The sequence below is a fragment of the Tasmannia lanceolata genome, unplaced genomic scaffold, assembly GCF_043159265.1.
Source record: "Tasmannia lanceolata isolate RefF3 unplaced genomic scaffold, GAP_Taslan_0.1 ptg000013l, whole genome shotgun sequence".
NCBI lineage: Eukaryota > Viridiplantae > Streptophyta > Magnoliopsida > Canellales > Winteraceae > Tasmannia > Tasmannia lanceolata.
The window spans coordinates 1,073,161-1,208,119 of NW_027518690.1; the positions used below are offsets into that span (position 1 = coordinate 1,073,161).

Below are 134,959 nucleotides of genomic sequence, written 5' to 3' on the forward strand. Positions count from 1 at the left end.
TGGAGCTGGCTGTCCCTAGTAAAAAAAAGGGGTGGACATGTCACTTCCCAAAATACAATTATAGTTTTTGTTCCTGTTGGTAAAATTCTTAGGCCCTGTTTGTTTTAGATTATGACAACTGATTGCGGAGTCCCCAACTGATTATTGGACTCAAATTTAGTGCAATTTTCAGTCCAATAATAGGTTGGGGACTCCACAATCAGCAGTCGTAATCTAGAACAAACAGGGCCTTAATTTAACTTCAGCAGATTCCGTAGAAACCAGCGAGAATTGATGAAGTCCATGTAAGATCTTATGTGGACAATCATTGATCCAAGATTTACGGTTTAGAATGAAGAATGAGATTAAGAGTCAGATTACTGGAGTTAAGAGATTATCAGCATAAGTATAATCGTTTTATAAGATCTAAGGTATAAGAAGTGCGTCCACAGTCAATCGTACCCCAATTTCACAACAAGGGATTTGAAGAAAAACAAATTTAGCAGGAACAGAGAAGCAAAAGACCGATTTTTAAACTGTAAACGGGAAAAAAAAAAAAGATTGTATAGAATAGAAAACGTACCCGGCCTCCAATAAGAGTGGAGTACCAGACCATTTGGCACGGAGCGAGACTTGTACGTTCTTAGGGCGACGATTTTCGGCCGAAACAGAGTTCCCAGCAGAGATCAGAAATACGAGAAGGATGAGAAGAAATCCAAAAGAAACCCTAGATCTGATAGGGAACTCCATTTCCAAAACCTTTGGGAATTGAACTTAGGTTGATCGTATCATCGATTCAAGAGAAAGCGAGAGTCATGAAGGGCCAGAAGAAGTTGAGATCGAGAGCTAGAGTTAGGGTTAGGGTTTTTCCTGCGCTTTACGTATTTATTAATCGGATCGTGCCAAAGAGAAGAGCGTGGTGACTGTGAGAGTGAGCGTGGGAGACTTTGCTGCAAGTCGTTCTTTCTACGTGTTCTCTCCAATCCAGAGCGAGGGTTTTTGTTGGAAAATTGGAACGGAGACTTTACATAATTCTTTAGGGGTATTTCAGACCACAAAAAAACATTCTGAGAGGTATGACTATAACGCGCCATGGTGCGTATTGTGCGCGTTATTTTTTCTTTGGGAGAAGATAAATTCGCATCGCCTATAGGATTATTCGCTCTACTGTAAAGTGAATTGACGTCAAAAAAAAAAGCGGGGTATGTGGCAGACTTCGACGCCAATTCACTTAACCGGGGCGAGAATAATCCTACAGGGGTGCGAATTTATCATCTCCCTTCTTTTATTGAGTCGGACTATGCGGAGACAACCAGTTTTTGGGTCCCACAGGGAAATATCCATGTCTGATAAAAGTTACCCAGTCTGGTTGGCAAGTAGGGGTGGCCAGAACCGAACCGGAACCGAAGAACCGAACCGGAACCGAACTGTAAAAAAATATTTTTGGTCCAGTTCGGTTCCACTGATGAAGAACCGAAATTATTCGGTTCGGTTCCGGGTCTAATGTTCTCGGTTCGGTTCCGGAACCGAAGAACCGAACTTTGAATATATATATATAATATTTTTATATTTCTATTATACATATACTTAATAATATAAATTACTTATAACATTAATAAGTAATAGTTAATACTATTCTTATAATAAGAAAGTAACTTATATTATAACTTTAATTAAAAGTTTTTATAAATTATAATTAATAATTAATAATTAGCCATTAGAACCGAAGAACCGGACCGGACCGAACCGATTATGTTCGGTCCGGTTCGGTTCGGTTCTTACGGCTCATGGAACCGAGAACCGAAAAAAAAGGAACCGAGAACCGAGAACCGAACCGGTTGGCCACCCCTATTGGCAAGTAGGATCCGTTTGGTTGCACCAAAAAACAAGGAAAATCAAAGTAAAAGGATGTCTTTTCCTTTTCCTAGCATTGTTTAGTTGTCATTTACTATTCATATGAAAGTCCTCGCACTCACTATAAAATATTCAAATGCAGGTCTATTGTATTGTTCGACTTTCCTTTAAAATAACGAGGAAGGGCTTGTTTGGGTGCCTGGGAAAAAAAAAACAAAGGAAAGGAACGTAAGGGAAATTTGTTAACGTTCCCAGACGGGAAAAAGTGAATCGAACTAATCTGGAAAATCTTCCAATTCCCACCTCTGTTTGGTGGATACAAGTGATGCACAAGGAGGGGGAAAACAAGAAAGAAGCGGCGGCTCATTGCAGCGAAATAGGGTTACAACAAAATAGGATTTTAGAGATGTGGACTGAATGTTGCAATCTACTTCCTTGGCTTCTATCTAGCTGCTGCTGTTGACTTTTTATGTGAAAAATGTATTTTTGTAATTCAAACTTACAATGGGGTGTTTTTAGTCATTATATGTATACTTTTGGGCTTCCCTCCAAAAAGACTAAAGTCGTGAGAAAACTTTAGTCCTAGATGGGAAGTGTGAGAGGATGAGAATGGCCATATATATACTTTCACTCTCTTAGCCTTGTGAATGAGCAAAAGGTCATGGGGATCCTACGTGCACAGATCGCCCACTTGGGTCCGGTGGGCTTTTGATCTTACCACACACGCGCGCCGCCTGGCCCGGCGTGGCTCGGCCGGCCGCGCGCATGGACCTACGTCTTTTCTTTTTCTATTATTTATTTTTCCTTTTAACGGTCAAGAATTTATTTATTTTGTTTTAACTCTTTTTTACCGTTTGAGATTCCTTAATCGTGGTGTAGTGACCGTTTGGAAAACGTCTCTCACGCACTAAAAGAGTGCGACGTTTCATCTTAACGTATCGATTACCTTTCTATAAAATCGGTTTTTAGATAAAACAGAAAGATATCATTGACGGATTCTTCTTATGCTCTTTCTCTTCTCTGGTTTTCTGCTCAAGGCTTTTGGCAAATATAAGCGAGTTCTTAGGCATCCGGGCTGCGTGAGTGCACACCCCTGGAACGAGAGTTGTTGTGTCCTGGAAGCATACGCCGAGACGCCCATCTGCACCGTTGATTCGTCATAGTGGGGGTGAGATTTGCCTTAAGGACAGCGAAGATTCTTCGTGCCTCAACTCGATAAGTGATCTAACGATTTCTTTTTTCCTTTACAGATTATTATTGCAGAAAATAGTATTATTGATCTCTGTCTTCAAGTTGTGAGATTAATTTATCATAAGGTATTATTGAATCTTAAATTACAGATTTGCACATCAATTTTCTAACAGCTGCTACTTCGTGTTTTTCCTTTTTGCTTTTTCATTGTTGCCAGACATGTAAGATTTCCCTTTTCGGATAAAAGCAGACATTACCCACATAACCTGCACACTAGACATGGTATTTGCAAAAGTAACAGTCGTTTCCCTTTCGATGTTAGTCCTCCATGATTTCCCTTACCATGTAAAATCAGACACCAACCAGGGGCAACAGTCCTCTATGATTCCCTTTCCATGTAAAAGCATACACCACGCAGGAGGTAGTTCGCTCAAGATCTACTGGGTTTCCTTGATAATCCTCCGTGGCATATTTTGTTGTTGTTTGGGTAACAATTTGGAGGGAAATGAGATATGTACAACTGGGCTGGTTGGCGTTACTAGCAAGTGCAAGATGGATTTCAGAGATGGAGGGATGCTTGGGGATTGGGTGGAGAGAGAGGAGGGGATGGGACAGAGGATTTGGCCTTTTTCCTCTCGTATTAAGAGGAAATAAAGAGGTTAGAATGGGTAATAGGTCAACCGACTGGGCACAGATGGTGAATTTCACAAATATTGAGAAATCGTTTTCCTAGTGAACCGAACACGTAGAACCCATTGTTTGACCACTTTTGATGGCGGAATCATTGAAGCACTCTACTTTCCTAGTGTTTTTTTACCTCTCTATGACATCCAAAATGAAAAGTTACCACGAGGATAAGAAAGTAAAGAAATGGGAATATGTATCATTTCCTTCTACTTCTATATTACATACATCCAAGTTTGACCAGTAAAGTTAATGGGAAGATCCATTATTTCCCTACGACCACCATTGTTAAGCGCATCAAGTCAATCTCACGCCAGGATTTCCATGAAAGCCTACATGGACAAAAAAATTGAGTGTCATACGTATAGTATCAAAAGAGCGAAAAATGCAAGAATTCCTCGGATTCTCGTCATCCGTCATCTTCTCCCTCTCGAGTCGTCCCCAGCTTGGCCATAAATTTTCCAGGGGTGAATTTTGACGAGCTACAACTTGTGAAAACTTGGAGTTTGATCCTTCTAAGGTGCTCGCTTCGTCATATCCGGACCGGCTTGGATGATGTCTGAAGCTAATATGACGAGATGCCCCACAGCCGTTGGGGAGGTTTTCATTTTGTGCATTGGGTCGTATCCAGCTCGGGGCATGAATTTTTATGAGGTGGATTTTGATGAGCTATAACCTATGAAAATTTGGAGTTAGATATTTCTAAGGTGCTCACTCCCTTCGTATCCAAATTGGCTTATCAAAATCAACTATGGAGAAAATTACGGCTGAGCTGGATATGATGCAATACGGAAAACAACAAAACTTCAGCTCGTCAGAATTCACCTTGGAAAATTTTGAGGCCGAGCTAGATACGGCGCAGTGCAATAGAACTTCAACTTGTCATATCCACTTCAGATTTTTTTCTTAGCCGATCTTGGTATGGCGAAGTGATTCAAAAAAGATTCCAGCTCGGGAGGCCCATTCTGAACGATGCAAACGTGAACAATGAACAATCAGCCCGTCAAGACTCCCCTATTCTTCTTCTCCCTTAGCTTAAACCAACATAAGGAAGCCGCCAGGGGGGGCGCATTTGATGGGGGCAAAATGACTGCCTAATCACATGCTACCAAGTGTCCAGGGACAATCAAGTGATTTTATCTCATTTGGAAAGTTCCAGAGTAAATCATTGCCTAATCATAGAGTAACACACGTACCAAGGGTATTAGGGCAACCTCGCTTCCAATGCTCTCTGATAGGGCTGGCAATTTCACCCGTAAAAATGGGGATTTGTCACGCCCTGCCCCGTGGGGATTCCCCTATTTGTGTGGGAATGGGGACATGGATGACGATTTGAAAAGTTCCTCGGAGCGGGGATGGCGTGGGGACGGGAATGGCTCTGCGTCCGCCACGATTCAATACCTTACATTGTGCCATTGTAAGCACTTAATCTGCATTATAAAAAAATTTATATTTTTAAAATTCCAAATCTGCCCTTTTGGACTCTGCCTTTTAGTGTGCGGGAGAGGGATGGGGATTAGGGAATGCAACGTCCAGCCCGGTTGCCAGCCCTACTCTCTCAGCTCCTAACCATAAATAGCCTCTTAAGGCTCAAAGGTAAGGGGTCAATTCCTAAGATTTACTATTATAGTATAAACACTTTATTATATGTTGCTGTCACTAACTTAAGCATTGGAGGGCCTTCTTGGAGAACAAACTCCGGATAGGTCGTCCAACCGTTTGTTCGTGTGCGCAAGTGGCTCATCATTTATTTTGACGCCACCTCAGCAGATCACCAATTTTGGCAACACACGTGTTTGTCAACTTTTGTCAATGTGCTCCCTTAACTGCATGACAATCCAAAGCAACTGGGTTGAATGGTCATAGCTAAGGTGATTCATATCATCAGGATGCAACATAATGTTGAGCCCGTGAAATCGACGGCTGAGATCGCCTAGTTTATTTGCAGGCAGGGACAACCCTGACTCTATGAGGGAGTAGTGAAGCCCCTCAAGAGAAAGAAGCAGGCTGGGTTCTTTCTTCTTCTTCTTGTTCTTTTTATTCATTTATTTTTATTTTTTGTGACTTGGGGGTTGAGTTCAGGTTGAGAAAAAATTATGCTGGCTGGGCTGGGTTGACTCTCTTTGGGTTGAAACATGGGTCGGGCTAAGGTCAGACAAATGGTCCCTCCGCTTGGGTTTGGGTGGACCCGACCCGACCCGACCCAACCCCTGGTACTGCATACGTTGGCAAATAAAAGATGTAACGACTAAATGGGGCCATGTGCGTAAGGTTACTAATTAGAAACCGATCTTCATATCATTGGAGATTTGGAACTTGGAAGCCAACCCCAAGATTAAGGGAACCAACTTCCATTAAACCTTAATACAGTAAACCCCATTTTCTCTCTTTAACCCCCCTTTCTCCTTTTTTTTTCCCCATCTCTCTCTTCTTCCCTTCTTATTTCTTTATTTTATTTACTTCTCATCCCGGCTCTCATCTCTCTCTCCTCAAAACTTCTCTGAGAAGCTTCCCCAAAATACCAACAATCGATCGCCATAAATCATATCACAAAAACCCATAATTTCATCTCGAAATACATATTTTTTAGGTCAGCCGATCTTTTTTTTTCTCTCTGAATCTTTTTTGTAATTTTTAGGGTTTTTCGTATCATTTGATCGAAATTCATCTGCATTGGAGTTATATTGAGATCAGACTGACGATTCGTTAAGTTTTCAAAGATTGTTGCTTTAGGGTTAGGGTTTCTATCGGTTGGGTTCGATTAGATTGTCTAATTCAATTGCGAATTCGGTTCACTTAGGGTTTTTGTCTCGTTTTCTGTTGGTTTCCTTTCTGCGTGGAATGTAAGTTGTTTTGGCAGGATTGTTGCAATAGGGTTAGGGTTAGGGTTAGGAGATTTTTATTCCGAAGATATTTCTGTCATCTATTGTTTGAGTGAAGATAAAATGTCAAACATATCTTCTTATACCTTCTGATATTCCGTAAGTTTTTTGGTAGTAAAAGAACTGTGTTCTGTTTTGGTACTAAATTTTGAGATTGTTGGAAGAATTGGGTTTCATACATAAGTGCTTGTTTATCTGATGAATGGAGGACTTGGATTTTTTTTTTTTGACAGATCCTTAACAATTTCGTTCGAAACACATTGCACGTAAGGGACGTTTTATGTTGTCATTTGATACACATTGCTATAGATTTTGTAAAGAGATTGCTAGAGGGTGATCTCTCAGAAGTGGAATAGGAGTTTGAGACGGCACAGGTTAGCTAGGAGTGAGTCTTTTATGGGCGATCATGAAGGCTGGGCACAGCCAAGCGGCATCTTGCCCAATGGCCTCTTGCCCAATGAAGCGATTGGTGTGACTAGAGTTCTCGATGCGGAGAGATGGTCTAGAGCGGAAGAGAGAACCACAGAGCTGATTGCTTGCATCCAGCCTAACAAACCCTCCGAAGAGCGTAGGAATGCTGTTGCCGATTACGTGCAGCGGCTTATCATGAAATGCTTCTCATGTCAGGTGATCCCACGGTTCAACTTTCTGATCGTTTTATTCATTTAATTGTTATATGATTATTTGCATACTTCATAAAAATAGCTATCTAGTTCCCTTCCTAAAAAAAGTGCCAATATTAAGAATTTCATTTTTACATAGACTGCAAACTATGATGAGCTTTAAATGTTTTTTACTTTGTGATTGCATACGGAATTGTACTATTTCTTTTTCTTACTGTAAACAGCAAGAGTGCTAACTAATTTCCCGTTCATCAGTTTGAACTTACGAGGACTATTTGTTATGTGTTTCCGACTTTCCGTTTGGTCATTGTCACTTCTTGCTTACTGCATTCAATTTCTACACCTAGGAAGTAGTGCAGCTCACCATGCTCTTTCATATCAAAGTTTGATGTCAATCTTTTTTTTACTCCTTTAATTTTTTAATTAACATTTCTAGTAACTATAATGTCCTCAACTTATGCTCGGATTAGTTCCATATCTGATGAAGTGCGTCTAATAAACAAGGATTTATTAGGCTTACTCCTTTAATATTAACATCTTTGAGCTTGATGTACTATGCCCAACTCGGCATGTGGTGTCTACTTGAGGCCATATACAACACCCTTCAATTTGCACGCATAACTTTCTCTACTAGCTGTTTCATACCCCCTATGTTGGTTGTTCTACAAACTTCTTCTGTTCCCACGAATGAAGAAATGCATTCTTAAAATTTAGCCAAGGTAAGGGCGACTCAGATGAGTTGGCCAATATTACAACAATTGAACTACGGTACTCTTGACTGCTTGACTGAATGCCTTGTCATAGTCGAACACCACCAAAGTAAAAAAAAGAAGAAAGTATGGTCCAGTACACGAGGCTCCCGCCATTGCGAGGTCTTGGGAGGGCTAGATGTACGCAGCCTTACCACTACTTTGCAGAGAGGCTGTTTCCGTGACTCGAACCCCTGACCACTAGGTCACAATGGAGCAACCTTTCCGTGACTCAAACACAACCAAAAGTATTGACCACTAAAATACGTGTAGTGATTCGAACTTTTGATCACCCATTTTTTGGAAAACCTTTCTTTTGGGGATTCTAAGTTACACACGGAAGATTGGATTCCCACCATTTGAGTGTAACGAAGTAAAGAACTAAAGAAATAAAAATATGGGACTTGGATAAATAGATCCATTTATCCACGATTGAATTTGTCTCCTTGTAGTTGGAACTCCAAGCTTTTGGAATGCTCCACGTTCCACTTGAGCATCTAAATCAGGTTCGCGATTATGGAGCAGCAAGCAAACTTCATTCAATCCATGTGGCTTCAAAAAAATGGGCAAAAACTCATTCTCCCCTGCCAATTTGCAGGGATTTGGAGATATTGGTGAAAACGGATCTAGTTTACCATCGGGATCTTCCTGATTGTTTAGCCTTTCTCATTCTATGGTAGTAAAAAGTGAGGAAAGCCCAGCAAAGAATGGTTGCTGAACATGCTCTTGGTTTTGTGGTATTAGATTGTTTAAGAAATCCTGCAAGGGAAAGCGTCTTGTCCTTCTCCATTTTGGTTGTTGATATTGCAACCTCCCTGACATGATATACACCCCACCCCCCCCCCCCCCCCCCCCCCCCCGGCCCGCCTCTCCTCTCTTTCGAAGCTGTGGACCCTAAATCCTTGGTAGCAATGCTTTAAAAATCTAAGAATACTAGAATAGTGTACTTAACAGTGGTCCTTGAAAAACAGTTTATGAGCCTATGGTGGGTTTCAACCAGAGGAAAAAAAAAATCAACGAAACATGATGTCAGAATTTTAACTGTTTCCAATTTGTCTTGGTTCATTCAGGCCACAGTATTATTTTTGTACTTGGACAAATGAGATTCCTAATTATTTCAATCCACTGTATTTGTTGAATTCAAGTTATTTTCTTTCTATTTGTAACCATCTTGATATTTTACAGGTTTTCACCTTTGGATCGGTACCTCTCAAGACCTATTTGCCCGATGGGGACATTGACTTGACAGCTTTCAGTAAGAATCAAAATTTGAAGGATACTTGGGCACAAGAGGTTCGGGATGCACTGGAAAATGAAGAGAAATGTGAGAATGCTGAGTTCCGTGTCAAAGAAGTTCAGTACATTCAGGCGGAAGTATGTCCCGTTTAATACTCAGAATGTCTCTGTTGCTTCTAACATTATTTCTCAGCCTCATGTATTTCTTGTTCATGTGTCCAATTCTTGCTGATTTGCCAAAGCTTTGCATATGCTATAAACATGCTTTTTTTTAAGGGTAGATATAAACACGCCCTTACATTTTTGTTATCTGTCATTTATATCATAGCTTAAAAACTCTCCCGCTTCATTGTGGACTCCTTCGAGTTAACTCCCTTTTACCTTGGCCACGTTATTGTCCGAACTCGTGTTTTGCCCTACAAAGTCAATAAAAACTCCTTTGACTCTCCCAAGTTCTGACCACATCAGTGTTTCAAAATGCGGTTGCGGGTCAAAACATGATCAAAGAAAATCCTAGTCGACTCGGCACGACGGGATCTAGTAATTGGTTGATGGGGTCATAAATCGGGAGAGCCAAGGGAGTTTTGATTGACTTTATAGGGCAAATCGCGGACTCGGACAAGAACGTGGCCGAGATAAAAGGGAGTCGACTGACTCAACTCGTGGGTGCCCACGATGATGTTAGAGGGTTTGAAACCATGACCGCATCAATCAAGTACTCAGCCGCGTCAACTGAGTATTCGACCATATTTTGAAGCACCGATTTTTACTGTTCTCCTTTTATTGGATGGAGTAAGTTTAGCATTAAATAAAAGGTTCAGTGTTCATAACAGTGGACTCCAGGGTTATATTTCCATTTATAAAGCCCTTGATCCTAATTTTGCTCTCGATGCTTGTATTTTGTGTGCCCGTTGTTTATTTTTTAATTCTCTGTGATCTTTCTTTGTTACTATTTTTTTACGTTTATTTGCAGGTGAAGATAATAAAGTGTCTTGTAGAAAACATTGTAGTAGATATATCCTTCAACCAGCTTGGTGGTCTGTGTACCCTTTGTTTCCTTGAGGAGGTGAGTTGTGGGTTATATGATCTACTCGAAAACCGTTGATCTGAAGCAATGTGATCTTATTTTGTTTATAAGTTGTGACTGTGAAACTTCTATTTACTACTAATCCTATTGTCCGTAGGTTGACCATTTGATAAATCAAAATCATTTATTCAAGCGCAGCATTATATTGATCAAAGCCTGGTGTTACTATGAGAGCCGTATATTGGGTGCTCATCATGGACTTATTTCTACTTATGCTCTGGAAACGTTGGTTCTATATATATTTCATGTATTTAACAACTCTTTCACTGGACCACTGGAGGTAACTATACATACTTATGACAGAGTAAGTATTATTTATTGAGCTCTGGGTCTGAAAGTCTTTTGTGTGCATGACCAGGTTCTATATCGTTTTCTGGAATTCTTTAGTAATTTTGATTGGGACAACTTTTGTGTTAGTCTCTGGGGCCCAGTTCCTATTAGTTCTCTTCCGGATATGACAGGTACTTGTTAACTCATATGAGTATTTTTTTACTTGCGTCGCATGGGGAAAATATCAGCCTATTCATGTTGTCTAATTTTATTTTAAATATAATGCAGCTGAACCTCCTCGAAGGGATAGGGGAGAGTTATTGCTCAACAAACTCTTTCTTGATGCTTGTAGCTCAGTATATGCTGTTTTCCCAGGAGGCCATGAAAACCAGGGCCAACCCTTTCTTTCTAAGCATTTCAATGTTATTGATCCTTTACGTACAAACAATAACCTTGGACGCAGTGTCAGTAAAGGTATTCTGATTCTACAATGCTATTTAATTACCCTGAAATAACTTGCGTTAGGTATGAACTATGTTTCCTATTTTCACTCTTCAGAGATCTGATTGCATTCTGAGTTTCTGACTGTGCCATCATGGACGAGGGCATTGCAATGATATCTTATTGCTTGAGGTTTTCTGCAAATAATTGGGCCTTCTTAATTATGATCATGGATTTAAATTTCGGAAATTTTGGCTGAAATCTGGTAAAAAAGAATTAAATAATCATGTCGGTCAGTAATTTTGTAAAAATAATAATTTAAAAAAAAAATGAATTTCTTGAAATTTCGGCCGAAATTTAAAACTATGATTATGATAACCCTCTCACGTGTGGGATTGGTATGCAATAGTATCAGACTTCTTTCTTTCATGAAGTCTACACTTACGCCAAATGTGCATATTGGAGTTGCAGTTGCAAAACCTAGGGTTTTTCAGAAGCTTTTAATTAAGTTGCTCGATGAGAATTTGCCCCTTGGTGGATATTAGAAATTCATCCCACAAAGAGAGAGAGAGAGGGGGTGGGGGTTGCTCCATTCCGTGAAATAACTTTATTTGAGTGTGCACTTCTCGTTTTGCCTGTGTTTTCATCATCTAAATTTACATATATATATTCTTTACAGGCAATTTCTTTAGGATACGCAGTGCCTTTGCATTTGGGGCTGAAAAGTTGGCAAGGTTACTCGAGTGCCCGGATGATGACCTAATTGCTGAAGTCAATCAGTTCTTCATGAACACATGGGACCGACATGGCAGTGGGCATCGCCCTGATGCTCCTAGTCGTGATCTGTGGCCCCCACGAACTCTGAACCCAGATCCCATTGATGGGTCCGAGAATTTCAGGAACCACCCAAGCACTAAGAAAAAGAGCGAAAATATTGGATTACCTGCTCTGATTTTTCACGGTGTCTCTTCCCAACCTCTTAACACTATAAACCAGCCCCATGAAAACATGTCTAGGACCAACAATGTTTCAACATTTTCTCGCACTCAGAGCCATAAAAACTATGCTAACCAGCTAAACTCAAGGATCTATGAACAGGTTGCAAGAAATATTATTTCTAATGAAAATACACATGCTGAAAAGGGTCAGAAAAGTTCTCGGCTAGATTACTTGGTCAATGAACACGAAGGACAGGGCAGGTATCACTTTGCGAGGACACGGTCTAGTCCTGAGCTTACTGACACATCCAGTGAAATATTATCTCAAGGAAGGCGTAACCGGGTTTCGGAAACAGGAAAAACCCAGTTTGCTTCTCAAAGAACGGATCACATTAGCAGAAAAAAGAATTTGAGTTCCGAAGTTTCGAGCAGTCACAGTGCACGATCATCAGCTGGTGACCCTTCATCCTCAAAGCACAGTCCATCCCATCAAAGCCTCGAAATTGGCACTGAGTTAAACAGTGTTTCAAATAGTTATCACGGCGATGTCGGCTTGGGTCCCATGGTGGAAGAGCATGATTCTGTCACTGAGATGATGGAGATGCAAAGAGAACAGGAGAGGCAAGATTTGGTCAATATGATGGCATCATCTAGGGTTCATAATTTCAATGGACAGGTTGATGTGCCATTGAATTTGGGTTCTGCTCATCTTCCTATTCCAATGTCACCTTTTTTAGCTTCAATGGGTTATGCTCAGAGGAATGTGGCTGGAATGGTTCCTCCAAATATTCCCTTGATTGAGCCTCATTGGGGATCGAATGCACCGTTTTCTCAAGGCCTGGTTTCCTCTCAATTATCTCATTATTTCCCTGGTGTTGGATTGGCCTCAAATGAAGAAATGTTTGACTCTAGTAACGAGAATTCAGGATTGACTGAATTGAACCAAGATGAAAGTGATGGTTTTTGGCAGGAACAGGATGCTGACTCAAACAGAGGTTTTGATTCTGATAATGGAAATTTTCAGAATTCTGGTGGATCTTTTATGAGAGATCAACATAAGGTTGTCAAAGAAAATAGAGGGCTACTAAGGGAAGATCCTAGTGATACTTTCCAACATCAAAACAAAGGAAATGCTGTTTACTCTGCTGACGGGAATACACATTTGAGTTTCTTACCTGTGCAACAGGCGAGTTCTTCGAGAAGCAAACCGGGTTCCGAAAGTTCTTGGGAGGGGTCGTCTACTAAATCCTCAAAGTCAACGAGGGATAAGCGAGGACGAAAAATAGCTAACTCTGCATTTCCACCTACTGGTTATGGAAAAGCTAAGAGTGGATGGGAATATGAGGGTGCGTCATCTGATCTTGTTTCTTCTCTGGGAGATGATGACAACAAGGAATGGATAACACTTTCAAACACGGGTAATGATATGGCAGAGAGAAGCGTGGGACCCATCACTCCAATGCTCATGGGTTCTGGTTCACGACAGAGGGCAATGGATAATAATGGGGTGGTACCCTTTGCATTTTATCCAACGGGCCCGCCAGTTCCATTTCTAACTATGCTTCCTGTCTATAATTTCCCACCCGAGACCGGAAATTCTGATGGATCGACAACTCATTTTGATAGGGACGATGGACCAGGCAACAGTCGTGTAAACCAGTGTGATCAGAACTTTGATTTGGCTGAGAGTATTGATCAATCCGAGATTTTCACACATTCTAATTCTATAAATTGTGCTCTCCCAGAGCCTTCTGATGAGCACAAGTTGGATATTCTTAACAGTGACTTTGCAAGCCATTGGCAAAATCTTCAATATGGGCGGGTCTGCCTAAACCCACGGTATCATGGGCCGGTGGTATACCCTTCACCTGTTGTGGTGCCACCAGTGTATTTACAGGGTCATTTCCCATGGGATGGTCCTGGAAGACCTTTTTCAGCCAACATGAACCCCTTCACTCAGCTGATGGGCTATGGTCCTCGTCTTGTTCCGATGACGCCTCTCCAGCATGGTACTAATCGTCCCACCGGTGTTTATCACCGTTACGGAGATGAAGTCCCTAGATATCGTGGTGGTACTGGAACCTATTTGCCAAATCCTGTAAGTTGATCTATCACGAGATCTTGTTACTGTGGCCCATTTTTCCACCGTAACAGCTATGAGGGTCTAATGGTTTATATATATATATATATAGAGGAAAGTGTTGGTGAGCTTAAGCTCACCAAACTTATGGTGAGCTAGCTTGCCCAATCACATGGGGGCCCACTTTGTTAGGATGACTCCCCAAAATGTGGGACCCATGTGATTGGGCAAGCTAGCTCACCATAAGTTTGGTGAGCTTAAGCTCACCAACACTTTCCTCATATATATATATATATATATATATATATATATATATATATATAATGAATGAAATATGCTAGTTATTCAGTGCTCTGGTTTTTTGAAGTTGAGGAAACATGGTATGATGTGTGCTTTTTTGTGCCACAAGGCCCACAGTAGTTGGCTCTTTGCAACTGGGAGTCAAATGTTCTCTGCTCTTGATCCATTTCAATGAAATTTTGCACTCATGTTTCTGGGTGGGGTTGGTGGACCCCATCTCGGGGAGCGATGGCACTTGCCTTTCATCTTTGAGGACAAAGCCATGGTTACCGTTGTGAAAGTCATAATGTCTGATATAAAGATTTAAGGGTTGTCTCCATTTCAGAAAAAAAAAAGGATTTAAGGTTTGTCTTTTTCTTAGTGGGGATTTAACGCCTCACCCCAAGTTTCTGAAAAGATGGGTTTGTTCTTTTCTTTTGCTGCCTTTCTCTCAAGCTGCTGTCCTACTTAGATATGACATTCAGGGCACGTCTGGCGGCTAGGATTTTTTTTTTCATGATAAATCGGCGTCTCCAAGTGGAGAGAGAGGGGTGGGGCGGGTGAAGTGGCTAAAAATCAGGAAACTAGTGTCTCCAAGTGATGAGGGTAGCTAAAAATCAGGAAACAAAAAACTCTAATCAAAATAGGATCGGCTGTTTCCTGATTTTTAGCCACTTCTCAGGCTGATCTCAATCATGCCGTCTCAAATCTCTCTCCTTCTCCACCCCTCTCTCCCCACCCCTCTCTCCCCACTTGGAGATGTCGATTTATCATGGAAAAAAAAATTCCCGGTTGCCAGACGTGCCCTAAATGTCATCTCTAAGTAGGACACCAACTTGAGAGGAAGGAAGCAAAAGAAAAGACCAAACCCATCTTTTCAGAAACTTGGGTTGAGGCGTTAAATCTCACTAAGAAAAAGACAACCATTAAATCTTTATATTAGACATTATGACTTTCACAACTATGATAACCATGGCTTTTTCCATGGTTAGCAGGTCCCAACAAATGGATTTTTCACATAAAAAAAATAGGACATGGGTGGCGATCAGAAAATCCAGTCTATCATCTCGTCTTCTCATTTTTTGGATACTGATGTCAAATGACATTGTTGGTAGCTGATTTTTGTTTGAATTTTCAGAAGGCTTCTTTTAGAGACCGGCAATATTCAGGTACCAGAAACCACAGGGGGAATTACAATTACAACCGAAATGACCATAATGACAGAGAAGGGAACTGGAATAACGGCTCAAAATCACGAGTGGCCGGACGCAACCACGGGCGTAACCAAGCCGAGAAGCCTAGCTTTAGGCCCGACGGACATGCTGGCAGGCAGTGGGATCCACACAGGCACGAAATATTTGCTTCCTACCAGAACGGCCCACTCGGCCCCACCAACTCCTTACAAAGCTCATCCAACTCCGTTCACAATTCGACCCCCATGGCCTATGGCATGTATCCATTGCCGGGTGTGAACTCAAATGGTGTCACTCCAAATGGACCTGGGGTACCCTCCGTTGTCATGCTATATTCGTATGATCACAATGGTGGCTATGGTTCTCCATCCGAGCAACTTGAGTTTGGCTCTCTGGGACCCGTTCAATTTTCAGGTATCAATGAGGTGTCACAGATTGGTGATGGAGGCCTAGGGAGGAATGTGTTTGAGCAGAGAAATACAACATACCGAGTAGGCTCTCCCACATGCTCTTCACCCGATCAGCCATCGTCGCCCCAACTCCAAAGGTAATAATTGCACCAGTTTTCATGATCTCCATCTAACTGTTTACTGGTAATTCTTGTTATTGTTATTTAGGATATACGAATCTATGTCACAAATATCTCCGATATTTTCAAAATATAGCGATTTTATCGTGATATTTTGATAAAACAACGGAATCCTAAATAACCCAAGAATTTAAAAAAAATACTGATATTTTCATTTACCGTGATAGTATCACGACAATGTCATGATATTTTTACGAATATTTTCACAATTTTTTTTTATTTTTATTTTTTTCTTAATTTACATATTTTTAAATTATTTTATTTTATCATTATTCCCTATATAAACCTGGAAAAAAAAAAAAGATTAATATATCCCGAGATTTTCCCTTGCCGAGAAATTCCTGACAGCAATATCTGTGACATAGATCAGAATTGATGTCAAATTTAGATGATGATGACCTTATATTTTTTCTCTCACTGGTTATTTGTTTATTTATTGTTCATTTATTTCTTCATATTCTTCATTGGGATGGCTTTTGATGCTGTTAATGTATGATCTTAACAGGGGGATTTGATTATTTTGCCTGATCGACAGTCACAAGGAATTATCAGTTGAAAGATGAGGATTTCCCGCCTCTGTTGTTTCCAAACCAGGGTAGTAATGGTGGTGGGAACAACTATTACAGCAACCCTACCCATTACCAGACCTTCTTGTTCACCCCTCCTCACTCTTAAGGGATACAGTCCTTTCTGTATTTTACTCATGTAACTGAACAGTCTTCCAGGCTAGCGTAGTGTTTGTATGTAAACTAAGTCATTTGTAACCTGCCCATTTTACAAGGGTATACCAAGAGGGATGGTTTGAGATGAAAGGGGGGGGATGGTGGGGTTGAGTTGGGGTGTCTGGTAGAGTGGGGATGGGGGAGTTCTCACTCTTCAGGTTTAGGGCTTAGTCCTTAACTCTGTTGTTTCAGATAGGATTGTCTCATATTCAGCTCTTAGGCTTTTACATGACCACAATTGTTCGTGTCTAGGTTTTTGTTCATCAGTTCTTTACTCCTTAGCCTCCTTGCTTCTTCTCTCTTTGAACAGTATAATGTAGAATATTATTGCCAAGATAAATTAGATAGAAAAAAAAATATCAAAAGTTTTCTTGTGCCTTATTGATGATGTCTTATGCTTGGTTCTTAACTTCTTGTATGACATAGCGATGCAAATTTTAACTATAGGGTGGTCAGCAGGCCTAGACTTGTGCTTGAGCCAGGTGGGTCTGGGCTCTGGATCAGTCTGGATGAAGATATTACTCAGATTGCTTCTCTTAATTGGACTTAAAAACTGGCCTATATGTTTGGAGTGCCTTCTCTATTTTGGTCCTAATTTTGGGATCATCCAGGAACGGGGAAGGAAATATGGACAGAAAAGTCAAGGATCATGATACAGAGTGCTATTCTAGCAAAAAAGTTCGTCTTCTGGTCCACAGAACATTCAGACTTTATGGGCTGGAGTGATTTTGTTATGCACTGCTAACCTGAAGAGATGAGAGATTGGTTCAATGATCATTTCAATTTTAGGCACTCATTTGTTTTGTATCAGGTAATGTTATAAGAGTAACACCATTTAAAAAAAAAAAAAAAATGCTACAAGCGAGCTTTGAAGGCCTTGCTCTTCTTCAGTTCCAGTTCTTTGGCGTAGTGGGTGGTCTTGAAATAGTAAAGAAGTGAGTGAATCTTCCATTCCATGGGGTTTTATCAAAGGGCATGTGCAGAATGAGCAGGCATAACTCAATGATCCTAAAGCCAATTTTATCACCTGGGCCTTGCAATGGACTAAAATCCACCCCCATCACTAGTGATTTTGTTACATGGGCCTCCCCATTCTCTGTTAATAATTTCATCAACCATCTATTATCCTAAAACCAAACACTGACTATCTCCTCCCAGAGGGGAGGGAGAAAGAACCCACCCAATCCATGCTTATTTTGATTGAAAAATATGAATCAATTTTATTGTTTTCTTATTGCCTACTGATAATTTTGAGGGAACTTTAATAGCTAATTACAAAACCTAATTCATTCAAACTATAAAGATGTAAGCTCTTGAAAAGATTGTTTTGCACAGAGCCTTGCAAACATAAAACTTATTTTAACACTTAAACATCATATAAATGTAAAGTTTCTTTATAATAAAATGGCGCGTGCTATGCATGAACATTATTTTTCCAAAAAAAAAAAAGAAAAAGAAATGTCATCAGCGCAATGCCGCAATCCTATTTTGTTATATATTTATAAAGTATTTACTACATAAAGATATATTTAAGTTTATATGGCTCCAAATAACTACATGGGTTATTTAAAAGTTAAATCAAACTTTATAAGGCTCTAAATAACCTCAGGAGACACCCAAGTTTTCTAGATGTAAATTTCTTTAAGCTTTGGGTCTAATTTAGTCATTAAATCATTTATTTTCGCACGAATAAATAATGTTCACGAACAGCACATGGCGTTTTCTTGTATTCACAGTACCATAATATAATAGTTGATATAATCCTCATTTTATGACTTAATTCTAGTCTTTGACAGCTTAATTAGTGGCTAATAACTCCCCAGCCTAAACCAATATAATTTAATGTATACTTCTGTGAACTTGGAAGTAATTGTGATGGGATTATTAACATTGAAAGTGAAAATTGATATCTCCCAGATAAAAATTAAATGTCTTGATCTTCACTAAAATTTTAATTATGTAGTTAATAAAATTCTATATTATTAGATTCTTCAACGTATAGTCGATATGTCCGAGTGGTTAAGGAGACAGACTTGAAATCTGTTGGGCTTCGCCCGCGCAGGTTCGAACCCTGCTGTCGACGAAACGTATTTTTTTGTAAATTTAGGGAAATGATTTACTCCCCCCTCCCCACCCCCCCTTTTATTCCTTGGGCCACAAGATTGTAGTGTAAAAAAGTAGTCTAGATGCACTGGAGGAGGCTGGCCAAGATGAAAAAGGGGGGCGAATATGGAAGCTTTATATTCCCCTTAGTTTTACCTGGGACAGCCTCCTCCAGTTTATTTATGACTTCTCTTTTACAATAAAGATGGCTGTCCCAAGTAAGAAAAAAATGATCCAATAATTCATAAAAGGATATCCTCTCTCTCTCTCTCTCTCTCTCTCCAATAATTCAAAAAATGATACAATAATTTATATAATACATTTCCTGCTCGCATCGTATTAAACTCGTCATTTCCTAAAAAGGGTGGTAATATCATTCACTACAACTATTAAAGACATTATAAATATAAATTTATTGGTAACTGTCACCAGTTAGCAAAACCCAAACCCTAAAATTATTTCTTAAGAAAAAAACGATTGACGGAAAGAAATGCTTAGTATTTATATCTTCGCTAATTATATTAGCACCATCATATTTTAATAATTGCACAAACTCGGTTTGTCTTTTCCTTTTTAATTGTCCTCTGAGAGCTTTTGGGAACTGTAATAACAGTTGAAAGCTGTTTCAATTATAAAAGACAAGCTGAGTTAGTACAAATAAGAGTACAAATTATAAAAGACAAGCTGAGTTGTGCAACTATTAAAACATGGTTCTGCAAGTATCACTACGCTGTATTATAGACAGATAAATGGATCAATCAAAGGTGGGCCTTCCTATAGTTAGGCCACGAAACCAGTAATGAACCCAATTATAATTGCTTCCAAACAAAGGGGTCTTCACCCTGGGGAAAAAAGCTAAAGATTTTCCATAAAATGGAAGAGGGATGGTAGAGAAATAATTATGATTTGGGGTGGAGAAAATAAAATCACAGCTTCGGATTCCTTGTTTTGGCCCCCATGTGACTTCTTTTCTCTTTTGTTATATCTTTCAAACTAACAATTACTCTAAAAGCCTAAGCTGAAAAAAGCTTAAGCTGTTAGAGTTGGTGTTATTTGATCATATATATTCTCGAAAAGTATTAACTTCTCTAGTGGTGAGAGAAGGGTAGGGCGGTACTGAGAAGGAGAGAGATTTGAGAGGGCATGATCAAGATGAGGGTGAGAAGTAGTTAAAAATCAGGTAAAAGTAGATCTTATTTTGATTAGAGTGTTTTGTTTCCTAATTTTTAGCCATTTCTCACCACTTGAAAACACTAGCTTCCTGACTTTTAGCCACTTCACCCTCTCTTACCATTTTGAGACAAAAGTTTATCATGGAAAAAAAAAATCATGGTAGCCATTGGTGGGATTTCCTAAAATGTAGAAATTTGTAGAGTTGCTTCAAGTCGCGTAATCGATTTCCTTAAGACAAATTTCGCCCCTACCAGTTGTGTGCAAAAGGGACTCACGAATTGCCTCCAAGATACAACGAAGCCTTGTAGGAATGTCCTACAAATGTTTGATGACACTTTACACAAGTGGAATCAAACCCAAAATGCCTTCCAAGAACTTCAAGCCTTAGAGAAAATCACTAAAACTGTTTCTGCAGAAAACAGTCTTTAGTGCACTGTTTTATGAACAAAATATCTAGAAAACAAGAGGGTAGGAGATTGATGAGAGAGAGAGAGAGAGAGAGAGAGAGAAGTACAACAATAACTGATTTTCTATGTTTTAGAAAAGACAGATTTCTGCTCTTTTATAGAGCATTAGATGTCTATTCATTAAGGTCAACATCCCTTCAAAACATCCCTTGGATTGATTTGAATAATGACCATTCGATCACAACCTTTTGTGATTTAAGTGTTTTGGATCATACACAAGGTGCTCCTTATGTTTGAAAAACATCAATGGCTGTTGAGAAGCAAAAGACATTAAGAAATGATGACAAACGGAAGTGAAAAGACATGTCCATTTCTTCCCAACGGATAGTTTTTCGAATAGTTGCGGTCGACCGGGCTACCACGGTCGTCCGCCGACTTACTTTTGTCCATTTTATTTTCTACGATCCAAAGAACCGCGGTCGCTCGCCCACACCTTTCTGGAAATTGCTCACAATTCCAGATACCAATCCCCGGTCGCCCGGGATACCCCGGTCGACCGGCCCTGTCTAAAATTGTTTTTATAATTTAAATAAAACTTAAGAAAATTATTTTAATTTTCTCAATATCATTTTGCAAAATCTCTAACAAAACCTGCCCTTAAAAACCCCAACCCTAAGATGGGCCACATGTGCCATCTGTACAGCCAACCCAAAAAAAAACGAGGGGCACGTGTTAAAACTTAGAAGTATAAATGATTAAATAACACCAACTCTCAGCTTAAGCTTTTGGAGTAATTGATTGTTTTATATGAATTATATGAAGCATAAACATACTAAATGATATGCTTCAGGGAGATAATCCTAATCTATCCTGATTATCACATTCAACTAACTACCTAATCTACTTACTCTAAAAATGTAGATCCAATGTTCAGACTTGATCTACTCTTAACAATAATAATGGCTTCCTCTTTGTGGAGATTTGAAAAAGGCAAAGAATCCCTCGTTCGGCATTCCCAGCTTGGAAAGATTTTTATTAATCTGTTTCCTCATCTGAGCAACCTTTCAAAATAAAAATAAAAAATGGCACTCTACTGAGCAACTCGAAATCAGTTCTGCAGATTCTCATTAATCCTTTTCTGCGGGCAAGAATGAGAAACCTTGCGGAGCTCGCTAGACCTTGGCTTGTGTCTTCATTAACTGTCCGCTTCGAAGGATACCACCTTGTCACTCTCACACCATTGGATAAACTAGTATTCCATTGAAAAAATTTCAAACATGGCCTTAGTGGTATGCTATAATGAGAATTTTAAACCAATCAATTATGGTCAAAGTAACCACTTTTCCTCATTAGTCATTAATTACAACACCCTTGAATCTTATTTAAAACAAGAAGGATGAAGAGAATGAATTGAAAGCATCAGAGATAGTGGGTGTGGGGAGTGAGTCATCCAGTTTTGTAGTAAGAGCGAACTGTGTAAACGGTTTGTATGATTGTAAGGGCCAAAAGAAGAGCTGCTGCCAGAAGGGCGATGATGCTCCAAGGGGTATCAAAGTGCTTTTCTCTAAAGTTGGAACTCCACTTGCGAAGTCGCATCTTCCACTTGCTTGTTTTCTTGTAGGGGTTAATCACATGATGCAATGTAAACTTGGGGTGGAACCCCATGTCATGGTGGACCTTTCGCATGAGCTTAACGATCTCAATTCTTATCTTTATCGGTATTGATGAAATCTTTGTGCCTTATCATGTTCAAGTCTTGGACTGTCTGGATGAGACCTCCCATGTGGATAACATATGAACTAACATGGTGACGTTCGCCAACGTGAAGATGTTCAAAGGCCATGAGATTGAGGAGTAAGGATTCTGTACAATTATAGATGTAAATAGATGGGAGGTATAGGATGCCTTTCTCTTTGTCAAATGCAAATCCAGTGAGGTTGTTTTTTCTGCTTACGTTGAACTTTACTTTCGCATCTCTCTTTAGCAGCATCGCAGGAATCACATTCACATCTAGCACCATAGCGGGAATCACATTCACATCTAGCACTCCATAAGTACCCAACTCTCCAACCAAGTACTTCCTGGCAAGGTCCAACAGATGCATGCATGTGTTGGAGCCCAAGTCCGTGTCTTCTACTTTGAAGATAAAAGTAGATCTAGACCGAATGAACCTTACCATGAGATCATTTACCCATTTGGTACTCTGCATGTTCAAGTTAGAAATAGAGTGAAACACAGTAAATGAAATAAAAGCGAGAAATTACATAAATCTCCAAGTTTCAAAATTTATCCATGAAAATCCATTCAATTTTTTTTTTTATTACTAAAATTACAAGTTGTTTGCCTCAAACAACTTATCAAGGTTTAATATGTTTAAAGAGATAGAGATATTACATGGTTTCAGCAAGTATTTGTTAAAAAGTGCAGTTAGGCCTACATGATTGGATCATCCAAATCATTTATTTTTTGTCTGTAGTTAAATAGGCTGTACTTCATAAATCATCTCCAGACGGTGATCTTGACCCTCGATCTAAAGTGGTTTCTGAACTGTGACATCCCTCAATGGATCGGATGATTAGAATTATTTTATAGGGATGATTTTCTAGGAATTATTTTTGGGGCTTTTGGTTCGATAGCAAGGGTTGGAGGTAATGTTCGTTTATTTCAGGGTTACCTCTTGATTTGGTCCGCGGTATGGGGTTCTACTCTTGCTTTTATTTTCTTGGGTTTCCTCTTGAGGTCAGTTCCGACAAGAGGCAGGGGTTTTAGTATACTTAGAAGATCGGGATGTGGATCTTGTCAATAGGGATGATTTTAGTAGATTATTTCTCTGATTACTTCTTTACTTGTTGGTTATGGCCTATCCCCGTTCCAGTTTCTGATATTTGTATTGAGGGACTTCTGACCCCCATTGCTTTTATATCAATGAAACATGTCGCCATTCAAAAAATAAAAAATAAAAAATTCTAGGAATGACATATTTATGCTGGGGCAGAATAAATGAAGGGTTTGGATGATCAGGCGATCCTAATTATACAATCAGGATACATAAAAGAGCAGTACAAAGCATAAACATGCAGTGACTTAAATTATGGCCCCAAAAATATCTAAATATATGGGAAAATCATGTTGACATAATTATCTTGACAATGACTAAATACCCAAACAACAACAACAAAAAATGGAGAGGGAGAGATAGAAGAGACGAAGTAGTTCATGTCCCTTGGTGTGGTATATTTGCTGCATAATCACTAAAAGACCCTCCTTTTCAGGGCTAATTTTCATATAAGCACCCTCCTAACTAAGGCTAATACCAACCGTGCCTGCAATAAACGCCGACCAAAGTCTCTCCGCCTGGCCGTTTCGGCCTTAATATGGTTAAGATCGGCTGGCATAAGTTGATCCAACGGTTGTCGGAAAACCTATCTGTAACATAAATTAGACTTTTAGATCGGTTTTATTGAGGCTGGCAGACCCATTTTTTTCCCTTTGAACACTCCTCATACTAGGGCTGGCTAGGTGTGTAAACGGATCGAATTCGAAGCGGATGACTATATCCGAATTCGATTACAGTATACACTATCTAAATTCGGATTCGAATTCAAATTCGACGGATATTTAATATCTATTACCGAATTCGATTCCGGCGGATATTGTTCGAATTCGGATATTATCTGTATCAGTTTATCTGGTAAATTTGAACATTTTATTGCAGCACTTTATCTTTCTTCTCCTTCTTACTACTCGAATGAATTTTCTATACCATAAAACCGGACCTCTATCTTCTCTTCTCAAAATTAACAAACCCTAAAATATATGAGATCCTCTTCTTCCTTTTAAAACAGAGAGAGAGAGAGAGAGAGAGAGAGAGAGAGAGGAGAGAGATGGATGGTGTTGGTAATGGTCTTTGGGGTTTTTTTTGTGTATATGATGGAATAGGTTTGGGCTATTTTGGACAGGGGAAGTGAGAGTGATGATGGTGGAAGATGAAGGGAAATGGGGATGGAGGTGGGGATTGGGTTAGAGATGAAGGTGACTGACGGTGATGAAGGTGGCCGTGAGAAGGTGGAGAGGGGCGGCGGTGGATTTTGGTAGGGGTTGGGGGCACCAAGAATGCCGGAGTTGGTGTCTCGGCCTCCTCCTTTCTCTTCTCTCTTGCTTCTCCTAGCAAACCTTATAAGCCCCCTCTTTTAATTGCATTTTGGGTTTTTATATAACCCTAAGTTAGAAAATTGACCCGAGCGTCTAAAAAGAAAATTCACTTTTCTTTTAGAAACAAAATATAGTGCGTCATTACTAAAAATAAATATTAATGATAATATTAATAATAAATAAAAAGGATGTACTTCTCGCATTCGGATGTTAAACGGATCGGATATACCATTTACCAGATTCGCATCCGCTAAGAGCCCGATATCTCATAAACGGATACGGATAATATCCGCTTGAAACGGATTCGGATAATACTCGTTTTAAACGGATTCGGATGTGTACAGTAATCGAATTTTTGAAAATCCATTTACACCCCTAGGGCTGGCAATTAAACCCGCGAAGATGTATGTGTACATAACTACATATACATATGTAGAGGGATAGATATAACGTTAAAAAATGAGATAAATTTTGTAGTAGTTTAGAGTAAGTCTCACCTCATCCAGTGTCATTCCTGTTTGAACAGCTACCAATTTGTAGAGAACAAGTAGAGGTATTTGGTTTTCGATCTTCAACATGTTCTCAAAAACAACTTCGCTCATATTATATTTTCCATGTTTGCTGAAAATAGGGTCATTTCTAGCATAGTGGCCATATCCAGTGTTGGTGAATTTGCGCAAGATTTCAAGTATGAAACATCCATCGTGAAACATCAGCTCTAAGAATTTGTCTTTGTCTACCCTTCCGCTGTCAATCAAGACTCCATCAAGTCTTCCACGACATCCTCTAATGCCTGCATGTAACTAGTCTTGTGTTTTTGTGATATCTTGAGTAAGTGAAGAACAGCTCTTACCTTATGTTCCTCCACGGGCATAAGCTCTGGTTCCTCATGATGATAAGGACCCAATGAGACGAAATGAGGGTCGTATGCTTTACTATTGAGATTTTTCAGAAACGACGGGACTCTATAAATGCACCATTTGTTCCAGAAATCCTGATTCCAAATATCGATAGACTGATGTGCCATCCCTTCAAACTCCTAGTGATCTCTGGCTTGGAGTTGGTCACATGAAACTAAATCAGTGCCCCCCCTCTCTCTCTCTCTAGTCATCTAAGATGTTTTTATTCTTTATTAGTGGGAAACTGAAGAACAATGGCAAATGAAAGATTCATTCCCCTTTAACAAAAGTATGAAACAGAATAATTAAAACACATTCTAGTCACACGGAAAGCACAAAAAACATTTCTTCGTTGCTTTAACTGAAAATGGCTGAAGGGAAATACAAGAGGGCTGTAAAGCAAAGAAACTATAGTTCATGGTGGAGGAAAACACAAAAATCTCTCCTTTGTTGCCTGTTTGTTTTAGATTATGACAACCGATTGTGTAATTTTCGGTCTAATAATAGGTTGGGGACTCCACAATCGGTTGTCATAATCTAAAACAAACAGAGGCTTGATGGTGAATGATGTGAAAGGAAATGTTGCTAGGCTGTAAAGCAAGGCAAACAAACATAGCCTTAATGGTGAATGTTGTGAAAGGAAATGTTGCTAGGCTGTAAAGCAAGGCAAAGGTGGCCCCCTAAGAATGAAAATGCTGCTTTGGTTTTTTGACCAGTCATTTTCCTCTCATTTGGGCATTATTGCTCTTTTCCAAAGCAATAAGGTCCCATAGTTTTGGATGTACATAAGATGGAAGTAGAAGGAAAATGTAGGGAGGTGATAAATTTGCAACCCCTGTAGGATAATTTGCACCCCTTTCAACTTGAATTGTGGCAAACTTAGCTTTATTACTTCAAATCAAGTTATAAGGGGTGCGAATAATCCTACAGGGGGTGCGAAATTATCATCACTCAAAGATGTATTCTTACTTCTTTACTTTCCAATTTGAGAGAAAAGTGAAGGGTAAAAAAAAAAAAAAAGGGAACTTACTAGGCAATTTCGCATAAAGACATTTCACGGCTTCCTTTTTTAAGGAGAGAATAGCCCACCTTGTATTTGATTTTGTCCTTTTCAATTAATTTATCTGAGGTTGCTCTTCTCTCCTGAAAAGTGAGCCGCAAAAAGGCTTTTTGCAAAATTGCCTAGCAAGTCCCATAAAAAGGCTTGCATTTGGAAAACTCAAATGCCGTTGGGTGATCTAAACAATTGATTCCTCCAGTTTTAACTTAAAGGTGAATATCATGTGGCTGTCGGGTACTGTCAGATAATGACCTCGGTCATACTCTCAGTCCCCAATGTTTAAATGGAATGAAAAACATTTTTTGATGGAAAATATTTTCTCGGAATTTTTTTCTTTTCACAATTTAGAGAGAAAGGTTAATTTAGAAGGATATTATCATAAACCGAAGGTTCCTCTAGGTAAAAATTGCATAGGGTTGGTTAAAGTTATATTTTCTATATGTAAAAAAGTAGGAAATATCAGTCGTAAAAAAATGAGTACCCTAAGAAAGTTTCGCATAGTTGCAAAAAAGAGAGAAGAAAATTGTGTTGAAATTATCATTGTTTTGACTAATTAAAATGAGAGCTCTCTTAGTTGTGGAGTTGGTTAATATAACAGTGACATGCCATGAAACGCACCAACATAGGACGACTCTATCATCGTTCTGATAAAGTCATAAGGGTATTGGGGTCACTTTCCCTCCTGTTTTTGAAGAATCACCCGTGTTTAATATTTACTTTAATGGGTACCCGTGATCTGTAATTTTTGGTAATTAATGCCCTCATTTCGTAATTTTTTAGGATTTTCTCCAGAAAAAATACTAAAATAATGAAAAGGAGAATCATGTAAGCACCAACGTTGGAGGACACTATCTTCGATCTGATAATGTCGTAAGGGTATTGGGGACTCATTCCCACCCGTCTTTTATGAATCGCCCATGTTTAATAATTACTTTCGCGGGCACCGGTGATCCGTAATCTCCCATAATTAATGCCGTCATTTCGTACTTTTCTCCACAAAGAAAATACTAAAATAATGAAAAAGGAGAATCATGTAATCACCAACGTTGAAGGACTACTGATAATGTCGTAAGGTTATTAGGGTCCTTTTCCTACCCGTTTTTAAAGAATCACCCGTGTTTAATAATAACTTTTACGGGTACCTGTGATCCGTAATTTCTCGTAATTAATGCCCTAATTCAGTTTTTTTTTCCAGGATTTTCACTACGAAGAAAGTACTAAAATAATGAAAAGGTGAATCATATAAGCACCAACATAGGAGGACTCCATCTTCGTTATGATAATGTCGTAAGGTTGTAGGGGTCTCTTTCCCACCATTTTTTAAGAATCACCCGTGTTTAATAATTACTTTTATGGGTACCCGTGTTCCCTAATTTTTCGTAATTATGCCGTAATTCAGTACTTTTTTCAGGATTTTCCCTACAAAGAAAATTCTAAAATATTGAAAAGGAGAATCATATGAGCAGCAACATAGAAAGACACTATCATCATTCTTGTAATGTCACAAGGGTATTAGGGTCTCTTTTTTGCCCGTTTTTGAAGAATCACACATGTTTAATAATTACTTTACCTGTGATTCGTAAATTTTCGTAATTAATGCCCTCATTCTATAATTTTTCACGATTGTCTCCAGAAATAAAATACCAAAATAATAAAAAGGAGAATAATGTAAGCACCAACATAAGAAGACTCTTTCTTCGTTCTGATATTGTCGTAAGGTTATTGGGGTCTCTTTTCCACCCGTTTTTAAAGAATCACCCGTGTTTAATAATAACTTTTATGGGTACTTGTGATCTGTAATTTTTCGTAATTAATGCCCTAATTCCGTACTTTTTTCAGGATTTTTCCTACAAAGAAAATACTAAAATAATGAAAAGGAGAATCATATAAGCCCCCACATAAGAGGACTTTATCTTCGTTCTGATAATGTCGTAAGGTTATTGGGGTCTCTTTCCCACCCGTTTTTAAAGAATCACCCGTGTTTAATAATAACTTTTATGGGTACTTGTGATCCGTAATTTTTCGTAATTAATGCCCTAATTCCGTACTTTTTTCAGGATTTTTCCTACAAAGAAAATACTAAAATAATGAAAAGGAGAATCATATAAGCCCCCACATAAGAGGACTTTATCTTCGTTCTGATAATGTCGTAAGGTTATTGGGGTCTCTTTCCCACCCGTTTTTAAAGAATCACCCGTGTTTAATAATAACTTTCATGGGAACCTGTGATCCGTAATTTTCTGTAATTAATGCCCTAATTCTGAATTTTTTTCAGGATTTTCCCAACAAAGAAAATACTAAAATAATGAAAAGGAGAATCATATAAGCACCAACGCAGGAGGACTCTATCTTCGTTCTGATAATGTCGTAAGGTTATTGGGGTCTCTTTGCCACCCATTTTTAAAGAATCACCCGTGTTTAATAATTACTTTTTTGGGACCTGTGATCCGTAATTTTCTGTAATTAATGCCTTAATTCCGTACTTTTTCAGGATTTTCCTTTTAAAGAAAATACTAAAATTGTGAAAAGCAGAATCATATAAGCACCAACCTAGGAGGACGCTATCTTCGTTCTAATAATGTCGTAAGGTTGTAGGGGTCTCTTTCCCACCAATTTTTAAGAATCACCCGTAATTAATAATTACTTTTAGGGGCACCTGTGATCCGTAATTTCTGATATTTAATGCCCTCATTCTGTACTTTTTCTGGATTTTCTTTACAAAGAAAATACTAAAATAATGACAAGGAGAATAATGTAAGCACCAACATAGGAGGAGTCTTTCTTTGTTCTAATAATGTTGAAAGGTTATTGGGGTCGCTTTCCCACCCTTTTATGAATTACCCGTGTTTAGTAATTACTTTTATGGGCACCTGTGATCCGTAATTTTCTATAATTATTGCCCTCGTTCCTTACTTCTTTGGAAATTTTCTCTATAAAGAAAATACTCAAATAATGAAAATAAGAATCGTGTAAGCACCACCCTTTTGTATCATGCCCATTCGTTTTCTTTCCCTGAATATATGGTTGGTGATGTATGTGTATTTATTATTGCAATAAATTTAAATCACCATCATATTTTAATAATTGCACAAACTAAGTTTGTCTTTTCCTTTTTGATTGGCCTTTGAGAGCTTTTGAGTACTGTAATAACATTTGACAGCTGTTTCAATTATCAAAGACAAGCTGAGTTAGTGCAATTAATTAAGGGCGACGATATTTTCAGCCCCCTTCAGTACGCATTCGCCCTCCTTATAACGTGACTTTAACGCTTTTTTGACGTCAAATCACGTTAAAAGTGGGGGCGAATGTGTACTGCCGGGAGGGGAGGAATATCATCGCCCTTAATTAAACATGGTAGTGCAAATATCCGTATAAATTATAAAAGACAAGCTGAGTTGGTGCAATTACTAAAACATTGTGCTGCAAATATCACTAACCTATATAATAGATAAATAAATGGGATTTGCTAGGGAATTTTGCGGCTGCATTTTGCATGAGAGAGCAGCCACGCATGCTCACTTTTCAACAGATTTTCTCTTATCTATTTAATTCATCTAAGGTGGCTGTTCTTTCATTTAATAGTCAGCCACCAATTGCCTTTATGTGAAATTCCCTAGCAAATCCCTAGATAAATAGATTGTAGATAGATGTCTCTTATGTCGTTGAATGTTATGTTGCCTGACCGAATGTGATCTTTGGACAAATGAAGATCCACCGTAGACACTATTAAATGGATGATCCGTTCAATCGAAGGTGATCATGAGTTAGGCCATGAAACCAGTAATCTGTCTCTGTTTTTTTGTTTTTTTTTTTTTTTTTTTTTGGGGGGGGGGGGGGGGGGGGGGGATTTGCATAATTTGTTGCCGATGACCCAAACAATTGCTTAACTAAATCAAGTATGGTAGGCAAGCCCGTATTTGATGTGCCATTGCATAAATAGGGTTTGCCCCAAAAATCATTTCCATAAGATGATCCCAACCCTCCCATCTATGGAGGTTTCCATAATATATATGCAGTTCCTTTATCGATTGGATGTTTAGGATCATCTTATGAAAATGATTTTTCAGGCATGACCTATTTTGTGGCCCATCAAATTGATGGTTTGGATCATCTAGTGTGGTCCGGACAATACTTTTTGAAAAGGAAAATGATATGGAGACCTAGAGTACGACCTAAAAAGGGACCTGCAATGAGAATATGCCATGTGTCAAAGAAAGAAAAAAACTTTTGTGGGGCCCACTTCATAGCGTCAAACAATTATCAGAAGAGACTTTATCTTCGTTCTGATAATGTGGGGCCCACTCCGTTCTGACCAAAATTGTCATAAAAATTACTTTTGTGGGTCCCACTCCGTTCTGATAATGTCGTAAGGTTACATAGGAGGACTTTATCTTCATTCTGATAATAGCGTCAAACAATTTGTTGGGTCCTCTTTTGGGTCCTACTCTCGGTTTCCCTAGCAATACTCTTTTGAAAAATATTGGACCATATGGGCTTACACCATATAAAATCTCTTCAAAACGTTTGTGGGGCCCACTTCATAGGATGATCCAAACCCTCGGATTTGTATACGTCTCCATAATTAGGATCAGATTTTTGGGGTACATAGAGAAATCATATAAGTGAGATTTTATACAGTGGAAGCATATAAATCATTTTCACAAGATGATCCTAGCCCTCTGATCTATAGAGAAACTGTTTATTATGGAAGCATCTATAGGCTGGAAGGTTAGGAACTTAGGATCATCCTTTGGAAATGGTTTTGGGGGTAAAACCTACCTACATTGTGTCAAATCATATTGACGGTTTGGATCATCCTACAGTGTCAGCCGTACAGCACTGTTAAACAATACTGGACTATACGGGCTTACATAGTAGGCCCCACCGTACTTTTTAAAATAATACTGGACATCACGCGCACCCAACCTAATAAAACAGGAGAAGGGCGGGAGGGTTGTTTTTTTCATCTTCCATGGCGAGCGAGATGGAGAGAGAACAAGAGCTCTCCACAGTAGCAAACCCTACTTCCATGGCGGAATTCCGTCCATTAAAGGAGCCTCCGAAGATCCATAGACTGGATGAATCAGTGGTGAATAGAATCGCTGCTGGAGAAGTGATTCAGCGTCCGGTCTCGGCCGTGAAAGAGCTCGTCGAGAACAGCCTCGATGCGAGTTCTACCTCCATCAATGTCGTTGTGAAAGATGGAGGACTTAAGCTTATCCAGGTTTCAGACAATGGCCACGGAATCAGAGTAAGAACACTCTGAGAAAAACAGAACAGAAAATGATTCATAGGTTTTGTATGATTCTTTGTTTGGATTGCAAGAAAAGCATCTTTTTAGGATTTTTTTTTCTGTTCTACAATTTAGAGGGAAATGATATGATTATTTCTGTCCATTTTTTTAATGTTGATTTTGAGAAATATTATGATATATTGAAGTTATCTCCATGTAAAATTGATTATGGTTGGTTCAAGTTATTTCTTTTGTATGTGTAAAAAATGGTAGGAAATTTTAGAAATTTTTTTCCTTTCCAAATTTTTTGAAAAAATTTCCCATCCGAAAAAGGGTTTTGTGGTTTCCTTGTTTTTAGAAAAAATTCTTCTCCATCCGAAAAATGGTTTTGTGACATTTGAGATTGAGAGTAAGTATTGCATTTTGGGAATTTTCTGCTCAATTTAAACTCCACTGAGTTTCAAGAGATGAATTGAATCTTAGAATCTCAAATCTGGAAGCCATTATGATATTTCATTGATTTCTTGAATTAGGTTACGATTTTTTTATGAGACTTAAAACATAAGCTCTCTGTTACTGTTTTTATCTTTGTAGAACACCAAGCTCCCTCTAGTTTGAGGAGATTTCTAACCTTTATAATTCTCCAAATTTATTTTTTGAATTTGTGTTAAGAGGGTCAGAAAATCCAGCCTTTTTTTTTCCCTTTATTAGGACTTTTGGGCTTTAAATGAAAACCAGAATGGGTTTATATGCTTAGGTTTCACCCTTCCTGTTCTTAAATTTTGGTCATTTTACATTTGGGCCTACACTGGTCCTACTATCACAAAGGTTGTTGACATTCCATGCATTATACAGTGTGAAGATTTGCCAATTCTTTGTGAAAGGCACACCACGTCAAAGCTCTCTACGTATGAAGATTTGCAGACTATAAAATCAATGGGTTTTCGAGGAGAGGCCTTGGCGAGCATGACATATGTGGGGCATGTCACTGTGACAACAATAACTGAAGGCCAACTGCATGGTTATAGGTGCATCTTTCTTGAAGTAAAAATTTGTTCATGCATTGTATTTTCTTGCTGATTTCCATCACACGCTTAGGTTTTTAAAACCCATTTATTTATACAGGGTATCATATAAAGATGGAGTGATGGAGCATGAACCTAAGCCATGTGCTGCAGTGAAAGGAACTCAGATAATGGTAAATAATTTTCTCTGGTTTTTAGTATTTTTTGCTTTAAAAGCTACCAACAAATGTTTTCTGTGTGTTGCTCCTTTAGATTTGTTTTTTGGCCTTACGGAAAATTAAATTTAAATTATGCTTATTGTTTCAGATTGAGAATCTATTTTATAATATGAGTGCTAGAAGGAAAACGTTGCAGAACTCCAATGAGGATTATTCAAAGATAGTGGATTTGATTAGTCGCTTTGCAATTCATAATGTAAATGTGAGCTTCTCTTGCAGAAAGGTTGGTTTTTTTAGCACTTTTTGCTGCTTTTATTCACTTTTACAGTTGCATTGATTGGATAGATATGGTTTTCTTTGACACTGTTCTATATTAAATTGCATTTTTTTTTTCTTTCTTTACTTGATTTAGCATGGTGCAAATAGGGCAGATGTTCACACAGCTGGGACCTGTTCGAAGCTAGATGCAGTCAAATCTGTTTATGGTGTTTCTGTTGCTCATGGTTTAATGGAAATAACAGCCTCAGACGATGATCCATCTCGCTCAGTTTTCAAAATGGATGGATTTATTTCAGATGCAAACTATACTGCAAAGAAAACAACAATGGTGCTTTTCATCAATGGTATGTGCCATGCTGATGCTGTTGTAATTTTTATATTGTTAATGTTGGCTCTATAAATGGGACGTCTTGATCCTGATACTCACCCTTCAAATATTGGTTTCAGATAGAATGGAGAGTTGATGACCCGTTCTCTGCACGTTGGGTCTTGATATAATACTCCAATTGGGTTTTGATATAATACTCCAATTATTCTCTGTTATTTCAGATAGATTGGTTGATTGCACTGCTTTGAAGAGAGCTATTGAAGTTGTTTATGCTGCGACTCTGCCGAAAGCATCAAAACCCTTCATTTATATGTCTATTGTACTGCCATCAGAGCATGTGGATGTGAATATACATCCGACAAAGAGAGAGGTATGGTTATTCAAATGTAAGATCAGTTAAAAGTGGTTCAAAAGATTTTGACATGTGAATATGCTAATAACATTAAAAGAAATACAAACAATACAACAGAAAGACACTGAACTGCTACATTTCTCGTGGATGTTTTTTATATTGGACTTCTGTTGTCTAATGGTTCAAAAACCAAGTCTGGACTAGGACCATGAATATCCACATTGTTCACAAATATTCATTTTTGACCTAACAAGTTTCGCATTGAACCCATACACGTCATTGAACCCATAAATGTCTGCATTTTTTATTTATATCGAAATCATTAGATCTTCCTCTTATATCGAAATTGCTGCCATTACTGCTAGTTCTTATACTTGAACTCCGATTGTCACTAACGCTTACACTTTCATTACAAATGAAACTAGAAATTTAAGCTTGAGTGACTTGTACAAGTTTTTCATTGATGTGGTCAGTGTTATCATTGAATTGGCTGAGTCGAACAGGTTATTATCGACTCCTGAGTTGACTGGTTTAACATTCAAGCATTGATTTAGTTTTACAATGTCCACTGCTATAAATAAAAGCTGAAATTGCTTGCAAAGCATTTTTCTACTGGAGCTTTTGGTGTGTGCAATATTTTTAGTACCTTTTACAATCTTAAATAATGTGGCTTTAGTCCTTCATTTGCAGGTAAGCTTTTTGAATCAGGAGAGTCTTATTGAAAACATACAAAGTGAAGTGGAGTCCAAGCTAAGAAACTCTAATACGACGAGGACATTTCATACACAGGTATAGTTAGCTTACAAAAAGGTGGTTTTGCTAATGAAAGTTAAGCTTCTTAATTTATCACAAATGCCAGATCTGGGCCCTACTTACGTCTTGGCTACAAATCTGTGCCCTATTGTAGGATGTTGTTTAGAGTTATTCCAAATTCCAATTCACTTGACGTATGAATACTTTTGGAATTTATACTTCACTGTTTGACGCATGCCGGAGCCAACAAAAGACCGTCATGCATAGGGGCCATGCCCAGCAAATGGCTCACATGATCCTTAAGTAAAATTAGTGGGGACTTACACCCAATGTTGAGAATTTGGATCTGTTGGGTACGGGTGTAGGTTTGCTCCTTACATATATTATGTCTACTGACTCGTACCCTAGCTAACAAATACAATATCTTGATTCTGATGTTGGGGCCTACTATTGCTTTTCCCCTTATCTTACTCAACCTAAAGGCTATGGAAGTATGGATGCACAGATAATGATGCTAATTGTTCCACCCCACCTTGTTCCTTTTTTTTAATAATATTGAGGTAAATAGCTACATAACAAACTAAAAACATAATTAGTTCATTATTAATTACTATTTGACTGCTAAAGGATTCATTAGCCGACCCCAACTAGTTTGGGACAAAGGCTTAGTTGAGTTGTACTAATTACTATTTGACACTATTCATCTTCTAATACCACTATAAACTTCAATCTATCATCTCAAATATTCTATTATTTCTTTTCTGTGTAACTGACTTGCTACCTTGTGCTGTGTCATTTATGAAGTTGTGTTGGGGCGCGGGGGAGGTCTACAGAGAGGCTGTTTCTGTGACTCGAACCCGTGACCACCCGGTCACAATGGAGCAACCCTCTATTATGCAGTTGTGTTTACATATTACCATGGTTTTAAATTTCGACCGAAATCCGAAATTTCGGACTGAAATTTTGGATTTCGGTGGAGACCGACACCGAAACCACCCAAAACCGAAATGGTCATTTATTTCGGCCGAAATTTCGGTCAAAATTTCGGTTTTTCCAAATTTGACCCAAAAAATCTGTATTTTTTTTTATTAATTTAATATTTCACCGAAATTTCGACCAAAATTTCCGAAAATTTGGCCGAAATTTAATAATGAATAAAATATTTGTTTCGATTTTTGTACCAGATTTCGACATTTTGGTCGAAATTTCAAGGTCCGAAACTGGTACCGAAATCAAAATTTTAAACCTTGCATATTACACATATTTTATTCTTTCAAATGTGAACTTTTTTCTACACTTTTAGTTCAAGTAGTAGATAAACAAAATTGGTAGACAGAAAGACATGACCGGCTCGCTAGCACACTAGAAACATTACACATCACATTAAAATTATCAAAACATTAATATTTGTTGAACAAAATAGGCCAAAAACCTAAAAATAAAAAAATAAAAGTAAACAAGAATCTGTGGTTAAAACTTGTATTTTTGTGTTTTTAGTACCTTAAAAAAGGAAGCAAAACAACTGCCCTATGTATATGGAAAAAACCCAAGCAGCATGGCGTAAAAACCACCACTTTGGATAATCAACCCTTCTCTTCTTAATAGTAAGTTGTATATGGATAAAAAACAAGTACCATGGCATAAAAACCACCACTTTGGATAATCAACCTTTCTCTTCTTAACAGTTTGTGGAAGATATTTATAAAATGATGGCAAGAGTGGTGAAAACTGATACTGGAAAGGAGTCAACTGATAATTTACTTCTTTTGGATGTGAATTCGAAGAAGCTAAAAGGCAACATAACAGAGAGGGAGATAGAGGAGACATATAGGACTATGGCGAATAAAAGAATGCTTGCAACAGAAAGTACTAAAAAGTACTCCACTCTAGTCGCTGATTCCTAGTGGAATAATCCTTGCAAACGGAAATATCATTTTCATCACTAGTAGTTTCCATATTTCATGGGTTTTGGATGACAATGTGGCATTGCCCTTGAGATAGAATTTCTCTTACAGATCCTTGAAATAGTTTTGAATTATCTTGGAGATCCACTTCATTAGCTTGATTCCGTGAGATGCATTTTTACCATGATATTACGATTATTGAAATGGCATCTATGCCTTAATAAACTACATGGACTTTTGTGCTGAATAAGGTAGGATCTCAAGTTTCTTTTTATCTAATGTACAGAGATGGCCAATATGCCCCTCGCTTTTAAGGGAAAGTTCTTAAGCCCATGTGGAAACATGGTTAACTTGTAACCTTAGCAGTTTCATGTGAAACTTAGTGGTTCATCCCTTCTTCTTCTTTTTTTTTGCATGCATGGTTCATCACTCATTCACTTGTATTCTACAGAAACATACACGGCTTCTTGGGTTATTTAGAGAAGTAAATTGGTGAAACTGATTAATTAAATACATTTTGGACATTGCCACTCCTTGTGCACATATTTAACTGGGCAGATCTTGCCTTCTAATAATTTTTTTTTGAATGGTTCTAATAAATTTTATTTTGCACATTATTCGCATTGATATGGTGTTCCATGCTCAAGACAGACTGCATACCCCTCTACACCTGGTCTTCTTAGTTCAAGAAAGGATTCCCAAGTCAATTCCTTATCCCCTGGTATGCAGAATATCTACTTCCTTTTTTACTTTGTAAGTTTGTGCCTCCTAGAAGGTATTGGAGTTGTACCTTTGATCTGTTTGTTAATCATCGTTTTTTTAATGGCAGTTTGTTAATCATCTTTATAGTCTTTTTTTTTTTTCATATCTAGTCTTATATTTGTTTTGTTTCTTTATGCTGTAGGGGAAAAATCTCAGAAAGTTCCCGTCCACAAAATGGTTCGGACAGATTCACAGGATCCTTTTGGAAGGATGCATGCCTATTTACAAGATAGGCCTAGTGGACAAAATGAAAAGAAATCTGACTTGGCCTCTGTGCGGTATTATTCAATTTTAAACTCTTTCTGCCCATTTTAAATTGGTATATTGAAAGAACACGTTTTTTAATGTCATTTTTGCTCCATGTGCTATAGATATAAAAATTCATCAATGTAGACGTTGGTGACATTTTCCGGAAAAATCATTCCCATTTTGCTTTCTTATTTTGCAATCTTAGATCTGAGCATGTAGCTGTTAGGTAACAAGCTAAGATAATCGACATTTCTAGACGTAGAATGCATGGAACCTAGGCAATTATGAGGATGCTGCGGACGTGGGAGCCATAGTTATCCATTGTAGAAAAAAATAAAAGGAAAGAGGGGAAGTTGTGAGTTCCCTTCAACCCCTCACGGGCAATACAAATTTATATATGGGAAGTATTTATCTGAACAGTCTATAATGAATAAGATACAATGATTTACTCTATTAACTATATATTACTTTGAGGTTTTGTGAATCACTACTATCTATATGAATACATTAAATGTTACGTATACATCTGTTGAAGTATAAAAGATTAAATAACGCCTTCTCCCAAGGCTTAAGCTTTTGGAGTAATTGGTTGTTTCACATGGTATTAGAGCAAAGGTTTTGGTTTCAGAACTCCTTGATATTAAAAATCCACATCTAATGGCCTACCCTAAAGAGGGGCCACATGTTCCACGTGGAGGTCAACCCTAAAAATACGTGCCATACACGAGGGGGACTGTTAAAGTATAAAAGATTAATAATGCCTTCTCCAAAGGCTAGCTTTTGGAATAATTGGTTGTCTCACAAAATCATTTCTAAATCTGTAGTCTGTGCACCCTGTGGGTTCTTCCTAGCTTCTAGAGATACGTAACTATGTATTACTTTCAGGTTTTGTGAATCACTGGTATTGAAATTAATACATTAATTTATATGTATGCATCATTTCTACATATGTAGTCTGTGCACCCTGTGGGTTCTTCCTAGCTTCTAGAAATACCCTCCTGCACCTACTCCCATTGTTGTTCAGATCGTTTCCCAGCGATTATTGTTAGAAGGTTGTTAAATATTGACATGATCCTCCATGGTTGTAATTATATACTCCGATACTATTAGGAAAGTATTTAATATTTTTTAATAATCATTTAATTTGGACTTCAACCCAAAGAAAGTAAGAAACCAAATCCGAATGAGATGAAGCAGTAAAAGTGCCTTTATTGAATATTGGAATAGGGAAAGGAAATGATAAGAGATAGATTTCATGAACGGAAATCATTCTCAAGCTTGATCTACTAGAAGAAACCAAATCTAAATGCATTGAAGCAACAAAAGTGTTCTATTGAATATTGGAATGGAGAAAGCAAATGATAAGAGATGGATTTGGAAACGGCAAATGATAAGATATAGCTTTCATGAAAAGAAATTAGTCTCAAGCTTGATCTACAGGCTTTCTACACCAAATATGATGTAGGCATGTAGCTTCTAACCCAAAGAGAGAAGAAATTGAACTTCCATGCCATATAGGAACAAAGTATATTCATTGAGTATAAAAATAAAAAACTCTCCTAGACAAGTTTTCTCTAAAAGTTTATAAAACTCAAGTACAACATTCCATCTCACAAAATGGACAATAGAATTTCCTCCGGTATTGTGAGCTTTTCCTGAGCCAATTTATGTTTATGAGGGAACCACTCTCCACCCATGTGCAGGAGCAACGAATAAGCGTTAAACACTCACCATAATGCTTTCACCTCATCATCATTAGCACGGTCATCCCCATGAGATCCTGTATAAGCCAAAATGACACTGGCATTAGGGTCTGAGATGCCCCCCTGTAGCCAACAACTCTAATAGCAAAACTATCGTCCCTGACAACTTTGTTTGCTGCTTGAGTTTAAGCCAATCGGCAGATGGATCTACAAGACAGCCTGAGGTCTGTAAGATTGAATATAAGAAGAGGCGACACTTAGTTTTTGAGACTCTTTTTGAGACCGTTTCTGAGACCTCAACAATAATGTCTTTTTTTGGGTAGGTAATCAGGGATTGAACCCCTGACCTCTAGGCCAAAGAGCAAAGTTTTCACCATTATTATTCACCTCCAGAATTTTTGAAGGAAAAAGGAAAAGTACTGGAGAAGTTATCTGACATTATTGTTGAGGTCAACAATAATGTCGTGGATAACTTTTTTTTTTTTTTTGAACTCTAATGTCATGGATAACTTCTCCAGTATTATTCCCTTTTCCTTCGAAAATTCTGGAGTTCGTCTTTTTGTCAATGAGCTACATAGTGGAAGGTTAGAGATTCTTCCACAAGCAATTCAACCTCTTATTACCAAAAAAAAAACAGCGCCACCATCTCCATAAAGCATTAATAGTAGGGGGGTTTTCTTGGTTACAACCAGTGGTGAACATGCCAAAAATAAAGCCACACCTGCGATGTCCAATTACAATGAATGGAAATATGAGTGGGAGTTTCCTTATGAAAATTACAAAATTTAAAATTACAATCTTTTAATAAATCTTCCTTTATACTTGAAGTTGATCCCCCATAAGAGTCTGATTCGTATGCCTTGGATAGTAAGCCCCAACAAAGCAACAACTTATGGAGACGGGTTCATTAACTTCATTTGACAAATAAAAGGAATACTCGGCTCAAATCTAGCTAAAGAAGAATAAAGCCGTCTCACAAAAATAAAACCAAGATGTGGGCACAATGAAAGATCTATGCATCTCACAGCTATGGGAACCTGAACAAGGGGATGATTATCATGTCGTATGTGGGATAAGTCAAGATTGTTAGGTTCTATGTATATCATTGGGTCGAACACTGAATAGTAAACATACTGTTTAATTAGACTTGAGAATGTTAATCTGGGAAAGTTTCCCTTGTGTGATGATGTTTTATGTCTTGCTAGGCCCTCTGAGGGTATTTTCTCACACTGAATACGATATTTTTGTGCTTATATGATTGCCATTTGCATTCTTTGGACTTCTTTTGCAGGTCTGCTGTAAGACAAAGAAGGAATCCAAAGGAAACTGCTGATCTGACTAGTATCCAACAGCTTCTTAGTGATGTTGATTGCAATACCCATAGTGGTGAGTTGGAGCATATTTTATAAGAAGCCGGTGGTCAACCAGACCAAGGATTTAAAACTTCGGTTTCGATTTCGGGTTCGGACATAGCCGAAACCGAATTTCAGCTGAAATTTTGGAAAAAAACTTAAAAAATCACACTTCCTGAAATTTCGGCTGAAATTTGGGACTCTGGCCGAAATTTCTTATTTTGGTGATTTCGGCCGAAATTTAAAACCATGAACCAGACTCAGTATATATGATGTATTATTGCAGGTCTGCTGGACATTGTAAAACATTGTACATATATTGGAATGGCTGATGACATCTTTGCATTGCTCCAGCACGGAACACTGTTGTATCTTGTCAATGTGGTGACTTTAAGGTAAAACCAAGGATTTAAATGTTGGTTTCGGCCGAAATCATGTAAAATTCGGAAAAACAATTTCGGTATTTTACAAGATTTCGGTGGAAATTTCGGTCGAAATCTTAATATTTTGGTGTAATTTTTTATAATTTCGGTGGGAATCTTGTGAATTTCGCCGGAATTTCGGATTTATGTACTTTCGGTGTCAGTCTCAGCCAAAATCTGAAATTTCGGTATTTCAGCAGAAATTTAAAACCATGGGTAAGACTGTAAAAGTGCTTGATTGTTTTCCTTTCCACAATTAGCATATGCTTCTAAAATTTGGTGGTTCACGCCATCAAGTGGACTCCGTGTTATGTATAAAAATTTGACTGCTGCTTTGTATTGATAACTGCTAGACTTGGAACTGTTGTTCCCAATATGTGTAGTCATTGACTTTTGTATCTGATTTAGAGCGATTGTGGTTCTTTTTTGTAGTGTCTTTTCTCATAAGCATATTCTTGATGGGTTTTATGTGGTGAAACTTTTGTTTGGAATTTGCAACAAGAAGCTGTTCTAGCTAGACGTGGTTACACTCATAGTTAGCAAAACGTGATTCGTAAATAAAACAGGACAGCAAAAATTCGAGTTTAATATAGTTTTGGTTCAAAAAACGTAGTAAAAGAAATGGAACACAAAAAAATGAATGTAAAATTTTGTAATTTACGAAATAAGATTTGCTAGGAGACCATCATAGAAGGCATTTCGCGGATGGTCTGTTGCATGAGAACAGCCACATTATGAATAAAGACTAAATCTGTTGAAAAGTGAGCCTCTGTGTCTGCTCTCTCATGCAACTACCATCCGCGAAATGCCTTCTGCGATGGTCCCTACCAAATCCCACTTTTAAACGTGTTTAAAACATTTTCCTAAAAAAAAAACAAAAAAAAAAAACAGAGTTTTTTAGTATAAAAGTTTGAAACAGAGTTTTAAACGGGTAACCATTAAAATGAGTTTTAACCGCCATTTAAAAAAAAAAGAAACGCCGTTTTTGCTAACCATGGTTACACTTCAAACATTATTGGAATGCTAAACGGTTGAAGTTGAACACAATTCGAAGGAGCTCTTATTTTGCTTTGCTGAGGTTCCCTTTTTTTTATGTGCTTTGTACTTTGACAAAGAAAGTTGCACTTCAGTTGCTGTTGTGTGCAGTTGAAAAAGTTATGAACTGCTGGTTGTCTCCTTGGTCCTTATGGTATATATTTCCATGCTACTGTTGTGAGTTCAATGTATTGCATGCCCCATTGCCATTGTGGATTCCAAGGTTAGGAAACTCGCTGAGTCAACTTGTGACTCTCAAATCCACCTTTTTCACACAAAACGGAGTAAAAAATGGTGTTACTCGTTCTCGCATAAAAATTCTTGAGTTTTGGGATGACTTGATGACTCCCACGAGTTAGTAAAACATGGCAGAGTAAGGAAATTTGGGGTTCTGTTACTTCTGTATGTTATAAAGGCATTACGAATGAGGACTTTTATTTCTGTTCTTAACATTTTAACATTTTCGTAATTTCTTAGGTGGATTGGGATCAAATCATCACATTTAGGTGGCCGAGTCCCATGATCTCTTCTCGGCAAAATCCTTATTTAAATACTTGTTAAAAGAACCTGAGCTTGGGAGTTTGATGAAAGCTTTTGAAGGCTACGGTTCCTCCTTGTGTTCAATGTTTCTGTAGGACAGTGGCCTAAATAAAATTAACAGCACCCTTGATAAGATGAAGAGGGGGAAAGGGAGATGCATATTGCGTCTTCCAAAATTCAGTTATGTACTTTTTGGAGGGCTGAGGTTGGTCTCATCTTTGGTCGGATTGTTTGGGCTATGACATCCTTTGTTGTTTAGTGTAACTTGACTCAGGCGATGTTGATTTGTGTGTGGGTGGTTTTTATTTTTATTTGTGTGTGTGCGGGGGGGGGGGGGGGGGGGGGGGGTGCAGGTTAGCTAATGTTGTGTGCTGGAAACTATTCATCTTAGTAGGGAGTTGGCACCCTCCTTTAGACTTCCCAAGAAGTGTTGACAATGTGACATGCACTTTGGCTATAGAGGGGACAGATCGATTGGTACTTCATATCAGACACGCATTTCTCCTTGTTTATGTTTTTATAGTTTGTTAATTATTTTGTAGCTATTGTCATGGGGTTATCGTGATCCCAGATTTTTTTTTTTGATCTTATCAATGACAGTGACATTTCTTTACTTTAGTCTTGCAAAGAAAAGGAAAAAGAGAGCTATTTAATAAAAGGACTATGGTGACATCAATTAACTGCAAATGTGAATAAAATGAATATAAAATCAATTAACTCTAGTAAGGAAAGCGTATTCAAGTTCTATGGTAACATCCTTTGTATCACTGCATAATTTTCTTTCATTTTTTGTCGATGTTAGGATTTGTTCATCCATTAGTCGGCATGAACGGTTTCACTTGTTATACTGAATATATAAAACTCATTATACTGTATTTTTCTTTTTTTAGTAAAGAACTTATGTATCAGCAAGTGCTACGCCGGTTTGCCCATTTCAATGCTATACAACTTAGCGATCCTGCCCCTCTACCGGAGTTAATTGTGATGGCACTAAAGGAGGAAGACATGGAATCAGAGTCTGATGAGAATGATGATCTGAAAGAGAAGATCGCTGAGGTAAAATATTTATCCTTCTCAAATTACAGGGTTTGGACTCATAATAGTCATATCTTTTTGTCCCATTTCTTTGTTACCTCCAAATCAGTTATGGTTTTTTTTAGACTAAATTAATATATACCTTGGGCTGTTTCCATTTCAAAGTAAATAAGTCTGGGTTAATAGTGATCTTGTTCAGCTATACTGAATAAGGTCCCCCATTTTTTCTCTTGTGTTTTAGGATGTTTATAGAAGTGCTGTGGTAAATAGCTCTGTATTTTCTCTGGACGTAAAGGGGAAGAGGAGGGGTTTTTTTTGTGGTGGGAAGGGGGGGTGGGGGGAGGGAATGGGAATGATATGAAGACACGCTTCTGTCAGGTTGTCTCAAACAGCCCTCTTAAGATGGCCATGCATACCTAAGTAGGGTTATATTTGTCATTTTATGAAAGGTGTATGGGTACTTTTGTCAATTAAATGGCCATTAATGCAATGTCGAGTAAGTTCCATAATAGGGAGCACTGTTAGGAAGCTCCATTTCATAAGTGTCATTGTAGCAGCTCTGTAGACAATCTCTAATTGCTTTCACGCATAAACCTATGTTACATGGATTCTATGTTGGACACGTGTCGGATTCCAATACTATAGTTTCACCTTGACACTTTTAGATCTCTTTTATCTATTTTTTTGTAAATACTAAACAGTGGCCCAGTGCACGAGGCTCCCACCATTGCGAGGTCTGGGAGGGCTAGATGTACGCAGCCTTACCCCTGCTTTGGAGAGAGGCTGTTTCCGTGACTCGAAACCGTGACCACCAGGTCGCAATGGAGCAACCTTACCGTTGCACCAAGGCTCTTTTTCTAAATACTACGATAACAAATTTACAATTATAACATGTTTTGAATTTTGTCTATAGTAAGTTCTTTTATGTGAAAATAAAACATTATGATTACTTAACCTACATAAATTCCCAGTATAGTACCTATTATAAGCATATTATCATGTAAAAGAAAGAAAATTATAATTGATTAAAATATATTGGTGATTCCACGAATCATTTTTTATGTGTTTAAACGAATCTGATACTCAGGACTCGTGTTGAATTCCTACACTCATACCCATACTCATGCAATGCAGGCATAGACTAATAGAGAACAGTTTTGATCGAGGCGTGTCTAATGCTCTATTCTGGGATGTAAGATGTCCTTGGTTCTTAAAAGTAATGATGTACATCTTTTTAGTTGGCAATAGTGGTCTGATTGTGCCCATCCAGATGTTTCATGTTTTTTTGCCATGAATCTAGGAAGGAAAGTATATTTCTTGTTTATGGATATTTCTTCAGAATGTAGGCTAAAGCTACTTGGGCATTGGAAGTACTTAATCCATTGTAAAGAACAACCATATGCGATGCGTGTGAAGGTTCCAGTTGAAAAACTCCCATCCATCATGCCAGTCATAATATTAATCAGTGTCAAATCTTTTCAACGGGGGAGTATGATGGGGGATCATCCCCGACCCTAACAAATTTTTGCATGCCATTATCATTTTGTCCATTTTAGTAAAAGATTGCCAATATTATAGGTGGCTGTCATTATCAATATGTATTTGTGTGTCTATACCTTGCGTGCCAATTTCAATATTGGACTTAACATCAAATGCCCTGTGACATAAGCATGGCACAAAAGTAACTGGTCACTTAACCCCACATGGGGCCCACTTTTTAATTTTGTGGGGTTTGGATAGGGGAGTCCACATCTCATAATAAGTTTTGTTAATTCTTGTTCGGACATTAGTTTGTTCCAAGACTAATCTATATTTTTTGGGAAATGATAAATGCGCCCCTTTTCATCACTTGGGACACCCAACTGCAGTGTACGTGGCAATCAAATCCGTTGAATTCTTCTGACGTGAAATACATCAGCCCCTCCATAGTCAAAATAACTATTCTAGTTCCATCATCAAGTATGGGTTCACATCTAAGAGAAATTCTAGATAATGTTTGCTACCCTGAAATTTTCTTGTCTTTCCCGAATGAAAAGGAGAAAAAAAAGATTGGGCCAAGGGAAAATGCTATTTTGGAGTTTTATCAACAATTTGCTTGTGTATGTGGGGATCCGGTTTCCGTTGAATCCTTCTGATGTGAAATACATCAGCCCCTCTGCAGTCATTGATACACTACAGTTGGGTGTCCCAAGTGATGAAAAGTGGCGCATTTATCATTTCCCTATTTTTTTAGTAGGAGTTATTAAGTCTTGTTGGGAGTTTAGTTTGTTACAGTACTAGTTTCTATTTTTAAAAAAATACTAGTTTCTATTTTTATTTTAGCTATTTGAGGTCTTAGTTGTCGTTTAGGATTTGTTTTCCTTTTCCCACCCCAACAGCTTTTCATGGGTTTTGATGTTGTCTTTAAATAGAGGCCTTTGTCTCTCTTATTCACACTTATGGAATGAATGAAATTTCTCCCTACCTTGGTTATCAACCTTTGCTCAAGAGACCCTAAAGCTAACGCCATAGGGTAAGTGCTCACAAAACTTCTTTAATTCTTCTCCCTTTTATTTTCTTTGCATGCTTCTCCAAACCCTTCAGCCTCAAAAACCTCCCATCTCCCTTCAACCTTTCTCATCCACCATTGTCTACCTATGTACCCTATCCATATTTACCACCCATCTCCATCTTCCCTAACCTATACATCACCCTGTCGAAACCTCCCCATCTCCATGTTCATCTCGCCTTCGACGACTGTTCAGGAGCCATTAAACATATCCAACACTCCACTGGTTCCCCTTTCCCTTATCACCTACACCCAAAATCTGAACTGCCAACTATTCCCTTACCTCCCAACATCAATGATCTTTTACCTTTATCTCACCCAGTACCCATCCAATCAAACCCCTAACCGACAGAATACATTTAGTACCCCAGATCTGATCTGTGAATACCACAGATCCTAGATTAGCCGGATCTACATGTTACCTGTCATCACCTTGATGCCTACTCTATCAACCTTACCTTCAAACCCTGGCCTTTCTTTACAATTCTTGAACTATTAGAGATTTAAGAAACCTTAAAGAACCTATCAATGTATACTCTGTTACGGACCTGAGACTTTACCTTTTCTCTATACCCAATTCTCCAATCCCTAAAACTTAAACTTGCAGCCTTAAATTCACCACTATAGACCACCTTCTTGGACTGTTCTGGTTAAACTTGCATAACCAGTCCTATATGTATTTACAGAACCTTTTAATCCTCTCATACCTACCCTAAACAGCCCCCTAGCCTATCCTACCAAATCTTATGCAGTTCTAACCTCCCACGTCCTATGACAGTCCACTTTAGTACTGTTAAGTCCACATAGACCTTGCACTGCCTACCTAAAATCTACAACAGCCCTTCTTTACCAATTACATTTCACTGTAATTTGTGACAGTCGACCTTACACACCTGATAACGACTTTTCGTCTTAATTACAGAATTGTTGCAGATTTATAAAATTCTGTCCAACATCAACTGTCCAGATTTTTCCAATCTGTCCTTGATCATACATCTGTCAACATGTATCCTTGACACCCGTCAATCTATCCTTCACTTCTGTCATCATACCTTTGACACTTGTCCAATGTCGTCGACACCTATCAACAATGTTTGACATTCAAATAGTCCTATTACTGTGATCATAGTCATTGATCCAATGGATTGATTTGACCATAAATTTGGGATTTCTTTTCTTTCTTTGATTGTTCTTTCATACTAAAATTTCAGACTGACCAAATAGTGGGATCTGAAACCGAGATTAAATCGGGACTGTTTATTTGTGATATTTTTTGAATTAATCCGAAAGAGAGATTAAATCTAAACTGTTAATTTGTATCTGTGAGTCTTGCCGTAACCTCAAATCACATGATCCGATTGACCTGATACTTGGAGATCTTCATTCTTTACCTGCATGACTATTGATTTTTTCGTAACTGTCCTGCATCATAACTACTAATAATCCACACTTTGAAGCTTCTCGTTTCTGAAGAAGACATCAATCCTCTTGAAAGCACATGAACTTCCACCTCAATTGCACTGCTCCCATGATTTTAAAGATTTCGGTCAAGTCGGAAACCAAAATTTCAGTCAGAGTGCCCAATTTCGGCTGAAATTTCGGAAAATTTGGCTGAAATTTACTTTTTTTTTCCCCGAAATTTCGGCACAAGTTCGAATTTATTTTACCGAATTACGGCCGAAATTTCGGTTTCGGCTGTGTCCGACACCGAAACCATTAGAATCCAGTCAGACCCTCAAAACTGCCTCACCTAACCTCGTCATTGCAATACTAACAGCCTCGCTACTGCTGCCAAAATGAGCCTTATGTGTGTTTCTCATTCTATTCTATTAACATGTGAAAACCATCAATCCCTAGGAGCAGATTTACAACCACTGTCCTACAAAATTATGTTACTTAGGTTCAACTTTCCTCAATATTATTGTGGAGTTACATTTGTGACTTGCATAGTATCTATGCTAGTTATATTTCTTTTGATGCACCAATGCACTAGCAGTAGGAGGTGCACATGTAATTGCATCTGCGTTAGCTTTAAGACATGAGGCATTCAGTATGGTACTACTGGTCAGCGTGATTATGTTAATTTTTTTTTTGAACCGATGGCACACAAAAGAACCAAAGGGATTACAGGACAAGAAATCTCACAGGAGGTACCTGCAACCACAACTAGAAAGGAGGCAACCGGGCCTGAAAGCCTAAATCCAAAAACCCACAAAACTATGATGCCAAATCTAAAGGAAAATGGAAAAAAAGAACAATTACAGCAGCATATCTGCCCAAATACAAACTTTTTTCACATTGAACCCCAAATTTGCTAGTCTGCCAGCCTTTAGAGTTCCTTCCACGATGCATGTGCGAGAATAATTACTCTGCGAAACTAGGTCTGTTAAACTCCATCCCTCTGAAAAGGAAGGAGAATCTTTGTAATAGTCCCACATCGGAAGCGGAGAGAGAAAGTTCCTGGGTTATATGTTGTAGACCTCCATTCCTGTGTAGACGCTTTTTCCGCGGGAAAAACAAAATCGGGGAGGGTTGCGATCCAGAACTGGACAATATCTACACGGTTGCGTAACTTTGATCAGAGAGAGGCTAAAGGCAGCTAAAAGTAGGCAGAAGAGCTATGCTAATCAGCGGCGTAGAGAGCTTGAGTTCGCTGCAGGTGATATAATGGTATCAGAGCAGGACCTCCCATCCAGTACGGTGTGCCAGCAAGGACGGAAAAGTTACTGGGCTATATATGTGGATTTCCCCCTTCCCTGTGTAGACACATTTTCTGCAGGAAAAACAAAACCGGGGAGGGCTGCGGCCTAGAACCAGACAATATCTACAAGGTTGCGTAGGGGCGTTACAATCTTTGACTCACTCTTAATCCGGGCAATGATAAGAGACTCACCCTCTCCACCCATGCTCTCGAACAGCCACTTTCCTTTACCCATTTCATGTTGATCCATGCCACTTTGACTTCTGCATCAATCACCTGGTCACTCCCACTTGAATTTGTTTATACAAAAGTAATTCTCCCATTAGGGTCTTAGATGACCCCTTGAAGCCAGCTTTTCTCTCAATGGTATCAATATAATGTACCAAATTACCATGCTGCTACAATCGGAATTAAGGTCAAGCCAGGCCCAAAAGCCTAAATCGAAAACCCTAAAAATCTATGAAGCCGAGCTAATTGCTAATAGAAAAAATAAAAATAAATTACCAACCTGGCATATCTGCCTAAACAGTAACTTCTGTCGTGCCGAATCCCTAAATTTACTAGGCTGATCAGCATGTTTAATCTCATTGGAACCATGAAATAGCGAAAATTTACTATTTCTATTTGATGATTTGGTATATACCCATTTTGTGGGACCGGAATGTTTTTCAACACCCGGCTATAGAACGTCCAATGCATGAAATAGCTAGAATTTAGTATTTCTATTTGTTGATTTTGTATATACGCTATTGTGTGGGACCAGCATGTTTTCCAATAGTCAGCTATAAAACTTTAACATTTTATGGTATTGGATCTCGAGCAATAACATGTAGTTCCCATCCAGTCAAACATTTTCTTTTACATGCTTATATTATACCGCATGCTTGCTAAGCATCTTTATCATTCTTCAATGAAATGGCTTACTTGTGTATTTATTTTATCGCCAGATGGACACTGAATTGCTCAAGAAAAAAGCTGAATTGCTACAGGAGTACTTCTGCATATATATAGATCAGCAAGGGAATTTGACTAGGCTTCCTGTCATACTTGACCAGTACACGCCTGACATGGACCATGTTCCAGAATTTGCGTTGATCTTGGGTAACGATGTAGGTCTTAATGTGCAATTAGTGTTTATCTAGGGTTCATCTATTTGAATTATGTATATTTGACTTTTGACACGTGCAGATGTTTTCCATTATGTTCCCATAATAAATTGATAGAGAAAAATATACCTTGATATTTAAAAACGAGGGTGGGTGGGGTGCATACTGGGGTGGGGTTAGGGCATATGGGGGTGGGTGTGACGTACGGGTGGAGAGAGGGTATGGGGGTTGCGTATGGGAAAGGGGGAAAGGGGGTTTGGGTGTGGGATGTAGGGTTTGATGGAGAAGGTGGAGAAGATGGAGATGGATTTGGCTTTGGGTGGAGGTTGGAGGTTGGAGGAGATGGAGAAGATGGAGGCTTTTGTTTGTTCATAGGGATCGGAAACCCTAGGGTTTTGATACCATGTTACGTGAGAGAAAAAGAGATAAAATAGTGAGTTAGGGAAAACTCCCCCTCACTAATGTAAATTATATAGAGACAGAGATAAGCACAAAGACAACTATGCCCTCAGCCTTATTACATATATCCAACAAAAACTATTATTTGTTCATATTTTTTGGGGTCTCTCCTTTTAAGTTATGAGCTTGTTAGCATATGCCTTCTCTAGTTATAAATGGCAATCTATGCATACACTCAACCATTTACCCCTTCACTCAAAGTTTATTTGGCTGAGAAGTTACCTCATAATTTTAAATGCCGCGTCTTGTAAATTAAGCAATCTAGCATGGCCATAACAATGTTTTTGCATTAGGTCATTTCCATATCTTTCTTTGACATATCACTTCGTTGATTACCAAAGGTACACATATACTCAGTATATTGCATTATGGAAATACTATTTTTTTAACCCAGAATTTATCATGGAAATACTATTCTTATGTGTCCTTTCACACTTAATCTAATGCTGGGAGAATTTCGAGTCTCTGACCAAGCAACCTAATATGTGTTAGGTCTCATGAAAGGTAGTTGGGGCGACAAAAATGGGTCATCCATCTATTACTGAACTGTAGACAATTGATCCTTGATCTGTTTGCTCGTTATTGAAATATGGACTGTTAATGTTAGTTCTATGCAGGCCCTAACTTTGATATTGTAAGTGTGAGTATTTGTGATGGGTTCTACAGTCTACCATACTAGTAGCATACTTATAAATTATAATATTGTTATTTACTTTATTTATAAAATGGATTAGAGGTTGTGGTGGGTAACTTGAATCCCCACGACTTCCTTTCTTCCACTTTCTCTCTTCGTTCTCTTTCTCTCTCCTCTCTTCTATTCTTTAGTTCTTCCTTCACTTAGTTGACTATTACCGACAAGGTGACAACTTGGTATCAAAGCAAGGTTGTTGCTCTTTCTGTGCAACTACGAGGTCATACAACTAGGGTCAGCAGGTCCATTGAGGAAACTAATTGTAGAAAATCAAGAGATCTCTAATCTCTCAAAATAGGATCAAACACGGTGTGCAACAAATAACAACAAGAGATGCAAGAAATATAATCACACAAATCAAGAACACAAGTTGTACGTGATTCATCAGTTTGCTTGTTGAAATATTCTTTGGCTCAAAGCCCAAAATTGAAAATTTCTTCCAGGGCACTACTCTGGACACCCCAACAGAGGCGTGCTACCTCCCCCCTACACCCTCACGGAGCTGATCGCGCAGCTCGACCTGCGTGTTCATCACACATTTTAGTCCGTTAGGGTGATCAATCATTGCCAGAATACACGATATCTGTACAACACTGATATTAAGGTTTTGTCAGCATGGGTGTTTTTGGGATTTTTTTTTTTTTTATGTTTCTGAAGTATTCGATTGCATAGGCTTTTGCCTTTTACCAGGAATCCGCTTTTGGGCTTTTTTGTGTGTGTGTGCGTGGTGTGGGGTGTGTGTGTGTTGGGGAGGGGGTGGTGGGTGGTTATAGCATGTTGGGGCCCACCCCTTTAAGTTTTGATAGATGGGGCCCACCTTCTCACCCTAACCCATGCATAAATAAGGTGGAGCTCACATTTTGCCACTCGTATTTCGATGTAGTGTGGCCCTACTATTTACAGCTCATGTTCTGCACTGCGTAAATGATCTCCATAGGATGATCCTAAGCCTCCAATCTAACAGGGAGCGTGGGAGGGGAACCCTATAATAAATGCTAACTAAAGGTATGGAGGAAAAAATCCCTATTTTTAGGGGGCAACTTAAAAAAAAAATTGCTAGCCGACTTGGAAAAAATCCCCAATTTCAAGGGGCAACCCTAATTTCAAGGGGTGCAACTTTAAGAAAAATTGCTAAATAAACCTATCGATTTGGAAAAATCCTGATTTTGAGCCCCCCCCAATGCTAAAGATGCATTTTCCAAAATCCTGAAAATTTAGATATGCTTGTTTATGCTGTTACCTTTTGCAGGGCCTATGTTGTATTATTTCATATATATATACATATACATTTGTTATGGAGATAGTCACGTTTGCGTTTCTTTATTGTTTGCCGTCATTAAGCGTAGAACGGTATTTGTAAATATTCAATTATCTTTTTGCCCAATATTTTCATTTTGAAATGATCTTTCTCCTTCTTGCTTTACTGCTCAAGCATGTGTAAGTGTTAACTATGGGGCGAATGTTGAAGCTAAGATTCTCATACTTGCCAGTTGTATTGCTTCCCTTGTTTTAAACCAATTGCTATTGTGTATGTTTGAGAAACTTATGTAGAGGCACTTCATTACCATCTGTTTTTTTATCTTAAAATTTATTTGTTATTTTATCCAATAATCTATTTATTAATTTTTTTGCATTTACTTTGGTTTGAATAGAAAATCGCCAAGTTGCCGGAGGTTCTAACTAGTTAATGAGCATACACACCCATTCTCTTGAATGCTCCACTGTGTAAATCTGTCTTTGTTTGTGTGTTTGTTATTATATAGAAGATGTTTGGGACACTTGCAATTTGATGGATGATTGTTCATATTTTCGTAGGTTGATTGGGAGGATGAAAAGGAGTGCTTTCAATCAATTTCGGCTGCTCTTGGCAACTTTTATGCTATGCATCCTCCTCTATTGCCCAGTCCGTCTGGTGCTGGGTTGCAATTCTACAGGAAGAATAGAAAACAGTTAGGGAATATTCAAGATGAAGGAAATTTATCCAATAATTTAGGTAAGTGACTTATTTGCAAAAAAATGTAATATTTACTATAGGTCATTTCAACAATGTATTATTGAAAATCTCCTCACCTCCTATTATTGTCGCCTTTTGTTCTAGTTGATGCATGGATTGATTTACTATCTATAGCTTCTACTTGTATTTGATATGATGGACGTCTCGGAAGTAACAGAACCTGTTGAAGCTTTAGAAGTCTTCCTTCTATACCATTGATACCATTGACCGGTCGAAGCAAACATCACCGGACGTATTAGAACTTTGTGAGCAAATTCCAACTGTGCTTATAGAGAAGTAAAGAAAACATTCACAGTGAAAGAACACAAATTTCCCCTTTGACAGGGTTTCCATTTTATCACTCATAAAACTATACAATGGAGTTCACGGTACCATTTTGTCCACTTTGGGGCTTGGTTTTACTTCTTTTCCCTGGAGCTCCATCAAGGATTTTTAGGTGGGGCCCACCAATTGGAGGTGGGCTATAACATTTGAGTCAAACAGATACTTGTTGGCTGATTGGTGTCAAATTTTCAAGGCCCACTATCAAATGCACACCTTGTTTATGAGTAGGTGCGCCCTGATAGGCATATGGTTACTGTAGCTTGTTGTGCTCGTATTGGAGCTGTTATTTGCTCACTTTTGAGTTGTTATTTGCTTAAAAAGATAAACCAAACCCTATTTTCTGGTTTTTTTCCGTTCATTTTTATGGTTTTCTTCAGTTCTTAGCATTCTCTGTAGAAAGGTCCATGGTAAAAAGGCAAGGACAAGTGTTACAATATTCTATTGGGTGATATTTTCGGTTCAGGGTAAATACTAAATACTTTTCCCTTTTTATGTTTATAATTTTTTTATTTTTCATAAAAAAACATATGTTTATAATTTTTTTAATTTTTCATAAAAAACATACATGCTGTATTCAATTTGCAAGTTTTACTGAGACGTGGTAATGGTATTTGTTTCTTTTTATTATTTACATCTTGTTTTTGTTTCTTTCCATCTTTTTATGCATATTTGTCTTTTTATGTGCACATGTGTTATTTCTACATGCTGAGTGGTAGAGCTATATATCTATGGATCTAGATCTAGTACAGATATGATTTCTCTATCAAATATTGTGCGTATTTCACCAGTGATTATCAAAACCTCCATTAACTTCGAATGATTCTTTTGACTGTCACAGAGGATGAAAACATTGAAGCGGATGATGTTGACCAAGAATTACTTGCAGAGGCAGAGACAGCATGGGCTCAGCGTGAATGGACCATTCAGCATGTTTTGTTTCCATCAATGAGACTCTTCCTCAAACCACCAAATTCGATGGCTACAAATGGAACGTTTGTGCAGGTTTTTCCCCTAATCCATTCCATGACATTTATCCATTTTCTCAATAGCTCGGTTTCTTCATCATAATTAAAAGTTTTGCAGGTTTGCATTGAAGAACTTCTTGTATCCTGCTAAACATGAAGCAAAACCGTCCTTATATTTGATCATGTGGGATTTGCTAGGCAATTTCACGGAAAGCTATTTCTCGGCTGGCTTTTGCATTTGAGAACACCCACAAGTTGACATTTTGGCAGATTTTGTCTTATTCATTTAATTCATCAGAGGTGGCTGTTCTCACATGCAAAAGCCAGCCGTGAAATGGCTTTCTGCGAAATTGCCTAGCAAATCCCTAATCATTTAGATGCTACTATTAATCATATACATGCTACTAATCATATACATGCTACTTACAATCTTCTACAAAAAACTTGCCTTTTTTATATAGAAGAGTCGGGACATTTTATGCTTTTTTGCATTTCACTTACGAAAATTTTTGGTAAAACCATCAATTCTAAAATTCTGGAAAATGGCAAAAGCTGTTTATGCCTTATATTCGCTTCTTCTGGGTTTTGAGTGGTGGAGAAAAGGGAATTAGACAAGATGGAACTTACTGATTTTGTTCAGAAAAATTTAACAGTCCAGTAGAGTTCATTATGGGGCTAATGGCATTGTAGCTTTTTTGCGGAATCAGTGGCTCTTTGCTAAGCAGAGTACTAATCTAATGAGAATGATCTGTTTTTCTTGTCTTTTTGTACAGATTGCTTCATTGGAAAAGCTTTACAAAATTTTTGAAAGATGCTAAGACTACTTCATCCTAGCCCAGGGTTATTTTTGCAGGGTGAATAACCAAAGGGCCCCACATCCGAAAGAATTGATGATTACACAGTCATCAATGGAAATAAAATGTGCTCAATTCTTGTAAAGTTGACACATTTTTCGTTGGCTAGTGGGTGGACAGAGATTCCTTAATTTTCAGTTTATGCTTATCTTTATGTAATTTGCTCATCTTCTGTCTGTAATTTTTACTTCTCTGTGGACATATGGGTTTCTCTGTAAATTGCTGAATTCCTGTATGCCATGTGCAACCTCAGATGATAGGTTAAAAGTTTGAAGTCAAGAAATCTAGGCAAGCCATCTCATGATTTTGTAAAATCTTGTGTAAATTGACAGCCCAAGTGTTGTAAAACTTAGCAGTCAAAGGTATTGATAACAGAAAAGTTCACATTAGATGAAAAATCTTGAACTCTAGATACAATGTTTATGGAAGTATCTAATTTTTGTTATATATGGAAAATCTTGAAGAAACACCAACTGTTCACACTTTCAAGCATTCAAGCTATTCTTCATGGATCAGAGCTATAATTAGGGGTGCAACTTGACCTGACCCGAAAATAGCATGGGTCGAGCTTTAGAAATCATGGGTCTTGGGTAGGGTCGGGTTTTAGTTTAAAAACCTGGCTCAATCTTGGGTAGGGTCGGGTTTAAAGAAAAAAAAACCCGAAACCCGACCCAACTTATGCAGGTGTACTATGATATTTTTAAGGAAAATGCTAGGGTCCATCGTGAAAGGCATTTCACAGCTGGTCTGTTGCATGCTAGATCAACCACACAATGAATGAAGATGACAACTTTTGTCTTCATTAAGAGCGTGGCTGGTCTGACATGCGACAAACTAGCTGAGAAATGCCTTCTGCGATGGACCCTAGCAATTCCCTATTTTTAATTATCTCTTGAATAACATACCAAATTATTTTTAAATATATTGATATAATTGTTTTCATTGAGGTGATCATGTTTGTGATGTGGGAATATAGTTTCTCTCTTAAATTTGTACACTCGATTACATAAATTTAGGGCCCGTTTGGATGCCAAGAAGATTTTGATTTGGATTTCTCACATTTGCAGCCTTTTTTGTGTTGTGATTTGGATCCGGATCAAATTCTTTGATTTCAAAATTAGCGGCTGACACTGGAAAAAAAAATAGATTTCCAAATATGCTGTGGAAATAAGTAATTGGAAATTCACAAATCTGGCAGTTTCCTTCACCATCTTTGCTCCTCAACCTCTCCCCTCCAGCAGGAATTACCCCCTTCCCTCTGTCTCCCTCAACATGAGCTGGTTGATCTATTCATTTTGTATTCAAAACTCAATTCCAAATCCAAATACAAACTATCAGGTATCCAAACGGGCCCTTAGAGATTTTTGGTGTGAAGATTTGTATTTTTCTGCGTGTCAACATGAAAAAAATGACCCAACCCGAGAATTATCATGGGTAGGGCCGGGTTTGGGAATCGTGGGTTATCTGGAAAAAAACCCAACCCAACCCGACCCAACCCAACCTGAGATATTTCTCGGGTAGGGTAGGGTTCTTCAAAGCCCGACCTTAGTTGCACCCCTAGCTATGATATTGAGGTTAGTCATCACTTCGATCCCTTACTAAAGCTACTTTTTCTATACTGTTCTTGATTCATCGATTTCATGTCTGGATCTTATTTCCTCCATTTCTATCTCTTCTGTCGTTAGGTTGCATTCGGCAACCCTTCTCGAAAGGTATTATTTGGATTTATGTGTAGAGAATGGAAAAAAAGAAAAAGAAAAATCTGGAAGAATGTGTTCGGCCAATACAACATGCGGGCATCTATCTCAAAATCCTGCCTTTCTGATACTGAAAAATGAGATTTTTTGAAGCTAAGCAGAGTCGCTTCGGGATATTCTCATTTTGCTGTTTCTTCTCAAAATGACGGAGCATTGCCCCAAACCTTAAAACATCACTAATATAGCCACCATCTTTGACCAATATGCCATAATCTCTATAGATGATGGAACGTCTTAGGCTAGGCTATTTAAACATGTCTCGTACAAAGATGGGTGCTACCTAGTGCCTAGTCCCATAACAAGAAATCGCCTCTATTTAAGACCATAATATTCCACCATGCTTCTGCATCTACCACCCTCAACGGCTCACTCTAAGGCGACTTTCACTCTAGCCTTTTTTCCATGTAGACGTGGTGGCTTCTTTGATATCACGTGTTTGGTCTCTAACTAATACGCCTAAAGCTCTAGAACTGATTGCCCCACACCAGGCACGCCCTCACTCAAAACTAACACAAGCTGGATTCAAGAATGATTAATAGCCAATATTCCCAAGTGATTTTTTGTTGTTGCAAATGGGTGTAAAGTTAATTTTCCACCTAAAAATAGGTGTAAAATTTGTTTTACACCCATTCTGCACCGGAACAAGGGGCGTGATAAATCGACTCCCCAAATTGATAAATCGACTCCCCATGTGTCTTTCTCTCTCCTCTAGGTTAGAGAGAGAGAGAGAGAGAGAGAAAGAGGAGAGAGATAGACATTTGAGGAGTCGATTTATCACTGCCCTAAAACAAAATGACTAGATCCACTTTAATTTTAAAGAAAAGAAAAGAGAGCTAGCCAGTCTATGTGCCATCATTACTAGCTTCTAAAGGCTAATGTTGATTTGAAAAGTCAGATGATACCATGATGGCTGATTTGGTTTTGCAGCATCAACCACCGAGAAAAAAGCCAAAACACGCTCAGCCAAAGATTCACCTAGATAATTTCGCAAAAGCAATCCGATTAACAAAAGACAATTGAAATGATTCTTGCCTATGCTATTGAGCTATTGAAATGATCCTGCGTTACTTCAATAATTACCTCCATGCAGCCTCCCTCTTCACAATTTCCTAAGCAAACTCTGTATCAACAATCACTTGATACTCTCTACCAACTTCATTCATAAATTAAGGCACTTGAATCTGCAAGGGGCAATGGCACTAGCATGATCTCTCTCATTATGCCACCTCGTGATCAAATCTCCCGGGTCACTAAGATGTTGGGTGATGAATTACCCAAAAAAGAGCTGTAGGGGAAAAAAAAAGAGCCGAGAGCAAAATAGAGAGAGAAAGAGAGGGAGAGAAATTGACAGGAGTGGAATCCATTTCCTCCAAATGCTCATTCCATCATCAATTACCCACTTCTCTACTCAAAAACCCTATCCTATATCTCTATCTTCTCAATGCTCATTCCATTATCAATTACCCACTTCTCTACCCAAAAACCTTATCCTAGATATCTATCTTCTCCGGCAAGGTTGCAGGAATTGCCTAGGGGGGGCACACTTTCAAAAAATTGTTAAAGAGGGTTGATAACCCCCTTTTGAGAGTTTGATAACCCCATTTAGAGGGTTGCTAAGCCCCTTTTAGAGCATTTCGTCCCTCTCTAACAATTTTCCAAAAGTGTGTCCCCCGTTGGCAATTCTCGTATTTCGATGTCCCCTATTGGCAATTTTTCCAAATAATAATAAAAAGGGTTTTTTTTGTTGTAATTTCTTGGGAGAAACCTAAAAATCTATCTCACAATTTACTTAGAACAGTCATTTGACAGTTCTATCGGGCCTTTTCTTTGTTACAAAAATTATGTCAAGACGGTGTGGCTCACCTTGTCTAGAATATCCATGCTATCCTATATGTAATGGGAAAATTTTAGTGACCCAGGTGTTCTTTAAAACCTTATAAATGTAAATTCCTAAAAATATTTTTTATAGCTTATTAAATATCTTATAAATGTTTTGTATATGGGTAATGAAGAGGAATGATAGATACAAGGGAGCCCTTGCATAAAGAGCCAAAAAAAGGGCTATTGATTGGATCCACGTCATCAAATGTAACTAAGTTTACATTTTCAACCATTTTAAAATGTAACTGAAAATGACGTGGATCCATTTTACAAGGTAGTGAATACCTTGTAAACATAAATTTCTTTAGGGATTTGCTAGCGTCCATTGCAGATGGTAGCCATCTCATGAATGAAGACAAAAGCTACTGTAAAGTGAGCCTCTGTGGCTGGTCTGACATGCAATAGACCATCTGCGATGGGCGCTACGCGAATCCCATTTCTTTATATACTTACATAACATACAATTATCTTCAGGGGTTTCTAGGGAATTTTGCGAAAAGGCATTTCACGGCTGACTTTTGCATTAGAGAACAACTACCTCAGAAGAATTAAAAGAACAAGACAAAATCTGCTTAAAAGTGAACCTGTGGGGCAGTTCTCTCATGCAAAAGTCAGCACAAAATTCCCTAGCCAAATATATAATTCCCTAGCAAATATATAATTGGGCATTTAGTATAGGGCATTTGGCGGAAAGGCATTTTGTGGCTGACCTTAGCGAGAGAGAACAGCCACCTCACATGAATTGAATGAACAAGACAAAATCTCCTAAAAAGTGAGCCTGTGTGGCTGTTCTCTCATGCAAAAGTTAGACTTTTTTTTTTTTTTTGGATGACGTAGGATGTCCCTACCCCCTTCGGGAGTAGGACTAGTCCCTACCCCCTTCGGGAGTAGGACTAGTCCCTACGGATACACGCAACGACTTACTCACCACGTGTATTAGGTAAGTCGGGGGTGGGATTCGAACACTCGTCAACAGGGAGCAAACCCGTGACTTAATATTCCCTAGCAAATCCTTTATATAATATATATATATATATATATATATATATATATATATATATATATATATATATATATGTTTTTGTATCATTGAATGTGAACCATCGGATGATTGAGGCACAAGCCATAAGTGATCTAAAGCGAGGCCTATCAAGTGGATGGTTCAGATCAATCAAGGGTTTGAACTCGTGATGTTGCATTTCCTAATATCTTTAAGTCGGATGCCGATCCTTCCCACCCAGCCAAAATGTAATTGAGCTTTAAATCGAAGTCACAAACTGCTAACACATTTTGAGAAGGATAACTTTTCGATTAATAAACCGAGGTTTATATTCGGCTCTCACTTTAGCAGGAATATGAGTTCCATCAATTGCACCAATGCAATCCTATGACATAGAAGGGTTAAAATATATCATTCAAATGCTTCAACATAGTTGTTTCGCATGACATATATAGGTATTTGAGGTTACCTTGAAATAAGGCCAGAATCTTGGATTAGTGCGAATGACTTATGGTATCTCACTCGTCGGAGGTTTTATAAACTCGAATTTCAAGCTAAGAATAGTTTTCAAGACTTTATTGAAATAACGAGAAACCGTGGAACCTGATCGTTGTGTGAAGGCTCTAATTGACCGGTTACGTTGATTGTGAGATACAATATGGAAGAACATTGCAACCTGCTCGTCAACGTTGCAATGTATTGTATCTTGAAGTTCGCCAGTGCTTCTAAGCAGTCGAACAAATCGTTCGAAGCACCTTGTATTCATCCTAAGTAAGTGCTTGCAGTGTTCGTCTGACTTTACGGCAGGCCTAATAAATTCCCGATCTGTGAAGTAGTTGCTTTCGTATGGAGCTCTTCGTAGGTATTCGTCTTAATACTGTTGGAAGAATACGAGTGCCGTGGCTGCTGCACTCACTATTGTCGCAACAGCACTCACAATCAACTTTGCCCGCTTTGTGGGGCGACCAGCCTCGGTTCTAAGTCTCCTATCGTCCATCTAACAACAAGTGGATAGTACTGAAACAAATCATGAGTTAACAATAACAATTAAAACATGAACGGTCAAAACCCAATTAAAACATTAATCATGAGTTAACAATAACAATAACAAAAACCCAAGTATTCATTCAATCCCTACCGAATAGTCAAAACCCTCAAAAACCTCAAAAATATTGAAAATTAAAAAACCTAATCTCTAGAGTGAAATTTACAGACAATGAGAGACAAATGAAACCCTATTTCATGTTTTTTGAAACCCGAAATAGGGTTTCTAAAAAAATGAAAACCTAGGTTTCGAAACCCTCATTCAAACTCAACCTTATTCAATCCCCAAAACTGCTGAACAATCAAAATCCTCAAAAACCCCCAAATCTATAAAAAGATATCAAAAATTAAAAAACCTAATCTCTAGATTCAATTTACAGCAAATGATTCCTACACAATGAGAGACAAATGAAACCCTATTTCGGGTTTTTGAAACCTAAAATAGGGTGTTTTTAAAAAATGAAAACCCTCAGTTACCAGAAATCGAAAAAAAAGATAAAAATGAGAGAGAGAGAGAGAGAGAGAGAGAGAGAGAGAGAGAGAGAGAGAGAGAGAGAGAGAGAACTAGCATACCTGGTTGGCAATGGAGGTGGGAGGTGGAGACGACGAGAGAGGTTGGAAACGATGATCGTGTGCTTTCTCGCGGAAAAGGGAGAGAAAGGTAGGGTTTCCGATAGTTGATATCGGAAACGCATGAAGAGAAAAGTCGAGGAAAGTAATTTTCAACGTAATTTAAAATATTTTTCACGTCTGATTAAAAAGTTTCCGAGGAAACGAAGAGAACACACTATTTTTTAGTTTCCGCAGAAAAAAAGGCCGGTTTCCCCGGAAACCCAGCGTCAAGGAAAGTATGAGGACACAGCATTAAGGATGTTGGCCAATAAGGAAAGACTCTAAATAGGCAAATGCCCTAAACTACTGAGGACTCCGACTCTATAAAAGGTTCCCCACGCTAAAAAAATATGCATCTAACATCTAGGACCTAAGAACACTGTTACTCTGTTTTTCTATTGTTTGGATTTCCTGCTTGTTGCTTCTGACTTAGAAGGACATTCATTTTGTGATAATGTCCCTCTCAATTAACTATTATCATATCATTCTCCTCTAAGGTCCTGTTTGTTTTGGATTTTAAGAACCTATTGTGAGTCTAAAGCTAATTATTAGACTCAAAATTAAAGGTAACTTTGAATCCAATAATCAATTTTCGACTCACAATCAATTCTAAAAATAAAAAACAAAAGGTTTAATTGTAGAATGAAAAAAAAAATTTCTTACATAATATTTTTGCCAGAAATATTTTTCTTACAATCCAAGCAGGTCATAATAGGATACATGTTTCCAAGTTAGTATCAGATTAAATGTCCCTACAAGCCAAATGCGTATTAAGTCCTATGTTCTACATGCAACATCATTGACCCCACAAATGTGGGCCCATCTCACATGTAAAATAGTACATGCCATGTCATTGCTGACATGGCAAGATCCCAACCCCACTAAAACATGCCAGCAAGGACGGTACCCTGTGTGCTGGAAATTTCTCCACGTGGGCATATACAAAGAAGCCACGTGTCCTCCACGTCACAAATTAGGCAAAACCCTGTGAGACGGTTTCCTTTGTAAAAATACCGAACAACCGCGACTCACAAAAGTATAAAAGGAGATGATAAATCCGCACCCCCTGCAGGATAATTCGCCCCACTGTAACGTCAATTGATGTGAAAAAACTGTCAATGTCTGCCACATACGGCATACCCTCCTTTTGACGCTTTTTGACGTCAATATCCAATAGTGTGCTGCGAATTATCCTAGAGGGGGGTGCAGATTTATCATCTCCCAAATTAGAAAATGTGGTTAATTTCCTCAGCACTACATTTTGATAATGACACTACGCAGCGAAGAAGAGAGAGCGAGAGAAGCAGCAGAAACGAAAGCTCGTCCGCTAAAAGGGCAAAAAACTCAAAGACGAGACCGTTATTTTTTTTCTTTTCTTTTCTTCTCCTCTCTCTTTCAAACCCTCCGCCATTACTCTCCGAGCTTCAAGGTATAAATTCTCTCATTCTCTCTCCTTTCTTATGCTCTCATTTCAATCTCCTCTACAAGAGCTACCGTCTGAATATTTTTTCAGCCGAAACGGTGCGAGTTTTGAAAAATTCTAGGTCAAAAACTGTGCCAATCTTCTAACATTGATTTTTGATATTCATGCTCTCTTTATCTCTCAATTTTTCACTGTTTCGTGCTTATTCATTTATAGAACTCTTGATTTTTCATATACAGAGTTCTTATTCGAATGTTTTGGCGGTGTAAAAAGAGAGGTTTTTGAATGTTCTGTGTGAAATTTTCTGTGATCTTTGCATGTTAGCATTTTGATCTGTATTTTGAGTTTCTGTTCTTTATTTTTTATGCCGAATTTGCAATTTTTGCCTTGAAATTGGAGTTGAGGCGGGAAATGTTTCATTTGCTGAACTTGGAGTTTCCGATTTAGGAGCTTGTTTTTATGATTTATTTTTTTAATTTTCCGACGCTGAAATTTGAATTATTTGTATGTAGTGGTACTCTGGATTGAATATTTGTCTGTGAACTGCAGTTTTCATTTGTGTGTTTTTTTTTATTGGATTCTAGGGTTTCAGTGCGTATGTATTATGTCGGGAGCTTTTTTATGATTCACCGATGCTGAAATTTGAATTATTTGTATGATATGATATGATCCTTTGGGTTGAATAATTGTTTGTGAATTGCGGTTTTCATTTGGCAAGGGAGTGTTTTTTTTTCCCTACTGGATTCTAGGGTTTCAGTCTGTATGTAGCATATCGCTATTTGCTGATTTTCTGTTTTTAGATGTTGGAGTATGGATATGTTGCAATGTTGCGTAAACTTACTTTCTTTAAAATATGAATTGCTCTGATGAATTTAATATGCAGACATTTTCATGCTTACAAATGTTAGCATTTCTCTTTGTATTTTTTAGGTTCTTTTCTTTGTTTTTGATGTTTTCTCTTTCCGAACTTGCAATTTTTGCCTTGAAATTGGAGTTGTGGCGGGAAATATTTCATTGCTGAACTTGGAGTTTCCGATCTAGGAGCATGTTTTTATGATTTAGTTTTTTATTTTCCGACGCTGAAATTTGAATTATTTGTATGTACTGATACTTTGGATTGAATATTTGTCTGTGAAGGGCTTTCGTTTGGTAATTGGGTGTGTTTTTTTCAACTGGATTCTATGGTTTCAGTCTGGTTGTAGTGCATCTCTACTTTTCTGTTTTTAGATGATAGAGTATGGATAGATTGCAATGTTGGGTAATATTATTTTCTTTAGAATCTAAATTGCTCTGATGAATTTAGTATGCAGTTGTTCTTATGCTTAAAAAATGAGAGAAGTTTCTGAATGTTCTGTGATCTTCGCATGTTAGCATTTCATTTTGTATTTTGTAGTTTCTTTTCTTTATTTTTAATGTTTTCTCTCTCCGAATTTGCACTTTTTGCCTTGAAATTGGAGTTGAGGTGGGAAATGTTTCATTGCTGAACTTGGAGGTTCCGATCTAGGAGCTTTTTTTATGATTTACTTTTTATTCGCCGACGTTGAAATTTGAATTATTTTTATGATATGATACTTTGGGTTGAATATTTGTTTGTGAATTGTGGTTTTCATTTGGCAATCGGGTGTGTTTTTTCAACTGGATTCTAGGGTTTTGGAGTATGGATAGTTTGCAATGTTGTGTAATGCTACTTTCTTTAAAATCTGAATTGCTCCGATGAATTTAATATGTGGTTGTTCTTATGCTTAAAAGTTGAGAAAAATATATGAAGTATTAAGTATTTGTCTGCAAGCAATCTGAGCAAATGGGTCTCATACGTCTGTCATTCAGTTGTTATTTGTGAAGGGGAAGCTCTTTTTCATTTGCGATACTTATTATTGGATTGCGCTCTTGCAGGAAACTGGAACATGTGTTTCTCAATAAGAAGCTTTTGTTTGTGTTAAAGCTGAAGCTTCTTGGGTGCCATTGGGTGTAAATTCTCTGATTTGAGTCTTTCTTGCACAACACCATGCCTCTCTATAAGAGAAAGCCATTTTCCCTGTTGGACCCACCCCAGGATCTGAATCTGGCTGAGCCTGTTTTCCAAGTTCGATTTACAAAAGAGATATTCAGGGATTATCAGTATCCTTGTGTCCACCCATTTTTCTCTACTTGTGTGAATTTTCCCTAGTCCAATCCTTTTTAGCATGTAATTATATTAGAAAAACCTACATCTAGCATGTAATTATATTAGAAAAATCTACATTTTTGAAGAGCATGCGATACTAATTCTGTTCTTAGGGCTTGAAATATTGGTGTTACATGCAGTGGGTTGACTTTTCTGGGTATATCTATCCTTAACCAAGTTCAGAGAATATCTGGACCGGATAAATCTTTACCGTCAAAGGGTCTGGACATGTAAAGTTACCGGGAAAACAAACTTAACTTATGAAGAGGCTTTGGTCTCAGAACGACGTGCAACTGAGAAGGTCCAACAGTTCCCTGAAGATTTGATGGCACCTGTACTGCGTACGATCCAATTCAGTAAGAACTTGGCATTCTGAAGAACACATCTCTCTGTTTTTCCATGTGCACATTTTCTTTAAAATTTTATTCTCATGTTTCTTGGTTAGTCATAGCAGATTGTGGCTTGTCAGTTTTATTCTCCTCTGTTCAGTTGATTACTTAGATACTTGACATCTATAGCTATATCTCAAGAAATGAGAAATCACTACAAAGGGGTGTTAGGTACCTTACCAATATGCCAAAAGCTCCAGAGCTGATGGAACACGTTAGGCAAGGCCCTTTAAACCTGTCCCATACCAGGCTGGGTCCCACCCAGTCCCATACCTAGGTGGGCCCCCACTCAGGACTGTTACATTCCACCACGCTTTCACATCCGCTGTTCTCGGTGACCCAATCTATGACGGCTTTCACTCTAGCCTTTTTTCGAGGTAGCCCTTTCCGTGACTCGAACACGGGACATGGTGGCTTTCTCTGATACCAAATGTTAGGTACTTTACTGATATGTCAAAAGCTCCAGAGCTGATGGAACGCGTTAGGCAAGGCCCTTTAAACCTGTCCCATACCAGGCTGGGTCCCACCCAGTCCCATACCTAGGTGGGCCCCCTCTCAGTACTGTAACAAGGGGTTGAATATAAAATGGTGTAAATTTGACTTTGGTGAGGAAATTTAATAATTAAAACTTATAGTAAATTGAACATGTGAGATGGGAAATTGAATTTGGGGTGGACGATGCACACTGAAATCCCACTGCAGATTGGATTAAGATGGTGAATTGAATGAATTGGAAAAATTTACACCTAAAACCTAATGCAAATTGGAGATGTAAGAATGTAAGAAAACATTGTTAATATTAATAAAATAAGGAAAATAGAGTTCACCCTGCTTTATGGTGCTGTTTGGTCACATAGATCTATTGTGTTGTAAATAAACTCTCAAAATGCATTCCTTGGGCCTTTTTTGGTTATGTGAAGGAAATGAGTTCCTGACATTGCAACCTCAAGAATTTCATGTATGAGTTCAGCATTGTACGAGGATTTAACTGCTGGAGGTTTCCTCACATTATGTGCTTCTATATTACTTGGTAGTGTTTATGAAATCCTTGTCACCTTGTTGAAATCAATGAAGATCTTGTCTTGTTGATTATAGTGCTTATTGTAATATCTTTTAGGATACCTTCATCGGTCGTTTGGATCTAGGGAAAAATGTACGTAAAAAAATTCCATGGAAAAAATTCTATGGTCCTGCAGGGTTGAAATTCTCCTAGAAAGTAGAGAAATGTTTTTTTTTTTTCAATGGAAAATGAGTTAGCCATATGCCAGAGAACTCATTTTCCAAGGAAACATTTTTCGTGAAAATTTTTGCCCTCATCCAAACATCCTCACAATTATTAAGGGAATATTTGAAAATCCTTGTCACTTTTTCGTGTATGTGTGTGTGCGCGCGCGCGTGCATGCGTTTTTTTTAATCATGAATTACGAAAGTTTGTTTATTTCTGTTATTGTTTACTGTTTGATGAGAAGAACTTCTGCCAGTTTTTGAAAGAAACCAAGTTGTGCTCTCGTTTCCACCTTGTTACATGCAAGGTTTCTTCATTCTTGAATGAAGATTGAAATCTAAACTTTGCATGAGTTTAGATTCTGATTCTTTCTTTTTTTAGGTTGCTGCAGTCTGCAGACAGGTTTGGAAAACATGCAACCCAGACTGAAACCGATTGTCACTCAATTGAGTTCGGGTTTTGGATGTGAAGTTCTTGGCTGGAAATCACAGAGGCCTAGCCTTGGCCAAGGAATCATGACCCATCTCAATAAAACCATGACAATTTGAGTGGTCCTTTCTGAACTAGTCTGGTTTTATCGTTGGTCTGGTTTCCTCAAGCTTGTTGTTCGGCTTACATCCAATCTAGTTATGATTTTGCTGAACTGTTGCAACCAGCCAAGCCTCCATTTCAACCCTCACTCTCTTGGGCATCTTTTTCCATCCAACAAATCCTTGGATCTGAACCGTGTTCAGATTTCTGAACTCTTCATCCCTACCTCCCTATAGCATGCAAGAACCACAACCCATTGAAGCCAACCAAGAGATATTTTAGCCGCAAACTTACCATCCTTTTGAAATTTGCAAACTCCTAAATTTTGGCGGCATAACGAAATCTTTCAATTTGTATATTTTAGCCCTCCCCATACCCCGCAATGGCATGAGCCTCATGCACTGGGCCGCCCAGCTGTTGCCTACATTATGGATTAACCGAAACATGAGAAACTCCTGGCTTTTAGCCGCAGTTTTGCCACCTTTCTGGTTTACCTGAAACCTTGAAACAATTACAACTTATGGCATAGCTAAAATATCAAGAGTATCTAGTTTCTTGAAACCATAAGCCCAATCCAATGGCTCAGCAAGTTGTTGAATCTTCTCGCCAAGCTGCACGGATTTTTAGCTAGCCTCTTTGCCGAACCCAAACATCTTCAATCTTAAATCAACCTTTAAGCCACCCGTTTTCTACCTACTTAACCAACCAATAACCACCTATCTTCTACCTTATTTCCCAATCCTTGACCAGCCCTCACCAAACCCAAAACCCTTCACATCATTCTAACCTAAAACTACCATATTTCTCACCTACGTAATAACCCGTCATCCTCACCTCGTTAATACAAATACCACCGCCTTCTACCCTTTAGCTACCGTACATCACTTTGCTACAAAGTCTCCATTGTGCAACCCTGCATTATATGGTATCAGGGCTTCCACTATGCTACTTTGCATTCACCTCAAAAGTTTCGTATCAGTTTATGCATTGATTTAATTTCAAGGACTTTAGGCCCATAAGTCTTGTGGGAAGCTTTTATAAGATCACTTCTAAGGTCCTTGCTTGACGTCTAAGGAGGGTTATGGAGGAGATCATATCTCCATTTTAAGGAGAATTTTTTGATTGACGTCAAATCTAGACGGTGTGCTCATAGCAAATGAATGCTTAAATACTTGGAAAAGAAATGAGAAGAGCGGGTTAGTTGGAAAAATTGATATGGAGAAGGCCTATGACCACATGTAGTTGAATTTTGTCTTTTTTTTTTCTTGCCAAATTGGGGTTTGTGATAAATGAAATCAACGATAGAGGGCATGTCTTCAACATCATTTATCCATTCTTATGAATAGGTTGCCAGGCAACTTTTTCAAGAGTTTTCGTGGTTTAAGACAACGGGGATTGCGATATCCATTTCTTTTCACTATTGCGAGGGAAGCACTTATTAGGGTGTTGTGCAAAGCATGTGAGAGGAGTTTTATCGAGGGGGTAAACTTGGGTGGGTCGGCCTCCATCACCCACCTTCAATTTGCAGACAAGTTGGTATTTTTCGGTAACTCCTAGTCTGAAGTCCTTCAGTTGAGAGATACCCTTAGATGCTTTGAGCTTGTATCCAGGTTGAAGGTGAATGTTAGGAATAGTTTGATGACCTAATATTCCAGAGGAGCATCTCCATATGTTGGTGGATGCTTTGGGTGTCAGACTAGTCATCTTCCCATATCCTACTTAGGATTACTGTTGGGAGATGGTGTTCCTCCAAAGTCTATCTGTGCTCTGGTGGTGGAAAGAATGGAGAGGAAGCTTGTAGGATGGAAGAGGTTGTATCAATCTTTTGGGGGGCGAGTGGTATTAATACAGTAAACACTAATCTCCCCATCTATTAGGTCCATGCTTAAGATTTCAAAGTAGGTTACTAGCAAGTTGGAAAGACTTCAAAGGAACTTTTTGTGGGAAGGAAAGAAGAAGGAAAATACCTCAAGCATTTGGTGAAATGGGAGGAGGCCATGTTACACGGATCCTTCCAAATGGGTGAAGTACCCATGTTAGACACTTGTTGGATTCCAATACTTAAGGATTCTCTGCGACACTTCTAGATCGCTTTTGTCTGTTTTTTTATTACTATTACTACAACTTTACAATTACCACATGTTTTGAGTTTTACCATCCTAATAGTATGTTTTTATATGAAATGAAACATTATATTTACGTAACTTTTTGAAATTGTCAATAAACTATTTGTTTCTCATTATTATGTAAAAGGTTAAAATTTGAGAATTGATTAAATTATTTTGGCAAATCCACGAATCTTTCTATTTGAGATATGATGAATACGACACTCGATACCCGTGTGAGATTCCGACATTCGTACTGATGCAACATAGGGATGATGTGCTCAATTCGATTGTTGGAGGTGGTTTAGGCCTAGGAAACTTGGTTCTAAAGAACAAAGTGCTTTTGGGAAAGTGGCTTTGGAGACTTGGAGAGGAAATAACATCCTTGTGACCCAAAATCATTTGTGGGAAATATGGGGAGGAACGGGGTGGGTGGGAGTTGAGGAAGTTAAGTAGGAATGGAGGCTTGGGGGCATAGAGGTCATTTGTCAAGTGAAAATCATTTGTGGGAAATATGGGGAGGAACGGCGTGGGTGGGAGTTGAGGAAGTTAAGTAGGAATGGAGGCTTGGGGGCATAGAGGTCATTTGTCAAGTGAAAATCATTTGTGGGAAATATGGGGAGGAACGGCGTGGGTGGGAGTTGAGGAAGTTAAGTAGGAATGGAGGCTTGGGGGCATAGAGGTCATTTGTCAAGTGTTGAAAGGAGTATCTAATGCCGTTACATGTGGATACACGTGTCAGTGTCGTCACACTTGTCAGCAATAAATATGAAATGTCAACTAAATCATAGGTTTATATGAACCCGACTGATACTTTGTGGTTGTTAATACTTTTAGTTTTTAACTATCTTGTTCAACTTTTATTTCTGTTCCTTCTTTTCCTTAAAATGACCTTGCCTGTTTAATTCATGTTCCATTGGATTGACAGGCACGCTTAGGTTGAAAGATCTTGTCAACAAAATATCTACAAGGTTGCAGGAGCAAATTTTAGAGGGTGCAGAGTTTTACGGAAGAAAAGAGGAGTCTGCTTGCCCTTGCAAAATACTGAAAGTTTTGGAGGTGGACGGTGGCAATATCCGCTATGAAGTGGGTTGGTTTGGCAAAAATAAGAAAATAACTGATACTTCAATAGTGAATTCAGATGATCTGATAAGGAAAAAGCTTCCTTTTAGTAGAGATGTTCTGAAGTCGTTTATTAGGGAATCGACTTCTCAAAGTGCTCCATGGGTGGTTCATGATAAGTTGGCAAGGAAGCATAAAATCTTGACTGAACCTCCTGAGGAGTTGAGAGACAAATTCACCATTCGGGATGGGTGTTTCAGCATTAAACAAAGCAGGAAAAACATGGAAGGACGGGATAAAATACTGGTACTTTTCTTTAACTCGGCTCGTGTCTGTGAATGGAATGTGTATATCTCTAAGTTTCTCTTCTTGTTATCATACTCAGAATGGGGAAAATGGAAAAATCAACAAGAACAAAAGGAAAAAACTGGAAGGCGAGGACAATGAAGGGTTGCGGACCAAAAAGAAGAAGGCAGAGGAAGGTAGTTGAAAAGATTGAAGCAGTGTTTATTTTAATCCTAATTCTTATACCATGGTTAAACTGTGCTACCATGTCACATTAGGTTTAAAGTTTTCTATGTTTATAACATATGTAGAGTGCCATCCATATCTGCATCAGATAAGTTCACTCACAATGATTCTATTAACATGTTCCTTTTTCTATTAACAAATACAAATGGTTGTGATTGTGATTGCTAAATTAAATGAGGGAAGTGCCAAATTGCATTTGGCATTAGAATCAAAATATTTATTTTTCATTTAGAGGTCAGAAATACTTTCAGTGCAGAAGTCTTTTAACTTTCTGAATAACTCCTAGTGTTTTTGAGCCTCAAAATTATCCAACGTATTTCCATTTGAGCATATTGTGGAAATATGATCTCAACCGTCTATAGTTCTGTAAGGAATGTTAACAGTGTTAAATAGTCCAATCAGAGAATGGGGCGAAAGGTTTTATATATGTGTTTTCACAATAAACAAAATGAAAAGACACAAGGACCTAGGTAATGTACATTGTATGCAAAGTACACTCTATCATAACTGTTAAAGTATAATAGATTAAATAACGCCAAAGGCTTAAGCTTTTGGAGAAATTAGTTGTTTCACATGGTAGCAGACCAATTGGCCTAGGTTCAAAACTTCTTGAGATTAAAAATTCACATGTAATGGCCAACACAAAAAGAGGGGGTGCATTTGCCACATGTAGGCCAACCCTAAAAATAGGGGTCACACGTGAGGGGGAGTGTTAAAGTATAAAAGATTAAATAATGCGATCTCCAACAGCTTAAGGTTCTGGAGAAACTGGTTGTTACACAAATACCCCCTCCCCCCAACACACACACACACAGGGAAAAAAATGTATTAGTGAATTTTTATCATATCTCTTTGGTGTATGAATGAAAAGAACACATGGTCGGGAATATGAATTTTCAGTGATGAAGATGATCCTTGGTTAGAATGAACGGCTGTTCCCCAAAATTTAGACAAGGAAGCAGACAGTTAGTACGAACTCTGTTGAGAAGGAGAATGGATCTTCCAATTAATCTGACGTAATTTGAATTTTCAGTGATGAAAATGATCCTTGGTTAGAATGAACGGCTGTTCCCCTAAATTTAGACAAGGAAGCAGACAGTTAGCACGATCTCTGTTGAGAAGGAGAATGGATCTTCCAAATAACTGACGTGAATACCAATGAATCAAGTGATGAAGCAGAAGGCATGGTTGGGAATGATTCAAATCTGTTACCATATCAGATGACTGTCTGCATACAATCTGTATAAATAATGAAGTGGAAAAGGCTTCACAGTCAGATATCATCTGTCTGGATACCACGCAAAAAGGAAGTACCGCAAAATTAATTTTTTTCTGAGGAGGTATACTGTTAAATGTGAGAACATCCAGAAACAACAGGAGTTCTCGGGATCTGCAGTCAATATGGAACCGGACAATGAAACACCGATCTAATAAGCAGTTTGGATCAAAACCAGAGTGGCAAATGATAGAGGGGAGGAGCAAGGATATATTCGACCGAAATGCTAAATACAACTCAGGCCACCGAGGGAAAGAAAAAAGGGAAAAAGCAGAAGGGTTCTAAGAATATGCTTATCTGACAGTACTGAAGTAATCAATGAAGTTTAAACTGGATTTAAAGAAGGCATTGAACCCTTCCTTAAAAGGGTAGAAGTGGTTATTGATAAAGCAAGGAAGGATAATGCATTGATGGCTGTAATGAACAATGTGGGTGTTGAGATTCCAGATATGAATAAAAACCTAACAGATGTGGCTGAAGAATTTGCTAATAAGGTAACTCATTTATATTGGATAGAAGGTAAAATGTTCACAAGAACCAACAATCAGCCATAAGTAGGTGATGTGATTTAGGCTTGGTGTACTAAGGTAACTCATTGATCTCTTGTCCATATCATTCTCCTCTTCTGTTATCTTTTAGCAACTCTATTCATCTTGTGAGATGACCTTTATATTTCAAAAGATGTGGGCGTTTAATGAGCAGTTTATGTGCTATGTTAAATACCAGTGGTAGTATTCAATATTTAGTAATACATTATCCATTTTGGCAATCAAGCTTAAAAAGTTAAAATTTGGTATGAGGGATTGGAACAAATCTACCTTTGGAAATGTATAATCAGACGGTTAGAGATGCTGAAAACTTAACAACACTGGCGGAAGAACAGTATGATATGAACCCTTCCCATGATAATGAACATAAGTAAGCGGATGCTATGTAAAGTCTTGATTTCGCTCTCCTTATAAAGGAAATATTCTTAAGGAAAAATCTAGATAGATCTATCTTTGCAGGAACGAGACAGTAACACTAAGTTTTTCCATGTAACAGTCTCGGGAAGATTTGGCATAATGGAAATTGGGTGGAAAACCTAACTGCTATTCATGATGTTGTTGTGATTTTTTAGGAATTTATGGTCTAAGGAGTTTGTGAAGATAATGAGCTGATGGATGTTATTGCTAAAGTGGTTGGTGAAGAAGATAATAAAACGCTCTTTAGCATGTCCGAAGAGGAAGAGATGAAGAAGGTTGCTTTCAGCTTACCTCAGAAATTTGCTCGTGGCCCTGATGAGAAATGTGCTTGAGGACATTACTTATATCGAGGAAGGAGACGGATATAATGAGAACAACATCGATGACTTACCAGTTTTTTATAATTGATATTTTTCATCGGATGTTTAAGACTTTGAGAATTTATATGATCTTGTGTCTATTATTATTTTTAACATTATTTTCCAATATGTATGGGAAATCAATGATTACTATGTGACTATGTAAAACCAAGGGTTCATGGGTTGTTTCGTGGAACCCCCAAAGGAGTAGCCACAAGTGGATTTTCCCCACCCCCTTTGACGCAAAAAGGAGAAAAATCTCTCCTCCGATGCGCAATCCCCTCCCTTTTGTCTTATTTCCTCCTCTATTTCTTTCCCTTTTCTTCTCCTTCTCATCCTCTTCTTTCTTCTTTTAAAAATCTCTAAAAGTACCTGGTGATCAAAGATGGATCACATCAACTTTTCTAGGTAACAGTTCGTATTATGAAATTGATTAGCTAATCATGATAGTTTCTATTTAAATTAATGGATTTCGATGAAAAATGAATAATTGGTTATTTTAGTGTTCTTTGATTATACATATATATATGAGGAAAATGATTGTGAGCTTGAAGCTCATATAGCTTATATGAGCTTGAGGGCCAAAACACATGGGTCCCACATTTTTTGTGGTGATCCAAACCATTCATTTGCAAGGCCCCATCATAGATAGGGTGTGTACCAAAAATAAGCTCCATTGGATCATCCTAACCCCTCCAAAAGCGGAGGGCAAAAATGGGCAGATTTGTGGCAAACGGTGTCTGTCCATTTTGCCCTCCACTTTTGGATGGGTTAGGATGATCCTATGGAGCTGATTTTTTGTACACACCCTATCTATGTAAGGGTCTTTCAAATGAATGCTTTGGATCATCCTAACAATGTGGGCCCACATGTGTTTGGGCCCTCAAGCTCATATAAGCTATATGAGCTTCAAGCTCACAATCATTTTCCTCTATATATATATATATGAGAAAAGTGTAGCCACACATACGTGTAGCTAACTTAGCTACACCAACGGCTTAAAATACAGTGGGCCCCACATTGTTTGGGTGATGCAAACCATTCATTTGATGGGCCCTCACATAGATAGGGTGTGCCCAAAAAATCAGCTCCATAGGATCATCCCAACCCTACGATTTGTGTAGGCAAAATTGGACGTGTAAAAACCTTCACAAATCTATCAATTTTTGCCTTCACAGTTTGAAGGGTTGAGATGATCCTATGGAGCTAATTTTTTGGGCACACCCTATCAATGTGAGGACCTATCAAATGAATGGTTTGGATCACCCAAATAATGTGGGCCCACTGTATTTTAAGCCGTCGGTGTAGCTAAGTTAGCTACACGTATGTGTAGCTTCACTTAACTCTATATATATATATATATATATATATATATATATATATATATATATATATATATATAGATTATGATGTACTATCCGTTAACAATTCGATTATGATTTACGATTCAATTTCGATTTTCAAAACATTGACTCGGAGATCGTCATAGAACACATTGTCAAGGAAACCAGATAATTTTTCAAGGGGTGTATGTTACAAAGATCTTATGTTTCTAGCTTTATTTGCCTAATCCCCAAGGTTGAAAATCCCAAAACTTTATCTGATTATCGCCCTATTGGCTTATATAATTGATGTTATAAAGTGTTATCTATGCTAATGGTGATCGCCTTGCCATCATCCTCCCTAAAATCATACCCCACGAGAGAAGAGCCTTTGTTAAAGGAAGGCAAATGAGTGAAAACATCTCCATTGCTCAGGAGATGATTCAGGGCATTGACAAAAAGTAAGAGAGAATGTGTCGTGTTACATTGTTCCTATGGACGCATGCCATGTGCTACTTGGGGTAAGCCTTGGTAATATGTCAGGCAAGCAATCCATGATGGTAGAAAAATACATATAACTTTTATAAAGAGCATAGAAAATTGCTTTTAGTGCCATAAAAAAAGGGAACAACAGTATGCCTACTCCAGAGAAGAGGATAGTATGTTCAGGCAAATTTTTGAACAAGAGGTGCTTGGTTCAGATTTGGTTTTTGCATTGGTGGCTACTTCTTTCACCGCTGATCATGATGAAATTGATGTGAATACCTTTCGTGAGCACCTAAGGAATGTACTTGAAGAGTATGATGATGTTTTCTCACCAGAGTTGCATCATGGTCTACCTCCCATGGGAGAGTTGCATCATCAAATTGACTTGATGCCCGAGGCTACACTGCCTAACAAAGCCTATTATAGAATGTCTCCAAGGGAGTATAAAAAGCTCCAAAGACAAGTAAAAGAGTTGGTTGAAAAGGGGTATATCAGGGAGAGCATTATCCCTTGTGCAATGCCCGCTTTATTAGTGCCTAAGAAGGATGGTTCTTGGTGCATGTGTGGACAGGAGGGCCAGCGACTGCTGAACTATCTAGTATAGGTTTTTGATCCCTAGACTTGAAGATATGTTGGATCAGTTCAGAGGCGCTACAGTTTTTTCAAAAATCTATCTGAAGAGCAGTTGCCACCAAATCTGAATTTGCCAATAAAATGAGTGGACAGCAACATTTAAGACACGGAAAGGTTTATTTGTGGGGATGGTGTTGCCTTTCGGCGTCTCCAATCACCTAGCATGTTACTGAGGATAATGAACCAGGTGCTTAGACCATTTATCGGTATATCTGTGGTGGTTTATTTTGATGACATACTCATTTACAACAAGGATGCGGAAATACACTTGCAACTTCTCAAGGAAGTTTTAGAAATTTGAAGAAGGGGAAATCTCTATGCTAACTTCAAGAAATATGTATTGGTGACAAAAATCATTTTCTTGGGGTTTGAGGTGTCTGCAGCTATAATCAAACTAGATGATTCCAAGATTAGCCATTGTTGAGTGGCCAGTGCCAAGGAGCATCCACGATGTTAGGTCCATTCACAACCTAGCTAGCCTCTACCAGGATGGATAGAGGTTTCAACATGGTTATGGCACCACTTATTGATTGATGAGGTGTGGCAAATTTGATGGACACCCTAAGCCCAAAGAGAATTTGAGGAGATTCAGGCTTGTCTTACTAGCACATCAGTAATAGCCTTACCTGACTTCAACAAGGTTTTTGAAGTGGATTGCAATTCATTAAAGGTGGGGATTTGAGCTGTCCTAAGCCAAGCTCGCAGACCAGTTGGGTATTTTGGAGAGAAGTTAAGTGGGGTGAAGCTAAGTTACTCCAGTTATGACCTGAAACTTTATGCTATTGTGAGGGCATTTCAGCATTGGCACCATTATCTCATGCAACATGGGTTTTTTTTTTTTGCAACCAATCGGCTTTGAGATTTCTACAAGGACAGCACAAGATATATGTTATAGAGAAAATGTACGGTGGCTGAATTTGGATTGCTTCGTCCTTCAAAACTCTTGTTCATGAGCAAAGTTGGTTTAAAGGGGATTGGGAGGAGGAAGTCAGAGAGGCAAATTTAGTATAGGGAGCCATGGCTTGATGGTTTCCCAGTGGTGGTCTATCAATAATTTTGGAGCATTCTCACGGGTGAATTGCTTAGTGTGATTGGGGTGTTTCATGCTAGGGATGTTTTAATTACTGTGCTAATAGTATGTGTTAACTTACCAACTTCTCCAAAAGCTTAAGCTTTTGGAGAAAGGCGTTATTTATCTTTTATACTTAACACTCCCCCGCACGTGTGGCCCACTTGGCAAACACGTGGCCCGTGTGGTCCCACTTTGGGCCGACCATCGCATGTGGATTTTTGCAATCCGGGAGGTTTGAACTCGAGACCTTTGCTCTGATACCATGTTAACTTACCAACTTCTCCAAAATCTTAAGCTTGGAGAAAGGCATTATTTATCTTTTATACTTTAACAGTATGTTTATCCCCCTTATTCCAAAGAAAAAGTGAACAGTATAATTTAGGTAATTTATCCCTTTTGGTGATTAGCATGTGCAGAATTAGAACAAAAATATTTTCATTGTGGGTGTTTTTTTGCTAGAGCTCATTTATACTTTACCATGTGGCTATTTGTCCAAGGTGAAAAATGGTCATGATTGTGCGGTCTCACAAATGAATACAATAAGTCTAGATTTGTGAAGGTACTTCGAGTGTGGATTTGGAAAAGGCAAATGGGAACTCATAATATATTACAAAGATAATGGAAATTGGTGGAAAATGGAGTACGTGGATCTACATATGTTTCGTTTGTGATGCGGATTATAGGCCCAATAACAGGCATATTGCCTCTTATTGGGCCTATAAACCACATCAGTTCGCTAGCTTTTCGATTGATTCACATATTTGTTTTGTTTGCTAGCTTTTCGATCCTCGTCAATGGAATTCTAATGGGTCCTTGAGGGAATGAGAGAATGCAATCTTCTTTACCCTTTTTTCTTTACTTCTTGTCATGGTTTTAAATTTCGGCCGAAACGAAATATTTCGGTTTCGGTGGAAGCCGAAACGAAATATTTCGGTTTCGGTGGAAACCGAAACGAAATTCACTGTAAGTCGGAAAAGTACCAAACTTCGCCGAAACGTTTCGGAAATTTCGGCCGAAACATTTTGTTTCGGTAAAATTTCGGCGAAATTTCAGAAATTTCGGTGAAACGTTTTGGTGAAGTACAAAATTTTGGTGAAATTTCGGTGAAACGTTTCGGAAATTTCGGTGAAATTTTTACAAGATTTCGTCCGAAATTTCGTACCGAAACCGAAACGTTTCGGTTTCGGTGATGGCCGAAACCGAAACCGAAACCGAGATTTAAAACCTTGCTTCTTGTAAAGGTGGAGAGAGAGAGAGAGAGAGAGAGAGAGAGAGAGAGAGAGAGAGAGAGAGAGACTTAATTGAAGGTTTAAAGCAAGTAGATTGTTCCCACTATCTCATACAATTTTGGACGACCTATTGATATTTGGTAAAGGAAGGAGGATATATGCAATCTCCATCTAATGTTAAGATAGTTCTCAATGGTTTCGTTCGAAGATTGGACCAAGGAAAAGCTTAGCGGTTGGTGTTAAATATTGAAGGAAAAAATTTGAAGCTTCTTGCAGACTGTATATGGTGTAAATCCGGTTGATGTTAATATTGACGGCGGGCAATTGAAACTTCTTGTAGAATGTAGCAAATCCAACCATGTTCCTATATTGTACCTTTGTCCTCCCCATTATATTAATATCCCATCAAAGTGGTTTGGGCACCAGTGGTTGAAAGAGTTGGAAAGAAGCTGTGAACATCTGGCTACCACATGCCAAAACATCTTGTGAAATTGTGAGGTGTGAAACTGGTTGGGATCTTTGCATTTCTCATATATTGGTGTCTGTGTTGATTCATATATTTGCACTGATATGCATAATACTTTTTGTTCATAATGATACATATCAACCTTACCAACATTTATTATCTATGATGCACCTGTGAATTTTTTTCCTTCAAATTGCCCAAAAATAGAGCGATATGGATAGTTTCCATCATACTTTCTACATACTTTTTTTTTGAATTGTATGGAAATTGATTAAAAAAGAGAAAGAGACCGAGAAAGTCCCATAAGATAGAAGGAAAGAGATGGCATGTTAGCCCAGAAAAGAAACAAAAAGCAAGTGAAAAAATAGCTAGGGGGGAAGGTAGTCAAAGAACTCCATCTCCCCCATATGAACACGCTCTCTAGCAAGTTTGTTAGCCGCCATTTCTACGTATTTTATTTTAAAGTATCTTATCTTTTGATCATTTTAATATTACTTATGATGTTTCTCGTTTGCTGATGAGACTGCTACGATTTCATTTTTTTCTTCTCTATCTTTTTCCATCTACAACTAGAACTAGAAGTCTAGAAACAAGTGTGCTTGTAGACCATCCAAAACATGGACACATATTGTTTGTCCATTTTCCACTCCAACTTTGATTGGGTTAGGATGATTCTATAGGGCTGATTTTTGGTAACACCCTATCCATGGAAGGGCCTTCCAAATGAATGCTTTGGATCCCCCAAAAAATGTGGGGCCACATGTGTTTTTGAGCTATAGCTTAGATAAGTTATAGCTTAGGAACACTTTTCTCCATATATATATATATATATATATATATATATATATATATATATATGTATATATATATATATATATATATATATATATATATATATATATATATGAGTAAACAGTTCCTGCGCTCAAGCTCAGATAGCTTATCTGCGCTCGAGTGCAGGAAACAAGGGTGGGCCCACATTTTTTGGGTGACCCTAAGCATTCATTTAAAAGACCCCATCATGGATGAGGTGTGTGCCAAAACTCAGCTCCATGGATCATCTTAGGGTGTCCATTTGTGTGTGAGAAAATGGACAGATACTGTTTGTCCACAAATCTGCCCATTTTTTCACCCCACAAATGGAAGGGTTAGGTTTATCCAATGGAGCTGATTTTTGGTACACACCCCATACATGATGGGCCTTTCAAATAAATGCTTAGGATCACCCAAAAAATGTGGGCCCACCACTCGAGTGCAGATAAGCTTATCTGCGCTCAAGCTTAGGAAGACTTTCCTTATATGTGTGTGTAGGAAACAGTTTCAGCGCTCGGAAACATGGTGGGCCCACATCTTTTGGGTGATCCTAAGCATTCATTTGAATGGCCTCATCATGTATGAGGTGTTACCAAAAATCAGCTCCATTGGATCAACCTAACCCTTCCATTTGTGGGGTGAAACAATGGGCATATTTGTGGACAAACATCATCTGTCCATTTTCTCACCCACAATTGGACACCCTAAGATGATCCAATGGAGCTGATTTTTGGTACACACTCCATCCATGATGGCGCCTTTCAAATGAATGCTTAGGATCACCCAAAAAAAATGTGGGCCCACGCTTGTTTCCTGCACAGATAAGCTATCTGAGTTCGAGCGCAGGAACTGTTTACTCATATTAGATATTTCACCCAACAAATTTCTAGATGAAAACCTAGCTTTGAGTTTTTAAATAAACGAATTGAATGCTTAAAAACCTAACTAATCTATGTTTTACACAAATGCCTTTCAGTGTGAAAATTCCCTTTAGCACGTACTTATAGCACATGATTTTTTATTTGCAGAAGAAGAAAACCCAAAGGTAGAACCGATTAAGTTTCCAATTGATGATCTGCTAGTGCAACCTGGTCCAGATGATCCAGTTTTTACTGATCGCCCTTCGCCAGCAAGGGATTTTGATGTGCCAATGGTTTGCATTGGGGACCTTCTAATGGTTTGGGACTTTTGCTCATCTTTTAGCAGACTATTGCACTTGTGGCCATTCTCTCTCGAAGATTTCGAAAATGCACTCCGCCACAAGGACAGCGATGGGATTATCATTTTGGAATCACATTTGGCAATTCTTCGCTTGCTTATTAAAGATGAAGGCGAGTATTTTACAGCTATACGGGAGAAAAGGCGAAAATCAAAGGTGAGATTTGATTTCTATTTTAGACAATTTTTAGTTTTATAAGTACATCAATTTGCATGTATGAGTTTGTGCTTCTATATAGTTATATTTGGTTATATAATTCATTGCGAGTCTTATTTAATTTTTCATCCTTTCCATTTCAGATTACATCAGTGAATTGGGTGGAGTACTTATGTGACTTCATTGAGATGGTGGATGTACCAGAATTGTCTAGTCACATAGGAACTATAAAACGGGGGCACTATGGTCTTTTGGATATTCATGTTAAGCTGTGTGTCTTCCGGGAACTTGTTTTCGAGGCTCTTGCAACCAATGCTATTAGAGAGCAGCTAGATGAGTATATTGAACAACAGCAAGCACTTGTAGCCACGAAGAGGGAGGAAACACGGGAAGAAGCCAGAAAGAGAAGACAAGAGCCGCAGAATGTAAAAGAAGAAAAGTCTGATGCCAAGACCGTAGGGCAGGGACATGAGTTGGAGAATGGTAGAGGCAAGATGCGCAAATCTAAGAATGATTATAACCATGGACAGAATGGATTTGTTCCAGAGGAAGGAAATGTGGAGTTTTTTTCATCTGAAGGAAACCATGCTTCAGAAAATGGGTATGCAAGTCTATTTTCTCAGTGAGAGCTTTCTAATATTGAGCTATGTCACAAATATTGTTCTTGGGAATTTCTTGGCAAGGGAAAATCTCGGGATATTTTAATATTTATTTTATTTTTTCGGGTTTATATCGGGAAACACGATAAAAATAAATTAATTTACAAATATAAAATATCAAACATATACTCTTTTTTAATTCGGAATTAGGGTTAGGTCGAAGGTTTTTAGGATCTTTGAGAGATTTTTAGAGTGAATGAAAAGTTCAAGATATTTTTTAAGGTCAACTCCCCAATTTATCGCAAATAAAAAACCATGATTAAATCTCGAGAAAATTCAATTTCTCGCGATAAATTTTTTTTTTATCTTTTAAACAAAATGTCGTGAATTTTCTCACGAGAAATTGAATTTCTCGGCGGTATTTGTGACTTAGATATTGAGGCTTACTTATGATTTGATGTTTAAAAAATGAGCATGCTGTTGGATTATCCCCAGTTTGGTGTTTCTGGCTTTCTGCAGGGAGAGCAAACATGCAGTCGCTGCCTCGAGGAATGATGCAACGAATCAAAAGATGAATGCAAAAGTCACTGCAGAGAATGGGGAGAGGTCCACTGCAGGCGACGATAAAAAGGTGAAGAGAAGGGAGAATAATAAAGAGAAGGGAACTGAAGGAACAGGCACTGAAGAACAGATGGTACCTTCTCTCTCACTCACTCACTCAAACGCTCACTCTCAAGGATTTAAATTTCGGTTTAGGTGTCGGTTTCGGCCACCACTGACATCAAAATATCTCGGTTTCAGTGGAAATTTCTGCCGAAATCATGTAAAATTTGGTTTTTTTTTGTATTTTGTAAAATTTCTTTGGAAATTTACAAAATTTTGGCAATTTCGGTGGAAATCTTAAAATTTCGTTGTAATCTTGTAAATTTCAGCGAAATGTCAGAATTTCGGAATTTTGGCTAAATTTCGCTGAAATCCTGTAAAAACCCGATTCAATGTACTTTTGGTGTCGGTTTGAACCAAAACTGAAATATTTTGGCTGAAATTTAAAACTATGCTCACTCTCTCCCTCTCTCACACATTTCTTATACCCCAGAAAGAACGTTTTGAACGGGAGATAGAGAAACGGTTTATACGGACCAATCCTCTAGGAAAAGATAGGAGCTACAACAGGTACTGGTTTTTCCGACGCGATGGGAGGATATTTATTGAGACATGTGACTCTAAGCAGTGGGGCTACTATGCTGCCAAGGAAGAGGTAATCATGCTGCAAATTGGTGCAACTGTGATTCATATATCCCCTGTTTTTGTTATGATACCAATGTGTCATCTCAGTTTAATTTCTACTCTTCTGTCAGCTTGATGCATTGATGGGTTCACTTAATCCAAAAGGTGAGAGGGAGAAGGCCCTTCAAAAACAGCTGGAGAAATACTATCCTAGAATATGGTGACTTTGATCTCTCTCTCTCTCTCTCTCTCTCTCTCTCTCTCTCTCTCTCTCTCTCTATATATATATATATATATATATATATATATATATATATATATGAGGAAACTGTTGGTGAGCTAGCTTGCCCAATCACATGGGGGCCCACTTTGTTAGGATGATCCAAACCATTCATTTGAAAGTCCCTTACATAGATGGGGGGTGTACCAAAAATCAGCTCCATAGGATCATCCTAACCCCTCCATTTGTGGAGGACAAAAATGGACAGACACAAATTTGCCCCATTTTTGTCCTCCACAAATGGAGGGGTTAGGATGATCCTATGGAGCTGATTTTTGGTACACCCCCTATCTATGATAAGGCCTTGCAAATGAATGGTTTGGATCACTCCCCAAAATGTGGGACCCATGTGATTGGGCAAGCTAGCTCACCATAAGTTTGGTGAGCTTAAGCTCACCAACAGTTTCCTCTATATATATACACGAATGTATCCTGGTTTATGTGTTTTGGATAGAATGACCAAAAAGGTGCCCATTTAAGAAGAAGCATACTCTTTTCTTTAATTATAACTGTTAGCTTTACCTATGCACTTGAATCTCCAGGTCCATCATGTGCTTTTTATTCTTTGGTTGGGGTGGGGGTGGCGAACATTTGCTGGCTGACTTTCACCCTAGAAGCGATAGGAGGGTTAATACTTGACTTTGGGATGAAGAATTAAATACATGTCCCGTGATTAGTCACTAACATAAGGGCAAAACAGTCATTTTATTCCGATGCACCCATCTTAATAGGGCTTCTCCCTTTTCAAACATGGTCAAAGAATCACATGATCATGTTGAGAGCTCTATCAAATGGGCCGCATTAGGTTTTGAATAACTGCTTTTTTCCTTGGATTTTCATTTCGACAAGCAAGTTTTATTCAGTCTTACTGAAAACTAAGGGGTAAAAGGCATTTGTTTTTGTGCCTTGGTGAAAATTGATTACTGGGATTTTGTTGGGGGAACTTGGATAAGTCATTGCAAAATCGGCAGTTTGTCATTTTTAGAGATCATTTCATATATTGATTAAAAGATATTTTTCTGGATATTCTATAAAGACGTATTCTTTCTGCAGAATCAATCATGGCTAGAAAAAATAATGGCCATGCAGTTCGATATGCTTAGTTGAGTGTACATATGATTAGTCTGTAAACCTTTCTGTTTTCTTCCAAAAAGGAGAATAGAGAGTGTGCTGGGATTTTAATACATCTCTGGTACGTGTACCTTGACATATTGGGAGTAATGTGGTGCTTTCTTGCAACATTTGTAAACCTTTCACCACATTTTGAGGAATCTAGTTATCTTTTCAGTTTATATTTCTTATGGGATTTTTAATCTTTAAAATTGTTAGTGGACATCCTAACCATTCAAACTCAGGTACCTCCATGATTCTTACCATACGAACAAGCTATCATATAAATTTTTCACTTGTCTGTTTTACAGTTCAGGCTTGCAGAAAAGATCAAAGGACATTGCCCAGAAGATTGCATTGGAGGAGGCTGTGCTGCGGAGGTCTACACGGGTTCGAGCCAAACCAAAGGAGGGCCGATCTTCCCCATTCCTTCGATATGTCAACAAGTGGAAGGAAAATTGATGGCTCAATTATTGGAGAATTAGTTGGCTGATGACCGTCATTTGGATTAAGTGCCATGTCAGCAAAAGGTCCACATGGCAATTTACCACTGCCTAAAGGTATGAGAAATCTCAACCTCATTTCTTGCTCATGATTTTTTGGTTGTACTTTACTGGACCTGTTAAGGTTTTGATTATGAATCTCGACATGAAGAGATTTCTTCTACACCTAACAACCAAAGACAGATTTTATTTTTAGACAAACACTACACACTGAGAAACAGAATGCAGATAGGAATGGGAAATACCCAAAATCCATCGTCTTTAGAGAATTTGATCCACACATCTGTTTGTTTTCAAATGATACATGCTCTCCAGTTTTGTAAATGACACTTTCATGTAATTACCTTAATGATACTTAATGCAATCAGTTGGAGGGTGCTGCAAAAATTCTTGACTTTTGGATGACTTTGTTTTAACTTTTAAGTAACATGAAGATGGAGAACCTAGAATAGGCTTAGCCACTCACGTAGTTGACACATTGAATCTCATCTCATGAAACCCATAGTAAGATGATGTGGGATTGTATCAAAATGTGGATATCTAAAACCCTTTGTTTTCCATAATGTGGATGAGAATTAGTGATGATATTACTCGGTGCACACGGGGGAGACAAAATCATACTTCAGGGGGAAAGAAAACATTCTCTATGACATACTTCATGTAGCAGTCAGACCGAATGACTATGAAATTACGTCGATACTTCCACATACTGTGAATAACATAGGCCCATTGAGTTTTGAACCATGAACAGACTGTCGGTGGTAAGCCAGAGGAAGGTAAGGATGCTGTCCAGTCATTATGCCCCTTGTGCCCGGGACAAATCCTTATTATGGTGAAAATTTTCGTCTTCTTTTTTTGTAAGTTCATTGAAGAAGTTCTATTAACTCTTTTTTTAACTTTTTTTCAAATTTGTTTTTTTTAGGGATCTGTTTTTCAATGCCAAGGGTGAAGGACAAAAAGAAGGTATCTGTCGAGAAATAATTCATTGTGATTCTGAAACTGATCTTTGTTTTAGCTCCCCACACCCCACCCCTGTCTTAGGTCCCAACAATAGCTTAAATAGGAAATAAAAAAGGACCAAATTTTCAATTGATATTTCATGGCATTTCTTTACAAGTTCTTGATCCTTTAAGAAGAGTTGCAGGCATTTTCTGTCACCCACCCTTATTCCCCCTTCATCTTCTGTCTCTCATTCTGTCACATCTCCTTCCCTGAGAAACTTGGGCAATTTTATCTTGTGATGCCCTCTTTTGTGTGGCCTATCAGATAAACTGGTCGATGACTTCTTAACAAGGTTTTAAATTTCGGCCCGATCTTGGTGGAAATTTGGCCCGAAATCTTGTAAATTTTGGCGGAAATTCTGGTTGAAATCTTATAAATAGATTGCACCCCTCATGGAAATGAAGTTCTGTTTGAAATTTCGTTATAAATTTCCAATTCTATGTTAATTCCGTTTCGGGTTCAATCGAAACCGATACATTTCGGCCAAATTTAAGCCATGCTCCCTGATCTCTCCGGGTTATATGATTTTGAACTTGTCTCACATGATTTATTTTCTTTCCTTTCTAAGAGATCGCTTATTGATGAATGAAAATGATCATGACTCAAAGCACACGTGGCACATTTTTCTTGATGATCGTGATTGTTGATTTGATGGGCCATCACAGGGCAACCAAGTAGGTCCGAGTCCGAGATCGAATGGAGATCTCAATCTCGAGGTTTTATATGATCCGTACACATGAAGTCATAATTTTTTTAAAACAAAGTACAGTGGGGCCGACTCTTAGGATGATCCGAACCGTTCATTTGATGGGCCACAGTGCAAATAGACCGTATCCCATAATTCATCTCTATAGCATGATCCTACCCCTCATATCTAAAAAGGGATTGCATATTATAGAAACCTCTACGAATCGGAGGGTTAGGGTATATATATATAGAGATGAATTATGGGCTATTTACGTTGTGGCCTCGTATAAAATCTTGTAAAAATCAATGGGGCATCTTAAAGGACATTTTCTTCATCTTTAGACCTTGTCACCCTACCCATGGATCCACAATCAAGACCATCGATCTGAAGGTGATACACATGCTATTGGTCTCACCTCTCACCCTGGGCAAACATCCAATGATAGAGGTGTTGGGAAGCTTATTTGGATGGAAGGTTTTCACTTCTGAATGGGCATTCCTGAGATCCGTCGTCTAATTGGAGGTGGATGAAAGGTACTCTTCTATCGGAATATCGAGAGAAGTTGGAGAAGAGGTAACACTGGCTGTGAATCTGGGGGCTAAGAATCATGTCTACTATCCTTTTGAGGTAAAGGGAAAATGGTGAAATAAAACTTTGAGGGATGAACATTGACGAAACCATGTGCTGAACTCGAGAATGATGGCCAACGATTTCTCTCTGGCGAGAAATCTGGTAGCCTCATTCAACGGTCATAGGACAGGAGCCCGTCGACAATACGACAAAAAGATCTGACGGCTGGGATGCACCATATGATAATTGGTCGAAAGAGAGGGAACGCAAAGGCAAGGAACCGTTGGATGATTCGAACGTACGCTCACTGGAGGAAATCGGAGACGTTCATTCAGATTTCGAATTTCCAAAGGGTTTTTTTTTTTGATCCGTAATTTGTGGTTAGGCAGACCCCACCAGCTATATTAAAATAAGAAAAAAGAAAATTTACAATCTAGGATAGATCATTCCCGATACATCATCAGAAACAATTTTTGCAAGTTCCTCTGGAACCAATTCAAGAGAAATTGAGTCTCCTTTACAGATACAGTTGGGTTTGGATAAGAAGTCAGTTGCTCTATTGCCTTCACGCCAAATGTGGATGTAGGTTGAACAGAATCCTCGTATCAAATGACAGACTTAAGAAAAATTAATGATAGCTACAGGAAGGAAATCTAATAGGAAAGAAGCTGATAGGAGTCATAATCAAAGGAAACGTGTCAGATCAACCCAGAAGCTGAAAAGTTTCCATATAGCAAAAGCTTCTTCCGAGGTGGCCTCAAACCCAAGGATATAATCATCACTTCAAACTGATGACTCTTCAAGCTACTAAAGGCAGTTTATCCTTCTTTAAAAAGAAGCTAGAGGGTCGCCTTATAAGAGGAGAGAAAAAAAACTGTATGGTTGCCGGGTTTTTTTTGTTCCTGGGAGTTATGTGGGAGAAAAAAATCCCCTGGGAGATAGGTGGGAAAAAAAAAGTCCTAGAAGTATCCTGGTAAAATAAAAATCCCATGTTTGGTTATGTGGGAGAAAAAAATATCCTGGGAGATATGGTGGGAAAAAAAAAAACCTTTGTTTGGTTGCTTGAACTGTTGGGTAGAAAAAAATTGTTCTCAAGCTTATTTTTGGTTCCTGAGTTTATTTTTGTTCCTGGGGTTATCTTGGGATGGGATGAAAAGGCAATCATTACAAAAGTGGTATTAAAAAATTCACCCCACAAGTAATCATTACAAGAGTGGGATTAAAATAAACCTAGTGCTAAAAAGCAACCAAACATGGGATGGGACCAAAATTTAACTTACTCTCCCACAAAACTCCCAGGAACAAAAAAAACCCGGCAACCAAACAGAGCAAAGGATGCTGGAAAACTTTGATAAGCCGAGGAGTCACTTTGTTCAATGTCCTTCATTAAGTGTTCTTTTTTTATAAAACTCAATGTCTAGTCCAACTCAAAAGTTTCGGTTCCCTGCCAAAATGATAATGACCTTGGAATTTAACATTAGAAGCTCATGTGTGTCTTCTTTTTTGGAACAGGAAGAGGAAGAACAGCTATTTTCTGCACCTAATGAGGATAATCGAGCTTATGAAGCAACACAAAGGGTTATACGAGAGAAAGGGGAAAGACTGATTTTGCAGAAAAGCCCACTTCATAAGAAATAGCAGAAATCAGTTACAAACCCTTGTCTCTCTTGTACTTGAGAAAGTTTTTTTCAACTCTTACGAGATTTTTGAAAGTTTAAAAAAGAAGAAAAGAAATCTGGTGCCATGCTTGAATAGGTTAATTTCCGGTGTTTCTAACAGTGTCCAAATGTGGTATAAAGAGTACAGGTAGAGATGTAGTTGCCTTTCTATGTGAGATAATAGTTGCACGTTTCTCCTTTTTTATGGTGATTTGGCAATATATTCTTACACATCTAAATTTTCAGTGATTAGAGGAAGCAATGTGGGTTGATAAGTAATTTGATAAGGTTATCAAAACACGTAGATATGTTCTTTATTCCCATTATGTGTGGCATATTTTTAGGAAAATGATTTCAACACAAACATTTTTGATACAAGATGCTCATGTTTCTTGTCTTTTATATTTCGAGAGCTGTAATTACAGTCCCGAAAAAGCACTTACGTGACAATTAAATGCTAGAAGGCAAGATACACGAGCGCATGTATCAAAACATATTTGCGCTGAAATCATTTCCCTATTTTCATCATCTCTTATTTCCTGATTCTGGGAAATTGTTTGAAGAGGGTTAATATTTTAAAGCCGAGGCATAGAGTTTTCTTCACTTCAGATGTTAGACGCCAAATTTTGATAACTAACTCCAGAGCGAAGGGAGAGTAGGAGAAAAAAGAAGCTGAAAAGCTCCGAAAACTCAATGAAGTAGGCGTCTCTCTCTCTCTCTCTCTCTCTCTCTCTCTCTCTCTCTCTCTCTCTCTCATAACTAGGCCGCTATGGCATTAGGTTATGTTTCTTTGGATGTAAAATGGGTGTAAAACAGAATTTACACCTTTTTCCATGTAACCTAAGCAGGGATGAAACTCGGCTCAAGTTGGGTTGGGTTGAGACCAACCCTAACCCAACCTGAAATTGCATTTCCTCGACCCAAACCCGACCCAACCCGAGCCTCAGGTTGAGGATGGTCAACCTTGTTGGAGAATTGATTGTCGGAGAATTCGAGGGTACTGTTTGTGATAGAAAATAGAAACTAAAGACTGTTGCTTCAAGGCGTGATATCACTTTCCTTAAGACAAGATTTGCCCTTGGCCACAAGTAGTATGCAAAGGGGATCCGCGAATTGCCTCCAAGATATAATGAAGCCTAGTAGGGAAGCCCTACTAACGTTTGATGACGCCTTGCACTAGCGGAATCAAACCCGAAATGCCCTTCAGTAATTTCAAGCCTTAGAGAAATTTCCGGATACTGTTTCTACAGAAGAACAGTATTTAGAATAATAAAACAAAAGAAAACAGTATGTAGAAATACTTGGGGAATTTGTAAGAATGTAGAAGTGTGTTTAGAATTTGTCAGAATAGCATAAGGAAATTGGTAATTCGATTCTGTAATGAAATGACCGAATTCTGCACATTTTTACAGACCACCAGGTGTCTTTTCAGTGTGTAAAACACCTCTACATGGCACCTTTCCAGAATGATTGAAATCTGACCGTTGGATCGCACCCATTTGAAATTGAAAGGTCCTGATTGATCTTAGAGGTGACTGTTGGTTTAAGCAAAACCTCTCTCCAACCCCGCATCGTTAGATCAATTATCTATGGTGCGGATCGCACCCCTTTGGCTCTTGACCGTTGGGGGAAGGGACACAATTTATTTGATTACACTCCTTGGCCGTTGGAGTTCTGCGCCCGTTGGGCCCGAGTCGAAGCCCAACCCAACCGAACCATTCGGCATTGGGCTTGATGGGCCTACGAACCATTTGGCTCATCCATCCGACCGGTCCACCTTCATCTTGATCCAGCGGTCCAGATCAAATTTGCAAAGTGCGCCAAAAAAAGCGCCACTATGCGCCCTATAACCCATTGCCCATTGCTCATTGCCCACGCCGCGGCGCTTGTGCGAATGGTGCGTTGCAGCGTCCCGCGGGTCCAAGCATAGGTTCAACCCAATGTGCAACCAAACAAGTAGTAGAAAAGTATAGTGCTTTATAAGCTCTTATCTTTCCTTTCTCTCATTCGGTACGGGGCTATCTTTTCAACTACACTTCTACATCTTTTTGTAAAAAGCAAATCTTTGCAAGAAAACATTTTCTTTTTCCCAAACGCTATCGAGAAAATATTTTCCAAAAACACTAAAACATGGCAAAATATAAGATTTTGAAAATCCAAAATCACTAACAAATCCTAACCCAACCCACCTCCGAATCGGGTCGGGTTGCCAAGGCCTCAACCCTAAGCAGATCCGAATTTAAATCGGGTTGGCTTTTCCCAACCCAACCCGAGAAAATGCCAACCCAACCTGGGCCAAAATCGGGTTCAACCCATAGGGTTTGGGTTGAGCCCGACCCAAGTTGCACCCCTAAACCTAAGGCCGTTGTGGTCTTGGGTTATGTTTCTTTCATCGTAAAATGGGCGTAAAACAAAATTTACACCCATTTCCATGTAAACATGGGTAAAAAGTTTTACATGGAAAGAAAGAGAAAAATGTTACAATGTGAAGCTAGTGGACATTGGCCAAGCAATTAAAGTGCTAGAGATGATCAAGGTGGTCAAAGAGGTCGAAAATGAAAATGTAAAAAATGAAGCAAGAGCATCCAACGGTCAGATGTGCTAGCAACAAATGGACTAACGTAGATCAACCCCATGTGGGCCCCCAAATCATCACAAAACTAGAACATTCAAGAATGTTGTTCATCAAAACACCATGGTCTTTCTAAGCTCTTCTGAAATAGTAGAAGCAACAGACGGCTCAGATCAATTCATGCGATCGTAAAATTACCAAAGGCGTACCGCATAAAGATTCTTGGGGTACAATGTTTTTACATTGTGGCCCAAGAAATGAACGGTTTGGATCATCCTATGAAATCGGGCCGTATAGTACTTTTTTGAAAAGGGAAATGATATCGTCACAACCCTGTTTTAATAATTGCACTAATCTATCTCATCTTTTATTATTTAAAGAGCTGCCAAAGGTTTATTTTTACAGGCTCTCACAACACAAGTCACAAGCGAATTACAAAAGAAAAAGACAGGCTGAGTGTCTGCAATTGTTAAAACATGGTTGTGCTGATATCATTTTCCTATAAAAAACACTTCTTATTTAATCAGAAATTCCCTCTTTTCTTGATCCTGAAATCTCAAGCTTTTCTTCAGGTTGAATTTCGAAACCCTAGCTAACCCTTTTTTTCCTCCTATAACCCTTCTTTAATCAGAAATCTCATCTGTTTGTGTTCGATTTGTTTACAATGGAGGAATCCTCGATCATTAAACTTCTCGATGAAGATGTGGTTAGCACCATCAATTTTTCCCTCTTTATTTTTTCTTTAATGGTTCCAATTTGCCCTAATTTTTTATTTTTATTTTTGATTTTGTGACTCGAAATCTAGTTTTTCTTTCATTTCAATTTGCCCAGCATAAGCAGAGGCATAGGGCTAGGAATGTCGATACTAGATTTTAGGAATCAACTCTTCTCTATAAAAAAATATTTCATTCGTTCTTCAAAAATTCAAATGTGGCCTGAATTGGTACCAATATGAATAAAGAAACCATCCCTTATCACTGATTACTGATAGGTTCAGGTCATTGATTAACTATCATTCAGTTGAATATTTTTAAGCAAGGAAGCAGGATTCTTCCCTGGGAGCCTTCGATTCCCGCTTTCGATTCCCGCTCTGGCAACCTTGTTTTTAAGATTATTGTTCATTTATTTTTCTACCAACCATTCTTTACATTGTTCCTTATTCACTTTGATAACATTTCTTGGTATCAAATACTTTTTTCTCAACAGCAGTCTGTAGTGAGAAATTTATTATCTTACCATATGTATTTTACCATTGCTGTTATCTGGTCTTCTATAGTTTCTATTTATTATTCTGGAGGTTTTGTGCACTTTCAGATTGCTATATTGCTTGAGATCAATAGTTTTCTTTTTCATGTTCCTATGATGACTAAATATAGCTCTCCATCCTCATTGGTGGACTGACACTTCCATATATATTCTAACAGTTTCTAACAAGTCTTTTTTTTTTTTTTTCCTCTTTATATTTGCAGGACGAAAGTAACTATTCCGGGGCTGACGTGGATGCATTAACGGCTGCCTTAAATAGAGATATGGAAGGAGGGAATGCATCTATTTCTCAGACAACTGATTCAGATACTGGTAAACAAAAAAGTTACTTAATTCTCTTTTTCTTTCTTTAAAATTTGAACGTAAAAATGTATATTTCTATTACTTGGGTTTACATAGAATTTTAATGATGCACTGTTATGTACACCAAATTGAAATTTGGCTGCAATTTGGGGCTCTTAAGATTGCAGTTTATGTGCTCTGCATAATTTCAAAACTCCCCCACCTCGTTGTCAACTCGCCCGAATCGACTCCGTTTTACCTTGGCCGTATTCTTGTGCAAGTCTGCATTTTGTCCTACAAAACCAATCGAAGAGGGCATGATCGAGATAAGCGTGAGAAGTGGCTAAAAATTAGGAAAAAGTCAACCCTATTTTGAGTAGAGTTTTTTGTTTCCTGATTTCTAGCCACTTCTCACGACTTGGAGACGATAATTTCCTTATTTTTGTTTCCTGATTAAGAGGATTCAACCAAGCAAAGCAAGATTAATAGAAAAGTGTTTCTTATAATAAAAAAAATAAGACTCTTTTATAAATTTGAGATTTTCTTTAAAATAGTCATATATAATAATTGGAGATGACAAGTAACATGATATTATTGTGATATTATTGCAATAAATGCGTATACGATATTGTCGATTTGGGTATAAATCATGATATTGTCATGATAAAACAATGCATTTTTTTTTAAAGGTTGATAAAACAATGCATTGCTGGTGCTAATTCTTGTTCATTATATGATCCACATCTTTTTCTGATTCTATCTCAACATTGTCCCTTGGAGGAAACCCAATATCGAATGAGTTACTTGGACAGTGGCAAACCTCCAGTCAAGAAGAAAGTCTCACCTGCCAAAAAGAAGAGCGCTATCATTTGGAGCCACAAGAGCAACATTCATCTGAAGTGGAGCTCATACAGCATGGATCTGATGGATCTGGCTCTGAGAGTCAGCACCAACAAAATGGACGCTCTCTCGAACATCAACAAACAGAACAAAATGCACATCAGTTTTCTGGGAAAAACCATGTCCAGATTTCTGAACAGGATAGGTTTCAGCAGTCTGAAAGCCAGCTACAGAATTCAAAACTACCACCTTTGAATAACCGGCCGGTACCAGCACTAGACCAAGCAAACAACCCAATGAGGCCGCGTAATAAACCAAATCCATTCATTTCATTTGGCATGTTGATCCCAAACTTACTTCCTCTCCTAGATAAGGATAAACAGATGCAACTTCATTCAGTTTTTGCTCAATTGAGGGTATGTCTCTAACATATATTTGTTTAAGATACCGTTCAAAAAAGAAAAGAAAAAAGAAGAGATATGGTATCATTGCTTGTTTGATAATGAACTGGTTATCTATGTCACAAATTTCGTTCTCAGGAATTTCTCGGTAAGGGAAAATCTCAGGATATATTAAATTTTTTATTTTTTCGGATTTATATAGGGAAAAAAAGAAAAAAGAAAACGATTTAACAAATATACAAATTAAGAAAAAAATGTAAGATATAAAAATATTGTAAAAATATCTTGATATTATCGCGGTAAATGAAAATATTACAATATTTTTTACATTCTCGGGATTATTTCGGGATTTTGTCGTTTTTTCAAAATGTCGTTATAAAATCACTATATTTTGAAAATATCGGAGATATTTGTGACATAGCTGGTTATTTGCTTTCTAAAGTCAATTTTCTTCTTTAGCTTTCCTGACTGTGTACTGTCATCATTTTTATCACCAGAGAAATGAAGTCAGCAAAGAGGATTTTCTAAGAATAGTGAGAAGTATTGTGGGAGACCATATGCTTAGGCAGACAGCCCAGAAACTACATGCAAGTAGATAATATCTCTAATTATAATTATTTATTTACGTGAACGTAGTGCCTTTCTGAACTAGCAATTCTCTTGTTTAATATCAGGAAGCAAATCAAGCTAAGGCCGCACGAACCTCACAAACAGGTCAACCCCAATATCAGTTGCAGCCTCAAGGTTCTTCACAGCAACTTACTATGTCGCCTTCTAGTACTCATCAGTTCAAGGATGCCCAATTTTTTTCGCAACACCATTCCATCTCCTCAAACCAATATCAGAAAGGTCATGGATCCCCTACAAACCTGTCCCAAATTCCAGCTCCAACCCCAGAGAATACTGCTCCGAAGTCCACGGAGACAGAGCGTCTCTCAGATGCACAGGGCCCACATGTTAGCCAAATATCTTCTACCAGCATGAATACAAATCAAGAAAGGGAGCTTTCTATGCTAAGAAGTATTCCACAGACATCATTTCCAATGTATGCAAGTCCTGTCAGTAATTATAATTCACATCCATATTCCGGGCCATCTGTCAGTGCTCCAACACCTTCTCTTAAAGCCCAATCTCAAGATTCACAAATGAGGCAAGTTCCACATCTCCAAGGTATGGGTTCAAGTTCGACTCAGTTGGGGGTTATGCAGTCTACAAACCTAATGAATGTGGGAAAGGTACAAAATGCTGTGAATGAACCCAAGAGGCTGCCCGGTGGGTCTCTTTCGCACATGTCAAGTCATTCGGCTTTGCAACAGAATCCAATTGCATGGCAACCGTCACTAAGCAAAGACCAGACTAGTGGTTTATCACCAATGGTTTACCCAAAACAGGAACTAGTTGATCAGACGTCTGACCAGCAGCACAAGCCTCAAATGTCAGCTTCACAGAGATCGTCTTCATTTGGTGGGCTCCACAATGGCCAAGGAAATCCTACGGTGGGCCATTTGATGGATGAAACCATTGAGAAACATTCGGCTAGATTGGGTTTTCCTACCTCCACAAGCCTGGTATCAACAAACCAGAATTCAGGCTCTGGGTCAACACAGCTGGACTCTGCGATGCTGGTATGCTTTTAGCATCTATATTTCTATACACTGTTGTGAAAGGTGTGAGCAAGGTTTTCAATGTTGCTTTCGGCCACCAGTGGAAATTTTGGCCGAAATCATGTATAACTTTGATAAAAATTTCATTTTTTTAAAAAAAAATTCCACCGAAATGTATAAAATTTTGGTGGAAATCTTTAACATTTCGTGGAAATTTTGTAAGGGTGAAAACGAAATTTCAAATCATGTAAAAATCTGATTCAATGTACTTTCGGTTTAGGTCCAAACTGAAATATTTCGGCCAAAATTTAAAACTGTGGACGTGAGGCATGAGCTAGGAGGTGAGTAGGAAAAGCACCTCTGAAGTGTATGACTGAACCATAATGTTCAATACATGTATGGCCCATATAGTGAGGCACATCTGAGCATGTAAAGTACACACCTCATGAGTGAGGCACAAACATCTTAATCAAGATGCTATTGCCCTTAAGAATTACTTGGAAAACTGATTTTATTTTCTTGTTTTCTTCTTCTTTGCCTCTAGAAATCCCATTAATCCTTAGTTACAGTTAAGTTGGGGGGGAGTAAAAGCTTTTGAGGGGTTTGTTCAAACCCCATTTGAGAGTTTTCCCCGTTTCTCATTCTAAAGGTCGTGGTTCATTCAAGAAGAGCTTTTATTTTTTTGCAATTGTTCAACAAAATCGAAAACAGCCTCTGTGCAAAGCAGGGGTAAGGCTGCGTACATCTAGCCCTCCCCAGACCCCGCAATGGCGGGAGCCTCGTGCACTGGGCTGCCCATTTTATTTTATTTTTTGTTCTACAAAATCGAAAACTGGGATTTGCAATGGATTTCTCTTATTGAGAAGGTGCTAATAGATGCAATTTTTTTTTTATGAACAACCATATAAAGTGGTATGTGACTTGAAACCCCAATTTTAGACTTGTTTTTCTACCTGTGCCTCAAGGGTTACCCCTTTTGTCAGAAAGAGTCTGGAGCCTGAACATGTCACCCCATTCCTTTGTCTTTTTAAATATTTTTTCCTTCTTTTCGCTCTGGTGTTCATAACCAAGAATGGCTTTTTTTTATTCTGGGTGTTTTGGAAGGTTTTGTTGACACAGTTAGGGAGTTTGGTTAGTTCAAAACATGAAAACAATAATAATAAAAATCAGATGTGTATTTTGGGAACAAAATCCTATTGATTTGTGTAATACATTCATACAGTTCACTTTGTACTACTTTATTCATGATAGTTACCACATCAAATGTTTTTAAATTTGATAAGTTCTGCTGCCTACAATGTGCCATGATTATTCGAAATTGGTGCTTATTTCAGTAGCACATTTATATAGTTTACTTTTTACTACAGTATTCATAATAATTGCCATATTTAATGTGTTGGAAATCAGTAAGTTGTGAAACCGAAGTTGCACCGTTTTACTTGACACTTGTGCTGGTATCATTATGTTTATTAGAGATAGAAACCCTGGAAACCTGATGCATGTCCACATTATTGAAAATACATTTAAAAATAAAGATGAGGTTCAATGCCAGCTTACATATCAAAAAATAAAATAAAAATAAAGATGATAGGTTCACGTCTTTCGTCAAGAAGGCTCTGAATACATGTGCTCTCTTGTCACACCGGATTTAGCCAAGTTATCGGCTAAGTCGTTCGAGCTACTCGGAATATGAGTAAGCACAATCTCCTGACCCCTAATCTCATCCCCAGTTTTGTTGATATATGTACCAAAAATCCATGGACCGGAGCTGCTCCCATGGGTCCAAGAAATCATGTCTGGAGAGTTGCCTCCCACCTCATTCCTCCCTTCCATATGCTTCATGAAAATATGCAGTGAGGAGTTGAAAGAAATATTCTCATCTGTTGAAGGAAACAGGTAAACTCAGGACAAAGCCTTCGGAATGCCCTATGGAGCCTAATCATAGGCTAGATTACCAACATGAGGAGTTGCTCACTGTCCCGGCAGTCTATCAGAGATTATTTTGGGAAGTTGATTTACCTCACAATCACTTGGCCAAACATTACCTATTATGTGAGTATGGTTAACAGATTTATGTACTTACCAAGATCTTCACATTTGGAAGCAGTTCAAAGGATATTTCTATATCTGAAGGATGCCCCTGACAAAGGTCTCCTATATGCCTAGAAGGGACGCATAACCTAGTATTCCATGAGAGAAGAAAATATACAGAGGTTGATTGTCACTCTGTGAGAGAAAGGTGGATGTCTAGATGATTAGCGTTCTTTATGTCAGATTTGAAGATCATCTTGCTGACATTCTCTCTGAAGTTCTTCCTCAAAGATGGACATGTTCGATATTCATGTACCCATTGTTTAAAAATGCCACATTAATCATCAAGTCACCCGAGTCGACCCCCTTTTAAGTTCTCGCCTGAGTTTTGCACTACCAAGTCAATCAAAATTCCCTTGACTTGGTCGAGTGAAAGAAAAACTGATTGCTTCAATCATTGACTTTCCTAAGTCGTCTCCCTTTTACCGTGGTTGAGTTCTTGTCCATGTTCGAGTTTTGAAACACTACACGTGCTAGCTTGAGGGAGCGTTGAAAGACACTAGTTATGTATCTTTAGTATAGTGTCTCTTATTATATGATGTGTATTATTTATTCGTGTCGTTTTAGTCATTGGGTAATTGTTCCCATTATGTAAATGTCATACAAGTAAACAAGATATTAGCATGCCCTGCAAATGGAGCATAACCTCATTCTCATAATTTTCCTCTCTTCTCCTTCTCCTCCGCCTTCCTACTTCTTTAGATTCTCATGTTTTGTACACTCATCACTCTCTATCTAATTTTGGGGGACCTGTAATTTCTCCTAATTTGGATATGGAGTTTGCACAGAATACCCAAAATCCTCCCTTGTTATAGACCAAGAATAATTGAATGCTCAATTTCTTGCTTTAGTCTCCAGATCAAGGCGGCTTTGTCTTTCAATATCCTCTTGTTCTATTCACTCCAAAATTTTGGAAGTATCGTGTAGTGGGGTGGCATTCCATAAAAATTTACCTCTGTTGTCAAACACCCCCCTCACCCATTCACCAAAAAGTTTGTCATAGCTGGAAATAGTTATCTGAGAAGCTAACATGAAATCACACTTACTACTATCTGTGGGTTGCTGATTTCTCAGCGTATACTTGTTATCTTCTTTGGCATGCTATGATACCCATGGTTTTAAATTTCGATTCCCGTTTCGGTTCTAGTCGCCACAGAGAAGACAATTTTTCGATTTTGATTGGAAATTTCGTTAAATTTCAAATGTCCTCTCCATGGAAAGAATCTGAGTACATAAATGACTCAGATTGGAACTTTATTTCAGAAAGAATCTTCCTCTCCATGGAGAACTTATCTTCAAATGTTCTTTGGTTTCTTTCTTTCCGGAGGGTCCATGCTATCGCAAGATGGATCATGTTCATATGATGCATTTTCTCCTACAATGCAAGCTCCACCAAGGAGTCCAAATGATAGAGGAAACACCCAGAAAATGCCAACCAACAAAGGATAGAGCACCAAATCCTTCTATGGATGAAGAGATGATTGCTAGATTCCTCATCTGAGTACATAAATTCCACCAGTTTGCAATACAATAACCTTTCGTCTTAAGCCAACCAATCAAATTGATCCTCTCAAGAACCACAATCCAGCATGGGAGGCAATGGGGATCTGCAAATGATGCCTCAGAGCAATCAACCAATGCCATCTGCCACTATCGATCTGAAAAAGGTCTTGATTAAAAAGAAGCCTTTTGTTCAGAAACTCGCACTCTCCTATCCTCCTGAAACTAGAGGCAAAATCCTCCTTACCACTACCAAGTAACACTCCATTTCAAAAAAAAAAAAAGAAAGAGAAAAAAAAAAGTAACAATAAAATAAAACTTTAACAGGTCATTCAACTTATCATTTTGTCCTAATGAGCCATTCCTAAATCAACAAACAGCCCTTTATGATTGGCCCCTTTATGATTGGCCCTCATATTTGGTTTACTTCCTTTTACTGGTTTCACGTACATTGCCAATTTCTTCCTTTACGTCATCCATTACATTTGTTGATTGCTTGCAACTGATGTCATCTCTTTGATACTGTGTAAACCAGATGCGTTCTCAGATGTCATCTGCAGCAACACAAGGGGGACTTGGAACTAATGCGAGGACACCTCCTAAGAAACCATCCGTTGGCCAGAAGAAACCACTTGAAACACTTGGCACTCCACCCCTGCCAAGGTGAACTTCACACTTCCAATATGGTGGAGTTTGATGATAATCTCTAATATTTAGTTCAGTTTTTATTCTCATTTTGTGTTCGAATATATTTTATGTTTATGAGTTTGATGATAATCTCTAATATTTAATTCAGTTTTTATTCTCATTTTGTATTCGAATTTATTTATGTTTATGAAAAGTTATGTTTATTTTTCGTCTGATACCACATAGTAAAAAGCAAAAGATATCTGGGGGCGCTCTTCTGGATCAAAGCATTGAACAACTCAATGATGTCACTGCTGTCAGTGGTGTTAATCTAAGGGTACAAAATTTTGTTTGATGTAATTCATTTAGTGTTCTTCTGTTATAAAACTCTACGTCTAGGCCAACTCAAAAGTTTCGTTTCTCTACCAAAATGATAATGACCGTGGAATTTAACATTAGAAGCTCATATGGGTCTTCTTTTTTGGAACAGGAAGAGGAAGAACAGCTATTTTCTGCACCCAAGGAGGATAATAGAGCTTCGGAAGCAACACGAAGGGTTGTACAAGAGGAAGAAGAAAGGCTGATTTTGCAGAAAGGCCCACTACATAAGAAAATAGCAGAAATCAGTTACAAACCCTTGTCTCTCTTGTACTTCAGAAAGTTCTTTTCAACTCTTACGAGATTTCTTAATGTTAAAAAAAGGAAAAAAAAATCTGGTGCCATGCTGAATAACATTTCTGGTGTTTGTGACAGTGTCCAAATGTGGTATAAAGAGTACAGGTAGCGATGTAGAGCGTTGCCTTTCTATGGTGAGATAGTAGTTGCATGTTTCTCCTTTTTTATGGTGATTTGGCGATATATCCTTACACATCTAAATTTTCAGTGTGTAGAGGAGCGAATGCGTGGGTTGATAAGTAATTTGATAAGGTTATCAAAACAGGTAGATATGTTCTTTATTCCCATTATATGGCATATTTTCATCATCTCTTATTTCCTGATTCTGGGAAATTGTTTGAAGAGGGTTAATATTGAAAAGCCAAGGCACAGAGTTGTTATCACTTCAGACGTTAGACGCCAAATTTTGATAACTAACTCCAAGGCGAAGGAGGACTGGGAGAAAAAACAAGCTGAAGAGGCTGAAAAGCTCCGAAAACTCAATGAAGTAGGTATCTGTCAGGGATTGTAGCATTGAATGAAGTTCAAAGTTTAATTTTCTTTCCGTTCAAAAAATATTCCTTTTTTTGTAGAATATGTGTTAATTTTTCGACTTGTGCAAATGGTTCAGCTCAGTAAACTTAATATCTATACTATCTATTATTGATTTAGGCTGACTGATAATGGATTTTGAAATGTAATTATGAGTAAAACTCATACCTTGAAGATAGCTATCATGTGTGTTCTGTTCATTGATGTAAATTATCTGTAGCAAGCAGCATCCAACTTTAGAATCTTTAATGGGAAACATGCACAGAACTTCCTTCAGTTGAACCGGAATATAATATAGCCAAAATTTTGCTATTAGTGAAGTTTTTTATTTTTTAAATCAATATAAAAAAAGGCTTAGTTGAGTTGAGTTTTATTATGGGAAAAAAAAAAAAAAAAAACTAGTTGTAAGAACCATTCAAAAAAAAAACTCAAGTTGTAAGACTCATCACCAGATCTTGAAAACATAGTGAGTCGGAAAAAAGTCACCACAATTAAGGGTCTTGGTAAGACTACTAACAGACAGGAGATTAGTAGATAATTTTGAAACATGAAGAATTGACTACAGGGATAAGCATTTGTTAATAATAATGTTTTATTTATCCGATATACTAGATGAAGTTTCATCGACAAATCTCACTTTATCCCTACCAAATAATAAACTATCCGAATTGAATAGGGAGGATATACCAGTCATTTGATCGAAAGCTCTAGAGTCAATAATCTAGGATAGACTAGTAGTGGAAAGACGCGCGTGGTGGGCAAAGATTATACCTGACGTACAAATGACGAAGAGGCTTGGCTGTCCATCTGAGTTAGGCCTGTTCGTTTTAGATTATGACAACGGATTGTGGAGTCCCCAACCAATTATTGTACTCAAATTTGGTGCAATTTGTGTTCCAACAATCGGTTAGGGACTCCACAATCGGTTGTCATAATCTAAAACAAACAGGGCCTTAATAAGTGCTGGAAATGTTCCATCTCAGCGGTTGTTAACCTCTCTGAAGATCTGGAAGGACCACTTAGTCTGCCCGTGCTATCTCTAAGAAGAACTCCAATGCCGGATGGCCAAGGGTGCAATTTTATCTTTTAGTACAGGCTTTTACTTAATTCACTGACTAGTTATCTTCTCTGGATTGTGGAATGGAACTGTTACCTTTCAAAAACAAAGAGTTATCTTCTCTGGATTTTTTGTCACAGTTTTTCAACAATCTGTCAATCAGATCACCGTCTGTTTTTCTTCTGCACATCTTACTTGCTTGCATGGCACTTCACCAATTTGTTCCTGTCTAGAGTTCCTTCTCCAAGTACTAACCAAACAATGCTATCTATATTCCACCAAAATGGAAAAAAGAAAAGAAAGAAAAACAACTGTTATCAAAAACTCTCTTGATTTAAAGTTCACAAGGTGAGCTTCATGCTATTGTTATTAATCCGTTACCGCTAAGGAGCTCAAGACATGTTTTGTTACTTTAAGATGTGTCCGATAGGCTTTGAATTTCTTACCCTTACTGGGGTTAGGCCCTAATATTAGAAACGCACTATGAGGATATTTTATGGTCTAAGAATGATCTTTGAGATATTCCCTTGGGGGACATCATCCATGACCTAATTGGGAAAGAACATAGTAGTCAAAACCGTGGTCAATAGTTTCAATCGAGAGAGCATGTGTGCCTTTTGAGCCTCTTCTGGCTGTGGGTGAGCTAGAATTGCTCTCTAGCAATTTTTTGGTGTCTGTTATTTTGATACTGTATTAATATACTGTATAGCAATTATTGGCCCTGATTCCTTTTAATTGCTCTCCCCGTCAAAAGTAATGATTTCTTGAGGTTATGATTTTTTTTAAATCATGATTATACCATTAGCTGTTTCTGAGCATATCTATCATTAGTTATTACACAGGTTATTTAGTGAATTTGTATAAGAATAAGCTTAAATTACCTCTGTCAAATATCGGTTAATGCAGGCTGAGGGAAACACAGGAATCGATGTTGACAAGGACAAGGATGATGGTCGTTTAAAGGCACTCAAGGTATTCTCTCATTAAAATGAATTGATTTTGAGGAAAAACATAGATTTGTTTAGGGAAATGATATCAGCACAGCCATGTTTTAATATTTTTACTAATGCATCTTGTCTTTTAGTATTTAAAGAGCTGTCAAATGGTTATTACATTCCCAAAAAGCTCTCAAAAGGCAATTAAAAAAGAAAATACAAGCTGGTCTCTGCAATAATTATAAAATGAATTGATTTTGAGGAAAAACATAGATTTGTTTAGGGAAATGATATCAGCACAGCCATGTTTTAATATTTTTACTAATGCATCTTGTCTTTTAGTATTTAAAGAGCTGTCAAATGGTTATTACATTCCCAAAAAGCTCTCAAAAGGCAATTAAAAAAGAAAATACAAGCTGGTCTCTGCAATAATTATAACATGGTTGTGCCGATATTCTTTCCCTTTTTTATTTTATTTTATTTTGTTCTCACTTATCTCTTTTACCCACCCGATAGGCAAACAAGGAGGAAGATGATAAAATGCGGACAACGGCCGCAAATGTTGCTGCCCGGGCTGCTGTAGGAGGAGATGATATGCTATCAAAATGGCAACTCATGGCTGAACAAGCTCGACAAAAGCGCGAAGGGGGGATGGATGGGACATCTGGTGCACCGCCGGGCAAAGATCCAATCCAAAGGTCTTTATCGTCTTCTCTAAAGACAATAAGGGACAACCAGGAAGGTGAAAACAGAGGCCCCTCTGCTGCTGATTCTGCTATTGGTAAGTGCGCATGGTATATATTTTCTTATGGGTGAAGTCTGAGTTAAAGAAAGTTAATTACTAGCTGCAATTTGTATGAGTCAATGTGGGTCAGATTAGTGTTTAAAAGCCCGGGCTTGGGCAAGAACTCGGCCAAGGTAAAAAGGATTGGACTCGGACAAGTCAATGATTGGTGGGGTCAATTTTTCATTAACTAGGGTGAGTCAAAGGAGTTTTTGATTGACTTGGTAGGTAAAAATTGGGATTCAGACAAGAACTTGGCCAAGGTAAATGAAAGTCAACTTGGGCGAGTTTTTAAACACCTGATTAAGTGGTTGGCATGCTGATGCAGACTAAGAGAAGAGAAAGAGAAGAAGAGGAGAGAGTGCGAAGGAAATTAAAGGGAAGAAGTATATAGTAATATTATTCCAAAAAGCTATCAAAAACCCCATACATTAGTCTATATATAGGCAATTGAAAAAACACAATAAGTTAATAGAAATAAAAATCCCTAACAAGTCATAGAAGTCCAAAATGCCCCTATTGGGCCTCACGTGTACAACCCTGCATAGAATAGGTCTGAAGCGGGCACCTACGATCCCCATCACATGCCAAGTCTAAATATTGAGGTCCTGGCACTTCAATTGACAAAACATTATCACAATAGCTTCTTGTGCCGAGTCCCAAATCAAAATGATAAAGGAGCCATGAGTGATTTACTGAGAATGTTGATTTTGTCTGAATTGTATTGTAGGGGCCATAAGAAAATTTGGGAAGAACGCAGTTGCCATGCCACAGACGAAAGTTGCACGCAGCGTCTCTGTGAAGGATGTGATAGCAGTACTGGAAAGGGAGCCACAGATGTCAAAGTCAACTTTGCTCTATCGTTTGTACGATAGAATCTCTTCTAATGCCACGGCAGAATAATCAGGTATCTGTTAAGAGTACTGGTCTCCAAGCATGCTAATTTTTCATACAATGGGGCTTTAATAATTAATGCTCCATAAATTTGTAATCTCTTGTATCTTATTGCTTAGATTATAAACCAACATTGTTCTTATGCTAATAATTTATACTCTTATTTTTAGTACTTAACTAACAGGAAAAGGGTTTCTGAGGTATCGCGCAGCCTGAGCAGCCCTCTAAATCCACCATCTGCCATAGTTGTTTGACTCATCCAACCCATTCATTCTATAGGTTATAGTTAGGATTATGGTTATGGTTATGTTAGGATTATAGGTTATGGTTACGGTTATGATTTGTGGAGGTTTAAAATGGATGGCTAGAAATTAGGCTCCTATAGATCGAATGGTTAGGATTATGATATGGAGATGGTTTGTTAGGAACACCCTATCTATGTGAGGTGCTATAGAATGAATGGGTAGGATGAGTCAAACAACATGGAGATGGTTACCATTCAAAAAAAAAAACATGGAGATGGTGTGTTTATAGTGGCTTGCTCAGGCTGAGCCATAGCTCAGAAACATCGCCCCCTTTAACTATTAGTATAAATGTTTTGAACTTTTTATTTGATTTTACTAGTAAAAAAATACAAGTGTTGTGTGTGCATCGCTTGCCCCATATATTTATTAGGCTAAATAATGTGATTACCTTGTGATTGGGATATTGAGCAATGGTAATTAGCAACTCTCTTAACAATATTGAGTGGACATTTTGTCATTTCTCTTAAAATGACTGACATTAGAATATTTTTGACGACTATTGTTTTCGTTGAGGAAACAATAAGGTTGCTCCATTGTGAGGGCGAGCTAATAAGGTTGCTCCATTGTGGACCTGGTGGTCACGGGTTCTAGTCACGGAAACAGCCTCTCTGCAAAGCAGGGTAAGGCTGCGTACATCTAGCCCTCCCCAGACCCTGCAATGGCGGCAGCCTCATGCGCTGGGCCGCCCTTTTTTTTATTGTTTTCGTTGAGGAAAACAATTATGGTAACATCGGATAATTCCATGTGTAGGGCAATCGGGTCGTCAGAATTGGTGGCCATCACAGGTTTTGGTCCCACCTTGATTGAATGATTATATGTCCTTGATCAACCTTGATGAAAAGACATTATGTTTAAGCCAGTGATTCTTTACTTACAGCAATCTTTATTTTGCACATGTCCTGGACCCACATGGTCACCTTGTGATGGCCTATTAGATCAACGATCACAATCACCAAGTACACATGCCATGTGGTACATTGTGTTGTTGTGAATCAATATGAGATCATCTCGTTGGCTCCATTTATGATTGTCAGCACATCTAGAAATCTTGTATGTGGGACCCACATTGTAGTGTATTATAGCATGACATCACACCTTATCATCATTTGATTAGGAAGGCAAATATATATGTTTTCAAACTATTTCATTAGGATCATCCATTCTTATTCTCACTTCTTGCAGCAGAAGAAACAGGTGGGATTCTGATTTACCCAAATAGAAGAAGTGATTCTGTTTCATTTCTTAATCTCCCCCTAAAATTCTTCATATGCATTTCCTGATTTTGAATTTTGTAAGTCTTCTTAATTCAACTAATATAATCCTAGGTCATTGATTAACTTTTTCCAGGAAAGAAAAAAAAAAACAAAGAATGACATTTCAAGATTTAATGGACTTCGGCCCTGTTCGTTTTGTAATTTTGAAAACTGATTTTTATCTCAAAACTGATAATTGGACTCAAAATCAGTTCTCAGAATCCAAAACAAACAGGGTCTCATCAGTTTTGGACTCCTAAACTCAGTTCTTAAAATCCAAACTGGTTTATGCAAAAATGGAGGATTGAGTTACTTTTTACTTTTTACTTTTCACTGCCAATGACTGTAATCCGTCCAACCCATGAGAGCCAAAGCACAAAATTCCCATGATTTCACACGTATGATGGTGATAGATGCAAATTGAGGAGAGCAGACTGAGAAAGGGGTGCCGATAAATAACTTCATATTTATTTTGAGGAATGCTAAACTGAAGTGCGCCCATGCAAACTAAAGCTGCAAAGGCACTTCCATAGGATCCACGTTAACAGTATGTATATATAATGGCACTGAAAAATGTAAAAGTAAAGAAATAATCGACTTGCTCATGAGTCGATGATGATGCGGAGGAGTTTAGAAATTACGAACGCCACCATCATGAAGATGATCTGAATCCAACACATGTTTGGTTGAAATAAAGCCAGGCAGCTCTGTTTGGCTGCAGGTAGTTCACCTTGTAGATTAATGGTGTAAGCAGTCAATAGGGAGGAGACAACCATTTGATCCATCTAGAATTTACCTCGGAGAATTGTGATAAGTATTGGTGTTTGGTTGCCAACCTCGTAGAGTAGTGGGAGGGGTATGTCATTGCCAACCTCGTAGAGTTGTGTGTGTGTGGGGGGGGGGGGGTTGCCAACCTCGTAGAATAGTGAGAGGGGACGTCACTGCCAACCTTGCGCGCGCGCGTCCCAGAGAGAGAGAGAGAGAGAGAGAGCATCATTCTCCGAGCCAAATTCCACCCTTTTGAGAAATTTGGCTTGGAAGGTACAAGCGGGGACATGATGCCACGCTACCAGACATGCAATAATTACCCATGAAACATTGTTATCTTCGCATAATATAAGCTCTTTGATCATTTTTTCCTATGGCCATAAGCAACATTCCTGAAACACATAATCTTTTGTGTTCTTCTGTGGGTGATTGGTTTGATTTTCTCGATTTTATTTTGTGTTCCATCGAACCCTAGATCGATCATTTTTTTCAGAACAGAAATAAAAAAAAGCAGGCATCTATTGATCAAGGACTGTTGCATTTGAAGTAGTGATGAATTCAAGACAAACATAAAGAGAGGAATGTCTATATTTAAGGTGCCATGGTCCAATGATACCACACTCTCTAGTTACATAACAACGTAAAGAAATGCTATTTAATATATTATGGAGCATACTAACTCTATGCAAGCATCCTCACCAATTGTTAAGAAAGCCAAGAATAATTATTGGATCACAACTCCTTTTCCCAAACAAAATTCCATTACAATTTAGATATGAAAATATCCCTGCTCCTGGAATACATGTCTCCACAAGCAAGTTATACTAACTAAACTACTGGATACAGTTCAAACCAAACACCAGAAAACTCAACTCTAGCCTGATCATGTGCACCGGAACCCTCATCAAATCCAAAAAACCTGAAAAAATAACCAAAACAAAATATAGAACTTTCAGACATTGTTCAAATAAAATTGCAAAAAAGCCTAAACAAACCAACACAGCAGAAGCTTCAACAGAAAAAGCAGAAGCCATATATCAATTTTCCCACCTAAACCCGCCATATATCAATTTTCCCACCTAAACCCGGTTCCTAAACCCGCCATATATCAATTTTCCCACCTAAACCCGGTTCCTAAACCCGCCATATATCAATTTTCCCACCTAAACCCGGTTCCTAAACCCGCCATATATCAATTTTCCCACCTAAACCCGGTTCATAAACCCGCCATATATCAATTTTCCCACCTAAACCCTAACCGGGTTTAGGTGGGAAAATTGAACAAGAAATCCCAAAAACCCTAATGTGATCGTTCCAACATAAAAGCTACGCTGTTATATAAACAAACAAAATCACTGACCTCAAATCTATAAAACCCTAACATGATCACTCCAATGAAAACATCGCCTACAAAAAATTAAAAAAAAAACAAACCAAACCCTAGAAATTCTCTAACCTTAGAAAGCAGTAAGCACAACATTTCAACATGATTGGCAAAAGAGGACTGGGTTTTGTTTACTCAAAAATAAGAAGCAGGAACTTTTCATTGAACAGAAAAAGTAGAAGCCATATATCAAGTCCTGCCCAAACTCTAAAAAAAAACCCTACTTGCATTCATTTCAACAAGAAACGCCTAAAATCCTAATATGCTCGTTCCAACATAAATTTCAAGCTGTTATATAAATAACCAAAACAAAATATAAAAGTTCAAATAAAACGGTAGAAACCCTAAAACACCCAATACAGAAGAACCTTCAACTAAAAAAGCAGAAGCCATATATCTATTCCAACTCAAACCCTAGAAAAACCCTAACTTGCATCCATTTCAAAAATAAACCACATAAAAACCCTAATACCCTAAACCAACCAAACAACAGAACCTTCAACCCGAAAACAGAAGCCATATATCTATTCCCACTCAAACCCTAGAAAAACCCTAACTTGCATCCATTTTAACAAGAAACCCCATAAAAACCCTAATTTGATCGTTCCAACATAAAAGTCACACTCTCATATAATCCCACCCAAACACTAGAAAAAAACCCTAACCAGGTTACTCCAACATATTCGCATTCATTTCAACAAGACATCCCATAAAAACCCCAATTTGATCTTTCCAACATAAAAGTCGCGCTCTCATATAATCCCACCCAAACACTAGAAAAAAACCCTAACCAGGTAATTCCAACATATTCGCATTCATTTCAACAAGACATCCCATAAAAACCCCAATTTGATCTTTCCAACATAAAAGTCGCGCTCTCATATAATCCCACCCAAACACTAGAAAAAAACCCTAACCAGGTTTTACTCCGACATGGATACATCCATTTCAACAAGAAACCCCATAAAAACCCTAATTTGATCGTTCCAACATAAAATTCGAGTTGTATATGAATAAAACCCTAATTTTATCACTCCAACAAAAACATCGCCTAGAAAGATAAAAATCCACCCAACCGGGTTCAAACCAAACCCTAGAAATTATCTAACCATACAAAGCAATAACCACAACATTTTAACATGATTGAAGTATCTTGACCTAATCTTGCTTAAAATTACAAATTTCTCTAACCTTAAAATCATTTAGGGGGTGCGATCGAGGGGGTTCCGAGTAAGCTGGCCTGCTGCAATTCGAGCTCGTTCATCTGCTGTTCTCGATCCATCTCGATTATGAGAGGAACAACGAGCACGAGAAAGGTCGTACCAGCGATCCAAGCAGCTTTTCCAGTGCTTTTTAGAAGCTTTTTTGTGGCAAAAACTGCATCTGAAGCAGCTCTCTTGCCTTGATGAACGATAGGAGATTTTGAGAAAGTGTTCGAAACCCTAGCTAGGATTCCTTCGTTGTTGTTGCTTGAAGAAGGTAGAGATAGGGAAGGTCTTTTGCTCTGAGACATTTTAGAGAGAGAGAGAGAGAGAGAGAGAGAGAGAGAGGATTAGGGTTAGGGTTAGGGCTTTGTAAATGCAGGGCGGCTGAAACCCTAGATAAGAGCCAATGATCGAAGTTTAATCGGAGGAAGGGGTGCGAATATCAAAAAAGATAAGCGGTGTCAAACCCAGTTTTACTAAATGTGGGGTTGTTGTTCATGGGCCGCGTTCGGGCCGGATCTACGCTCCTTTGTAAATTGTAATTTACAAAGTAAAAACTAATTACAAAAAGGGAGATATTGTTTTCGCCCCCTATAGGATAATGCGCCCCCCTGATTTGACGTAACTCTGTCCACAATTCACGTTAACAGCGGGGCGCATTATCCTGCAGGGGAGGGAAGCGAAAAAATCATCTCCCTATAAAGAGTACCAATCTACCCTTTTGCCGCATGGATTGGCAAGACTTTGCTCATAATCACTGCTAAGCCTTGCTTTCCTTACAATGAACTTTCACGTACTTGGCTTTTTTGAACTCTTTATTAGGTAGCTGAACTATTCCTTTCTTGGCATTTTCATCACATGATTCACAAGCAATAAGAAGGCAAAGTTGAAAGCATGAAATGGGTTTTCTGGCTCTTGATTTGGTGTTGATGAGTTGAGCTTCAAGCGTTAGAAATTGAATTTTGATAAATGCTTTGACGAATGCTTTAGAGGTGGACAGTTCCATGAAACTTTAGAGTCACCCAAAGGCCACCATTTCTAGTTCTTTGAGTCACTCACAAGGCAAGCGTGCAATGGAGCCAGGTTGCTTCGGGGTTGAGGCCAACCCTCGCCCAACCCTTGAGATAGCATTCCCTCAACCCTAACCCGACCCAACTTGAGCCTCGGGTGGAGGATGCTCAACCCTAACCCAACTCCCCTCGAAATCTCTCAACCCTACCTCAACCTGTCTATCCCATTTTTTTTTTCCCTAATTGGATGAGGTTGAGTTGGGTTGGGTTAATTGGCCTAAGGCAAAAACAGAAAAAATACGAGAAAAAAAACGTAAGAGGGAGGCCAGGTTCGGGTGGCTCAGATTGCCTGAGGCCTCAACCCTAACCCATCTCGAAATTAAATCGAGTTGGCTTTTCGCAACCCTCTTCTGCCTTCTATACATTACAAGATCCGTTGATCCAAACAAGAACCATACATCTGGCCAAATGCCATTGAGAAAACCTTGATCGGATGAGCAGACTAGGCCCTTGATCGATCAAAGCTCATTTGGGATTCCACCAAGAAAAGCTAAGCCGTCAATTTTTTTTAATCGTTTATCTTATAAATGGTATGTTCGTTCAGGATGGAATCAAGATCATGTGGGACGCCTCATGAGATGTTCTACAAGATAAATGATCTTGAATTTACATACACGTCCCCTGTGGTACCTTCATTTGGCTTCTATCTTTGGAGTTTTTATATGGTGTCTGCACGTAGGTGTGCATAATTTTCAAAAAATGTTATAGTGGGGCTCATCTTTTTCAAAGATCCAAACTGTTCATTTGTTGGGCTGCAATGTATATAGGTAGTGCCCCAAATACCATCTACATAGGATGATCTTACCCCCCTCGGTTCTGGAGAGAGACATACATTAGAAAACTCTACAAATCGGAGGGTTAGAATTATCCCCTACACTAGATCGCCGGGTCAGGATCATTTTATGGGGATTAAATTCAAGGCAAATTCTATTTACATTGGGGCCCAATAAATGAATGGTTCGGATCCTCAAATAAGATGGGCCCCACTGCATTTCTGGAAAAAAGGTGTGTATAAAAGGGGTATTTGCCCCCTTTTATTCCTTAGGCCACCCCTTTCTAGTGTAAATAATGAGTAGTAATAACTAATAAATACACTGCTAGGAGTGGCCTGGGGAAGAAAAGAGGGCAAATATATCACTTTTCTATAAACAGGATCATTCTATGGGGATGACATTCAGGGCAAATTCTATTTACATTGGGACCCAATAAATGAATGGTTCGGATTCTCAAATAAATGGGCCCCACTGCATTTTTGGAAAAAGGTGTGTATAAAAGGAGTATTTGCCCCCTTTTATTCCTTAGGCCACCCCTTTCTAGTGTAAATAAGTAGTAATAACCATGGTTTTAAATTTCGACCGAAATTTCGGAATTCGGTGGAGACCGACACAGAAGTGGGCTTTCCCCGAAACGGTCATTTATTTCGGCCGAAATTTCAGAATTTCGGTCAAAATTTCGTTTTTGCCCTAAATTTAAACTAAAAAACCTTTTTTTATTATTTTACCGAAATTTCGACCGAAATTTAATATTAAATAAAATTCCCTTTTCTTTGTGGTACCGGATTTCGACCGAAATTTTGAAATTCTAGGGGTCCGAAACCGAAATTTTAAACCATGGTAATAACTAATAAATACACTGATAGGGGTGGCCTGGGGAAGAAAAGAGGGCAAATATATATCACTTCTATAAACAAAAAAGTCCAATAATACAAGAGAACAACTATGCTGATAGTCCCACAATCAATAATAAAAGGCACATTTTAGCTACCACAAATTTTACTCACTTCCCATATCTTACATTTTTTTTTGACATAAAATGGGCGTAAAACAAAATTTTCACCCATTTTCCACTTAAGAATAGGCATAAAATTTGGTTTTCACCCATTTTACGTCAAAAGAAACATATGGTTTTGAATTAGATACGATTGGATCAGATAAGTAATTAAACTAATTGTTCAATCAAATTGATGTCATTAGATAAGCCTTAAACAATTATTAAATAGATGTGGGTAGATAATTTCATCTTTATGATTGGATGGGCCATCAAGTGGATATCTAATCTCAAGCCTTTTAGATGGGCGGTCCAGATCGAAGAAAGGTGGGGCCCACTATGTAAGATTAGGCATGGCCTAGCCTTAATCGATAAACAATCTATCTGATATTACTTGCTTTGGATCTTATATAACTCACAAATCCCTCAAACCATGCAATCCTAATATATTCAGATTAACTGTAAGTGGGACCCACAATTTCTAATTTAAATTTCACGGTGTAAAACAAAGTAAATAGTGCCGTTAGCAAAATATGGTTGGTAGATATCAGTCCCTATCTAATTGTAACATAGAATAATGTTTACATGGATGGGAAAAACTATGTACTACCAACGGTTCAGATTAAACAATTAAATATACAGATTATTCTATCCAGAGCAAGGCCTATAAGATAGACGGTTCAGATCAGTCAAAGGTGGGACCCACTGTAATAGTTGCTTGAAGTAAGGTTGCTGCATATTGAAGCAATCCTCCACGTTGGATAAAAGTGTGTTGAAACGTAATGGTTTACGTAAAAGACACTCCAAATGCCAATAAGTCAAAACAAACCCAGCACTCTTTCTATCCACGTCTGATCAACCAACAGAAATTAAACAGGACTGATATTCACACTGCCATATTTTGATAATGCCGCTACTCATTTTGTTTCATACCTTTCTCGTCGTTACAGACTTACCGCCTTAAGGGAAATTTAAAACTTGAGAAAGAAAATCACATTTCTAAATGAGAAAAGAAAAGGGTTCCTGCGCAGCTGCTTAGATAACTTATCTGAAGAGCTGCTTCAAAAACTCATGTGGCCTCACATTTTTGGAGTGATCCAAAGCATTCATTTGGAATGCCCTTCCATAGATAAGGTGTGTATACAAAATGAGTCATTTAGGATCATCATAACCCAACTGTATTGTACGTGGCAATCAGGTCACTTCATTCCTTCAAATGTGAAGTGGATCAACACCTTTGCAGTCATAGATACAATGTAGTTAGGTGTCCCAAGTAATGAAAAGGGGCGCATTTACCATCCCCCGACCAAAATTAAATAAAAATAAAGGGAGGCCTTTCAATAGGAATGCTAGACTGAGGGGAGCTCTTGCAAAAATGAGATGAAAGGGCTCCCCTTTTAGCTGCACGTCACTCTAGTAATGTGCAGCGAACAGGGGAGCCTTTTTATCTCACTTTTACAAGGCCTCCCTTCAGCCTAGCATTCCTCATAATATCCCACTAGATTAACACTAATCATATTAATGTGCAGCCAATTGAGGAGCCTTTTCATCTCACTTTTACAAGGCTCCCTTCTGCCTAGCATTCCTCATGATATTATCCCACTAGATTAACACAAATCATATTATTTCATAAGATGATCCTTTGTTGGGCCACAATGTAAATAGGTTGTACCCAAAAAATCATTTCCATAGGTTGATCCTAACCCTGTGATCTATAGAGGAGTGCACAACTGCACATTATTGAAATTCATTGGGCGTAGGGTGTAGGATCACATGGAAATGATTTTTGGGTACAACATATTTATCTCTTTTTTTTTTATGATCCTAACCCTCTGATCTATAGAGGAGTACAACATATTTATCATGTGGCCCAACAAATGAACGGTTTGGATCACTTTTTGAAGAATACGGGTTTGTACGGCACATCATATAATTTCTCTGTTTTTGGAACCTCCCACCAGGCCACCACCCATATAAATGATATAATTATTTAGAATTGCTTTTGTTGCGAGGGGTGACAGGTGCAGGGAGTGTAGATATCAAATTCATGCTGTTAATTTCCCCTTAAATAATCACTATAAATTAATCTCTTCCACTATCAATCTGTTCTGCATCTGTAAGCAACAGCAGGCTTCTAACGGGTAATTTCGAAAACCAATTTCTTTGTTTTGTCTTTTGCCATTTTTTTAATTCTTCTTCTTAGAACCCGAAAATCAATCAGTGTTCAATAAGATAAAGATTTAACAGGAGAAAAATCAGTAATTAAATAGGTTGATTTTCCTCTGTTTTTTCCTCTTTGCAAATTTTTTTTTTGTAGCATCGATTTTCTGTGTAGTAGACAGTTCAAAACCTATGAGAGATCGGAGAAAAAGATGGGTTTTTCATAAGAAGTGGAACCCAGAAAGTGGTTTTCATGAAAACCAAATACAGAAAACAAAAGGAAATTGGAAAGGATTTTCCAACTTCAGAGGGAAAAACAGTCTCTGTTTTTGTTTATAGATTGTTAATATGCTGATAGGGGTTTTTAAGCTGATATGTTTAATTTTAGAATTTGGCAAGTTGTAATTTTTTCTTGCGTTTTGTAGATTCATTTTTTTTTCTTCTTCTCAGGAAATCTGGATAGAATTCCTGATTTAGCTTTTTTGGTTTGTTTTGATTTTGGAATGTTGGCCTTTCATGTTTAGTATTTCACTGTTATTGTTTCCTTTTCTTTTTCTATTTATACATATATGAAATGCATTTTTATTTTTTATTTTTTTGTGCATATTTTGTATTTTTTGTTTTTGTTTTTGAATGGTAGTTTAGTTTGCATATTGTGTTTGGGTATCTCTTTTTGTTTTGTTTTTTTCTTCTTCTAATGGGTCTTGAATATTTTTAGTTCCTCTTCTAAGGCCATGTTTGGCAACCTTTTTTTTTTTTAGGGAATATTAGTTTGACAAGTGGTGAGGAATGTGTAGAAAGAATGGGAGAAAGAGAGAGAGACAGAATTGAGAGGGTAGGAATGAAGAGATGGTGCTAAGTGGCTGAAAAATAGGAAAAATTAAACTCTATTTTGAGTAAAGTTTTTCTTTTCCCTGGTTTTAAGCCACTTCTCACCCTCTCCTCACACACCTTCTCAGTTCTCTCCCTCTCTCACCCTCCTTGCCCCTCTTCCACCACTGGATTAACTAATATTCCATGGGAAAAAAATTTCATAGCTTCAAAACATGGCCTAACTGTAAATAATTTGACATAGTTACCGGAAACTTCCTAGTAGGATGAGAAGCTCGCTTCGGAAGCTAAGTCCTTCTCACTTGCCAAATTTAGGGGAAGCACGCTTCCCACAAGTTTCCTCTTAATTAAGAGTGTGCTTCCTATTTAGGTGATTATTTAGTCCGAAATAAGTATTTTTTTTTTCTTTTGCTAACGTTGAAAGAACGAATTTAAAAAAAAATGCATTTACAACTTGAAAACTCATCTGAAGTTTTAAATGAAAATTATGCGGATCTTTTTCTAAACAGTTAACATTAAATATATATGAATAAAACATGTGAAATTGAAAATTCCTAAAACTTGTAATTTTAATTAGTCATGAAATCTTCTTTTCTACTTGTAATCTTACCTATATTAACCATTCCTGCCTTACCTAGTACAATACTACTCTTTCTATGTACTTCTTGTTCGCATCCAATGAGAAGCTTCTTACCTGCTTCATATTTACTTTCAATGACACTTTGCACACATTTTCTCTTTACTTTCTTTGGGCTTTTCGCTTCCTGCATTCTCTTTTCTAAACCCCTCGCTTCTTGCATCGCTTCTCGCACTCACTTCCCACTCTAGCAACTATGAATTTTGATTCTTGTCTGTCATTGTTTCAGCTGTACTTGTTGTAAGTACACTGTTTTCTGTTTAGATTATAATGGTTTCCTTGAAGATCATCCCCATATCCGTGGATGTATGGTCAAACGATCTGGACACTCCATCTGGTTGGTGGACCATGATGCAAAAATCATGCCGATCGGATCATCTTAACTGTCTGATCAATCACCTTCAAACTGACAGTCCGCTGATTGGATGGTTAGAAATTGGGTTCATCCACTCATCCAAGACAGCAAACCAAGACATAAATACATAATCATTGTAGTGAATGAGACATGAGCTCTTAGATTAGTGAAATTGTTCTCATGTAACTGCTAAATACTTGGTTACACGTATAGACAATAGCTTTATTTGACTTGCATTCTTCATGAATTCTAAATGTTTCCTTAGCTGCTCATTTCAATGTTAGATAATTGAAAGGGATCAAGCTTTCTGAAATGGCAAAAACATGTTTAAAGTGAAAAACTTCAATTTTCAACTCTCAAGCACTACCCTTGACTACTCTGTTATTTGCTGATAGCTGTAGCCAGTCCATATTTTGTGTTCTAAGATATGAAACCGAGTATTTGATTCTCAGTCAAATATAGGTCAGAAGCCTCAGGTTAGCTGAGGAAAAAACAAAAGTTTTTGGGACATACCCACAACTCAAAAGGAGGGGTTGGATAGGCTATGTTCAGAATGATAGTTCTGCACAAAAAGATATAGAGGCTGGTTAGTGTCTATTGGTTAAACCCTCCATTGTAAGTTCATTTGGACCTAACCAGCAATTAGGGATGTGAAACAAGTGTATGATACAAGACATAAGCAGTTTTTAAGGTTCTGAATGATAAACTGTTTCAGAAGACCCATGAAAAAAAAAAAAAAACTGTTTCAGAAGACCCTTTAAAAAATAAAAATAAAAACTGTTTCAGAAGACCCATGAAAAAAAAAAAAAACTGTTTCCGAAGATCATGAAATGCTAGGCTTGGAAAAATAGGATTGAGAAAATCTTTGACGTCCTTTATGGGATCTCAAGTTATTTGGTAATGTAAGTAGCATCATGAATAGGAAGAACAAAATGTTTGCTCTATGTCCTTAAACAACGAAAATTACTATTTCTAATTCTTCCTACTTCAAGAGAATTTTGTAATAAAATTACCAGGTCATTTGTAATAAGTTGAATACCCGTATAATACTTGGAAAAAAAAAACTGTTGCCCAGCTGCAGATTCCAACCCAAAGTGTTCCTGGTGTTTCTTTTAATAGCAATGTTCTAGGTGTTGTGTGTTATTTTATTAGTAGTCAGATTCGAAAGTTTAGTTATGTACGGAAAGTAAAGTTTACTTGTTTCTTTAAGGGATTCAAATGAATTCGACATAAGGCTTTAAAAGATGTAAAAGACTGTAATTGATCCAAGTGACACAAGTTGACTAAAATCATGCCATTATTGAGTATGCTTTTGTAAGGCTTAGAATTTAATGTTACATGAAAACAGTAGAATGATCATCTTGGTTCAATGATACTTATCTATTTTCAGTTGTTCGTGCTATGTAATTTCATTTCCTTTTCATGGCTATGTTCTGGTATTGTTGACTTTGAAATTAATAAAAAAATCCCCTTTATCACTGGAAGAATCCTAGGATGTTTCAATTTTTTCTGGGTAACCCTTTCCGCAGGTCGTCCCTTCCACAGCGGCTCACTCTGCGGTAACTCTCACTCTGGTGGCTTTCACTTTGGCTTTTTTTACCAGGTAGCCCTTTCCAAGTAGACCTCTCCACAGGTCTCCCCTCTCGTGACTTGAACATGAGGCGTGATGGCTACTCCAATACCAAATGTTAGGTTCCTAAATAATATGCCCAAAGCTCCAGATCTGATGGAATGTGCTATGTTAGGCCCTTTTAACTTGTCCCAGACGAGGTTGGGTCCTACCTGGTCCCATACGTAGGCAGGCCGTCACTTAGTTAGGACCGTAACAAAGTTAGTACCTAACCAATACGCCAAAAGCTCGAGAGCTGATGGGTCGATTTAGGCTGGGCCCTTTAAACCTGTCCCATACCATGTTGGGTCCTGCCTAGTCCCATACCTAGGTAGGACCCCACTTAGAACCATAACAATTAGTCTATTCTCAGGAGGGAGGAAGTTGCCTACTGAAGAGGGCACCCCAAATTGTGTCTAGCGCCCAGTGTCCATGTAGGCCTTTTCTATGAAGTTCAGACCTACGTATTAATTATTAAAGTGCTCGAGGCCTTCAAAAAATTGATTAGTCATCATGCATTGGCCATTATGGAATCTAATTAGCCTGGCATTAAGCTATGTCTCGAACAATTAACAAATGGATGCCTGTAGCGTATATTATCTATTGGAGTTTGTCCCATATGTAGGTATAAACATGTATATGTATGTATGCCTGTACATTTGGGTTTTGGTCTTTATAAAGACTTAAGGGTCCTCAGAAGTTATTTTTAACTCTTAAGATTAAATTTTAGATATCAAGTTTCTGCTTGAGTCCATAATAGTCGTACTGCATCTTTTAAATGTTACCCCATTTTGCAGTCAGCCGCTTACGTAGGACAGAGTCCAATCAGTACTAGGAGCATAAACACCTCAGCCAAGGTAGACAAGAACATGGCAACCTTTACAGGCTTGAGCCTAATCTCCATCGCCGCAATTGCTTCAATGTTTCTCCAAGTTGGTAAGTACTTACCTCAAATACAAACCTTACAATACTCAGGGCCATTTCATTGTTATCATATCAATAAATTTAAGCCATATGGAATAGTTGAATCTTTGATTTTGACCGGAATTCAAAATTCTCCAATCATGAATGCATTGGGGATTCTTAAAGTCCGGGTTGAATCGAACAGGCAGTCTTAGATTCAAATATTAAGTACTTGGCCTGGATAGGCAGAAACTCCTCAAGAATTTTTTTTACCATTGAAGCATACATATGATTAAAATGCTGTTAAGATTGTAATCAAACATTTCTTAGTTGTCAAGAATGTTAAAATGTAAATATGATTAAAATGCAATTAAGATTGTAATCACCATTTAGTTGTAATATCAATAAGTTAGTAATTTGAAACCTTTGAAACTTTGATTCAGGCCAAAATTCTAAATTCTCTAACCATGAATGCCCCAGGAGTTTCTCAAAGTTGGGCTGAATCGAAAAACTAGGCAGTTTTGATTCAAGCATGAGTAGTGACCTGGATAGACAGAAACCCACCCATCAAGAATTGTGTATACCATTGAAGTGTGCATATGTTTAAATGTAATTGGAACTTAATCACCATTTTTCTTGTATTATTTTATTTCATTTTGTTTGTATTCACCATATATTTTTATTTTCTGCAAAATAGTGAAAATATAGTTCTTGATCTTGGAGAAATTATCTATCACTAAATTTTAATATGACAATAGTTGCTGAAACCTATGATAACCAAATATGGAGACGGAGACAGACATGAACCCCAGAAGGAGATAGACTTGGAATTTTCTAGAATGTTCGACACAGATGCAGTAAGTGTATTGCCATTCCATGAGATTCGACACGAGACATGTATAACTAAAATATCATAGAACTTTTTTTGGCACAAAAACACCATAGAAGTAGGAAGATAAAACTAATAAAAAATTTAAAATCAGATCTAAGACTCACGTACTCAATTATAATTGCAAATATATGACAGAAAAATCAATAATAGTTGATTTGAAGAGAGTAACATGTTTGAACATGATATTTATTCTGACCAATGTAATATTCATGTAGTGTTCTTAGTATTGATATTGTTTAATGCCCATCATTGGGACTCCACAAGTATCTGCGTATCATAGGCTGAGACCCCTACGGGTGATTGTCAGATTATAACATGCATTTCTTTTCTCTTTTTGTTCTTGTTGTGTGAGATGCAGGCCCAGCTTTTTCCGAAATCCGTACACCATTCCAACGCATTTTCCAAAGCCGTAGGCCATTCCAACAAATTTTCCACCCACCAACGGGCCTCTGTGTGATAAGAAAGACTTTTATGGACCCACTTAAGCTAGGCCCTTGTGATGAATCTGAACGCTGGAGCTATACACCACAGAAACTCTTGACAATAAAGGGTACATACTTTTGTTTGCAAGCTGCTGAATCAAACAAACCAGCTAAGCTCGGAATCATCTGCACCGAGCCTGGGTCCCAGTGGGACTCCATCTCCGACTCCAAGAACCATCTCTCCTCGACACTAGCCAACGGTAACTCTGTATGCTTAGACGTTGATCCCGAACACACCATCATCACCAATCTATGCAAATGCTTGAGCGGAGATCACGCATGTGAATCTACCAATCAATGGTTTGAAATTGTTACCACCACAACAGACCAGATCCAGTAAGATCTCGTTCGAAATTTATAGTTTGATGGCCCAATGTAAATTAGCCATATGGTGTGTTTGTTACAAAAATAAGTTTATCTTTGTTTATAGCAGTAACTGAGTATTGTATGAATTCTTAAAGGTGTTGTTGGAGTTGAAACAGGTTTGAAAATTTTAGTTTAACACTAGCAACTAGCTGTATAACCTGATCCCTCTATACATTATTGTAATATAAATCGATGTGATTAATGCAGTGACTCATGCATATGATTATTTGAATATGCTTTTAAAGAGATAATGTATTGTTAAATCTGAAATGAGTTCAAGATACAAGATTAGCAATGTAAAGTAATCAGGTTTTCATTTCTTTGGTGGTGCTTAATTTTCATTCTTGGATGTGACATATGTATAGTTGGGATAATTAGACTTGTTTTACTTGGGAAAACAATTTCAAAACAGGACTGTTCTGGAAATGAAAACGATGGTGGAAATGACCAAATGATTATTCTTTTCTAGGTTAGATTTTCTAATAAATGCCATCTCCACTAATGCTATCACTTGCTGCCTTATTCTCATTCATATTATTTCACATGAAAGCACTCACATGGACAATATTCATACAAGGGAAAACACCAACCTCCTCACACTTTCTTATGATTTAAGACTGTTGGATCAAACTCACCCAATGTGACCACATGTGGGGTGAGTGCAACAATGTTTGGCTGTAGTGGGTCCCTTTTCAACCCACCACTCCTTTGAATAAACATCTGTACATAAGTGTCATTAGCCAAAACAGCCATGGCATCCCCACAAAGTTATTCCGGCAACCGGGAACCAAGACATCTTGGATGATTCCGGTACAAGGGGGCAAAACTAGAAACAATGGGATCTCCCCTGTTTGGATTGCTGGAATTTTGTGGAAAAGTTTGGAAAGGAAAAATCTCTGTAAAATTGCCTACTTTTTTTACCCATGAAAAAAATATATAACTGAACCAACCTTGTTCAATTTTTATTTATAGGGACATTCAATTTATGATGATATTCCTATAAATTAACCATAATCATATTATTTCCCTCTAAATTGTGGAAAGAAAAAAAATTCCAGATAAAATATTCCATCAGAAAGGTTTTTCTTGCAATCCAAATAGATAACAGGGCCTAGTGTTATCTTATAGGTTAAAAGTGGCATATTGTGAAAGGAAAATGATCTATTCGCCGCTTTTCTTTTTACTTGGTACAGCTCCCTCTAGGGGCTGTTTGGATACACTGATTTTAGAATCTTGGATTTCCTTAAAATCTTGGATGGGAGGCAAGAGAAGAAGGAGACCGACCGTTTCGCTTCTCTTTAGAATCTTGGATTTTAAGTAAGAAATCCAGTATTTAGAAATCTCTCCTCCCATGTTGAGATTTCTAAACCCTGGAAACATGGGATGATCTCTTACTCTCTTGCAGGTGTAAAGAACGGCGAGAAATCGGAAAACGACGGTTGGTTTCCTTCTTCCCTCGTCTCCTATCTACGATTTTGAGGAAATCCAAGGTTCTAAAATCCGCGTATCCAAACGGCCCCCTAGTGTAAAAATTCATGAATACACTAGAGGGGCTGCCCCAAGTAAAAGAAAGGGGCAAACATATCACTTCCCTGGTAATAAATGAGAAGGCTAATAATGTTTCTGAGGAGAATGGTTAGCAGTTACTCATACATTCTAGCCTAACATGACAGTTATTTGAAGACAAATATTAATAGAGTTGGTTTATTGAGCTAAAATAAATTTTGGTAGAGTTTTAACCTTACTCATATTTTTGCATGCCTTTGTTCTTAATTTGTTTTTAGCATATTAGGGCGAACTAGTATTAGGGTGCAACTTGCAGCAGGCTCAACCCGAACCCCTGATTTTAGCCATGGTTTAAAATTTTGGTTTCGGTAACCGTTTCGGACCCCAAATTTCGAAATTTCAGCCGAAATTTTGTAGTAATTTTTTATTTATTAAAAAAATGGCAATAAAACCAAATTTCGGACCGAAATGCTGAAATTTGGTAATTGGCGAAATTCGGAATTTCGTTTCGGTCCCATCGAAATTATAAACCATGATTTTAGCTCGGGTTGAGTTGGTGCTTCCTTGGGTTAGGATTGAAAAGCTAAGTTAGAAGAAGCTGTGGACAACCAACAAATAGAAGAGAGATTTGTGCAAAGAGCGTAGGAGAAAATAATCATGGAGTTTGAAAGCCAACCCACGTTTTGGAGAGAGGTCCAAGAATACTCAAAGAGTCAAGAAAGAACACCGTTCTCACAAAATCTATATTTTCATTCCAATGTTCAATCATCCAAAAACTCTTCTACACTAATGAAAGCAAAAAGGAATTTTCTTCAATTTTAGAAGAGATGAAAACTAGATAGAAATTATCCTCGATTAAACAAATAGAGAGCATAAAATTGTGTGATTTTGTATAGTTCCCCAACAAGTAAATAAAGACTTTTCCTAAAGTCTAAGAAAGCAGGCCAAGGATATTTCCTAAAGTCTTAAAGTCTAATAAAGTAACATGGCAACTTTCTACTCTGCTTGGGACTAAACCAGGCAACATTCTAAGTAGGTAAAACATGTTGCTGCCTCTATTATTTGTGGGCCCTCTTGAGACGACCCATTCATGCCTGAGTTAATTGACCACAAGATCATATGGTCCGATATAATTTTGGGTTGGGTTGGGGTTAAGGCCTTGGGCAAATTGGCCAGACCCAAACCCATATTTTCAAAATCTTAAGTAAATGATTTCTTTTATACATAGCTTTTGCCTTCCAATCCGAACCCAACCCGACCTGATTTATAGAATGGGATTATATTGGATTAGGGTTGAGAGATTTAGAGGCGGGTTGAGTCAGGATTGACCCTCTTCCACCCAAGGCTAGGGTTGAATCGAGTTAGGGCTAAGGTAATGCCACTTCGGATTGGGCTAGGGTTGGACTCAACCCGGCCCGAGTTGCGGCCTAATACGAACAATAAATCTTGCCAAACAGTACAGAAGATGGCCCATCTTGCCAATCGGATCTCAATTGGGTCCAAGACTTACCCACAGTTCTCATGACGCATCCGATCCACAATTCATCACCAAAAACGTTTACTAAGTAAAGCCCATTGAGGAGATAACGTCCCATACCCCATTTGCTTTTTCCTCGATCTTGAAAATTCCAATCCCTCTCTCTTTAAAGAAGAAGAAAACAAGAAGCTACAGAAAGAGAGAGAGAGAGAGAGCATGGATCATCATTTCAACCCACCACAATTCTCGCCATTTTTGAACAATACAAAGAGGTACGCCCCTATTTTCCCCAATAAGAACCCTAATTTCCAAAACCCTAATCACAATTTTAACAATTCCAACACATACATCCCTCCATACCCCAACCCTAATAAAGAATCAAGACGAACCCACTTCCTCTTCAATCCTCATCCTCGCCCTGATCCCCCCACATTCACCTTTCTCGGTCCCCGTACAAACCCTAACCCTAACCCTCCTCCCTTGATTTGGGATGATCCCTCTAGGTCTAGACCCCACTTTCCCACTCTCCACCAATCAAATTGGGAAAACCCCAATTTCAATTCTAGGTCTAGAACTCCTTTGCCCACTACCCATCAATCAAATTGGGAAACCCCCAATTCAAATCCCTTTAGGTCTAGAACTCTTTTGTCTAATACCCACCAATCAAATTGGGAAACCTCCAATTTCAATTCGAATGGGAAGAGGTTCCGTCACGACCCCGATGGGCGCGACTTCACTCTCCCCACCAGTCAGTTCCACGTTGAGTCGCGAATTAGTTCTTGGGGTCAGTCGCAGAATCTTGATCATCATCAAGGAAAACAACCACCACCACCACCACAAAACCCTAACAATTATCATCATAATCATCTTCATCAAGAAAAGCAACAGCAGCAGCAGCAGCGGCAACCACTAAACCCTAATAATCATCACCATCCATTCAATTCCCATCTTTTGACCAATTTTCCCTCCACATCCGCCATTCGGTTGGAGGAATCGCGGAACAAAAGCTTTTTCAATGCCTCCTCATCAATCAGCTTTTCCAATGCCTCCTCACCAATCAGACAGCCCCCTTTTGCTCCCAAGATAGAAAATGAGGTTGCTAGGGATAATGGCGGCCTTCGAGTCGTTTCTCGGGCACAGTTTCCCCCAATTCCACGCGAAGGGAAGAATGCAGTGGGTAATGAGTGTGTGCAAGATAATGTCGGCCTTCGAGTCGTTTCTTGGGCACGGTTCCCCCCAATTCCAAGCGAAGGGAAGAATGCAGTGGCTAATGAGTGTGTGCAAGATATTCGTCGAACTGCCCCGAAGAAGAAATTGCAGAAGACTAGTGCATCTGCCAAACTTCAACCTGCGAAACCTATGAGGAAAATGAAAGATGAGCAATTGGTATCTTCTTCTTACATTGTTGATTCAAACAGTGTTGCACCAAAAGATAAAGGTTTGATTTCTATGCTTGACCCTGACGAAACGGATTCAAAAAAGAAGAAGAAGAGGAGAAAGATCATGATTCCTGTTTCGGGTTTGGATAGCTTGGAGGTAACTGGATTCCAAGAGAAACATGTTATAGATGGCACATCATGTTTTGAAAAGGAATTGAAACAGTCAGAAGTCATAGACTTATCAAAAGTGGGGACTTCTGAGACTGGTACTGTGGATGGTTCGCAGGACAGTCCGAATATGGTTGTTTCACCGAACAAGAGTGCAATAAAAAAATCTGATGGTGTCATGGTCTCAATTGAAGATGTTATTAATGAAAATCATAGGAAAGATGACGTGATGTTTGTCAAAGATGTTATACACTCTGTTCATTCTGATGTGGATTTTACTAAAGAGTCAGTTGTTTTGGATATGCAGACTCCTTCCCCATCAGGAATGGAGGGTGACTGGCAAGAAGCTGTTGCAATTGGTGCGAAGATTGATTATCACCAAGAATCTCTTGAATATGAAGGAAAAGTTCAAACAGAAGTCGCTTCAGTGGCGGAGCATGGAAATACAATTAGAGACAAGTGTGAAGATGCTGTGGTATCTCATTCTCGGATGCAGGAAAAATTAGCTAGTTCTCCTTTAGAAGTTGAGACGCAAGTTTTGGATCGAATATCTCCTGGCAGTGCCATGGAGGAGTTGCATCACTCTAATGATGTTTGGGTCGGGGCAGTGGCCTCGGTGGTCTCTAATACTAATTCCAATGAGGAAAAATTAGCTAGCTTACCTTTAGAAGTTGAGACTCAAGTTTTGGATCGAATATCTCCTGGCAGTGCCATTGAAGGTGGTGGCTGCAACCCTCTTGTTAAAGAGGAGTTGCATCCGTCTAATGATGTTTGGGTCGGGGCAGTGGCCTCAGTGGTCTCTAATACTAACTCTGATAAGGAAGGGTTAGAACAGTTGCCCGAGGGACTCTCCAGGGTAGATGCTCCAAATTCCTTTTCTGTGATTCCAGAGGTACACATTTTGAATGGGGAACAGTCGTTCTGCCATCTGTCAGATGAAAGGGGCTGTGGGGGTAACAATAAGTCTGATGAGCCACCTATGAATAAAGATGGTATCCCTTTTAACACTATTGATTCATCTGTATCTGAACCTGAAGTCAGTGAGAAATCAGTTCAAAGGATAATAAATGGTCTTGTAATTCCAGAGAAGACACTACCGTTGACATCACAGAAAACCAGACAATCAACAACAAATCCAATCTTGAATGGTGGAGATCTGGTTCGTAGGACCCACCAGAGCTCTGGTATTCCTAGGAGTTTTCCCCGTCGAGCAAGTTTCACTTCAGGGTCTTCAAAAGAGATGACATCAACTCACACTACAAGAGCTCGAACATGGCGTCGAACTGATGCCTCTTCCCCCTCACCTTCTGCTTCACCCATACATGAGTCGCTCTTGAGTTCTGGTGCCCTAAAAAGACAGTCACCCAAGAAGTTTGGTAAGCTTCAGAATGCTTCTTATATTCGCAGAGGTAACAGTCTCGTGAGGAAATCTTCACATGTTTTGGGTCCTTTGGTTAATCAGTCAAATCCCATAAGTGGAAATGGAATAAAGAACTCTATTGGAACTGAAAGTAAAGTTGACAGTGTTGACTGTCTACCTTGTTCAAATGCTGGTGGAGTGAACCCTTTCTTTGAAAGGCCGAAAACACCCCCTCTACCCCTTACAGCCAAGTTACCAAATTCCACTGTGGATTCTTCTAATTCATTATCAGAACCTCTATCTCCTCATGCAATTTCGGGTCCAATTAAACTTACAAAAGGTGAGGATGCTCCTGTGTTCATCAATGCTTCTGAGAATTTGGAAATTCAGAGTGTGTTAGATGATCGAAATTCGAAGTCCTCTGAGACAAAGATAATGATATATGTGAAGCGTAAGTCAAATCAATTGGTTGCTGCTCACAGAAGTGAAACCCATGACCCATCTGTCCCCACCACTGACAAGACTCAGCCATTGCCAGTTATTGCATCACGCAATGGTTATTACAAGAGGAAGAGGAATCAGCTTATTCGGAGCATTTCATCATCTAGAAATCAATTCAAGCAAGCGGTTACTAATCCCTATGGAAATTCAAATTCAGAAGGGCAAAGGGCTCTGAAGATATCCTCCCTGAAATTCAGCAGAAGTTTACATTCGGGAAGGCTTGATAAAGGTCTGTCTTCTAACATCGATATTTATTTCCTTCTCAGAAATTTTGTTACAAGTTGCACTGTGCTGATGCCTATTCTTTCCATAACAGAAGATTTTAAGAACTGATTTAGTTAATAAATTCAATTTGTCATTTTTTAGATCACATGGAAATTGGTTCTAGATGAAGTAGAACTAGAAATAATACTTGTGTCTCATTATCTTTTGCAATTACAAGCTATTTGTTGTCACTAAACATGATATCATGCCTATCTTAGTGAAAGCTGAATCGCACATTCAGAAAGTTAATTCTGAGCAATCATAATGAATTTTTTGTAGTGTGCAGTATGTTGATGTTATAGCTAATAACATTTTTTTTTGTTGCAATAGGTTATGGTTTGTAATATTAGGTAAATTTTTAAGGTGAGTGGGTCTTAGAGATTCTTTGGGCAAATACATGACCCTACTATTGATTTCATTCTGACATCAGTGATGGGGTCTTAGAGATTCCTTTGGGCAAAAAATTAGCCGTGGGGAATACATGACCTTACTATTGATTTCATTCTGACATCAGTGACTGGGTCTTAGAGATTTCTTCGGGTGAAAAATTAGCTGTCTTTTTATAAAATTTCTCAACAATTTGGATCACCATATGGATAGCCCACCTGTACTGACCATTAGTAATTTTTTAAGCAAAAATACGTGCAGAGAGCGAGTAATAGCTTTAGTCCTAAAACTATGGTTTTCCTTTAAAGATATATTTATCTTCAAAGGTTGTATGGTTTATTAGATTCATTGGTGATTGAAACTAAACCCAATTGAAATACAATAGCTATGTAATGGTTTCTGATTGCATGCTTTGCTGCTGGGTGGAGTTCTGTTATAAGCTTTTCAAAAAAAAAAAAAATCTTCAAGGGTTCTTTCTATGTATTTTTCTAGTTAATGCTAGTTCTGACAACCAGGAGTTGATGGTTCATTCCATTATACTGATTTGAGATCTTTGAAGTGAAATATTGTCTATTAATCTATTCTTTGCTTTTTTATGTTTTTTCTATTAATAACTTTCCAGCTTTTCCTCTTTTTTTTTGAATGGTAAGCAAGGTTTTCATTAAGGAAGAAACAAGCGACCAAGACAGTTAACCCAAGGGGAACAGTACAAAGAAAAAACAGAAAAAGAGAAACATACAAGATAAAGGCCCAAATTAAGGGGGCAAGAAATCAAACCACTCCAACACTTGCCTATCTACTCCGGCTCTAGCCAAACCATCTGCCGCACTATTGGCCGATCTCTTGACGTGATTAAAAATTATTGAGGAACCTTCAATCTTATCATGGATTTCATCGAAAAGGTGGGCAAACCTCCATGGAGGAACTGTAGAGCCTCTGAGCCACCTGATTGTGTTTAAGGAATCACCCTCAACAATCACCTGACTAAGGGCTACCTTTTCCAACCGCACAAACCCTTGGTGAACAGCTCTGACTTCCGCTTCACTGGCGCCAACCACTCCAATTGGCCCTGAGAAAGCCCAGATAATATCTCCCCTTTGGTCTCTTAGGTCTCCTCCTATACCACCTAGGCCTGGATTCCCCATACCAGATCCATCAAAGTTTAACTTCCACATCCCATCTGTAGGGGGGATGCCAAGCTTGAACGATTGTGCCCCTATAACTTTCCAGATAACTTTCCAGCTTTTCCTATTCTAATTATGTTTCTTCTGTTATTTGTCCATTCTTTTACTTGCAACTGGATAATACATGCTATGTTCCTGTTGTGCAACCACAATTTTTATAGCAAGAGGCTGATCACTTGTCAAACTCTCCAATTAGAACGTAATGGTGATACAGGATTTGATAATTTTGTGGACGAATTTCATTAATAATAAAATTGGTCAATTTCTGACAAGTTCTCATAAATGACAGTCTATGGGATTGATTGTAATATTACGTGTAGTAGCTCTTCGTTGGCTTTTAAGTTTGATACTCTTGAACTTAGAATATTCTGAAGCGATAAGATTAATTTGTTTCCTATGATATGTCCATACTTGTTAAAAGGTCAGTAACCATCTTTAATAAATCTGTCTCCTTAGAACTTTAATAAGCTCTGTCTGTTACCAAATTATCGTTTTTTACCCTGTAGAACAATTTTTTTTCTCCTTGACATTGTCAGATCTTTGAGAACTCATAAGTTGGTTTCACCTCTGCAGTTTTAGAGAAAGGATCTTGGGTATGGACACTTGATGGGACACAGTCAAAGAAAGAAGGTAGGACTTCATTGCAACGTCGAAATGTTCTACCGTACCTTTTTCCATGGAAGAGAGCAACATACCGGAGACATTTCATGAGTAATGTGGCATCAGTTTCAAATAAGAGTTCCCTTTCACTGATCAGGTAGGTTAGATTGCATACTTGGAATGCTTGTTCGATAAAATTTATTTTGTTGTTTCCGATCTTATTTATCTGTCATTTTATTTTCCTGCTTATTCGAATAATCTGTCCAGCATATACATGGTTTTAAATGTCGGTTTCAGCCACTACCGAAACCGAAGATGAAATTTCGGCCGAAATCATGTAAATTTTGGAAAAATAATTTTGGTATTTTACAAGATTTCGGTGGAAATTTTGGTAATTTCTGCAATTTATGTAGAAATCTTAAAATTTCGGTGGAAATCTTTAAATTTCGTCATTTCGCCGAAATTTCTTATTTATGTACTTTCGGTCTGTCCCGGACGAAGTCTGAAATTGGTCGAAATTTCAGTATTTCGGCTGAAATTTAAAACCATGAGCATATAAATTAGTCTTTCTTTGCTTTCAGTAGAAAACTACAGCTCTCAAGGAAGATGGATGCAGTATATACGAGATCAACTAGTGGATTTTCTCTACGAAAATCCAAGGTAGTAAGTATTGGCGGATCTAATCTGAAATGGTCAAAGTCGATTGAGAGACGCTCAAAGAAGGCTAGTGAGGTTAGTTGGTCTAAGACACAAACTTTCCCAATTGTTCTCCTTATAATGTCTGCCAATGGGACCATGTAACTTTCTTCATTGCCTAAGATATGCTAGCAATTGTTGCTTTCTGCACCTTTAAAAACTATAGTTATTCATGCTTAGTGATTTACAAGATTCCAAGATATTATCCTTGGTTGTGCTGAATAAAAAGCTTCCTCTAAGATTGTATATTAAATTCATCACTCTATACCAATAAACTTGTGGACGTGAGTGGATCAAAAGTTAGGATTTTTGCCAGACTGTCTGTATTTTAGATATTTTTGCCAGACTGTCTGTATTTTAGATATTTACTATGTCGTATGATTCTCATCTCTGTTACCTGTTGTTCTCCAACCAACCATGCTCTAAATTCCCATTTGGTCAAATTAGGCTTATTAATAAATTTGATGCTGATGCTAAAAATATTGGGGAAAATGTTCTAAAAGATCATATTTGAGGTATTTCAAATAGGCGTAGAAACTTATTTTTGTATTAAATTTTGTTAAAAAGTGGAAAAGCATGTGCTAGTGTTCATGCTGTGCATGCTCACACCTTTATTGTGCACACTTGTGTTCCGCATCATTTGTATGAATGTTCCAATGGTTGATTCATTATTTGTAAAAATGTCAGATTGGTTCTGTGTATCTTTACTAGGCTTGCGGAGAGCAGTGTCGGAAAATAATGTCGTAAAATAATGCCGTAAAATAATGTCTTGTTCACCTTGCTTAATTATTCTGGCTTACAGGAAGCTACACTGGCAGTTGCTGCAGCAGAGAGAAAGAAAAGAGAGCAGAAAGGAGCTTCTTGTAGTGTTTCCAATGCAAAGAATGGGAACCGTTCCTCTCTTAAGTCATCTCTTGGCATTGAGCTACAGCCAGGTACAGTTGGCAAGGTTTAAAATTTCAGTTTTGGTTTCGGACATAGCCGAAACCAAAATTTCAGCCGAAATTCCGTAAGAAAAAAATAAATTTCATTATTGTGCCGAAATTTCTGAAAAAGGTAAATTTCAGAAAAAATTGGACCGAAATTCTGATATTTCAGCTGAAATTTAAAACCATGGCCGACAGACATGCTCTTGGATCTAAGCATTTGGCAAAATTGTTGTCATCGGAAATGATTGATTGTCTTGTGCATGATGCACAGACTTTTGAGTGGCTTGTGTGAGTTTGTTATCACTATTCTTCCTCATGAGTGTAAATGGGGTATAATGGATTATAGCATGTGTGCAGGAGAGCGCATTTTCCGGGTTGGTTCAGTTCGATACAAAATGGATTCTTGTAACAGGACACTTTTGAGGATTCCAGGTAGTTTATCATGTGGATTCTATCCTTTCATGTAACCTATTGCACATATACTTTTTTTTATGTCGTACTGTACAGATTTTCTAGGCTACCGAAGGGTTGAACTTTCGCTGTCAGTTTGATTCATGACTTGCTTTATTTTGATGAATGAACTGTTTGACTTAACAAGAGAGTATACACTAAAAAGAAATAAAATTTTTAAATGATATGTTCTATAGAATATGCTATACAAATAGATCAAGTGGGTATTGTACCAAATATTTTCATATGTTACATGTTGATATACTCGATTTGATAATCTTACTTCAACAATTTTACCATTCAAATAAAATACAGACTTTTATCAACACAGGTATTGATATTCTATAAAGTATATTACCATTAAAAAAAATCTATAAAGTATATTATAAAATAATATATCAACTTAATAATATTTTAACGTGACTTGACAATTCAGTCTTTATTTAGCCTTGCTTTTCAACCAAAAATTTCAACTTAACGTTTTGATGGAGAAAATATATTTTTCTTGCATGTCCATTTTCCTCCATCACTTTGACAGTATAGTAACTTTTGCTTTTACAGAGGAGGAATCATCATGTGCTGTTGATATCCAGTCAGGGAAGAGAACCAGGACATCTTTTGTTCCACGGAGATTGCTGATTGGCAATGACGAGTATGTGGACATCCATGCATGCATAACCATATATGTATTATACTTGTATTATGATATATATATATATATAAAGAGAGAGAGAGAAGTGTAGCTACACATACGTGTAGCTAACTTAGCTACACCGACGGCTTAAAATACAGTGGGCTCCACATTGTTTGGGTGATGCAAACCATTCATTTGATGGGTCCTCACATAGATAGGGTGTGCCCAAAAAATCAGCTCCATAGGATCATCCCAACCCTACGATTTGTGGAGGCAAAAATGGACGTGTAAAAACCTTCACAAATCTGTCCATTTTTGCCTCCACAATTTGAAGGGTTGGGATCATCCAATGGAGCTGATTTTTTGGGCACACCCTATCAATGTGAGGGCCTATCAAATGAATGGTTTGGATCACCCAAACAATGTGGGCCCACTGTATTTTAAGCCGTCGGTGTAGCTAAGTTAGCTACACGTATGTGTAGCTTCACTTAACTCATATATATATATATATATATATATATATATATATATATATATATATATATATATATATATATATATATATATATATATATATATATATATATAGCAGAAGAGAAAAGGAGAGAATTATTTGAATTTCTCCCAAAATTCTAATAGAATTACACATCACTTTTTTTTTACTTTTTTAACAAAGGCACCCATTCAACCCACATATTTTCAATCCTACCCCTCCTTTATGCTTTTTAACAAAGGCACCCATTAAAGCCACATAACTTCAATCCTACCCCCCTCCTTTATGCTTTTTTAATTATGGAAACCTCTATAGATTGGAGGGCTAGGATCAGCCTATGGAAATGATTTTACGGGCATAACCTATTGATGTTGTGTTCCATCACATGGAACTTTGGATCAACCTATGATGTGGTCCATACAGTTCTTTGTCGGCCCGTGCATCGCACGGGGTTTTTTACTAGTGTGTGTGTGTATCTTTTGTTCCTGCCCAGCTGCTCAGATAGCTTATCTGAGCAGCTGCTTCAAAAACTCATGTGGCCCACATTTTGAGGGTGATCCAAAGCATTCATTTGAAAGGCCCTTCCATGGATGGGGTGTGTACCAAAAATCAGCCCTATAGGATCATCCTAACCCAATCAAAGGTGGAGGGGAAAATGGACAGACACTGTTTCTGACCATTTTTTCCCTCCACAAATGGCAGGGTTAGGATGATCCTAAAGGGCTGATTTTTAGTACACACCTTATCCATGGAAGGGCCTTCCAAATGAATGCTTTGGATCACCCCAAAAATGTGGGGCCACATGAGTTTTTGAAGCAGCTGCTCAGATAAGCTATCTGAGCAGCTGTGCAGGAACACCTCTCTCTCTCTCTCTCTCTCTCTCTCTCTCTCTCTCTCTATATATATATATATATATATATATATATATATATATATATATATATATATGTGTGTGTGTGTGTGTGTGTAGCGTTCTTGGCCCATGCTATGAATGGTGTAAAATAACGGGCCCCTACCCCATCAAAACATGTGTAACATGGTGGGACCCAGTCTATGCATGGCTTCGGTGGAAGATCGTGGGACCCATCCTATCAAAACATGAGGTAAGATGGTGGACCCCATCCAATGCATGGGATTGATTAATGGAGTTGGTGGGACCCACCCTATGCATTGATTTGGGTGTCTCGGAGTATAAATGATTAAATAACACCAACTCTAACAGCTAAAGCTTTTCGAGTAATTGGTTGTTTCATATGATATAGAACTATTGCCTCACGGAAGGTCCTAGGTTCAAAACCCAACAACTCCTTGATATTAAAAATCCATGTGTATGGCCAACCCAAAAAACAGGGGCCACTCGTGTGGGGGAGTATTGAAGTATAAATGATTAAATAACACCAACTCTAACAGCTTAAGCTTTTGGAATAATTGTGGGTTTCACGTGGGTGTAAAATGATGAGCCTCACATTATCAAAAAATGTGTTGTGAATTGATGGGTGTAAAAATGATTCACCACAGAAAGTTTTCCAATAAAAAAATTCCCATGTAAAAAGTTTTTCAATAAACATTTTCCATGGAAAGAAAATGAATGACAGTGGAAAGAAACACTCTTAGTATATATTATAGATATATAGCGAGGCTTTAAATTTCCCCACATCTGTTACTATTTATTGCGGAAATTGCTAATTATTGGTGCATATGAAATTATCTGCAAGTGTTAACAGGTTTGGAATTCATTTTTTTAAATAATGAACAGATACATCCGAATTGGCAATGGTAACCAACTCGTCAGAAATCCAAAAAAATTGATTCGCATCCTAGCAAGTGAGAAAATTCAAAGGAGTTTGCACACCGCGAGATTGCGCTTGGCCAGAAAACAACAATACTGCCAGTTTTTTACGCGATTTGGGAAGTGCAAAAAGGATGGGGGGAAATGTCCCTATATTCATGACCCTTCTAAGGTTGCTGTCTGTACAAAGTTTCTAAATGGTTTATGTTCCAGTACTAACTGCAAGCTCACTCATAAGGTATTACTTAATTTCATGGCATTGCAATTTACACATTTTATTGTTTTTTGTAGATCTGTTTTTCAACTTATTACTTCATTTCATTACATTCTAATGTAGGTCATTCCAGAAAGAATGC

At 38.1% G+C, this 134,959-nt stretch overlaps 9 protein-coding genes and 1 non-coding gene across 24 annotated transcripts in view; 7 read left to right on the top strand and 3 right to left on the bottom strand.

Moving 5' to 3' along the window:
- EBS1 (EMS-MUTAGENIZED BRI1 SUPPRESSOR 1) overlaps positions 1–988 on the bottom strand; it is a 65,264-nt gene extending 64,276 nt beyond the window's left edge. For all 4 annotated transcript variants that reach the window (XM_077393622.1, XM_077393620.1, XM_077393621.1 and 1 more), the window contains exon 1: positions 563–988. In XM_077393622.1, coding sequence (XP_077249737.1) covers positions 563–729 — 167 coding nt within the window. In that variant the 5' untranslated portion in view covers positions 730–988. The remainder of the gene's footprint in view (positions 1–562) is intronic.
- Positions 989–6,022: 5,034 nt separating this feature from the next.
- LOC143889423 (uncharacterized) lies at positions 6,023–17,178 on the top strand. Of its 2 annotated transcripts, none has more exons than XM_077393623.1 (10): positions 6,023–6,298; positions 6,824–7,217; positions 9,148–9,336; positions 10,172–10,264; positions 10,383–10,565; positions 10,644–10,746; positions 10,844–11,029; positions 11,676–14,032; positions 15,432–16,033; positions 16,581–17,178. In XM_077393623.1, the coding sequence occupies exons 2-10, from the start codon at positions 6,987–6,989 to the stop codon at positions 16,588–16,590; spliced, it is 3,954 nt and encodes a 1,317-aa protein (XP_077249738.1). In that variant the 5' UTR covers positions 6,023–6,298; positions 6,824–6,986; the 3' UTR covers positions 16,591–17,178. The 2 variants fall into 2 exon arrangements, with proteins under 2 accessions (XP_077249738.1, XP_077249739.1); XM_077393624.1 differs by lacking the exon at positions 6,023–6,298 and adding an exon at positions 6,360–6,689.
- Positions 17,179–18,798: 1,620 nt separating this feature from the next.
- Positions 18,799–18,880, top strand: TRNAS-UGA (transfer RNA serine (anticodon UGA)). Its single transcript has one exon. It is a non-coding gene; the product is annotated as a tRNA-Ser (tRNA).
- Positions 18,881–21,799: 2,919 nt separating this feature from the next.
- On the bottom strand, positions 21,800–26,088 carry LOC143889424 (UPF0481 protein At3g47200-like). The gene is made up of 2 exons (XM_077393625.1): positions 25,130–26,088; positions 21,800–22,683 (listed from the first exon to the last, which is right to left on the bottom strand). Exons 1-2 carry the CDS (start codon positions 25,343–25,345, stop codon positions 22,180–22,182), a joined length of 720 nt encoding a protein of 239 aa, XP_077249740.1. The 5' UTR covers positions 25,346–26,088; the 3' UTR covers positions 21,800–22,179.
- A 5,466-nt stretch (positions 26,089–31,554) lies between these two features.
- MLH1 (MUTL-homologue 1) lies at positions 31,555–55,697 on the top strand. The gene is made up of 16 exons (XM_077393626.1): positions 31,555–31,842; positions 32,680–32,852; positions 32,950–33,022; positions 33,156–33,290; positions 33,420–33,630; positions 33,836–33,984; positions 34,657–34,755; positions 37,275–37,344; positions 37,528–37,663; positions 40,629–40,723; positions 40,976–41,084; positions 43,577–43,742; positions 49,918–50,079; positions 53,042–53,219; positions 54,403–54,566; positions 55,303–55,697. Exons 1-16 carry the CDS (start codon positions 31,564–31,566, stop codon positions 55,345–55,347), a joined length of 2,244 nt encoding a protein of 747 aa, XP_077249741.1. The 5' UTR covers positions 31,555–31,563; the 3' UTR covers positions 55,348–55,697.
- Positions 55,698–62,968: 7,271 nt separating this feature from the next.
- Positions 62,969–88,886, top strand: LOC143889427 (DDT domain-containing protein). Of its 7 annotated transcripts, none has more exons than XR_013254833.1 (13): positions 62,969–63,106; positions 64,994–65,218; positions 65,448–65,620; positions 70,443–70,882; positions 70,962–71,058; positions 80,757–81,103; positions 81,247–81,704; positions 82,222–82,396; positions 82,799–82,960; positions 83,061–83,149; positions 84,636–84,879; positions 85,574–85,654; positions 85,745–86,194. XR_013254833.1 is itself a non-coding variant. In XM_077393629.1 (11 exons), the coding sequence occupies exons 2-11, from the start codon at positions 65,106–65,108 to the stop codon at positions 84,779–84,781; spliced, it is 2,205 nt and encodes a 734-aa protein (XP_077249744.1). In that variant the 5' UTR covers positions 62,969–63,106; positions 64,994–65,105; the 3' UTR covers positions 84,782–85,216. The 7 variants fall into 7 exon arrangements, 2 of the variants coding, with proteins under 2 accessions (XP_077249744.1, XP_077249742.1); XR_013254835.1 differs by having other exon boundaries at positions 84,631–84,879; positions 85,745–86,190; XR_013254834.1 differs by lacking the exons at positions 85,574–85,654; positions 85,745–86,194 and adding an exon at positions 88,595–88,886.
- A 2,966-nt stretch (positions 88,887–91,852) lies between these two features.
- On the top strand, positions 91,853–106,276 carry TAF4 (TBP-associated factor 4). 2 transcript variants are annotated; one of them, XM_077393631.1, is made up of 15 exons: positions 91,853–92,018; positions 92,782–92,890; positions 93,641–94,116; positions 94,599–94,692; positions 94,780–95,726; positions 99,832–99,959; positions 100,170–100,260; positions 100,414–100,549; positions 100,677–100,732; positions 100,807–100,863; positions 100,942–101,085; positions 103,093–103,158; positions 103,638–103,902; positions 104,636–104,812; positions 105,855–106,276. In XM_077393631.1, exons 1-14 carry the CDS (start codon positions 91,977–91,979, stop codon positions 104,806–104,808), a joined length of 2,784 nt encoding a protein of 927 aa, XP_077249746.1. In that variant the 5' UTR covers positions 91,853–91,976; the 3' UTR covers positions 104,809–104,812; positions 105,855–106,276. The 2 variants fall into 2 exon arrangements, with proteins under 2 accessions (XP_077249746.1, XP_077249745.1); XM_077393630.1 differs by lacking the exon at positions 105,855–106,276 and having other exon boundaries at positions 91,854–92,018; positions 104,636–104,971.
- Positions 106,277–107,827: 1,551 nt separating this feature from the next.
- Positions 107,828–110,138, bottom strand: LOC143890669 (mitochondrial import receptor subunit TOM9-2-like). Its single transcript, XM_077395353.1, has 2 exons — positions 109,701–110,138; positions 107,828–108,044 (listed from the first exon to the last, which is right to left on the bottom strand). The coding sequence occupies exon 1, from the start codon at positions 110,020–110,022 to the stop codon at positions 109,708–109,710; it is 315 nt and encodes a 104-aa protein (XP_077251468.1). The 5' UTR covers positions 110,023–110,138; the 3' UTR covers positions 107,828–108,044; positions 109,701–109,707.
- A 7,930-nt stretch (positions 110,139–118,068) lies between these two features.
- LOC143889429 (glycosyl hydrolase 5 family protein-like) lies at positions 118,069–121,037 on the top strand. The gene is made up of 3 exons (XM_077393632.1): positions 118,069–118,137; positions 118,941–119,079; positions 120,297–121,037. The coding sequence occupies exons 2-3, from the start codon at positions 119,013–119,015 to the stop codon at positions 120,758–120,760; spliced, it is 531 nt and encodes a 176-aa protein (XP_077249747.1). The 5' UTR covers positions 118,069–118,137; positions 118,941–119,012; the 3' UTR covers positions 120,761–121,037.
- Positions 121,038–123,839: 2,802 nt separating this feature from the next.
- LOC143889430 (uncharacterized) overlaps positions 123,840–134,959 on the top strand; it is a 15,237-nt gene continuing 4,117 nt past the window's right edge. For 3 of the 4 annotated variants that reach the window (XM_077393633.1, XM_077393634.1, XM_077393635.1), the window contains exons 1-8: positions 123,840–127,406; positions 129,586–129,769; positions 130,194–130,344; positions 131,111–131,243; positions 131,595–131,669; positions 132,249–132,339; positions 134,571–134,841; positions 134,941–134,959. The exon at positions 134,941–134,959 is cut by the window's right edge and continues 24 nt beyond it. In XM_077393633.1, the coding sequence (XP_077249748.1) occupies positions 123,986–127,406; positions 129,586–129,769; positions 130,194–130,344; positions 131,111–131,243; positions 131,595–131,669; positions 132,249–132,339; positions 134,571–134,841; positions 134,941–134,959 (4,345 nt within the window). In that variant the 5' untranslated portion in view covers positions 123,840–123,985. The remainder of the gene's footprint in view (positions 127,407–129,585; positions 129,770–130,193; positions 130,345–131,110; positions 131,244–131,594; positions 131,670–132,248; positions 132,340–134,570; positions 134,842–134,940) is intronic. The other variant, XM_077393636.1, reaches the window with a different exon arrangement.

What these genes read in the sequence shown, in the direction of transcription:
- LOC143889429 (XM_077393632.1), top strand. Translation starts at nt 119,013, where the DNA reads ATGGCAACCTTTACAGGCTTGAGCCTAATCTCCATCGCCGCAATTGCT. An exon ending in TTCAATGTTTCTCCAAGTTG is followed by an intron (nt 119,080 to 120,296) that starts GTAAGTACTTAC and finishes TGTGAGATGCAG; the next exon opens with GCCCAGCTTTTTCCGAAATC.
- MLH1 (XM_077393626.1), top strand. Translation starts at nt 31,564, where the DNA reads ATGGCGAGCGAGATGGAGAGAGAACAAGAGCTCTCCACAGTAGCAAAC. An exon ending in TGAGCTTCTCTTGCAGAAAG is followed by an intron (nt 33,291 to 33,419) that starts GTTGGTTTTTTT and finishes TACTTGATTTAG; the next exon opens with CATGGTGCAAATAGGGCAGA. An exon ending in TACATCCGACAAAGAGAGAG is followed by an intron (nt 33,985 to 34,656) that starts GTATGGTTATTC and finishes CTTCATTTGCAG; the next exon opens with GTAAGCTTTTTGAATCAGGA.
- LOC143889427 (XM_077393627.1), top strand. Translation starts at nt 65,106, where the DNA reads ATGCCTCTCTATAAGAGAAAGCCATTTTCCCTGTTGGACCCACCCCAG. An exon ending in ACTGCGTACGATCCAATTCA is followed by an intron (nt 65,621 to 70,442) that starts GTAAGAACTTGG and finishes TTGGATTGACAG; the next exon opens with GCACGCTTAGGTTGAAAGAT. An exon ending in ACTATGCTGCCAAGGAAGAG is followed by an intron (nt 82,961 to 83,060) that starts GTAATCATGCTG and finishes CTCTTCTGTCAG; the next exon opens with CTTGATGCATTGATGGGTTC.
- LOC143889424 (XM_077393625.1), bottom strand. Translation starts at nt 25,345, where the DNA reads ATGTTTCACGATGGATGTTTCATACTTGAAATCTTGCGCAAATTCACC. An exon ending in CAGGAATGACACTGGATGAG is followed by an intron (nt 22,684 to 25,129) that starts GTGAGACTTACT and finishes TTGAACATGCAG; the next exon opens with AGTACCAAATGGGTAAATGA.
- LOC143889423 (XM_077393623.1), top strand. Translation starts at nt 6,987, where the DNA reads ATGGGCGATCATGAAGGCTGGGCACAGCCAAGCGGCATCTTGCCCAAT. An exon ending in CTTTCACTGGACCACTGGAG is followed by an intron (nt 10,566 to 10,643) that starts GTAACTATACAT and finishes GTGCATGACCAG; the next exon opens with GTTCTATATCGTTTTCTGGA. An exon ending in GAACCTATTTGCCAAATCCT is followed by an intron (nt 14,033 to 15,431) that starts GTAAGTTGATCT and finishes TTGAATTTTCAG; the next exon opens with AAGGCTTCTTTTAGAGACCG.
- TAF4 (XM_077393631.1), top strand. Translation starts at nt 91,977, where the DNA reads ATGGAGGAATCCTCGATCATTAAACTTCTCGATGAAGATGTG. An exon ending in GACAACTGATTCAGATACTG is followed by an intron (nt 92,891 to 93,640) that starts GTAAACAAAAAA and finishes TGTCCCTTGGAG; the next exon opens with GAAACCCAATATCGAATGAG. An exon ending in CAGTTTTTGCTCAATTGAGG is followed by an intron (nt 94,117 to 94,598) that starts GTATGTCTCTAA and finishes TTTTATCACCAG; the next exon opens with AGAAATGAAGTCAGCAAAGA.
- LOC143890669 (XM_077395353.1), bottom strand. Translation starts at nt 110,022, where the DNA reads ATGTCTCAGAGCAAAAGACCTTCCCTATCTCTACCTTCTTCAAGCAAC.